The 123,865-nt window shown below is 33.9% G+C and overlaps 5 protein-coding genes across 6 annotated transcripts in view; 3 read left to right on the forward strand and 2 right to left on the reverse strand.

Moving 5' to 3' along the window:
• Positions 1-10,560, forward strand: part of Hn (phenylalanine hydroxylase) — a 17,906-nt gene extending 7,346 nt beyond the window's left edge. The window contains exons 3-7 of the mRNA XM_089645914.1: positions 2,016-2,218; positions 2,776-2,932; positions 5,284-5,546; positions 7,879-8,108; positions 9,815-10,560. Of these exons, the coding sequence (XP_089502040.1) occupies positions 2,016-2,218; positions 2,776-2,932; positions 5,284-5,546; positions 7,879-8,108; positions 9,815-9,971 (1,010 nt within the window). The 3' untranslated portion in view covers positions 9,972-10,560. The remainder of the gene's footprint in view (positions 1-2,015; positions 2,219-2,775; positions 2,933-5,283; positions 5,547-7,878; positions 8,109-9,814) is intronic.
• Positions 10,561-27,265: 16,705 nt separating this feature from the next.
• On the forward strand, positions 27,266-85,514 carry Pxn (Peroxidasin). Its single transcript, XM_089645968.1, has 7 exons — positions 27,266-27,839; positions 71,113-71,328; positions 78,799-78,870; positions 79,622-79,866; positions 80,532-80,828; positions 81,401-81,673; positions 81,788-85,514. Exons 1-7 carry the CDS (start codon positions 27,670-27,672, stop codon positions 84,814-84,816), a joined length of 4,302 nt encoding a protein of 1,433 aa, XP_089502094.1. The 5' UTR covers positions 27,266-27,669; the 3' UTR covers positions 84,817-85,514.
• Positions 85,515-85,641: 127 nt separating this feature from the next.
• Positions 85,642-88,937, reverse strand: LOC149412368 (acyl-coenzyme A thioesterase 13). Its single transcript, XM_089645969.1, has 3 exons — positions 88,638-88,937; positions 87,367-87,569; positions 85,642-86,290 (listed from the first exon to the last, which is right to left on the reverse strand). The coding sequence occupies exons 1-3, from the start codon at positions 88,722-88,724 to the stop codon at positions 86,134-86,136; spliced, it is 447 nt and encodes a 148-aa protein (XP_089502095.1). The 5' UTR covers positions 88,725-88,937; the 3' UTR covers positions 85,642-86,133.
• Positions 88,938-90,835: 1,898 nt separating this feature from the next.
• On the reverse strand, positions 90,836-110,586 carry LOC149412369 (SIN3-HDAC complex-associated factor-like). 2 transcript variants are annotated; one of them, XM_089646178.1, is made up of 5 exons: positions 110,523-110,586; positions 109,053-109,137; positions 96,457-96,610; positions 95,193-95,455; positions 90,836-94,880 (listed from the first exon to the last, which is right to left on the reverse strand). In XM_089646178.1, the coding sequence occupies exons 2-5, from the start codon at positions 109,124-109,126 to the stop codon at positions 94,379-94,381; spliced, it is 993 nt and encodes a 330-aa protein (XP_089502304.1). In that variant the 5' UTR covers positions 109,127-109,137; positions 110,523-110,586; the 3' UTR covers positions 90,836-94,378. The 2 variants fall into 2 exon arrangements, with proteins under 2 accessions (XP_089502304.1, XP_089502305.1); XM_089646179.1 differs by lacking the exon at positions 110,523-110,586 and adding an exon at positions 109,562-109,609.
• Positions 110,587-116,030: 5,444 nt separating this feature from the next.
• Positions 116,031-121,303, forward strand: Rab21 (RAS oncogene family member Rab21). Its single transcript, XM_089646192.1, has 4 exons — positions 116,031-116,290; positions 117,939-118,106; positions 118,905-119,023; positions 120,495-121,303. Exons 1-4 carry the CDS (start codon positions 116,156-116,158, stop codon positions 120,703-120,705), a joined length of 633 nt encoding a protein of 210 aa, XP_089502318.1. The 5' UTR covers positions 116,031-116,155; the 3' UTR covers positions 120,706-121,303.
• Positions 121,304-123,865: the final 2,562 nt, after the last annotated feature.

Here is a 123,865-nt window from a genome sequence, read left to right on the forward strand (position 1 = left end):
TTTTTATTTTATCATTACTTTCTACTTTGCTTGCGAATGTACAAAACAGTCATTTTATTCTTCTGAATTTGATCTTTAAGATACACTTTTATTAGATGATTTCCAATGCTCTGATAAAATTCGTTATTTTACATTTACTAGTAAACTCAATTATATTATCATTGAACTTGAGTGAATTTAATGTATTGAGTACTTTAATGTATTAAATGTTATGTGTTTAGTTTGCGAAATAATCATGCTGTACCTGTATCGACCATTTTTTATAAATGGGAATACTTAACACATTGTATTGCCAGATCTTCATTTGTTTTGTGTTTACCTATAAATAGGTACTGACCGACCAGATCCAGATATTATTTGGATGAAATTTAGGAATATTTTAATTTAATTTTATTTATTTATTTATTTATTAATCTTAAGTTAGCTCACATCTTCGTGTGTGCTAATAGTTTAGGTTTAGGTTAATGATTTGTTTCTATTTTTAACAACAATTCACTTGTTCCTAAATATGTTTTGAATAAAATATTTTTGACGAATTGTCGTCATAATTTTTAACAATGTTGTATAATTATTTTGTGCTAAGTCACTCTATTACTCTAATCACTCTATTTTGTGCTGAGTAAATGATGTAACATGGAAGTTAATTAAATAATTTGCTTCTTTTCAACCGATTATTTTATTTATGCGCATTATATTCATATACCAAATTCAATAAGACCATTAATTAATACAATAGTTGACATGTTTTAATCTAATTGCGTATTTGATATCTTTAATTTTGTCAGGAGCTATTGTATGGCGATGGATGGCGTATCTATAAATAAATTAATGAACAATTTATTGTTTACGTATCACAAAATGAATACTATTATTTATATTGTGTTGTTATTAGATATTATTGGCGTTGCTGAAATATATTACGAAATACAACCGCTTGTTGTTTCGAATAGCAAAAACATGATAATTTCATGTATTGTTTCTGCTTTGTGCCTATTTATTTTGATAACCTACATTTTATTTTTTCTATGATAATGTGTATGCGTCTTTATTTTTTATTACAGACATTTATTTCGCATATTAACTGCTGTGAATTTATATTTATAAAATATGATTAGAAATATTCATGTATGCGCCCGTTGTTGTGCAGGATTGCCACAAATATGGATGAAAGAATGTATTGTCATCGACAATTAATTTATCTGCCGAGAGTCAGCTCAATATAAGGGGTTTAATGACCACTTCCAAGTTTCATTCATTCATTCAATAAACAAAACAAAATCTTAATTCAAATAGATACATATTTAAAAAAAAAAATATTTTAATAAAAATATATATTTTTGCGAAATTGTACCACCTGTACCCATTAATTTGCGCATGCGCCCCAGTGGTGGTGGTTAGTGCAACCAGCGACCATTTTAATCAAAATGTTTATATCAATTATTGCATCTCGGGTAGTTTTTATCAACATATTTTCTTGTGAAGTCTCCATTTCATAAGGATCGATTGACTGCGTATTCATATATTTAGCCAATAATTCCACCCTTTACTGATGTAGTATCTGAAGAGTTCACGAAACTCTATAACTACAAAAGACCACAAATCGAATGTAATCCTTCCCTAACCGTTAAAAAACCATTTATAGATTATAAGACAATTGTTTCTAAAATAACACAAGTCACCACAGATCACACTGCTGCAAGTGATACGCGCTCTGTTCCCTCTGTTACGGTGCTGTATAAATGAGACAGAGTGCGTATCACTTGACCTACTAGGATGTACCTAACTTCCCGTGGGGACGTGTGATGGAATTTTTTGGTTTGTTTTTAATCCTACAACAAATTCTAATTCGTCTAAGTTTTTAACTCAAAATATGCTATATGTAATGATGTACCCTATGTGCAAAATACTATCAATCATACACAACTTTTCTTAGTACATTGTAAGACAATCGTTCCAAAAACGATACAACTAGGTATATACAAAAGAATATCAATTTAACGTGGCTTCTTCCCCAGCCGCTGTGCCCTGGTTCCCGCGCCGTATCCGCGAGCTGGACCGTTTCGCCAACCAGATTCTGTCATATGGTGCTGAGCTGGACTGCGATCACCCCGGCTTCCGCGATCCCGTCTACCGCCAGCGTAGGAAGTACTTCGCCGACATCGCGTACCACTACAAGCACGGCGAGCCGCTGCCGCATGTCATCTACACCGAGGAAGAGGTATTATATTGTCATATTCACTTTTATATCAAATTTCTTATGCTCCTTTCAGTTTCTTTTCGATTGCAGTCATTCGGCAGTCAACTACTCGGGGTACTACAGCATAAGAAACCATGTTTGATGTCATAAACTGTTTTGCGAATATCTTTTGATCCTGGAGTGTGATCCGCAATATTAATCGACTGCCGTTTATCATTCGTACGTCTTTTGGCAAATTCTCTCAGTTTCTCGGACACCATGCCTTCTATTTCCACCCCATAACTTCTGTATCTCGTAGATCGAAATCTTTCATTCCTACTGATGGAATCGATGTCTTTTGCTTTTTTTTTAAAGTTACCGCATCTCGTTGATCATGCAATAGATTTTACGCTAGTCATACTACCCTCTTGCCCAGATTCCTGTTTTAAACTGGGATACTACTGAATTAAAAGCTTTCCCTCGTCAAAAGATTTTGTTCATCTTCTTTACATGGTTAATTGATGTGCATTCTCCCCACTAGTCAGAGGATCACAGTTCCTTCAGCAAACTTGTCAGAATCTAACACAGCAATATTACAGATTGCCACCTGGGGTGAGGTGTTCACCAAGGTGACGGAGCTGTACCCCACACACGCTTGCAGGGAGCACAACCACGTGTTCCCGCTGCTCATCGAGAACTGTGGATACAGGGCTGACAATATCCCTCAGCTGGAGGATGTCTCCAACTTTTTGAAAGGTTAGTGTCAGAATTGCGGCTGGTTTTATCTTTGAAACTTAAGGTGAAATATTAAGATAATAATAATAATAACATAACATTTATATAGCGCAGTTTTGTGTTGTTTCACTTCAACTTCCTGATATTTAAAACCGATTAAATTGTACATAACAATTACGAGACACCATTTCGAGATTAATTAATAAACCTGTTTACCCAAGTACTTCCTAACTTTAATCTTCGCCTTTTTCACTCTATTTCTGAACACCTTCTTACTACCGTAGTCACGTCACTTCCGAGCAAAAGGAATCTTGTGTGTGTTAAAAAAAACATATATTTAGTATAGTACCTACCTATCTCATATCGCTGGTATTTGACCGTCTGTGCAATCAGAAAATTGTTCTCATTATTTCGGGTCGAAAAAGATAAAATATTTTCGAGGTGATGATTTATTCGTGGCTGCTTAATTATTTAAATAATAATTCTAATTTTTTAGTGAGTGAATAATGAGCTTTTCGGAGTTCCTTCAACATTTCAAGGCCAGGGAAAAAATGTAGACATTGAATGAGTGCGATAAACATAATGGGCAAATTTATGTGGTGATAAATTTTTTTTATAATATTTTTGAATAACTTCTATTTCTTTAATCTTGAATCTCTACACTAACAACATGTGTTTGAATTTATTCTGACACGTGCCGAGGACAGTTATATTTCATTCACCACGTCATGTTATTTTGAAATAGAATTATTCGTTGTCAACTGTTAATTATATTCATCTCAGGAACCTAGATGCAAGTAAAGATTTCTGTTGTACAGCGGTAAGCAAACTACAAAGACCGTAGGTTCTGATTTGGGCGCGGGCATGCAAATTTTTTTTTTTTTAATAAAATAGTACAATTTTTGGACTTGGGTATACAGTGGAGGATACTCTTAGTCGGTATAAAAGATGCCCTTTAGAGAAATCACAACTATCAACAATTAAAATAACTTAATTAATGTCAGTTTTGTTCAATATAATATTCTGATTATATCTTAATTGCCCAGAACTTCCCAACAATCTTCATCTATTCTTCTTCCCCATTTTTATCACGAAATTTCGAAAAAAGTGAAATGTGGGTCATCTGCTACTTAATCTTTCACATAAGAATGAAGAGAGTTCATATGAAATATTTATAACACGCCATTGGACCAATTTAAGTCAATAACTCTAAAATTCATCCTAAAAGAGAGAAAAGAAACCTCAATAAATTCTAACCACCTAATTTAATCTCCACAGGAATTAAATAATTTATCAACAAAAACGTGGACTGGATTCTCTAAATAAAAATACCTTTTTTAAAAGTAATAAAATACTTAAAAAATCTTTCAACCTCATGTACGGAATTAAAAACGACACCTCGGTGTAAAGGCTATTCTTAATCTTCGTATTATAAGTGTAATATTTAGACATCGTGTGCAATAGAAAAAGATTAGTTTAAACTTCTCATTTTAACCTAATGATCAATCAACCCGGGGCATAATCTAATCAACGTTAATCTCTTTCGAACCAATCCGAGATAGTCACTTCTACTGAAACACGTGTTTTGCAGTTTCATATGCTTTCAATATTTATATAATTTGTATATTTTCATGTAAACTATGTCATGCCATATCAGCTAATGATTTGCAATGCAACAATATTTATAATTACCATGATTAGCTTACACATCATTGATTTGTGTTATTATGTCGCACGTGGCTTTATTTGATTTTGATTATGATTTTGTATTCAAAATTTACTTTGCAGATAGAGATAAATAAAATAATCCATTTTACCTAATCATACCTTTTAGTATAAAAGGAATGATTTGAAGCGAGATATATTTTACCAATTCCATGAAATATCCTTATATGAATCATATTTTTTTGAAATAAAATTTATTTATTATTTTTAAAGGGAAGACAAACATTCGTTTGGTTACGAACAACCTTACAATATTTGAAAATCTCCTACTACCAACACATTAAGGGAAAATTTTTGCTTGTGTTGTGATGGAGGACTTAGCCAGCTGAGGAATTGAGCACACTACGCATGGGTGGCACCAAAAAGCGATGTCAACTGAGCCACCGACCGGTCTGGAAAATGCTCTTATTTTTTTGCACAAGCATATTTTTTTTAAACAATATTTTGTAATGTGAGCGTCCCTGGGAGCCCCGTGCTTATGCCCCCAATTTTGTTTTTTACTGTCACGAAACCACAATATTTAAAAATTAAATGTGTGGAAAATTTGCGAAACACGGTTTTTGTGAAAAATCATCTCAATAAAGTAAACAGAAAAATGTGAATATAAATGTTTATATAGAAAAATTTGTTTATATTTTTGTTTTTAGACTGCACCGGTTTTACTCTCCGCCCTGTGGCCGGGCTCCTATCGTCACGTGATTTCCTCGCTGGACTGGCCTTCCGCGTGTTCCACTCCACGCAGTACATCCGCCACCCCAGCCGGCCGCTGTACACGCCCGAGCCCGACGTGTGCCACGAGCTGCTGGGACACGCGCCGCTGTTCGCTGACCCAGCCTTCGCTCTCTTCTCCCAGGAGATCGGCCTGGCTTCTCTGGGCGCCCCCGATGACTTTATAGAGAAATTAGCAACTGTGAGTATTTATTCTAAACAAAACGCATATCTATGAAAGCAAAGACGGTAATATCAGAAACTCTTAACCTTTGGTGTTAAACGACATTATTTATTATGGTTAGAAAAGTATTCAAAATGTTAGTGCAGTTTGATGGATTTGCTTCTAAAAACAAAATATAACACAGTATACACGCACCGTGTGACACGTTCACACTGCAAAACTCTCTTACATTTTTTTAGTTTTATTTTTACATTTTTACATAAATATTTAACAATATTACATTTTAGATCATCATTGGTTATGTATACCTTATCAGAAAAGAGGAGTTCTTATGCCTGATAAGAGAGCCACGATTCTTACATAAGTTTTATGTTATAATAATATTTTTGTAAAGATTATTGATTTTTCAATGTAATGTTTAATTTTATTTTTATTTTTTTTATTTCATTTATTTGTTCTGATTAGTTAACAATACGGCGCAGTTTAGAAGGGAAATTAATGTAATTGTTGAGGTTGACAAAGAGATGATTTTTCATCAAGATTTTCATCCTTTGATTATATTTCATCTTCGGTATATAAATAAATCATGTTAAATTAATAGCACATAATAAATACAATCATTCGTAAACAAGTAAACAGCGCAATGTGCATTAGCTGGATGGAAATGAACCACTTTAGTAACGTTTAATTTATCCAACATCATATTAACAACATTCATTTCGCTTAAAACGTTACTTCCCATTCAACGTAAACAAGTTGAGGAAGAGTGTTCTCTGGAGTTTGAATTTAGGGCAGTGCAGTAAAATAGCGTATATTATCGACTTGATCGCATTGCTACCCGTAGAGCAGCAAAGATCCAGAAGCTCGGAACCAATGGAAAAGTCTATTTTATCCTGTTACCACGTCTTCTAACTTAAAACAAATAACTTATTAAAAATCATAATAACACATATTTAGGCATTGGTAGTTTGTCATCACTTTCCACCAATTAGATGGTTCCTTCTTCATGGTACATGGCAAGACTCTAATTTTTTTATTTATAAAGGAAGCTACTTTTTATTAAAACTCTAGACCCCCAATGTCCAGGCATACAGTGTTAGTAGGGATCTATGCCAGTGCGTACGTGTTGTAAGTTATACACGGTGTCCGGAAACTCGTAGTACAAGCGGAAAACGGGAGAATCTACACCACATGGGGAACCCAAAAAAACATAAAGTTTTTTAATTTGAGCATTTTCAAAAAAAAAAAAAAAACCAAAAAAAAATATTTTTCGGCTATTTTAGAGTTAAAGTTTTTTCTGGTGTTAAGGGTTGAATAACAGATGTTTTAACCCTGCAGAGCAGAAATATTTTATGATTACACCGGGTTAAATGAAGAGTGATTTCAAAATAATGCTTCAAATCCGAGTTTCTTCATTTGTTTTACTTTCAAATAGTTTTGATTAGTTGGGTACTTTGATCTTCAGTAATAATTTATAAGAATTTGATTAAAAAAAAAAAAAAAAAATCAACTTCAAACTCGATTTACTCGATAACGAAAGCTCAAATAAAAAAAAATATATACTACAAAATCGACTCCAAATGTGATGTAGATTCACCAGTTTCCCGCTTGTACTACGAGTTTCCGGACACCCTGTATAACAATATTATCTCCGCCAATTGTTTTTGCTGTAAAAAAATATTAAGATAAAAAAAATGTTATAAGAAACATAATAAAAATATTTACATGAAATTGTGACTTGACCAAAGCAGTTATGGTTGCAGTCGTCTGGCAGTCCTGTTGAGAGTGAGCGGAGGGACCGGACCAGCCGCAAGCGAGACTCTGCGTCCGCGCCCCTTAGCCAGCTTCTCGATAGGCCCTCGAAGAATGTATTAAGATTGAGGGAGAATAAACCTAAATATTCTAGGGATAATGGAGATTCAGGCAATTTAAGCAATTCAAATGAATTTAAAAATTTATTTTAGCAGTATTACGTCGTTGATAACGAGGGAGAATAGAACTAAAACAATTTGACTACCTTAGTGTACACATTTTACCTAAAGTGACAACGTGTTTCTGTTCCGTTGTCTCCAAGTAAAGCTTCGGGATGCCATGTTTTCAAAAAACGAAAACTGAGAGTAAAACATATTCTTGAAAAATAATTCGTTATGGTGCCATATTGTAACGCAATTCTCCTACAGCCATCAAATTGTGTGATTATTTTATAAAATTTTAAAAACACAAAGAATTAACAAGCAGTTCTGATTTCTGCATCGAAAATTTTATCCCTGTATATTCATGATCCTAGGATACTTGTCTTATAGAGATACATAAATATTTGCTTTCATTAATATTTCTTCTCTCCTTTCAGTGCTTTTGGTTTACGGTCGAATACGGATTGTGTCACCAAGACGGCAAGATCAAGGCGTTCGGCGCGGGTCTTCTCTCCTCCTACGGCGAGCTGCAGTACTGCCTGACCGGCCAGTCCGAGGTGCGTCCCTTCAACCCTGTCAAGACCTGCCTGCAGAAATATCCCATCACCGAATACCAGCCCATTTACTACGTGGCGGAGAGCTTCGAAGATGCCAAGGAAAAAATGAAGTACGTTCTTGTTTTGGTTTTATTTTTCGCTCGTAACATCCATTCATTGACGAAATTGCGGTAAATATCGTTGCAGGAGAAAACGTTCAGGTTTTTCTGATCAAATATTTTAATTTTTTGGGTTTTTCACAAATTAAATAAACAAAAAGTGGAAGATACTCTCTGTATCGCTCTGTTGAAAGACCACCATTCAGAATTGAAACTTTGCTTTAAATGGCTTTTGCCGTGTTTGGTGACCAAATCTGAATAACCAGGTACTCCCCCAGCTTCCTCTTCCCCATATACTTCCCCTTCCCACTATTATGGTCTATGCCGAAGTCTCACTGGGACTCTTGTACACTATTCACCTTTAAAAACATTGCAAATTTGCATCACGTTCCAAGAATTTGATCTCTGATGACAAACCACCAATCCGCAATGAAATGTTTCTCAGAATTACTTCAGTTAGAAATGTTTATTATAAAAGTAAGGTAATTCTCAACTCCTCTCTCATTAATTGCCTTCCCTTTTCCTTGTCTGTCATAGCAAGTAGTTCCAATGGGGTTTTGGGTAATACTCCGGGTAGCTAGGACTGTGTGTGGTTTCTTTGTTTGGTATCTGCGGTTATAAATAAAGTTTTTAAAACCTAAAAGTAGAGTAGTAGAGGATTTCAAAATTTCATAAATTTAACCTTTATGTTTGCTTGGCCTCCTAATTGTGGAAACCAAAGACTAATAAGCTTAAACTACCATGTTAACCGGCGATAAGATCTCAAATTTAACGATAATCGTAAGTTACCGCTGCCACTTCGAAGCCATGAATAAAGCAATTTTATTTAAGAGTACATATCTTATTAATATCAAATACTTAAATAAAAATCATGAGCATTTAAAAATATCTTAATGGGAAAAATGATAAAAAATGTCAAAAGGTTATCAACGCCTTGTCGACGATACTTGACGAAGCGATTCTGTTTAGATAAAAACTTTATGAAAGAGCACCAACAACGCTTACATTGTGTAATTGGTATTTTGAACCATGCACACTTTTGTGATAATAAAATATAAATAAACCAGCTCAAGCCTTATAACTTATAATCAACATCTTCTTTATTATGAAATAATTTAAATTGTTGCGGCATAATAATTGTTCCGTTGGTTGTAATTATGCACTCGACTAAACGACTGACAAAGTTCTTTTTTTTACTTATCAGTAAAATGTTTTCATATTGCTTCATAAACGATAATATCAGACTCTATATAAACAACCAAATCATTGTTTTGGAAACATGAATTTTATATCTACATTTAAATGGACTTAATACATTAAAAATTACGATGTTTCAAGATACATTACAGAGATTAACATCCATACTTTCAATGAAATGATTAAATAAAGAAATATAAACGAACTGAGATAAGTACTATACCGCAAAGGAACAAAGATTAAATAGGATGTTCCTTTTGAATTGACGGTGAACAGTTAACAGAGTTAAGTAGCTCTTTTCCTAAGTTGTATAGTTTCCGGTTTTTGAATGCTTTACAAGTACATAATGTGCAGATAACTTGTAGACATATATCAGATATTAATTTAATGTTAACTTTATTACAGACATATATATTAATGTGTAAACTTCGATACTCTCTAGTCGACAGGAAGACAACGCCATTGACGACTAGTGGCACAATTCCTCGAATACATGTTACTAATATTTTCGTATTTTTCAGGAAATACGCAGAGACCATCCCCCGTGATTTTGGAGTACGCTACAATCCCTACACTCAAACAGTCGAGATCCTGGACTCAAAACCACAAATACAGAAACTCATTCAAGACGTTCAGCAAGACATGCAAGTGCTCCTCCACTCCATGAGGAAACTCTGAAGAGCACCCTACTATTTTAACATTTGCAGCTCTCTGCTGTACGCATGTATCTAACTATTTATAAATTTATCTAATATATTAATGTGTATAAGTATAATGTGTTGCCAGAAACGTATTTACGATTAATTTACTAAAATAATATCGTCCCTGCCAAGACAGGCTTAGCTTATATTATATTTTTAATTGTTATCTAAAAAAAAATTGCTTAGGACCAAAAAATATTGTATAATTTATCAGTTAAGCATAAACATAAATAAAAATTAGTACTTTTCAAAAATTTTAATAATTTTTGCAGTTTATTGATAACTTTGTTTCTATCATTGGTAAAAATATAATACAAAAAAAATTCCTGGCAGTTCAAAGTACCACAGAATACTCAATTTTAATGTGTAAGTTATTAGTTATTAGTTTTAAACTTGTTTAAGGTTAAGAAATCATATTTAGAGTAATCTAAAAAATCAATCCACTTTTTTAAGAATATTTAGTACCCATTAAAATTAATTTAATCTTTCGGTTTATTTGCATTTGTGTATTTAAATTCAAATGATAATCGCTTGATAAAGTACCTACCTAGTTTTAAGTATTTAGGATAAAATGGAATGAATAAATATTTGTTTGTCCAGGTAATAAATTAATTCAATTAAATAAAAAAGTTTTTTTCTAACCTTAAATATTACCATCTTAAAAAAACAACAATTAAAGTGACAATTACAATTATATAACTTTAATCAAGAACTAACATAAATGAAGAAAAGTCCTTGTTAATTAAACATAAAAACGAAAACTCAGATCAGTTGAATCATTTGATATAGTAAACATATATGATAATCCAAAAACGGAAGTACCTATTTTTTTATTACACTTCCTCAGAAGATTCATAAACAGAGCTTGTTGCCTTCTTTGAAATGCATATTAACATGTTGTGACTAGATCTGTATGGCCAAGGACACACAATGTGGAGATAACTTATTTCATTTTCTCCCTCCACTCTCCGTTTACATATTTTCACCAAATCCATTATTAAAATTGCTACATTTGTTCTAGTTTCGGCAGGTACTAGGTACAGGTGCCAGGTTTCGGTAGGGTGTTGTGCAATGTGCAAGGCTAAGCAAACATATTACAAAATATTAACAATGTGGCGTCACTAACGAAATTCGGACAATGACATAACTTGAAATCAATCATAAAAATAACTCTACGCATTTCTTCCATTCATTCAATGACTCACAAATTCATCTACGCATCTCAAAATAGGTTTTTCGTGGCGTTTCCACTTTCGAAGCTTCGTTTTAAGTACATGTTGACTATTGATATCTCGTCTTCAATAGCCTAGGATTTTTTGTTTTGTTTTTAGTGCTAGCAGAAGTTCAAAAAATTACGTTAGTAATAAGATATAAGAAAGATTATGTAAAATCTACCTAAAATAGAGTGAGATATGTACATAATGAAAATACAACACAGCATTTCATATTTAATTTCTTCGCCAGTTCATAAATCACCATAAAGATATAAATATTTTACCTTGCATTGAAAGGAAACCAATAAATTCAATTTATTTTCTTAAGAACTTAATCCCGCCGTTCATAAATGTTGCAAAAGAAAATATTGTGAAAGTTTGCCAAAGAAACGAATTAAAAATACACAGCTTATTTTTTTATAAAATTAATTTATATTTAATAGTTTTTCACTGGTATTGGTTTTTTATTTGTACGTAATTATTATTTTTCTTATTTTGTTTATTTTTTTTACTCTGAAATATGGACTGTATTGCATCGCACCTACTTCCCCTGCATACTTTCTGCAATAAATTATTTCTAAGCTTTGGATGCGTTTAATCTGATAAATAGGCAGGTAAAGGGTTTTAAAATAAGAGGTGTTATTTTGAATAGCCCGCCATTTCGGTAGATGTTACTTTTGAAGCTGTCATTTTTTGACATTTGACAAGTAGAAACTACGCCATTAATAAAAATGGAACGATACACGCTTAAAAAACGCATTGAAATTATTAAAATTTACTTGAGTGAATCAAATGCAAATCATCTTGAGTGATGAGGCCCATTTCCACCTCGATGGCTTCGTCAACAAGCAAACTTTTCGCATCTGGGGCTCGGAAAACCCAAGAGTTATTGTTGAAAACCCTCTCTATCCTCAACGTGTGACTGTTGGTGCGGTTTATGGTCCAGCGGAGTCATTAGACCTTACTTTTTCGAAAATGAGGCTGGAGCAATAGTTACGGTGAATGAATCGCGCTATCGAGAGATGATTAATGATTTTTTTATGGCTGGAATTGGATGGTATTGATCTAGACAACGTTTACTTTTAACAAGACACACAAGCAACGAAACCATTGATCTTTTACGGGAAAAGTTTCGGACCGTGTTATCTCTCGAAGAGGTGATCACAATTGGCCACCGAGATCTTGTGATTTAGCACTTTGCGACTTCTTCCTTTTGAGCCACGTGAAAGAGAAGGTCTACGCCAACAGCCCAGCGTCAATTCAAAACCTCAAAGATGGAATTAGTGAGGCTATCGAGGACATAAGGCAGCCACTTTGCGATTTGGTTATGGAAAATTCCATGAAAAGGATATGGTCCTGTAGGCGTGGTCGTGGTGGTCATTCGACTGATGTTATTTTTCACTATTAACGGCATACCTTCCCCTTGAAATAATGAAATAAACATTCGATCATTTATATTAAAAAATGGCATTTTTCTTTGAATATCAAAATAACACCTCTTATTGGAAAACCCTGTAGATATTTAAAAATATTACACATTTTATCATTGCACATGGTTATAGATAATTGATTTGTCCAGAAATGACATCGAAAATAAGTTTTTATTATGCTTTTTCGAAATAATAACACATTACTTATTGAAAAAATCAGAAGAAAAATTAAATAAGAAAAAAAATTTGCTTAAAAATAAAATTCGATAAATTTTCGTGAACATTATTAGAAAATAATTACAACTATTCATAGTTGAAATTTGTACCAAAATAATATTAATAATATTTTATTTGTTGTAATATTGTTGAATATTTTAAAAGGGGTTTTGGTAAAATATGTTTATTAGGACGGCAATTAAAAAAAATAACAGTCAAGAATTTATACTTTAATTTACATTTTAATTTTAATTTAAGTTCCGAGTAAATGCACCAAACTAATGATTGTTATGTCACTAATTTTCGCGAGTCTTTTTCCCCAATTTTTGTAAATTGCTATGACATATATCAAAACGGTATGTATACCGCAAATGGATCAGGTGAATCGAGTTTTTCATAATTGGCAGACAATAATATACCAAGAAAATTTTCTTTATTGGTAGCTTACAAACCATTATATCACCGATAATCCTCTTAGAAATGTAATTTTAACCGAGTACTTGTCCTTTGATATGTACGTGAAATTTACACAAAAATTTGTATTATTCTCTGAATAAACGATTGTTTAAATGAGAGATAAATTATTGAATGGTCAGCATTCTTTATTGATTCATCTTTATTGTGTTTAATAAGTTTTTAGAAATATTTTTTTTTGTGAATTCTGCTTAATAATTAAAATTGCTCAAAGTTAGTGGGACTATGTCATCTTCAATTTGACTTCACTGTGAAGTTTAAAGAAGTGGGAATGGAAAGAAGATTGCAACTTAAAGTCATAATCTTGCAATAAATATTGTATGTCTAAAGTTTTCCTTGAATGCGGCACAATATTATAACAAAACAAATATTTACAATTTAACTGTATAATAATAAAATAAAAGTTTACTTTAGAAAATATTATTCTTATGAAATTTGTGAAACAGGGAAAAATATGATAAACCACTCAACCTTCAAAGCTTTGAGTAGGTACTTGAGTGGTGAGGTGAGGTGGCAACAGGATTCCTTAACCCACGCCAAGCGCCAACTGCAGGTTGTCAACAACCGCTAATGGAAACATTCAAAAGTCGGTCAAAGGAATAGGAAATCGCAAAAAAAAACATTGGAACAGTCTCGGAGATATTTGCAAAATCATTTCGTTGGGTTTCCGCTCAACACTAATGCTTGGTTAATACGACCCAACAAAAATATGATAAACAACTCAACCTCCAAAGCTTTGAGTAGTTACTTGAGTGGTGAGGTGAGGTGACAACAGGATTCCTTAGCCCACGCCAAGCGCCAGCTGCAGGTTGTCAACAACCGCTAATGGAAACATTCAAAAGTCGGTCAAAGGAATAGGAAATCGCAAAAAAAAAATATTGAAACAGTCTCGGAGATATTTGCAAAATCATTTCGTTGGGTTTCCGCACAACAACAATGCTTTGTTAATACGACCCAATCACATCATTCCAGGTAAGATATTTTTCATGGTAAACTTAACGCACATTAGCAGAAATGTCAAATATCATTTGTATTGATGACTGGATGATAATAATAGATTGAATGACGAATGAAATGAATTTTCTACATTAAAAACATTACAAATGTGGTTGTTTTTGAGCGAATTCTTGAAAATATCTCTCACCTCAACGCGAAACCGCAATCAGATCATTTGAAATTCTAAGAATACGTATATTATTATGTTTATTTAAACATGAGATTTGACCTTAATTCATTGTATCTTACGACAGCACAAAATTTTTCTTTGTGCAATAAGAGTATTTTAATAAATCATATTTTTTAAATTCATATTTGACAAAGTAAAAAGCAATGCTAATTTTGAACGGGTGTATAACAGAAATGGCGTTATTTTTTATAGTGATGAATGATTTATATATGTCACACTAGGTGCATTTTTATGACTGTATAATTGTCTTCTTGTCCAGAGTCTCATGTAGTATAATGAAGAGAAAAGCGAAAATCGTGTTGGTTTTATTTATAGTAAGTACAGGTCACGAAATTAAAGTTGACCCAAGCAATAATACGTATACATAGAATAGTGGAAATTGGTGCATATATTTAGGTGTGTGAATAGTTTTACTTGTAGAATTTCAAAATTCATACATGAGAAAAAAAACATTAAATTTATGCGATATCTTTAGTTGGCGCGGTTAAACTTAAATAAACAAAAAAATCTTACTAAAACTCAATTTAAGTATCTTTTATTATTATTATCTATGTTGGCATGTGTTGGACTATTGTTTCTCGCCCTTGCGACTCTAGTGAACTCCGTTAAAAAAAACAGAAGCAAATTAAAACTCAAAATCATTCCCACACATTCATTTCTTGATGGCCCCTCAATTATAAGAAAATACCAAAAATATATTTTTTTTCATGTCCTGTGGTTGGTGTTCGTGAAAACGAAATAAATGTTTCGACAAGAGATGTTTGAAAAATATTAGCAACGTACATAAAAAAGTGTGGTAAAAAGCTTATATTCCTGTCCTATTCTTATATTATTCATGTAATAAATCATTTTTGTATGAAATATTAAATCCCAAAACAATCGAAACATAAGCAAAAAGTGCCGAATTTTCTTTAAAAACATATATGTAGTTTTGGTATACACAACTACCATAATAATAAACATTATACAAACCTCTCTTATGTCTTTTGGGAACTCTCTGTTAATAATTTATACTTTTGGATATTTAAACTGTTCGGCAATCATACGCTTGCCCAGAGCAATGTAAAAAGTTTCTTGACGCTTCTTACACACATTTAGAGATTGATTTGAATGGTAGAAGGAGTCAAGGACGCCCGAGGAGACTTAACTCATTATCTCTGCACTGGAATGAAATCTGGAGTCGAATTAAAGTAGATAGTCTTTTTAATAGTAATAATCTGGTTTTACAGTAGGGAATGGTAAGAAAATTTGGGAAAACCGACTAAAAATAAACGCATTTAGTTTTTTTAACAGTAATAATATGGATTTCATGATCCTGTATTGGAAGAGTGAGTGGTAGCAAAAGTCGGGGATGCCCGAATAAAACATTAATAAAATAATTATTTATTTATTTAACGCCCATAGGGCTTTTACATGGTTGGTAGTATAATTTTAATTTGACAAATACTTTGAAACATAAAAAATAAGAATAAAATTACATTTTTTTTTTTTTTATAGTGAATACCTCACAAGAGTCCCAACTGCTCCCGTCTGGAGCCAGTGAGACTATGGCATCCCCAATTGGGGGATGTTGTGAGGCTGAAGGCAAGTGGGAAGGGAAAGAGGAAGGTGGGGAAGTACCTGGCTATTCAGATCTAGTCACTAAACACGGCTAAAGCCATTTGGAGCAACGTTTCAATTCTGAATGGTGGTCTTACACCAGGGCGATACTGGTAGTATCTTCCACTCTGGAACGTGCCGCAAATATACTATATATTATTTTAATTAATTAATTGTGAAATAACACAAATTAATCAAATAAAATTTATTTGCGCACGCCGGGTTCGAACCCGCGACCTTCGGAATGGCAGTCCAATGCGTTACCACTGGACTATGCCGGCCGTCGTATTTGATAAAAGCTATGCAACAAGTCATACAAACACAAGAAACAAAAACAGAAAATTACAGCTATTTGTAGGTTTACATGATGTGTTTAGGAGTATTGTCGAAATAAATGTTTTAAATAATCCACAAAACTTGCTAAGTTGGTATTGAATATGTCAACATCACCCAAGTAATGATTTCCCATGGTATGAAGTCGTCGTATCGGAGTGTGGGCAATGTAATTACGCTTATGTGTGCTGCTGTAGAATATTGTATTTTATCGTGTTGTTACTGTGGGTGTATGTATGTTTATAAGTTGCAGGAGTTCACAACAGTCGAATTCAGAGTTAAGTATTTTGAATAAGAACGTTAAATCGTTTATTTTACGTCTATCTTCTAATGTATGTATTTTTAGAGTATTTAATAAGAAATTGTTTTTTATGTCTTCGACAGGGATATTTAATTTAAAATTTATAAAACGTAGAATTTTTTTTTGTATTCACTCAATGTTGTTAATGTGAATTTTGTAAGATGGAGACCACTATGTGTGATATAATGAGGCGAAGGTGATGAATGAAGAAAGAGGTTTAAGGAGAATTTATGACGTGGAAAGTGTATGGTAGAAGAAGACAGAAACGCCCATGTAGACATGGCTTGATCAAAAGTAAACATTTTTGTTTAAAATTTTCGTTTGAGAATCACTAAATTATTTTTTATATATGAATGACGTGAAAATAAACCCTACGTGATTATTTTAAAAGGGGTGATAATGCAAAGTTCTTAATCTCTAAGTAGTATAAAAAAAGTCGCTACTCTTTTTTTCTGTTTGTGCATTTAGTTTTTTTAAACTACTGCGGATTTTGATAGGGTTTTCACTATTATTTAAAGAATTTCTTAATAGGTTTATATATAAAATAATAATAATAATAAGTACTTCACAAAAAATATACAATAAAACAAATGCGGAAACATTGATTAGCCAACTAGGAATGGATCCTGTTTAAGGCCAGTCAAATTGACAAATTTAGTTCATTTCATAATTTCAAATTACATTGTTAAATTTCAGAACATATTATTTTATAGAAGGAGAAAAATGTTAAGATTGAATTCCTGTTAACGAGCTTTAGTTAAATATACAAAGTTGTACTTATAACAATAAGCGAAAAGAAAAAAAATAATATCTTAAAATACAAAAGTTAGTATCGAATGCTTATGTTTAACAACAGATGTACGTTTGGTTATTAAAAAAAATCAAAAAACAAAACATTCACAAGCGTGATTGCAAAATATTATACTTAGAGTAAATGACGTGTCCCCCAGATTTAGGAGCCGGCAAAGATACACAAAGGGATACTACTCGAAAAGGATGCAGCAAATTAATTATTAAAAACAAAATTGAATATTTATCTTAAGTAAGTGTATAATGACATGAGACAATGGTTGATACCCAAATGTATTTTTTCCATTTCCTTACTTCATTTTTTAATCTTACTGAGATATTTACCCTAAGAGCACTTAAAATAAATCAAAACGGTAAAGTAAATAAAAGCCAGATGGTAATAATAAAACGACAGATCACGGCAGGAGTTGTAAAGTAGAAAAATGGGAAGATTAGTGTTATAAGTTTATAATCTAGATGGGTGATTAGAAAATAATCAAAAGCATAGATTAATAAAGAATAGACAATTGTGTTCAGAGGTGATGAATATGTGTTTTTGTATTGTAAGGACTTTAACGAATTATGTATGCGTGTTTTTACAATTATTTATATTTATATATATTTTTATATATAATTAGATTATCTATTTATCAACATATCTTCACTTTTGACCCTCCCTAAATCGGGAAGCCAGTCGTTGATCAATTTACGCAAAACATTTGTATTTTTCGTTTTCCAAGCATTGGGAATGATATTAAATAATGTAGGTCCTAAGTACAAAAATTTCCGTTGCCCAAGGGACGTCGAGGTTTTTATTGGGACTATTGGATCAATCCTGGAAAGTCGGGTGTCGTGAAGGTGTTCGATAGAAGGGTAGTGCTGACGTTGTTTTTGTGCTAATAATATAATCTTTCTAATATACAATTGTCTAACATCGAGAACTTTTATTTACGTGAATAATGCATCACTGAATAAAAATAATAATGCATCACATAAACCTGAAAGGTTTTTTGAGGATGACTCTTATTAGAGATTTCTGTGCTTTAACCAGGGAGTCTAATATTGTTTTGGCACAGCCACCCCATCTTAGGGATGCATATTCGAGTAAAGAATTACACATGGCATAGTATATTGATTTCATATCTTTTACAGAGAGAATATTTCTGATGGCCATAAAAAGGTGAGTAAGTTTTCTGACTTTTGAGGCAGTTGAGTTAGTGTGTTCTTCCCATCTCAGATATTTATCTATGGTGATTCATAGATATTTTAAACTATCCACGCATTCTAGGTTATTGCAAGTACAAGTATTCGGATCATTGTAAATTTGAATAGTAATATTCAGTATTTCCTTGGGTTGTCCCGCTTGTGTTGCACTAAAACGTATAAATTTTGTCTTATCCGTATTAAGAGTAAGAAGATTATTATCTAGCCAATGTTTGACATAGTTTATCCCAACTTCTAGTTTTCTATGCGCTTCGTACCAGTTTTTGGCCTCAAATATTAAGACCGTATTGTCAGCTAAACTGATGATATGATCGTAAAGGTTACTGTTACAAAGGTCATTGATATAGATATTAAACAATATCGGTCCTAGAGTACTTTCTTGTGGAACACCAAATTCGATATTGGCTGGATCGCTTAGAGTGCCACTAATATTGACTCTTTGGCTCCGATTTTCTAAATAACTTCTTAACCATTAAAGTAACAGCCCCTGTATACCGATTAGCTGAAGTTTTTTGAAAAATATTTTGTGCGAGATGGTATCAAAAGCTTTAGCCAGATCCAGAAAAAGCGCGATACTTTTAATTCCTTGATTGATTTTATTAGAAGTGACTTTATTCTGATTGCCAATAGCATTTTCGGTACCTAAACCCGGTTGGAAGCCATATTGTCTCTCAGAAAGAAAGTTATCATCTTCAAAATAAGAGCTAAGACGGTTTTTGACAATTTTCTCAATAATTTCTGAGACCGAATTGACCAAAGATATCGGCCGGTAATTTTGAATCGCAGATTTGTCTCCATTTTTGTGTAGTAATACAACAATTGAATGTTTTAGATGCTTAGGGAATATTCCTGATTTGAGACTTAGATTTGAAATGAAAGCTGTCGGATTTGCTATGAATGACTTAATTACTTTTAGCAGGTTTGTCGAGACTATCTGGTCCACAAGCGTTAGATGGCTTTAGGTCATCAATTATTTCCAAGACTTCGTTCGTCGATATTTTTATATATATTTTTATGTTCGAGGTTAGAGGTGACCAACTTGGCAAGATCGGTTTCAGTTTTATTGAATTTATCGAGAATATTTTTGGCAAGTGTTGTTCCCACCGATGTGAAGAAGTTATTAACAAAATTCGCCGTATTTTAGGATAATAGGAGTTCATGTTACCGATATCTAACGATTTAAGTTCGGAAGACCAGTTGATTTATGTTTTACTAATATTACGAAATGCTTTCCACATACGTGTTGGAGAATAAGAATTTTCGTAAACGAACGTTTTATAATAAAAATTTAAAAAAAAACAAATACATGAATATTACATTTAAAGAGTGTAGAGAAAAGACAATGTTTTGTAATCAAGTAGAAACATTTTTTTTGGCGCTTACATAGCTAACGCTAGCTAAACCTCTTGAGATACATCAAAATAATGTACTACGGAATTTTATATCTTAAAAGGCCTACAAAAAATCGGCGATGATATATGTCTCACTCCTTAGGATAACCCCCAGCAACACCGGGTACACATCAGCTAGTTTTTTATGATTTAAAACATGTTTTATCCTTAATCGTTATTATAACATTGGAGAAGCAACACAGATTCTACGTATTGTTTATTGGTTAAATAACTCATATACAAGAGGGTTAATTTGTAATATATTTCGTACCAAGCATACTAGGATTATATTTTTTGATGATTAATCGCAAATATATATAAATGTATGTAACTATTTATCGAAAAATCAAACCCCGCTCGGATCCCGCGAGATATCAGGATTTAAAAAAAAACTGCGCGTATCCAGTGGGATTGATGACTGCGAAATTGCAAGGCCCAATAATAACATCAATATAAGCATCCATTTCTCAGGGCCAGTTGTTTCTCAGAACTATTAGAAAGATAATTTTCAAGTTTCGTGAGAGTTTTTTTCAAGATTTGTTACTATTCCAGCATAGGCCAGTTGTTTCGCATTTCCCCAACTTTAGTCAATATTATTAAGCCTTCTTCTATCTTAGATTCGTAGATCAGACAAACATGTTATTGTAATACACTACGCCTTGGTGGTCTAATTTCAATTGCGTTCTTCCTACTTTCGCCAGTGCTCTGCCATTTCAATTTAACTTAGAATAGGAATATTATGGTTTTAAAATGTATACTTATATAGTTCAACAAACGCCTTATCTGGAAATATAAGTTTTATTACTTATTATTATAAATAGAATTAATAAACCGTTATTGAAAAATGAATAAAATAGTATCCCTTCAAAACATGCCGCAAGTGTTCGCGGCTTTTAAATTATTGTATTGTATCTAATAGATTTGATTCTGTTAGATTATATTAATGGATTCTAATAGATGCTTTTTAACCCCTCCAGCGTTTGAGGGTCATATATGACCGGGCGTCCATTTTTTATAAAAGTATTTTTATCTTTTTTTCTTTCAGTTTGCCTCAAATACTCATACTGTACCTAATCCATTATTAAAATCCTAAAAATATCCAAAAATTCATATTTAGCGCCACCATCGTAACAATCGGTTTAACTTTAAAAGATATTTTTATTATGTAAACGATAAAAAAGATAAAAGTGAAGGTACAATGTTCTTAAAAATTCCCCAAACGAAACGAACGTGTTTTCAAAATATGGAGTTCTCTCAATATTACTAAAATTGTAGTAAAAAAAATAGTAATAATGTGGTTAGCGTTTTTGGAAACATTTTTCAAGTTTGATATTAACCGCAAAGCAAACTTTATCTATTATTTGTTATTACGGAACATAAATAAAATATACAAACTGAACAAATGCGATGAAAGTACTGAAAGGTTAATGTATACCAAAATGAAAGACTTCAATACAACAAACGAACAAATGGAATTACAAATATAAAAATTCTTATTTCAAAGATAGACGAAATGCTTTTTACTATTGTTTTTACTTGTAAACTTTAGAAATACCACTTTCTATGAAACTAAAAAACATATTTAAGTACACAATCAAGATTATTATTATTCCAATTAATTTTCGTTTCATAAAAATAATTAATATATAATTCACAAACTTTGGCAAATCGTTCGCCAATATACAAAATTTTACAGTCGTTGACTTTTTGGAATATATTATTATTATTATTTGGAAATGAATGGAAAGTTTTTATATTCAATTACAAAGCGTATTACTTATTCCTTACTAGCTGTACACCGCCACGCGTTGCTTTGGCTCAGTCTGTCTGTGCAGATAGAGAAACAATAGCGCGTTTTACTTTTACCTCCAACAGATTACGCTGTTTTTTCTTTAAAAGCATGTTTTTACCTCTCACAGGTAACATCTATATAATATAGGTATACATAAACATACGCGTATTCGAATGCAACATTATGTCAAAATTTCAAAGCAATCGGTGAAGAAATTTTGGAAATTTAAAATTTTGTGCAAACGAACATTTTTATTTGTATAGATTGTGGATTGCGATTTGTGCAAATATTACAGTTGCACTGCAAAACTTCACCACAAAGCATGAAATGTAATAAAGATAACATTGAAACTTGCTTCAATATAGAAATATAAGTTTCTCTTACTTTGTATTAAACAATAATTTCTTTATGTGCGTGTAATTGTGAATAATAAAGAATAAGCGCTTTTATAACCATTTTATAAACGTTGAATTTATAAAAATATAAATGATCGCATTTTATAGCCTGGCTACTTGGAATAAGTATTGCTGAACTAAGTAACTACATAAATAGTGTCTTTGTTTACTGAATGACAAGTATTAAACAAGTGTGAATGTTAAGTAGTAAACGCATAAATGATTCCATCAATGTTATTAATATTTGTTCAAAAATCAGATAACCTCAAATAGTCTTATAATATATACTTAGTAGCACAAGTGTATATTTGGTAGATATTATTTTAAGATGAGACAATACCCTAAAATAAAGCCAGAATCTTAACGACATAAGTGAATAAAAAATAAAAATAACAAAATTTTAACGACAAATATAAACTGGAAAGAACATGTATCTAAAGTTGTAGCAAAAATCAGTAGCTTTTCTTTTGTTCTAGGCACCCTTAAAAATATCTTAAACATCGAGTCAGTAATCACCGCATACTACGGATACGTATACTCAATGATAAAATACGGAATAGTTTTTTTTGTTTTTTGGGGAAACTCAGTAAACGCCAAAGATGTTTTAATCATCCAAAAGAGGTGCCTACGAAAAATTACAAACTGGGATTTATCACCGGGATTCTTGTAGACCAATTTAAAAAAATCGCAAACTTCTGACAGTGACGGACATATATATAATGGAGTTATGCCTGTTAGTTCGATCATCTCCAGAAAAGTTCCCACAAAAAAACTCAACACATAAACACGCTACAAGGTTAACAGAAAACTTATTAATCCCAAAAGCCAAGAAAACTATATTTCAAAAAGGACAACACTACATGGCCATTAAAGTATACAACAACCTTCCACGTAGCATCAAACAAATAACCGACATACTTACATTTAAATCATCACTAAAAACATTTCTTTTAAACAAATGTAACTACACCTTAAATGAGTACCTTACATTAATTAAATACCTTTGGTTTTTTTTTATTTACATACATTTGTTAACATGTAATGGTTGGGTTATGTAATATAATGTGTATTTGTTGGGTTAGCTGGATTTTCATTTATTTAATAAATTAAATCAAAATTTCATCGGAAACGTTAATATTTGTAGGTAGGTGGGTACCTACAAACACCAAACCAAATATTGCATATAAATAAGATTTTTTTATTTCAAATAAGGTATTATACAATTTGTCCTAGAAAACTTTACTACCTCATCAACAAATTTTTTCAAGCAGGATGTGCCAAAATATTGTAAAAATGCGAATAAGAAAATTAAATAAATATGACGATTTCACATTTGAAGAAAGAATCTTTACTGAACCATCAAAATGGCTACCATTTTGACACGAAAACGGAACACACAAAAAAATTTACAGAAAAAAATACTCATGTTTAAGGAGTATGCCCTCCTCACAGCTTTCCCAAAGATGACAAAGGCCCTGAGACTTTAAACTTACTTTAGACGTTGATGTGCAAATTTAGTGTGAAAACGTGTTCAACGCATTTAACGTTAGTAAAAAAAATATTTTTTTTAAATACCTAAAGAATAAAGATAAGCCCTCCGCACAGCCCCCTTAAAGATTACATCGGCCTTGCGGTTTCCAGTTTGTGTAAATATTAAAAAAAAAAAAAAAATTCTTGATGCAATTTGATGCATCGGTTATTTTCAATAACTACAAAGTAGTAATAATTATTTAGAATTATAAACTGATGTATTACATTTTTATTTAACTACCATCTAAAAATTAGTTGCACTGTTTTTATTTATATTGTGCACTATATCAGGTAGGCGACACATTACGATATACGCATCATGGCATGCTCTATTTCAGCATATCTCTCGCCGTAAACTACCGATGCGAATGTATGGCGAGGGATACGCTGAAATAGATCAAACAAAGAAATAGCGTGGTTCGTCACAAACTTTACGCATTATGTATCTGTATAATGATGATCGGGTATCTAATCAAAATGGCAGTTCAACACACCTACAAAAAGAGATATAAAGTCTTGAAAAGTGATGAAACAAAAACTACGTTAAATAGGTTACATAGGTAGTGTTTAATTGTCATTTTAATGAAATATCATGGAACCTTTGTGTGGGAATTACTTATAAATTGCAACAATCATTTTCTGCAAATTGGAAAACAAATAGTTTTGAAAACTTATTACACTCATTTAAAAAAAAAGTACGATCAACAAAAACATGATTTCGTAATAAATAATTTTCTTCCGTTATCTGCTGACGTTGATGATCTATATTCTAATAATCATTTTATATAAATATATATAAAATTAAATTATAAATCATATTTATATTAAATGATTATTAAAAGACAAAAGACAATGTCCCATGACACAGAATTTGTTGGCGTGTAGCCTAGAATTAATACGGTGTATATATCAGACTGACATAGTTTATCATACGATGTTCATATTGCATAAAAAAAATAATAAAGATGTTTATATATTATTGTAAATAGATACTTCCGATGAGACTAAATCAAAAATCATTAGCATGTAAATATATTATAAGTATTAGACATTTGTGTCTTAATCATTCAGTCATCGTTCCAAAGAGATTGCCTAATTATAAACTGTGCCACTCGAGGGATTTTTGGCATACTATGCAATTTTGCAAAAACGTTTTGAGTTATCGCTTGCCATAATGTGTCAAATTTATAAAACCTAAGAATATGAGATAAACGGTGAAATATACGGGGATTCATTGGCTTTAATCTGCTGTGAGCAGTTTCATATCAATATTTTTAGAAATGGTAATAATTAAATGATATTTTAAATGTGTATATATATATATATATATATGACACCAATCGCTCGAGCAGTTAACTAATTTTCTCAATTTGCAATTGCATCCATGGCAGAACTCAGATTTTTTTAATGTAGTAATAATTTTCCCGCAATGTAAAAAAATGATTTTTTAAAGGTTATAGGAAGTTATTAACCAATCCCCGTGTTAATGTTACAGTATTTTTTATTGCTTCATTTTTTGAGAATATTTTGTTTCTAGTCGCTTGAACTTGGAATATTAATAATCGTTTAATATAATCAAGACATATGACCCTGATCCCAATAACCATCGCGATCTCCGAATCGCCTTTTTGCCAATCTCTGAGAGCTTTCACGATCGCCGCAGTTGATCGGGTAGTCGGTTGGTCGACTGTTGCTGTTGGGTCCCGCTAAAAACTCTAACTCGAACTCCTCCGGTCATCACAAGGCCGGCGACTCCTCGCCGACCTGTATACTTAATCCCAAACAATGGTCCCAAAATAACATTCCTCGTTTTTCCAATGAGAAATATTTTTGATCGAGTTTTAGTTTAATTTTCGTGCGTTTTTGTCTCAAGTTAGTTTAAATTATACGTAAAGAAAGACGTCTGACGAGGAACGGTTTGTCAATCCAAGTTTCTTCTTTGCATATTATTTCAGTACAATCCTTAAAACAAATTTATCTATCTGAAAACTTACTGATGATTACACTTACATAATTACTTTTTTACTGATGATAGACAAATTGATTTAGATTCCTGTAATGCATATTGGTTATTGATGTTAAACAAAGTAGTTTCGATTTCTGACGTCCATATTTGTTAATGAAGTTAGACATATTTGTTTAGATTCCTGTAATCCATATATGTTAATGATGTTATAAATAGTGGTTTGGATACCTGTAATCCATATTTTTTCTGGTTTTCTTTTTCACTTTAAGTATTTTCTTTATCTAGTAGAATATTAAGTAAACACTTAAAATCAATAATTAAATAAATACAAATGATCAAATTTAAAAAAAAAATGCTTTAATGTAGTACTTAAATTTAAATACATCACCTACCGATGAGTACTGAAAATAATTGTTGAAACAAAAAGCGCAAAATGGCATAATTCCAATAATTTATAAAAACAATAAATGTACTAAGTACTTCTTTAACTATGGATCGAATTAAGGGCAAGAATCTCTAGTTTGTGAATACATAAAATATACAATTTATAATATACAGCAATCTGCCAAACTACCATAAATTCCATTGTTAATTAATTACTCAGAAAGTCTATTCTTTTCAGAAGCGGTGCCGATCACTGTTATGTTTTCTTAAAATGATATACTTATTAATTAAACAATCATTTTTACAAAAAGAAATTATGTAGGTATAACGAGATATCATACTTATCGGATTGATAATTTACATGCAACGCAAAAGAAACGCAAAGTCTGAATTCTGAACAAGTCAGTATGGATTTTTTAAATGGAACTGAGATTCAAAACAAATCTAAATTCATTAAAGTATAATACCATCACAGTCAGACCCACAGTTGAAATTAGTGATATTAAATATAAAATTAATCCAAAATATTAACTGAACTTGTTTGTTTTTCTCAATCAGAAAGGAAACATTTAGTCTTGAGAACATCAATCAAATTAGATATTGTATTTTATAACGTTTTAATGAGTGGTGGGTGTAACAATAATATGTTCACAGTATCTTGTTACTGATGATTATTAATACTTCGAAAGTATGGCTCTTATGCGTGATGCGGTTTCCGTACCATTCAAGTCACTCTCCACCTACCAAAATATAGAACGATTTCAATGTAAATTACACATAAACTACAAATATTGTACACATAAAAAATAATAGAATCAATAATTAACTAACAAAAATTAATACCTTTAAAACAATACGTTTAGAGCTAGACTGAAGTTAAACCTAAGCACTTTTCAGCGACGTGTTAATCTATTACAAATAGAATATAATATTGGTAACATATTTATAATTCTGTAGCAAACTACATTTAAAAAACGCGGTTACGAAGTTGTAGTTCGTACGATCTGAGCGCTACACGCTTCACAGTTCCCGACAGAGTTGGTCCGCCCGGTCCGTCTCCGTGGTAGCAAGTCACCATTCGCGTTCCAGCCACCGCGAGCCCCGCACCGCGAACTGGCTCATCGCGCTGCCTCTACCTAATCTAAACTGTTGCTTTTCTTTTCAAAAACTCTACTTTGACTAATACACAGTGAAAAACTCTACTTCAAAACATTACCCCGTACTAAAGACAGTTGAAGAAGTAAACGTAACCGAAGTGTATCAATTGTATTTGAACCTTTTGTGAATCAGTGATTGTTGGGACTATTATTGTATTCGGAATCGTAAAATAGCGCGAATTCCACTCTCCCACGGTGCGGGATCAAACGTTTTGGTCGTTAAAAACACCGGCCGGTCAACTCATCAGTGGTCTGGACTAGTGAATTCACAATTCGGCCTGCTGACGGAGCTACATGATGGAGCCGTGGAAGTTGGGGCTGATCGTGGCATTGCTGGTGCAACTCATGATAGTGGAGGGACAGGGTGAGTGCCCCAAGAAATGCATCTGCCAGAAGAGACACGTAAGATGCATGTATCAAGGTCTGGAGTCAATACCGCGGGTACCTGCTGACACCCAGATACTGTAAGTGCCAAAACTATATATTTTTCCGCCATTGTATTGATGTTTGGTATACGAGAAAAGCTTTTTTCAACAAATCAACACATCCATCCTTACATTCTAACGTGTTTTTTGGTTGTTTTTAACACCCAAAAAACTAAGAATATTTAGTAGACTAGAAGTTATTTAAATCAGTTAGTCAGGATAAATGTGTCATTTGGAGAAATTGCGTAATTTCAAGCCCCTTAAAATCACGGGATAGTCCGAATTCTTGACAAAACATTCCCAACTGTGAAAATTAGAGTTCAAATAATTTTCTGTTATAAATATTATATTATAGGTAGGTACTTGTCTGATTTCTTCAGATAATCGTTTCCGATTTTGAAAATAACGCTTAAATCAATGCAAATTTGAATTCATTGAACCAGTGTTACGCAGGATGCAAAGACAACCGAAATAATTAGTATGTTTGATTAAATGAAGGAGTTTGAATTGATACAATTTCCCTAAACGACGATGTGACACATTTTCTTATTATTTAAAACTTTTTCTTATTAATTTATTATTTAAAACTTATTACGTAAATATTATTATTAGTTTCTCTGTTTGTGCTGATTGGAACATACTAAGCCAGCGGACTATACGTATTTATGGAAACAGAATTAACTAATGTAAATCATTTTGATTATTGGAAATGAAGTATGTAAATTACATTGTTTTCATTAAAATTCCGATCACTCGTTTGACGTTTATACTGAAAAAGCAAGGTTGGTAGTCTGCATATCTTTTATGCAGATTTTTATTTATGTTTTTTTTATAAGCAACAAATGCAGGTTAATATATATGTTCTATTGATTTATTTACTTAAAATTTGCACATTTACATACAATTACGTAAATAATATTAAAAAATTAGAAAACATTTCATACAAGTTACAAGTTACGGGAAATGATATGACCTACATTTAATTGTAATTTCAATTTTGTTTAGTATAATAATTTTGTCTGGTGGGTAACATGTATCCACCACTGTTAAGTTCTTAGTAGATACCTTCTTGTCATAAAATTTATTGTTTTAAAAATACAGTATATTAAACGCTAATCTTTGGCAATCATTCAACACATTACATCGCATGCGACGGATGACTTTTAAAAGCTCGCGGATATTTCTTCTCTCTCTCTCTTCTTTTCTATTATAATGTACCTATATTGGCACTAGTACTTTGGTACTATTCGTTTTTGCAAAACCTTCAATTTAATTTTTACGAAACCTTTTTCCACTTTTTGAACAGATGAAAATTTTCAAACCAACAAAGAAGAGTCTTGTCAATTTTTTTTACAGTTTAGTACATATTTACAAGTGACATAGATCGTGACAGAATTGAAAATAATAGCTGTATTCACCCAGTCATTCCATGGACGTTAAAAAAGCATTTGTTTCAACGCCAGACTTCACAAATCAAGAGTTAACTAATTTTATAGTCGAAAAACGTTTTTATAAATTTTTTAAACCGTTTTACATAAAATATTTTAATGGTAAGGTCCTGTTTTTTAAATTTTATATAAATAATTTACATCCGTAGAGATCCCTTTAAAGTCATTGGAGATTTTAGTAATACGTTCATCAGAAATTATTAAACCCCTTGTTATTAGTCAGTAGCTTTAAAAAATAATATATTCTTTCATAAAACCCTTTTTTTAAACATTGTTTTATATTGTTGTTTTACTATAGTATTGTGTTTTTTTTTTGTAAGCATACCATTAACTCATAACACTCGTCCATTGAACAACAAATTAAAGCAAGTTATTACAGTAGTATTAACCTGTTAGGTTGGTAGAACCGAAGCCAGCGGCAGATGCTGTATTCAAACTTGACCTTTAGGTCATAACGAGCGTGCAACCAGTCACAACCAGTGCATTAAGATTCCCTTCAAACCAACCTTTATTGAAATCTCTGACTTCAGCCAGAAATAACAGTCAATTGGATTTATTTAGGTTATTTACATCATAAAATTATATTTGAAAGACCCTGTAACCTACACTGTGCCAAACCACTATTTAGAGGATTTTTATTTTATTTTACGAAGCAGTCAATAACAAACAAATAATTGGTGCAATAAAATAGTTTTCATACCTATTCGTACTCATATTTGCTACTATCTCTGTTACTTATGTAACCTACATAATATGTATTTAGTCTTTCTAGCTGGGGGCAACACATTGATCTACACGATCTGGCAACTGTTTATTATGAATAATATTGAACCCTATCTGAACTATATCCAGTTACTTACCACTTTTCTCATTCTTCTTACCCTTTTACAACATCCTCAGCCCGTGCCTCGTAACTTTCCTAAAATGGAGATACCATAGTTCAACTGGCAAATCTTGAAAGGGTGTTATCAAATAACCTAGAATATTAATAAATCATCCAACTCCAGTAAAATATTTGCAGTATTTTCTTGTCACATGTAGCAACCACATTGTGGATAAACATAAAATAACTACAACCGCTGGAAGCGCTAGTGTTGCTTATTATAATCATGCATAAAAATCAAACCTCACAACTCGTTCCGCTAGGAAGCGCTAGTGTAGCATACTGTTATCATAATGAATAGGAAATGTCAGAAGATGGAGATGTTCTACAGTATTCGGTTTTATTAATAGCTTCTTAATGTTTGTGACGACAGTTGCCAGAGTAAAATAAATATGTTCCTAGCTACCATAGGTTTTTCACATATAGATAGATTAAAGGAATATTACATTTACTGTTCAAAATGAAATACATATATTGGAACATGACCTGTTTTATGTACCACTTTAGGGGAGATCTCTAATTCCACGTAAAGCAACTTTACAAGTGATTTGTTGTACTGTCTCATGAACAACACTACACGTTTTCTGGCGTCCACATTTGGACAGGGCTTCCTTAATTTCAATTAGTCAAATCTTTTTATACTGCTACTTATCTTTAGGTCATCAGTCCACCCCGTCTTCTCTTTCCCAAAGACTCCAGGGACTCCACTCTAGAATTTGATTTTCAACGGTCACTTGTTAGTCATTCGTCGGTTTTTTTCTCAATGTTCATTTAAGATTTATTTTAATTTTATTTTGTGTTCATTTTTCGCGTTGAAAGCTTTCTTGTTTTTAATTTTGCTTCCAAATAATGGAGACAATTATTACAATTAAGGCCCGGTTGATTCGCAGAAGTTCGCGTGTAACAAAGTCATAAAATGGCCATTCTGCGCCATTTTTTATTTTTTTTTTACATTTAAATGGTCTCCGTTAAACGCCAATTCTAGATACAAGCTTAACAATATCCCTGATATTCAACAGTCCTCTTCTGCTGATAACAATTTGTTCAAACTAAGAATCGGCATTTAATGGGTACCTTTTTCCCTTTCTAACAAAAACACAAAATGGCGCTGAATAGCCATTTAATAACAAATTTTAAATTTGAATTTGTGTGAAAAAATACGTCCTAAGTATTTTATTTGATTACATACTGAGTTATTTACGTAATTCGAAACATAAGGATTTCCTCATAATTTTGGACTTAACTGTTTATCGAAGAATACCGAGGAGTAAGTACCACTTGATAACAATTGGAGTTTATAAATACTTATTTCTTTTTACGAACACCATTCAGAATTGAAACGTTGATTTAAATGGCTTCAGTCTTCCAAGAGGACAAGCAGTCTCTTGAACTGTAAAATGCACATAAAAAATATAACTTTAAAAATAGATAACAGAAAAAAACGATACAACGGAGCTCTTAGTGGTAGGACTACGTCCCACAGTCCAGGCATTGTCCATAAATCATCCGCTGATATAATGATTGATGGATCTTTAATAAAACCCGACCACAATAATTCTTTGGATCAAGTACATGGTCGGTTAATCGAATCGAGTTATGAGGCGATTGAGGATGCACACAATACAATAGAATTACATTTGAAGGTTAAACGAATCAAATATAACTTAATTGATTAGCGTCTATTATTCAGTTTATTTCTAACAAAAAGGTTTATGTGATTACAAACAATTTATTTACAGTATTTAAATTTGAATTATATGTAATTACCGAAGCCAGTGGGACCATGACATCCCGAATTAAGGTATTATTTTAACATTGGCTACATGTCACCATGTCATCTTTGGGGATGCTGTGTGAAGGGTTTTTTAGGGAAAGAAAGAAGAAAAAAAATGATTCGTTTGTCCGCCACACAGTAGATGGGCAAACGAATCCGCCGCCAAGACAATCCTCACCCCGCTTCTGCTAAGCACTAAACTAAACACTAAACACTGCAAGTTACCAAACGTAGCGAATCACATTGGGTGACCTATGTCAGAGATCTTGGTTATCCAATTAATGTTTCCCGGGGCGGCGGTACCCATACCCTCCTCTAAAACTGGTATATTGTGAGGCTGAAGGGAGTGACGTGTCAAAGGAAAGTGATGATTTGCCGGTATATCAGTTGCTCAAAAGGTAGACGACACATTACGCTATACGCATCATTGCTTGGCCTGTTTCAGCGTACCGCTCGCCATATAGTACCAATGGGAATGTATGGCGACCGATATGCTGAAATAGGCCAAATATATGGCGCTTACAGCGTGGTCTGTCACGGGCTTAATGCTTGTGAACTCTCTGAGCACGCGATTCCTCGCTCAAATTTAAGCGGCCTAACTCGCCCACTGAATCCTTAATAGTTGTGGAACTAGTTACAGTTTTAGACGCTGCGGTGCCAATGACAAATTTTACATTTACATAAGTAATTGCATACTCTTACATACTTTTACGAATATGTCAATAATTATATCTTATTATATATCTTATTCACTGATAAGAAATTTTCAGAATACATGCATCTGGAAACATGACTAGCATCGGATTCATAGCCATCTGCAATATTAAATATGGACTCGGGGTCAGGAACGATTTTCGTCTTCCTCAATTTTTATAAAATAACTAACCAAAAAAATGAATAATATAGTCTATTTGATTGACTGCACACACAATTTTATCGAAAACCAAATAAAACAAACTAATAATACAAAAACAAAAATGTAACAATAATATCTTATCTGTAAGAAGTCCGCAACAGGAGGTAGGTAATTCTTCAAACACAGAGCGCTTGGGTGGTTCAATGACTAATAACAATTGATTTATTATATTTACTCAATGCTGATAACCATCTAATTTCATGTTTGACCGAGGTTTGAACCTTCCTCGCCATGGACTGGAGTCAACCGCGATAACAATGAAACTAAAACACAATTGGGTAGGGCAGACATTTATTTCGTATCTTCGTAAATAATTACTGCTGTAATGTCAATATATTAATTTATTTATGGGGCATTATGCTGTTTTGCTCTACCTCCTTGTTTAGTCAACATTTCACATGGCATTACAGTGTTCATCATCAGGGCAATTTTGTAAAGATTGTTTTTTATGGATTCTTTCGTAATTCTCTAACCAACAAGGGCTTATAACAATACCCTTCCATGTGTATAACTAACTAACTTGTAATGTGACTCATTTGGCCTTATTACTATTAAAATCATTGTGTTTACTTGTCTGATTTTAAATTTACATTTACATTAAATTAAAGTTTTGAATTTTTTATGTAAATGTACTCCAATTCTCTTAGAACATAGTTACAGAATTTTTTAAATGGTTTAAAATTAAACAAAACCATTTAAAATTTTACTGTAACACTAGCTTTTGGGGGGTTGGAGTTTCCAATACGGTATCACATCTCCATTCATGAGCACACACTTTACTACAATCTCTACACGTCTGCCCTGATGATGGACATTGTAAGGCTATCCGAAATGTTGACTAAAGACGGAGGTATTGCAACACGGCACACTACCCCAAAAATAAATAGCTTTTATTCTTTTGCCGTGAAAATCTCAAAACTTATCTGCTGTAATTTCATCAAATTTTAGAAAAATTCATATAGTCCAGTCAGTGGGGAGAAATTATGTTACATTACTATGAATTATGTTACTATAAATTATGTTACTTAATAACAGTCTTCGTCATCAATGTCATCATCTAACTCATTGCCTGTGATACTGAGATTCTGGCCTTCCATTGACAAAATCTCTTCTTCTTCGTCTTCGACATCGATGTGAACCTCTGGCGAATTTCAGCATGTTTGACCATTACAGCACCCACATACAATAGAACACTTCAATCCAGCTTTCCTGCAGCTAAATGCAACGCCGCATCCTTTTTTACAATTGCATGAAATAAATTTTAATAAAGTCTCGGGTGCTGGTTTCTTTGTCATTCTTACTGGAACAAGCCCGTTGGTGTCACGTTTCCAGCCCCAGTTTTCTGGATTTTTTTGGATTCCATACCAGTTTTGGACTTGATGGTACGTTCTAAATGCATGGTACCGTGCAGCGTCGTTCGTTGGTGGCAAAGAGACAAGATTGAATTTGCTTTTTGTTGTCGACTTTGCGAAACGTTTGTAGCGGACTTCTTCCAAGGTTTCCTTATCCATGTCACCCCCGTACAAAGCAACAAGAAAGCGTGTTCCTGCAACTGCTATGTCTTCTGGTGTTGCATCATGTTGTTTGAAGATTCCTATCATGGCATTGAGTCTTGTGTCTTTTTGCACAAGCGAACAAAATTTTGTTTTTCCTTGGTTGAAGAAGGACGATGTTGTATCGCAGCCGCTAAAGGCACGAAGAAACAGAATATTCTCAGCCGCCTCTTTGTATTTCACACTATTCGCGGAATACAGTCTTTCAAAAGTTTTGCCTCTCCCGGGTTTGCGAAGATATATACTAAGATCAACGTCTTCGCCAATAATGAAAACAGCGTCATATGATGAACACAAGGAAATCGCAGTATTGACAATCAACTCATCAGCATCTTCTTCAGCCTGCTTAACTGTAAAATCATCCTGTATAAATTGCTTTGTAAGCATCGAAATCAGACGGACTTTGTTATTTTCATTGGCTAAAAATCGTTCTTGTGAAACTTGAACTGGCATTGTTTCATCGAAAAGAACATCTGCAGACATGAGCATCCAGGCAACGTCCTGTAACCAGGACTCAATCAGTGTTGCCAAGTCAGCTGTAGACTAGGATCCCACTATAACAAATCAACATCATCGAGCACACGAATGATGCTATATAAGTATATTGTAACGTAGAAATATGTTAAAATGATATTGTGTAATATGTTCGTACAAAATTTATCGATTATTTTTTATTTATTAATTATTTTTTGTCAAAATTTTCTTCTTTCAACCGCTGTAACTCGTTACCTATTAGACTTACAAAAAAAAATTATGAACAAAAAATGTAGGTAATTTAGTTGTCTTTAAGTTTTTCTTCCAAATTTGGTTTTAAAATCAACCACTTCATAATTATTTTGAAGAAACCAAATTTTGGCACCTTCAATCCAAGATGGCGGGTCGAGCTCGACCCCCCCAAGGTCGAAAACTTTTTTTTTTCTTTATAGTCCCAATCTTAACAACATATGTGAAAATCGCTACTACCTAACCTTTTGCAAGGTGGAGCCCTTTTTATCCCCCACTGACTGGACTAATATACGTTGGTGTGTGTATGCTAATTGCCACCAAATTTGATCGATTCAGCTCGATTGGACGTCGGGAAATGGGTTAATTTCCACTTCGAAATTTGCATTCATTAATTCCTGTAAACGAAAGTGAAATTGAAATAGGTTTGATTAACTTTCGTAAAATTGACGTTCCTCTAATAAAATCATAGACCAAACGTCTAATATTGAAGATGACGGATTGCGTGCTTAGCTTGTCATATAAACTAAGCGAGAGAGAAACTGATATACCGGCCCTGTATGTAAAACTATTATTATTATTCTCATACAAATTATTAAAGACTACTCGTATGTTGTCACTTTGTCATGTAGATTTATCGTTTTTTTATTAATTAACGTTTACTGTTATTTTTGCCAACATGTTGAATTGTTATTAAACTCACTTTTACTTTCAATTTATTCACCATGCGCTATATTTTTTTCAAAAAATTTAAAACAAATTGGTAACATAAAATTTATGTGTAATATGTACTTAAAACTAATTAAAATCACTTTTCCAGCCCACAATACAATAAAACGAGTATTCGCGAAAACGTTTTAAAAGAAGCTCCCGTACTAAGGTCCCGCTAATGTTAGCGATGAAAAGCTTTTGTTGTCACCAAATATTTAAAAATATCTCGTGGCTCAAGGGTTGTAGCGCTAAGTACCGTGTTTATTTTATAAATACTCCTTTGCTTCTTGTCATCGAGTGAGGAGTGGGGTCAGATAAGAGCCTCGAAAATCACTCTGCGCGAACAATGAATCGGTCATAACCCCGAAACGGAAAGGGTTACATTATTTATTCGTACGTCGTCGTGTAGATCTTGAAGTGTTACAAAAAAATCTGACGGAAAAATATTGATTATGTCCAGTGAACAATGAAAGAATTTTTTACGCCTAAAAGGAACTGTAGTATACTCATTTTTTTATAACTCTTGTTTCCTTTTTAAACATTAACTCCACATAGGAGGCCTCGTGAATATTTTTTTCCCTCAGTGCATTTGTCATAATTGGGGGTTTCATGTGTAGGGTTTCTTTAAGGAAAATAAACAGCGAACCTGGGTCTTCAAGAGACCCATGTTGTGGGAGAAAGAAAATTCAGGAAAATCATTCCATAGCCAAGCTGTTGAACTGTTGAGTCGTAGAAACTATCCGGTTGACATTTTTTTTACATTTACCCCACATAAGAGGAGAAAATAATTTCCCTCATGATATATGTGATTTTTGCGGATGCTGTGTGGAGGGTATTTTTAAGGAAAAGAAGGAGAGGAAGTTCTGAGAATGAAATGTATGATGGTTAAAGGGGTAAAAGGTATGAGGGGTGGGTTGGAATCTAGGGATCAGTGCGTCCAGGAGTGACGGACTTGAAGCTATCAAGTCGATGGGTCTAGAGAGACCAGTTTGAGAAGTCAAAGGGCCTCCCCAAATCAACTTCTCCCGATCTGGCACACCACGCATTTGGTGGGCAGGCGCAACCTAACCATCTCAACCGATGAACTCAGGCACCCCTACTTAATCATCAAGCGCAGCGCACCACTTGGAATGACCTATGGCACAGGTTTTGATAATCCAACAAATGGTTCCTGAGACGGCGGTACCCAAAACCGCATCCCAAATTATTGCCAAAATTTCAACTGTGTACGTGTACGATGTACGAGTTGGGTGCGTGTTTGGCGTGTTTCCCGACTGTGAACCAGTCCTAAAAAGCTTATTGTACAATTGAGAAGTACGTTGCAAACTCACGGAAATAAAGCTGCCAGCTGAAAATCTAGCATTGATTTATAAAATTCGAGACAAAAAAATTGTGATTATTTCATGACACCAAAACTCAGCGTTTGAGAGTATTGCAGCATCAGCACACAAGTTTTCTGCTTTATAGTTAAGATTGCACTCATCTACGCCCATGGCCGCAAGCAATATGCTCGGCAGGTACCTCCTACTGCACGGAAGGTGAAAGTACCTACATCAATTTAACTCTCTTTCCATATCTTTCATAGCTCAGTTTATAATACTAAACTTGATACTCCAACGGTTCCCGTAACACGTTGCGAAAAATAGGCGTTTTTTTTTAAATAAAAATTCATGAAAATATCTGTACTTACGAATATGATTTCTGTTGATAAATCCAATTTTTTATCGTAATAAAATAAATACATTGGAACAGTTATATAATACAGGGTTATAAAAAAGTAAATACAAAAACAAAAATTAAAAAATGTTAACAATAAATCCCACAAATAAATGTGCTATATTTTTAAACATATTTCTATGATGTAAGATTTTAATAATATTATGTAGTTATATAGTATAATAAATGTTCCAAGCTGTTAATACCTCCCTAATAGAAAATGTGAATGATCACAGCACAGGTCACCCTAGTGAGGAGGACAAAGAAATACAATTTACTATAAATATATACATATGGTATTATAAAAATGATATTATATATATATATATATATATAATATCATTTTTTGTATGTGCAATGTATATAATAAAAAGTATATAATAAAAAGTCACTCATGTTTGGGCAAGGATTGTCGTTTTAAGTTTTTAACATTAAATCATTTTAGGAATACTACCATATATACAAACTTTCAGATTATGAACATAAGTTTACGGAATAACAGATGTCTAAACGCTAAATATTGCAAAAATAAAAATAAAATAAAAAATTCTACATATATTTTTAACACTGATTTTTTTATACAATAATATACCATTTTTTGATTTTTCTTGTTAAGGCGATGCCATACGTAGAAATGCAAAATCATGTGTTTTTGATATGAAAATTTGGTTGCCTGGAAATGTTTCAGATGCTTTAATTAAATACTGCGAGTAGAATACATTTTGGCCTTTGAAATAATTGAGTATTATTTAGATAAGTCTTTTTATAAACCCAGAAAAAAATAATGTAAAGGCCTATGAAAACTGCTTTAAAGTTCAAAATCTCCTACTTACGAACCCATTTTTGGTTATGATTTTATTGTATAATGTGGCAAATTAAGTTCCACAAAACATCCACAAAATAAAATAAAAGGCACTTTTTGCCATGTTTTTTTCTTGCATAAATCAAAACAGGCGGATGGTGTTAAGCGGGAATTTAAACCTTATCGCCATCTACGTAAGGGTTGTTATTGATAGCGGTTCAATTTAAAATATTACACGACGTAGTGCATCCCCTTAATTTCTAAACTTTAAATTTTTGGAATAATTCACGGGTCGAATAATTTGACAGTTTTTTAGAATTATTTTCTTTGGACTTCTTCCAATTGGGCCAAGTTAGTGTTGTATGCTCCTCCCCAGCCTATTATTCCGTTTTGGAGAATTGATTGGGCTAGTGGCTAGTGCATAGTAAACCTTCTGTAGCATTGATTTTTGTAGAATATTTCTCAGTTTGAGGAAAATGTAGTAAAGTTTTCATCTTCTTTTAATATTTTGAGCTTTTCGGTGAGTTGAAATTGTTAGAATAATAATTTCATGAGTTATGAATAATAATTTTCGAATTTATTGTCAAAAAGTTTTGGTCCGTTAGTGTAAATGTTATGTAGTAAGTTTTTTCTCCATCGGGCTTATGGCGTATAGAGTTAAACAAAATTTATAGTGTTACTTCTTCATATTATTGCTAATCTGGTTTGTCGAACGATCCAGTAAATTCTGTGGAACGTTGGTATTGGGGATTTTTTAGGATGAGTTAAATAACAGAAGGAAAGGCAAAAAGATGGAGAGAGATTTGATGCACCTGGCTAATCAGATCTATAACGATCTATGTCTATAACGATGTCTATAATGACTTGTGGTGCCATAACCACTGACAAACTAACCAACCATCCTTGCTTTCATATTCATAAATTCATAATTTGTTGCATTAAGTACTGACCAGACCTGACTCGAGTATTTGATTCACATTCACACGACCAGCTATTTTAGGACAAGTTGGTGAGCTAACAAAACAAATGAATCAGAGAGTAGCGGAACATCTGTTCATTGAATCGCATTTTTTTAATATGACAGTAGAAATGACGAGAGCAATGGTTTGAAGCTTGCAAAAAATACTATCATCTGCAAGAACAAAAATAATATGTCAAGCACTATCTAGTATAATTTAGTAATATCCTATAATGTTCAGAATTCCTTTCGCATTTATTTTTTTGTGGATTTTTTTAATGTGAATACCTCACAATTGTCCCTGCTGCTCCATAACCGTCTAGAGTTAGTGTGATTGTGGCACCCTTAATTTGGGTATGCTGAGAGGCTAAAGGTAGTGGAGTGGGGAAGGGGACGGAGAAGGGGGAGGGGAAGAACCTGGTTATTCAGATCTAGTCACCAAACATGACTGGAGCCATTTTAAACAAGTTTTCAATTCTGAATGGTGGTCTTACACCAGGGCGATACCTACAGGATCTTCAACTCTGGAACGTGCAGAAAATTTACTTTGCATTAATTTTAACGAAAAAGTTGTGGAATAACACAAATTAATTCAATAAAATTTACTTGTGCACGCCGGGATTTGAAACCGCGATCTCCGGATTGCAAGTCGATAGCCTTATCCCTGGACCACGGAGGTCATCTTAGTTACCTTTCTCGGGTTACCTATCTCCTTTATCTATGACCTAAAACTACACCTTTTCTAAACATGTATTAGTATAAATCTATCACGTATTTTCGTAATTTAAATATATATTTTCTTGTATCTTATTTCCTCTGGTAATTCGCTAAATAGCTAATTGCCCTGTACGTCAACGACTTTTGACTCTAAATGGATAAAGAAGATTAAGGAACACAGACAAAACCCTCTGAATTTCGTTTCCCGGAGTACCAGGAGAGCCGTCCCTTTGACAGTCATCCTATCAGTGTTCTGCATAAGCATGTGACAGAGAGATTTACAGATATCCAACCCCTCAGTTTGTTAGATTTATTGAGAAAATTACTTGAAAATGCGAGCTTGTACATGCAATGCACATCAAACACAATGCACAATTTGAAAAAAAGTATTTTTGAGAGTCGTTTTAACTTTACTTAAAATTGTCACTGAAGCTTCTCATTCCTCGCATTAAAATTTCTTTAGAAATACTCTGTTTAAATTTGAGGAAAGTATGAAGTATAATGTAAAAAGCGATGTCTTCACTGGATGAAGAAACTTTAAAAACTGAATAATATTACATTATTTATCAAAAAAGTAAATCACTTCGTGAAAGAGATGGGTTAATTCCAGATGTCGTTGCGGGCTCAATCCTTCACAAGGTTATCTGTAATTCTGGAATATTTGCTAAAAATATATATTTTTTAAGTGGATTCCGCCTAAGTCTGCTCTCCGGGTAATTCCCTGTGTTGCTAATCCTTCCCAACAGGAAATAAATCGTGACAACTTAAATTAAATTGTTTTTTATGTCTTTTGCCGCGTTACACGTTTAATGGTTTCATAAAATAAAGTTTATTAAAATAAAAGGTGGGAAGATAAAAACAAGTCAGATTAACATAAAATCAAGCTGGCTTGTTTTAAGGTCAATATTAATGGACCGCGAAATTCGCATGTTTAAAGAAGAGAAGATGTAAGGGTTAAGATAAGTTAATTAATTAATAACGTCTCAGTTTGTAATAATAATTAAATTAACATTGAATCAAAAAATCGCCGCTAGAAGCTATCGCGTAAAGAAAATTCATACGGGTGTGTCTTTTGTACCTCGGTTAAGGCACAAATTACGTGGCACATTATGATCTATTAATTTCATCTGAAGTAGATGCTATTATGTGCTGTCAAATGTTAACTCATATTTCGCCGATATCAAAACAATGAAAACTGAATCTGCCAAAATGCACAGAGCTCCAAAGCTGTCTTAAAGCAGATGTAAAGTAAGACCATTTTTATTTACGTACCTAAAACAATTGTACTTAGCAGGTACCAACTTTTTTTGTTTTTTTTTTCTGATTCCCATTGCAAAATATTATACATTATAATTATAAATTATTCAAAATTATAAGCATACTATTGATGGTGACCGGATAACTCATCGGAATGACAATTCAACAAACATTTAAAAAACGATATAAAGTTATGAAACAAAAACTATGTTAAATTATTTACGTAGTTAATGTTAGTTTTTTTCATCGCTTTTTAATGGCATAGTATACCTTTTTAAATGTGTGTTGAGTTATTATGGAACCAGCTATTTGTATCGCTGTATTATGTGTTAATTTACGTGTTCTATAAATATTTGCATTCTTACAAGATTACTGTATTCATAAATACTTGAATGAAATAAAGTAGAATGTGTCCAATGCTCAATTAATATACGCAATCTAGTATAATTTGAAATAGAATATTGTAAAAATATTTATTTTTAAATAAATGATTGTTCCATTAATAACTTATTAATGAACACAGTAAGCGTGTAAAATGTGAATATTTATAGAACACATAAATTAACAAATAATATAGCGATACAAATAGCTAGGGTCGAGCGCAGCGTTGGAAAAATTACACATTTCAGAGTAAGATGAAATTATAATAAGTCTCACTCATTGAACAAATAATATTTATATTACAAATGTATTACGTTAGAGATATTTTTAATGTATATATTTTTTTTTAAAACGGTTACAGCGAAACCTTTTCGTGAGAAAGTGGCTTGTGGCAACTGTGGGTTAACTTCATTGGTTTATCTTAGTCAAAATTTCATATTTTAAACCACTAGTTTTACATTTATTTATCAAACAATCGAAATCCAAAACATATATGTTTCAAAAACGACAAAAACACTTCCGTGTTGTCAATGACACCGTGAGCTCAAAATAGTTGCGTTAACATTACAGAAATATAATGTGTGAACTTTCTATAATGCCAGACCCAACCATTCGAAAGTATTACTGTTTCAAAACAAAATGACATTTTTTATTATAATCTATATTTTTTCACCATATTCACACCTATACTGTTGTGAGAATCGTAAATATATTATGTATGACTTCTAAGTAGACTTACAAAATGGAAATTATCCGATCGATTTTCAAGAAAGCTGGTCTAACCATACACTGGCTTTAACATTCAGTTACAATATGTTTTTTTTAATGATAACACCGTTGAAAGGGTGATAAAGGGTTTTTGGTGGGAGGGGAGGGACCTTTAAAGAAAACGGAAACACGTATTTTAAAGGCAATCCAAAAATAAACCCAAATTAAATCTAAATTATTAAAAATCTTCGCCCACCCCTGCTTATTACAGACTTACAATCATGGTGTACACAAGTACGTACCCACCTCCTGTAATAGCTTCCAACGCATGTCTATTTAAAATGACCTCATCTTGTCGCGAAGTAAATCTTAATCGTAACTCGTTTTTTAAATGGTACCAATTTCCTATCATTTCTATATTGCCAACTTCTCATGCCATGTTCTCAGAAGATTCTAAAAATAAACTTTTCTATTAAACTGTGACAATTTCAAGAGTTCTGTAAAAATATTTTAATAATTTTTTTTATAGCATTCCACTTGGTGTGGAATATGAAGTATCCATACTTCATAAAGGGATTTCAGTATATTCCTTTTGAGTAATGTTAAAAAATTTGAAAGAAGTTGGGAGTGGAAAGAGATAAGATTTGGAAGTACCTGGTCATTCATACTATAGATCCTGAATAGTGGTCTTTCACTAAAGCAATGCTGAAAATTTCCATCAGTGAAATTTTAGGTCCACAAAATCATTTAGAGCTCGCAAAGACTGTATAAGATGTGAAAATTCGTAATTTATTTATTTTCATTGTCAAAAACACAATGAAAGTCAAGATGGTAACATAATAATAGATAAGTTATAAGCCTTTTGGTCTGTGTTGTAAATGGTAATTTTTAAGTTCGACGAACTTTACCAAACAGACATAATGGGCATTGATTAGATGCAAAGCATTCAGTAAAAAGTGAACGCCTGGTGTCGAACAAACTGACCGTCTGTTTTCTGAATAAATACGCTCTTACAGGTTGTTGGGTTCATCAAAACACACGCACACCGCTCTACAGGATGCCTTTACTTAGTCGCTGCAGAACGCTCTTGATATGAACCATTTACAGGCGGCAAATAATGGAACTAACTAATGAACTTTTGTTTAAATTTCATGTATTTTTATCCATATCCGACAACAGAGATAGTTAGGTGGGGGTCGGCACCCCCACCTAATTCTTACAGATTCGGATTCCCCAGCCCTAAATTAGTCTAAATCAAGTTCAATTTCGGTTATTCGAGTGACTCCCATAAACCGAATTTTTTCCATAACTTTAATTATCTGTACCTACCAGTTTTCTATTCTCAATCATTATATTTACTTTTTATGTGATTGCCATACATACGAGAGTTCCACCTCCTTGAGCCAGTTGGAGTTACAATAACCTCAATTCGGGGAACATTGTAGGAAGAAGAGAAAATAAGAAAAAGATTGGAAAGAAGAAGGTTGAGTACCTGGCTATCCAGTATTCAGATCACTAAACACTTTTTTAGTCAATAGTGACAGAAGGTATCTAGTATATAAACCCGAAATCGCCTCGTTTAGTAAAATAACGAATCCTTAAACTCAGTATGTTCTTATAGTCGCTGTTTCATTTTCCAATGCTCAAAATAAGTTCTTATTTAAAAACAAAACATATTCATGAATATTGTAAATTAGAATTTTGATTTCATCTTATTATAAGTACGTACTTAAATAATAATAAACCATGGAAACTGCTATTTCCAAACATTTTGCCCGCCAAAAACGGGCGTCTGTATATAAATGCAATACTTTTTTCAAAATAAGAAATTAAGCCTTGTAACAATAACTAAATAAAATAGTATTAGTTCAAGATCAATAGAAATAATAATAAAGAAATTAAACTAAAAAATATGGAAACCATTTTTTCAAATTTATTTAAATATAATTTTGTACATTTATTTATAACAATTACAGGTAATATAGCCTAAGACGTTATAATTGTACCATTTATGCAGTGCAAATAGAATGTCATTATCAAAAATTGCAATTAAACTATAATATTAATTCTTTAAAAGTAGGGCAATGAATATTATATTCTTATTGATGTTAATGCATTAAATATAATTGTAACATATTCATACAACAACAAAATATTATCTAATCAAGGTTCTGGTGTCCCTCCGAGGTCGTCTGCTTGATCCATTGTAGACTAGCTTACGGCGTCCATCAGGAGGTCATCTGAAGTTCATGTCATCTGAGGTTCAATCATCGTAGTTGTTTTGCATAATATGTCCATCAAGGGGGATGAATTTTATCCTTAAATTGAAGAATTAATTAAAATAGATCACGCGGAAAGATAAATTTTCTAGGCATTATAGGGAAAATTCGACCAATATGCAGGGCCGTGCGTCGAATATTTTTATTCGCGTCTCCTTCACTTACGTCGGTAGTATTTAATTTATAGTGAGTATTCTGTCGTCCTAAGATTATTTTACAATTGGAATGCAATTCCTACGCTTTGATCAACCACACATATCACGCACATCAAGTGTCGCTAATTAAACCCAGTGCAGCTTACACACTGGAAAATAGGTCATTTTTGGTGATTCTGGAAACTGCGTAAAATAATAGGTGCAGTTTTTTGTATTTGTTCTAACCAACAAGATCACTATTACACCAATACCTCGGCAGTAGTATACTAGTGGTAGGTACGAAATAGGAACGTCGCGTAATTTATTTTGTCTTGGCACTCCCTCCTTGATTCTTTTGTATATGTACGTCGTCGCATAAATATTCTTTTCTTCAGACAAATGGATTCGCATGGTACCATGGCTTCCTGAAATCTCTTCTTCCATCCACTTGCACATCATGAATCATGGGCGTCGTAAGGGGGGTATATGCGTACATTTCTTTCCCCCCCCCCCCCCCCCACCCCCCCCCCCTTCTTCCTTCGAATTCTAACCTCTCTCCTAATGTTAATCCATATTTAACTTTATTATTCGATTCATCCTATTGGAAAGCATAATGTTCACGAGACATATAGATTTTGTATATATAAGTGTTGTAAACAAAGAAATTTGACTATAATTGTTTATCTTTTCCTCCAAAATCATTATTGAGAAACTCAAACTCATCCTTATAGTTGTCGGCTGCTCTAGCTTATGTGTTTGTCACGCACATTCACAATATCAATAATACCTCATTTATTTTTGCATTTTGCGTTCTTCCTAATCAGGATAAAATATTATGATTAGATTACCAGGAAAACCGATAACACAAAAAGAAAATAATCACCGATCGGAACCTTATGTTGATAAAATAGGTCGGAAGAATGCAGATATTAACATCGTCGACGCAAAGATAACGTTGTCTTCTACTCAGAACCTTATTCGGGATGCCTTTGTAATACACCATACCCACCTTTATATCTTTATATCTTCTCAAAATAACTTTCCAAGTTCTTGCAAATACTTAGTCTGATAAAACCTTTCTGAACATCTGTCTAAGAAGCCAGTTTTGTCAAAAAATAAATCTAAATTAAAGATAATTACCTCCCATCTCTTCCCATGGGCGCCTTCTTTATTGAAATACTAGCTGTAATCCCCGGCATTGCCCGAGCTATGCACAGAGTTTTTCATTCATTTTGAGGTCAAGTGTGCGAAATTTCATCAACCTGTAGTAGAAAACTGTAGATTTGTACACAAACGAAATAGACGCCATCCGTCACAAACACACCCACATTCTTTTTTATATTAATAGTTTGCTTAGTTATTTTTTTATAAGTTACATGACGAGGAACCATTTTCCAAAAATGGGAATACATTTTACACACACGATTTTTCTACAATTTTTCCAATTGTCTGGTGTTTTGGTGAGTATTTTACCTCTTATAAAACAGTAAAGTATTCTCTTTTACAAATTTATTTCAATTAAAACAAATACAGACTAAAAACGAATTATTTAAATTATTACATATGCGAGCATCATTTATATACATAAATCTTCGCAAACCAGTATAACCAGTATTTTTACGCCAATAAACCAAAAAATAAAATTAATTAAAAAAAGGCAAATGGTTGATATTATCACATTTTATAATATTTATGTCAAAAATAATAATAGTAGATAATATTCAAAAATCAGGGCTGTGCCCTAAGGAACTCCAGTCAACCTTTTTACAATATTCACCGTCGAACTCAAATGCCAAAACTGTTTGTGAAGCCTATGTTCATATTGAGTAGGTAATTTTTTAAGCTTATTTTTTGTAGGTTCGTGAAGTTTGCTGCACACGATTAAAAATTATAAAATAATGTTAAACTTAGTCAATCTTTGTTGCACTTTGAAAATATAAAATAAAATTTATAGTAAGTTTGATAATGCCTTAAAAGGCAAAATAACCTTCACGCGTAGTAATAATTACATGGCAGAACTGTAAAAAAATATATTATATCATTGATGTAGCTATTTCCAATTCCTGTAATATTCAAAAAACCATTTCTGAAAAAATAAGAAAATACACCGATTTATGAAATGAGATAAAAAGAATTTGGCATTCTCAGACTATAAAAATATTACCATTCGTTATTTCGGCTACTGGCATTATACCTAGCTCTCTCATTAAAAAATTAGGCGTATTAGATCTATCAAAAAATTTGTATATAAAAATGAAAAAATCTGTCATTTTAAATACATGTAGGACAACGAAAGTTTTTTTTAAATATTTATGTTGAGGGATCAGTAGGATTTATAGGCTCTGTTAGGAGTTCTACCGAGCCAAACCCTCTGATATGAAAATATCTGGAGTCGGTGAATTATTTTCCCATTTGATCTCTGGTGAGTTGACGTGTTGTTCTTGTATTGTTTTGTATTTATTTTGCTTATTTATATAATGCACTTGCATAATGTTGATTGACCAGATGATCATTTGTGGAAAAGTGTGTGGAAGGGTTTAGTTTTTCCTATAGGGAAGATTTAACCCGGACATAAAATCGGAAAAGATAAACATATGATACCTACCTACTATGTAAAAATAATTGTGGAAAAACACATACCATGCAAAATTTCACTATTTTTGTTCCTCAAAATGATTTTCTCTCGCTAAAACAAGTCTAGTTGACTGTTGTTCCAGTCGCCATCGAGTTATTCTTTGTATTTTGTGTAGGGTGACCGGATAACTCATCAAAATACAATTCAACAAACCTTTAAAAAGTGATAAAAAGTTATGAAAAGTGAAAAAGCTAGAATAAATATGAAATGAAGGTAAGATTTATATGTAAAATAAATCATCGTTTTAGTGACTATATATCAATTTTTAAACGTGTCATTGTATTGAGTTATCGTGGAACATACGTAGGTACTATCCTTACATATTGGATAACACGAACAAGCCAAAACGTGTGAATGCGAGGAGAAATGTGACCTTTTCTAGGTATTTCGCCTACGCTAAAAATAATACTCCAGAATTGCATTACATTGAATGCTAGTGGGAAATGAGGCAGTTCATAAATTATTAAAAATATATGAATTTAAAACAAAATACTTAATCAGATCAAGTTACGAAAGAGTTGGAAGCATGATTGGCAAGTGATGCTACACTCCTCAGACACAGTCATTATAGCCTTCTTGTGACTATCTTCCGTGCAGTTTAACACGTATACTATTTCTGCGATAGTATTGCAAACTGCATTCAATCTAGGTACAAGCGGATATGTAAATGACTCAGTCCTGATATCATTGTTGCAATTAAAAATAATTTTTGATTGATTAGTTCTAGTTGGTATTTTGAAGGTGATTAAAAACATCAAATCAGGGCTGTCTATAATTTCATTAATTACTATAAAAATAAAAGTCAAGTTAGAAACCAATCTCCTATCTGAGTGTTTTAATGATTTTAATTCTTTTATCAATTGGTTGTAATTTATTTTTTCTATTGGTACACCGAGTTTATAGCTAAATATATAAAGGTTAATACATAATAATGTTCAACTATTGCTTGATAGGCCATTCCTCGTACGTCAGGACGGATCTGTTGGATTCTTTTTTTGTTAATATTTTTAGGTTAATATTGAAATAGTCTCGCAAAAATTACCCACATTAGTATAACGGTTCTCATCTTACTTGTCTTTACAATAACATACAATGTACTCGTAAATTAGGTTTTTGTCATAAATTATCTTTGGATTTGTTTTAAGTTCTTTCACTTTCTAAAAACTTCGGTCCAACTGATACCTACGTTCTTGAAAACGATAGGCAGAATGAATACCAATGATTTTTCGTATAATGAGAGAAACCAACAATTTGCATTGAATACATTATGTACTCTTCCCGCAGGAGAGAATGTTTAATTAATTCCAATGTTTCTTAATGCTACGAATATCACCGACATAAATCATTTCATGAATACAACTACAGGGTTTTCCAATAAGAGGTGTTATTTTGATATTCAATCGTAAAAGATCAATGGTTTCGTTGCTTGTATGGCACGTAGCGCCGTCTTGTTGAAAGTAAACGTTGTCCAGATCAATACCATCCGATTCTGGCCATAAAAAATAATTATCATCATCTCTCGATAGCGCAACCCATTCACCGTAACTGTTGCTCCAGCCTCATTTTCTAAAAAGTAAGGTCCAATGACTCCGCCGGACCATAAACCGCACCAAACAGTCACGCGTTGAGGATAGAGAGGCTTTTCAACAATACCTCTTGTATTTTCCGAGCCGCAGATGCGACAATTTTCCTTGTTGACGAAGCCACCGAGGTGTAAATGGGCCTCATCACTCAAGATGATTTGCATTTGATTCACTCAAGTGAATTTTAATAATTTTAATGCGTTGTTGAAGCGTGTATCGTTCCATTTTTATTAATGGCGTAGTTTCTACTTGTCAAATGTCAAAAAATGACAGCTTCAAAAGTAACATCTACCGAAATAGCGGGCTATTCAAAATAACACCTCTTATTGGAAAACCCTGTACTTAAACAAAGCCACTTTATTATGACGTTTTCAGCGCCGCATCGAAAGAAAACTATTACCGGAAAGTGAACATTATTTAAGTCAATATCGTATTCTCTTCCTTGGACAGACCAGGTAATTAGCAAAATAAAAGTAAACAATAAGTTATTTAAAGATCTGAGAGTGGGTACAATGGTGTTAGATTGACAACTCCGTGGTCGAGAGGTAAGGCTTTCGACTAACAAACAGAAGGTTGTGGGTTCAAATATCGGCGTGCGCAAGTAAATTTTATTTTAATTATTTGTGTTATTTCTCAATTTATTCATTTAAATTATTATATAGTATACTTGCGGCACCTGCCACATTAAAAAATACTCTGACCATTGCTCTGGTGTAAGACCACCATTCAGAATTGAATCGTTGCTTTAAATGGCTTTAGCCATGTTTGGTGACGAGATCTGAGTAGCCAGGTACACATCCACCTTAATATTCTCCATCTCCTTCCCCTCCGTTCAGCCTCACAACATTGGACACCAATTGGGGATGCCATATTCTTACTGACTCTAGACAATTGGGAACAGTTGGTACTCTTGTGCAGTATTCGCATAAAAAAGCAAGAATATCCATTACAATGCTAAGATTCTTCGATAAGACGCTTTAGTTTTAAAACAAAAACTATTTATTATTGTTATCAAGTTTAATTTGAAGAACTCAATTTTAACTTTATCTTTTAATATTACTGTTGATCAATTTATTATTAAAAACGGTTTATTTACAAAACATGTTCTACCGATTTGCTTTTTGATAGCGTTATCAAACTGTTTTTGACAAAGCCTTAAAATAATCTTTGTTACAGATAAACGGTTTTTTTATAAACTAAATAATCATTCGCATAGTAGTCCCAGTATTGTTTTTAAATTAACCCGATAATCCTTTATGGCAGATAAAATTTCATAATTAGTGGGTAATATTGCTTGTGCATGAGCAATGATAAAGGAGTAGCTAGCAAAGGATTGAACCCACGAAGCTGGGGGGAACCCAACTTTACCCGATTTTTTTATGTGAATACCGGATAAGAATCCTAAATGCTCTGAACCATCTGGAGCCAGTGAGACTACGGCATCCGCTATTGGGATATGTTGTAAGGTTGAAGGTAGAAAGACTGAAACATATCCAACAAGTAACTAAAATACAACATTTGGCCAAGAAGGCTTGCTATACAATGGTACTAAACTTTACAACAAAATCTTATTCTCATTCGAAACCGAAATCACTCAACTGCACTAAAAACACCATGTATAATATTTATAATTATTTCAGATAAAGCACTACACAATATTCAGGGTGGGGCAAAAGTAATCACCCTATTGGAAAACGTTATAACTTTTGCAAATGACGCCAAATGTCAATTCAGTTTTAACGTGATTAAATAAATGATTTAATGATTAAATAAACAAATTTCAAAACGGTACCAATGTTTATCATAAAAAAATTTACAGCAAAAGAACATCGGGTGATTACTTTTGCCCCGTCCTGTATTTATAATTACTATAATTATCAATACTACAAAATTTTAATAAAATCCTCATCGCGGGAGATCTCAGAAAGGATATAATAATCTCTATTTGTTACAAAAAAAAGGAAGATAATACAACATTTATTATTATTATTATACGAATCTAGTTTGCTTCAACCATCAAAATACTGGTTTGTTGTGATATTGTAAACTTAACTTTCAACTTACAACGAAACTCAATTAGGCTAAGAGATTTAAGAAACGGGCCCTAATGCATGTCATTCAACAACGCGCGCTTGGTAATACTTCGACGACAGAAACCTTGTGAGATATCCCAATATGCAAATAAGGTAAGGAGCATTTTTTTTATATTTATAATTACCGGTTATAGAATCAGTTTAGGTGCATAAATCTTAGGTGGTCTGAACCTAGATTATAAACCGCCGAAGGAGACATCGAACCAGTTTTATTACAGGGTTGAACTAAGATTAAAAAAACAGGCTGGATACCTCTTTGAAAACCACTGAACCTACCGAAAACTGTTACTTAAACTGTTTTCAAATAAAATAGCTACGTTATAAGATTTTTAGACTATTAGACCCGTGAAAGGCCATTGAAATTGTTTTAACTTTTCATGAAAAAATTCCGACACTGTTTGATCAATTTAACGAGAAGTATGGAAATATTGAGCTCACTTCGGGTATTTGGAAACGCCCACAACACACTCAATTTGATTGTTTTCTTTATTGAACGAAAAGATTGCAGCCTTGAGAATCAAATTGTCAGATGGGAATTTTGTATTTACTTCAAATACTCGTTTAGTTTACCAGTCCTCCTCTGTGAAATAATGGTTCATTATTTCACACAGTCTTAGGTGTTATTATTGTTTTCACATTTGATATCTGGGAATCTAGATTATACAGGGAATAAAATTTTGTATTCACTTCAAATACTCTTTTTTTTACCACTCCTCTGTGAAATAATGGTTCCTTATTTCAAAGAGTCTTGGGTGGTCTTACGTGTTATTATAGTTTTCGCATTTGATATCTATGAATATAGATTCTATGGGAGTAAAATTTAGACCTCATCACACTGTAGATTTGTGGAAAAAGGCACCATCGTGTGTCTAACGCCTATTTACTGAGCAGAACATTGACAAAGCAAAGAGATATTGAAAAGTGATGAAAAATAAATCTCACCTAACCAAACTAAAAGTAACCTAACCCAACGTACTATTTAAATTTGTTCTGTTTTGTCCGGTTACCTAATACGGATTCCGTGACAAAACAAAACACTATTGAATATATATTATGTCACAAAGGTATGTATTCCAACACTGTCAGAATGGGACAGGTAATTTGGGTAATAGGTTAGGTGGGAGTATATGTCTAAGAGAGATGCATGTAATTGCGTCAACGGGTAGGTATGCCAATCTTGGTTGCTGACCCATAAAGCAGATAATCAATGCACAGTCAACAGGCTTCATGAAAATTATTAACTACTTTCCGCTCACAGCGGAGTTTCAATCGTGTCAACGTGGTGCTTTGAAATGTAATCTTAAATCAGTAAAAATAACACAATTTTTCTCCTACAACATTTTTCAATTATTGACAAAATATCTTTAAAAATGTGTTGGAACTCGATGTAGCTGGTTACTATCGGGTAGTACCTACTGTTTAATTTATTTAAAATAATCTTAGAATAGAACTCCCGCAGTTTCGTATCTAAAAACCTGTTAAATAATATAAAATATGCAATAAACAAATACTTAGAACTAATGCTTTGATGTGTTTAATGGCTTACGAACATAATAATTTCAATATGCTTAAATTAAGTTGGTAGAAGTGGCGTACATCTTTCTCTGCCCACATGTAAGTAATGATTGATTCAAAATAATATTTAATCGTAAATAATGAAGCCAGATTAGTTTATTGTGGAACTACACCACGCACTTTTTACGGCTTTAAATTCAGAGTGTCCGAGGTAAAGTGCACAAACTTCTCGAGGTAATTCTACACAGTGGTAAAAGTAAAAAACCTAAATAACCCTTTTCGAAATACCAAAGTTTTTTTTCACATCTAAATTTTTTTTCCATATAAATATATTTCCTAAGGATATTTGTTTTTCCATACAAACAATTTAACTTATTGACCTGAAAATGTTGGCATTTAGGAAAAAAAAAATTTTTTTTAACTTGTATAATCACGTAGAATCCCCTCCTGAAGTTGGTTAAACTTCGGGAGGTGACTACATGATGGTAGAAGTAAAAAAGATGAACAACGTTTTTCAATTACGATGCTTTTTTTCATATTCAAATATTTTTCTCAATTGAAGATTATTATTTTCACAATACAAACAATTCAAGTTTTTACCTAAAAACTACCTTGAAACGTTTAAATTTCGAAAAACATTATTTTAAACTATCATTTAGATATCACTAAATTGTGTCAATTGTGTGCAATTTTTCCCCGTATACCCTGTACATTATATAACATGTGTTCCATAAATTACAAAATATTATTTATTTTGTCAAAATGTTATTTCCCATCGAATAGTAAGATGACATTTTTAATCCAATATTAAATTTTCAAATTTTGTGAAATCTAGTTTTAACACAATTTCAATCACAAATAAAAAGATGCAACATAAAAATTTACGGATATTATATTATACAAACTATGATATGACACAAGCCAACATTAATACAGCCAGTTATTAAAATCAGTATTATCATAGTCTTGTGCAAAATTACAAGCCAGTGAAATATCGAATTTATCTCAAAGCCACTGCACATCGTAAGGTTTTTCTCGGCAGGGTTAACTTTCATAAAAAATATTTCTTGAACTCGTTTCCTTTGGGTCGAACCATTAATTAAAAAAAAATATACTAATTTATTGAAAAAAAAACATTATATTTTCTCAAATTTTGCATAGCTTTTTAACCTGTACGGATCGACAACTACTATGTACGCTACTGGTCGAAATGTAGGTAGGTACCTACTAATAACGAACTTCTTTATGAATGTGTCTGTATCCTTGATAACTTTTTTAATGTTTTTTATTGGTATTTTTATCTCCTGATTCTGCGAAATTAAATATGAAACAACCACATCAACTCAGTTGTATTGCCATTAAAATTTGTTTAAGAAGTTTTGCAGATTACCAAAGGTCTGCGGAACAAAGAACATCGTTGTGGGCGTATTACACACAGACTAATGAAAATAACGGACAGTGCGAGAGAAAGTTTATATTTGAGAGTCTATCTTCAGATAGACTTTCGCAAGTTGCTGGCATTACATGCAACTTCCACGTCATTTATAACTCCGAAAATGCACTTTTAGTTGTTTAGTATCGGCCTAATGATAATAAACTGAAAATCTCGCGAATGCAAAAGCAAACAGAAAGATGATTTTACATTGCCAGCTGCAGTAACTCTAGATTAATGACACCCGATAGAAACCAGCTTGAGTTTTGAAATATCCAGTATTGATGGAAATGCATTAAACTCCAATAAGCATGCTGAAGTCATTGAAATATGTTTATTCAGACTGGATTTTGCAGGGCCAGACCTGATGTGAATTAGACCATCATGAATAGTTCAATTTTAGCCTCTCCCTCTTTCTCATAATGGTAGGCATAATATATAAGTGAAGCATGTATGAGAAAGTAATGTAACAACATAGAACTACAAATAGAAGCGCTACTGCGAAAATATCTCGTCGAAACTGGTTCCACTATTAGAACGCGATAATCGGTGCGCGTAGACCGGATTCGGTAATTTTAATTAAAGCGTTAGGAGAGTTGGAGGTCAGTTGGAGGTAAAAAAAACAGAACCTATTTTGTTCGCTTCATGTCTCATCTAAATATATAATTCAGTAATGCGTACAACGGAGATCTCGACGTCAACAACATACTGACTGGGCAAGGGGAAGTCCTGTTTTAACTCGAGCGTTTTGCATTTCGTATGTTTGTAAATTTGTTTGTACGTTCCGTTTCTGGTTTAGATGGTGGCGATTTTAATATTTAAGTAAAGATTATTTTTAAATAAATCCATGTGAATTTCACTTTTGATACCGGTAACAAATGAATGAATGCGAATCTTGGAAGTGGAAATTAATCCAATCTACGACATCCGATTGAGCTGAAACCCAACAGATAGACTCGTTGTCGACCACAATACGTTTTTGGAGGCAATCATGCACACTCACGTCCATTTCTCTGAAATCGGATGACATTATTTGTGTTCCTAGATCTGTTATTATTTATTATTTACAATATTGTATTTTTTGTAAATCTCTCAGGCCACGGGTACAGAACCCTTAGTTTTTTTTGTTTTAATACTCTTTATTATTATTATAATTTTAAGTGAAAATCTGTTATTGGATTTTATCTTTATTATTTAGTTTATTCTTATATATGTAAATAATCTGTTGATTTTCCCAAATAAATAAAATAAAAATAAAATAAAAATTACAGCAGTTAATATACGAAATAAATGTCAGTCCTGCCCGATCGGCATTCGGCGAGATTGGTAGATTTGTCGACTCCAGTTCCTGGGTAGGAAGGAAGTTTTTTTTAAGACATTTTAGAATAGACTTAATATAAAATTTATTTATTTATTTATTTTTTTTTTTTTTTTTTTTTTTATTTATTTATTTATTTATCAAAAGAAAGTACATATTACATATTGGATGCTTTGCCTGTCCAACTAGGAAAGTTCCCGTTCTAGGACAGACAAATTGACATGTTTAGTTCATATTATTACTGAAATGTACATAATTACATAACAAAAACCAAAAAAAAGTTTCATTTTTCTCTGAAATTAAGTTGTGTAATAAAGAAAATGTATATAATAAATATAAGTACACATACATTGTTTTGTGAGAAGTAGAAAAAATTAATCTGGTAGCATATATTATAATCGGATTAACCGAATTAACCTGGTAACATAAAATATTAAAATTTACAGAGTATGAGGTATGCGTTGTAACTAGAATGTGTAATAAATTATGTGCATGATTGTTTTCACTGAATTAAAACATGAATTCAGAACAAATTATATTATACAGCAATACGAATATATACCGCGCTCATTTCTTGAACTACTGCTAAAATGTAAAAACAATAACTATATATATAGATAGAAATATAAACTATGAAACATAAACTATGAATATAAATACATAGTACCTGATTTAGTGCTACTTTGGTGAAATTTGGTGCATTACTTCGTACGCCATATTGTGTTATGTATTTATTATAAATCATTACCGTAGTAGGTACCAAGTTTCACACAGAGTTAGTGTGCGACGTACAAATGTGATACGCTTTACAGTAGTGATGTACCTAATGAGCAGACAGGCTTCAGGGGCGCATAACCATAAATCTTAGGTTGAAAAACATCAGAAGTTTGGTGATTTTGTTTAACAGTTGATTTGGTGATTTTGTTTAACAGTTATACAGCATACGTTCACATTTATATATATTTTTATAGCAACAAAAAACTTACTTGGTACTTACCTTCCTGAAGAAAGCTTGTAAAAAGAATTTTCATTGCGGTAATCGCGTTTCTTTTGGCAAATAATTCCTCATTTAAAATAAATTTAAAAAACAGATACATAAAATATTATATGGTTTAAAACTAATGCAAAAGTTTTGGTCACATTAGAATGCGATTGCATTTAGAAAATAACAACTTTATTGATTCTTTTTAGAAAGCAAGGTTACAAGGAAGCTATTATAAATATATTATATCAAAATAACAAAGAGTATTTCAGTTAAAATTAATTACATCTTGATGATTTCACAGTCGCAAATACCTACACATTCTAAGATTGCTTCTAGGAAAAAAGACTCCTAAAAATTCTAAATATACTCGTTAAAAGTTAGGTACTTGTGGTAATATATTATGTAGATAGGAATCAAGTCGGGTCTAAAATGGGTCACCTACATAATGAAATATGTGTGCAGTGACCAGTGATGCGTGCTTGATTACCTTCCATCGGAGTTAGCCTGAGTTGTGTGGCGCCTCTTGGAAAAAGTCCTACTGTGTCGAATTACGCATGGCCACAGAGCAGGTTATCCCTAGAAGCGCGATATTAACCGATTATTAAAGAGAACGTAAGTAACCAATTTAGATTCATGAAAAATGAACATGCCTCGGGCAAAAAATCAATAAAAATGTGTTTATAATAATAATAGATATATTATAAACTTTTTTTATAAAATTTCTACAACATTGTTAAATAAAAAAAATTTAGATGTAAGAAATTAAATATAATATTTACGACAAAAAAATTTAATTCTAAAAATGTACAAAATTCAAAAATTATTTTAGGAAGTTGATCGCTTCAGCGAGGAGAAACTCTTTCAAGAATCAATAGGATTTTCCTTTTCAAACTCTTCAATATATCGATATCGTAAGAGATTTGGTTCAGGAGCAATAAACTCCTCCCCCGGGGATTTGGCAGGTTGGATCTATAAGTAGGAAGATAAAATAATCTATAATCACGCTGTCTAAAATAGTCATCAGAAAGGTAGGGACTCACCTGCTACAAAATAGCTGAATTCTCCATATACGATTTTATAGAATTAAACATAGTGTTCAACAGATTTCGTCGAGGAGTCGTCCAACTTAGGGAAAAAATGGATTATTGAAAATAGTTTTATTTTTATTTCATGAGAAGTAATAACAATATGAATTTACTTTGGACACGCGACACGCCCACAACACAATTCTATCTCTTATTTACTCATGGTCAATAGATAGACAAACCGTGTACCTACTGGGCTTTGGTTTCGTTAGGTTCAACCATTGAACGGTGGTGCACTGACAAATCCCGTACCCCGGGCAAATCTGTTGAAACTGTCAAGTCTGTTGGAGTTTTTCGATAAATTCAAAATCGTAGTAATCATGATTTTTTAATTTAATTTACACTACTAATAATCAAAACCTGGAAGGAGGACTGAAGACCTTAAATAACCAAAACAGTCCAATAGTTATTAATTATTGTGGTACCTCGCGCTGTATCCTTCTCATGTATTGCTGTAAAATACAACACTACGTACTTAGATAATATTATATAAAGTTAAATGATCAAAAGATTACTTTTAGCGCTGGTGTTTTTTTTTACTTATTAAATAAAGCGCAAATGGTCCGAATTCTGACGCTTATAAATTGTGATTTACCCAAATCGTCTACTCTACTACTACAATTTCAAAATTCAAAAAAATATTTATTGCACAAAAATACAGAGTACAAAGGGTATAGCTTATAGGTTACATCCTATTTTTTCCAGCTAACCCAACAAATACACATTATATTACATAACCCAAAAATAACATGTCAACAAATTTATGTAAATAAAAAACAGAGGTATTTAATTTATCTAAGGTATTCATTTAAGGTGTGGTGACATTTATTTAAAAGAAATATTTTTAATGATGATACATTACTAGGTATGTTAAGATGTTATTATATTTGCCGCTTTAGGATACTTTCTGTTCACTCTAGTGTTCGTTAGACATCGTTAATACGTTTTAAACTAATACATCTGATGTGCTTTGCGGACAATAAAAAACATAGTGAATGTATTCATTTCCAAGAAAGCCAAAAATAAATTTTGAAAATATTGTCAGCGAGATTCATAATGCCTTTTCTCTTTTCATTTGCACATATTGCACATTATATTGCACTTCGTAAAACTGATAGCTCCGTTCTGAATTATGACTCTCCATCTTTCTCTCAAACAACGCATGAAACAGAAAGAGAGGTTTCAAGTTTCATCGAACCTCTAAGTGGCAGGACCATGCCAACATGTTCTTCCAACATCGATGTAAAACTATTAATTAATAGACATCGATCAATAATTCCACAATGACTCAACTGTTATGTATGATAACATAAATTATTCATTTGTCGTATATTAATCGCCTCTCTCTCCAAATATGGAACTAACAATTATTTAGTATTTTTGGTAAACTAATTATCTTATTGAATTTTCAATTAGTTAATATACAACATTATATCAACCACTTGCTTGTGTAAGAATTTTTAGGGATCTGTACCTTTAGGTACCGTCTTACCAATTATATACCCTGGTTCAAAGTTAGTACGATAAAGCTGAATTAAGCCTGTTTCCCACAAAAACTTGGTTTGGGTTTAAGAATAAACTAGATCATATTTCGTTTAATCAAATGACATGTTGTATTGTATAACATCTGATGTATGCAAAAAGTATTTTTTATTAAATATTTATCTTTCGTCACATTAATCAAATTTCAAAAATATTAAATAATGTATGCGACGAAAAAAGACGATTTTTTTGAATTTAGCATATTATTTTAGGCTGAAAGGAAGAGATTTCTTAAAAAAATATCCCCTCGGCTAGGTACAGTCAAACCATTTTAAAGAAGACACGTTTGAATGTGTTTGTACACACTGATAGTAACAAAAGTTTTTCAAACTACAGGGTTTTCCAATAAGAGGTGTTATTTTGAATAGCCCGCTATTTCAGTAGATGTTACTTTTGAAGCTGTCATTTTTTGATATTTGACAAGTAAAATTTACGCCATTAATAAAAATGGAAGAATACACGCTTCAACAATGCATTGAAATTATTAAAATTCACTTGAGTGAATCAAATGCAAATCATCTTGAGTGATGAGGCCCATTTCCACCTCGGTGGGTTCGTCAACACGCAAAATTGTCGCATCTGGGGCTCGGAAAACCCAAGAGTTATTATTGAAAAGCCTTTCTATCCTCAACGTGTGACTGTTTGGTGCGGTTTATGGTCCGGCGGAGTCATTGGACCTTACTTTTTCAAAAATGAGGCTGGAGCAACAGTTACGGTGAATGGATTGCGCTATTGAGAGATGATTAATGATTTTTTATGGCCGGAATTGAATGGTATTGATCTGGACAACGGTTACTTTCAACAAAACGGCGCTACGTGCTACACAAGCAACGAAATCATTGATCTTTTACGATTGAATATCAAAATAACACCTCTTATTGGAAAATCCTGTAGTTTGGAACAAAAATCCTTCAGTCCCCTCTTGCCCCGCAAATTACCAAAGATAATAAATTAGATTCACGATTCAATTTGACAATGTTCTTATTATGTGAATTTTTATTTATTTCTGCTTCCCAACAAAAATCAAATTATTATTTTTTATCCGTGTAGTACACCACTACACAAGCGTTTCCTTAAAATAATTTACCTGTAGTTAGTGTGATAAAATTTAAAAAATAAATAACTCTAAACAACAGTAAAATTGCGTTTTGTTGAAACGAAAATTGAAATTACATAACATCTAAAAAAAATTAGACCTTCCGCTTGCGTTATTATCGTGGACGTTCTAATTATAGACGAGGCAATCAGGAAGAAGGGAACAATACAACCTGCAGAAGGCGGTGTGACCGCCCCGCGTTCTATGATGTGTCTATAAGTTAATCTGACAGTGTACAGGCAACTCGCATTATAAAATCAGGAAGAGGGGAACAATACAACCTGCAGAAGGCGGTGTGACCGCCCCGCGTTCTATGATGTGTCTATAAGTTAATCTGACAGTGTACAGGCAACTCGCATTATAAAATCAGGAAGAGGGGAACAATACAACCTGCAGAAGGCGGTGTGACCGCCCCGCGTTCTATGATGTGTCTATAAGTTAATCTGACAGTGTACAGGCAACTCGCATTATAAAATCAGGAAGAGGGGAACAATACAACCTGCAGAAGGCGGTGTGACCGCCCCGCGTTCTATGATGTGTCTATAAGTTAATCTGACAGTATACAGGCAACTCGCATTATAAAATCAGGAAGAGGGGAACAATACAACCTGCAGAAGGCGGTGTGACCGCCCCGCGTTCTATGATGTGTCTATAAGTTAATCTGACAGTGTACAGGCAACTCGCATTATAAAATCAGGAAGAGGGGAACAATACAACCTGCAGAAGGCGGTGTGACCGCCCCGCGTTCTATGATGTGTCTATAAGTTAATCTGATAGTGTACAGGCAACTCGCATTATAAAATCAGGAAGAGGGGAACAATGCAACCTGCAGAAGGCAGTGTGACCGCCCCGCGTTCTATGATGTGTCTATAAGTTAATCTGACAGTGTACAGGCAACTCGCATTATAAAATCAGGAAGAGGGGAACAATACAACCTGCAGAAGGCGGTGTGACCGCCCCGCGTTCTATGATGTGTCTATAAGTTAATCTGATAGTGTACAGGCAACTCGCATTATAAAATCAGGAAGAGGGGAACAATACAACCTGCAGAAGGCGGTGTGACCGCCCCGCGTTCTATGATGTGTCTATAAGTTAATCTGACAGTGTACAGGCAACTCGCATTATAAAATCAGGAAGAGGGGAACAATACAACCTGCAGAAGGCGGTGTGACCGCCCCGCGTTCTATGATGTGTCTATAAGTTAATCTGACAGTGTACAGGCAACTCGCATTATAAAATCAGGAAGAGGGGAACAATACAACCTGCGGAAGGCGGTGTGACCGCCCCGCGTTCTATGATGTGTCTATAAGTTAATCTGTCAGTGTACAGGCAACTCGCATTATAAAATCAGGAAGAGGGGAACAATACAACCTGCAGAAGGCGGTGTGACCGCCCCGCGTTCTATGATGTGTCTATAAGTTAATCTGATAGTGTACAGGCAACTCGCATTATAAAATCAGGAAGAGGGGAACAATACAACCTGCAGAAGGCGGTGTGACTGCCCCGCGTTCTATGATGTGTCTATAAGTTAATCTGACAGTATACAGGCAACTCGCATTATAAAATCACCATTCTTTTAAAATCTGCTAACTAATTACCAGTGCTTTTTAAAATGGCGCACAAATTAAAACATTACATTTCCCAAATCGGGTAAACAAAGTACCGGCTTGTTTCCAGCGTTAAATATATCTTTTTTTAAATTTAATGTAAATACAAATTTAATAATATTTTTATTACGTTCTGCAAATTTTTTGATTTGTTTTTTGTTATTTTTTGTTAGGTTTTTCGGCTTTCAAGGCCATTTTCAAACTGTATGTACTTTTCATTAAATATTTTGTTACTCTATTTAGTTAGACAGTTTTACAAATGTATTATAATTTACCCAGTCGCTATGCCAGGCGATTCGTTTAAGAGCATACATTCAGTTCCTGCGCAGATAAATAACAATAGATAGCGCTGCAAACCTTCGTCTTACTTTAGCGAACTGTATTGTTCTGCGCATTGTCTATTTGGTGGGCAGTGTTCGACTGATGACACAGTTTATTCAAAGCATTCTCTAACCATCCTTGTGCCAAAATATGGTCATGTGGTTTGCCTCCAGTTCCAGATATCCACATTTCTTGGGCAAGTCTACCAATGTGGTTATCTATGGTTAGTATCCTTTAATATTCTTGAAGTATGATTTGCGATACAGCACTACCGTAGCAACCGACTTAATTATATAAATACAATAAAGATAGGTATATAATTTTGACACAGTTCAGAACTTGTTTTTTTTTACACACCTGATTAAAAAAGTGACGGATTAAATTACGAAATTAATTATTTTGACAAATCTGTAAATATATATCATTATCTTAAGCGTGGGTTGCAATAGCAGAGATTAGACAACATGCCTAAAAGAGGCACACGCGGAGTTCCAAACGTCGCATACTAAACCTGTCATTTAAAATAGCTCTTTGGTCTTAGATTTAAAATGATAGTAAAATGCAAATACACTTCGGTGTCAGTTAACATCTAAATTTATTCTATAGAATATGTGCAGAAGAAAGGAGATCAAAGGCACCGACATTACAATAAACGACTTAGGCAAGTAGATTTATTTTGAAATATAATATATCTCGTGTTTAGTCTTTCAGCAATAGTTGTATTATTGCGAAATAAGATATCGGCGGAGATCAGATGTAAGCGATATTACCTACGTTAAATAGGTGTGTTATCAGTATCACGTGTAAGCTTCTCCTGTTTGTTTTTTTTTATTTATAAATTTAATAATATATAAAATACGTTTTTTCTTATAAAAATTAACCTCACTAGGACTAAGCCTGTATCGAGGTTAACAATTTGAGTGAAGCAAACGAAATGCTAACTCAACACAGTGACAGAGAGAAATTAACAGCATGGTTGGGTACCAATAAATATTAAAAATATAACTAGTTTTCAACTACGCTTTTCGATAACTTGGACAGAAAAATATCCTACTGTAATCCACATGGGCAATATTTAAAAAAGCGTCCGTTGCTGTGCAAACGATTACAAAACCACTCTTTCGATTTCTATTAAATATTTAATATTTTCACAAAATTTACGTTTTTTTTCAGTACGAAAGGCCTTATAAGTTATTTATTTATGATGCAAGCAGCCCATCGGGTATCTACATAGTGGCCATTCTCAATCTAGATCGACGGAGAACATGGATGATACGAATTCAAGGTCTATGGGCCCGGTCCAACAAAAGATCCAAGTCACACCCTTTTGGAAGTTAACGACCGTATCAAGAGTCAATAGTTTTATTGTGCCTCTGTATGTAATAACTGGAACAATAATGTCGGACCTTGCATGGCTCATGGCTTATTCGTGTTATGCAAAGTGGATACCTATCCCTAGTTCTAGAAAATTATTTCATTTTATTTGTAACAGTTTATCAATACAATCATTCAGATGCAATTGGGCCGTTTGAAAAGCTCTAGATTCATTATAAAATTACGTGATATATCATATTATTATTGTTATTACGTTCTGCTCTGAGAACTTCGTAGTGGCCGCTATTTCTGTTCTTGGGTCGTTCAAGATGAAGAGGGGGATGTTGCAATTATTTTTCATAAAGTTTTATTGATAAAGAAAATGATACCGATGACAACAACTGTATTGCAGTCACTTTCGACAGTTTTATTGAACTAAAAGATTAGGATTCACGCAAAAGATGAAAGTGATAAGGTATTTTGGTTTTGTTTTCTTCCCTTTTGTCATCTTAATGTTCTATCGATAACACTACTACAGATCGCCAATGAACAAACCACAATTCAATGACAACATATATGCAAGTACCTACTTGTAATAGGGGGCATGCTTCCCAGCCCTAGGCTACTTCAGCGGCCTCTGTCTCCCTCACACAACCTCTTTCATCTTTCCTCTAGCATTTCCGCCAATATCGAATGCGAAAGTCGCTAACAAATAATTTGTACATAAAACATATTTTAAAGATTTTTTATTCTTCATCTTAAAAAGGCGGACGTTTATAGCCAAGCAACTAGTATCTACCTGCAGTAAAATTATGCATCAACCACAACCACATCTATACACACTATATATACAAAATTAGGCATTGTACGTATACATGCAATGTATAGGTATATATAAGTATACAGATCAATGATGCCATTGCTACCATGATGTCATTTAAGTGAGCCTCTACTGAATTTCCTGTGTTTTAACATTTCATATTAAAAATAATCCGGCCTCTGTACCGCACCGTGGTCAACGCATCCCATCTATAGCCGGAGGTTACGAGCTCAATTCCCGCCGAAGCACAAAACGGATGTGTTTAAAATCTGTATTTTAAACACCGGCTATCCACGGTGGGTCTGCTAACAACTATTTTACTCCCATGTTTGTGTGATATATGCGTATAACATGCCCATTAATATTGTTTCAACTAGGTACATTATGTATTTGTCTTCATTTTTTAGAGAGCAAAAAAATTTCCGAGCTTAAAATGTTGAGAAATACTACAACAATTTCACACGCTCCATATAGTATTGTGTGAAAAAAACTTAGTTACTACAGCCAACCAACATGTGTGTTTTAATTTACTCACAATATTCTTGGAACAATTATGTTATAACCCCTAATTATACATTCGAATATAACTCTTCGATCTGGTCCCCCCCATTTTAAAATTCATTTAGATCCAAACGAAAACTTCAACATAAATTCCTTGGATACATTAATTTAAAACTCGGTATTCCCATTGAAAGCATAAACTCTAATTCCTTGTTGAAAGAATTACTTTTACTAAAACTCTATGTTCGAATAATTATATCCGACTTAATGTGTTCCAAATTGTAAATATAGTAGTATAGATTATAGGCATAGACATATATGAATATTAGTAGACCTGCCCTAAGTGATTAAAAGCGTATTATCCCCACTCCCCATACCGGTTCCATTGAGCCGGCTGGGCTCGCATATGGCCTCAAGTGAAATTTGAAAACGTGACGTCATCATTCTTGTGCGAACTATGGTCGAGGCATCATCGGTTCATTTTACGAAATAACACGGCAAAATGTTGACTTGTGATATGAAAACTTGTAAAAATAGATGTGAAAAAGAGAATAAACCCAATTGTCGTATTACATTCCATAAGTAAGTATTATTTTAAAATGATTTAAGATTTTCACGGCCAAAAGTATTTTTGTTATTTGTTTTTGGGGTATTATGCCGTGTTGCGCTAACTCCTTCTTTAGCCAACGTTTCGGACAGCATTGCAGTGTCCATCATCATCTCAAAATAACACATCTGCCCTGATGATGGACACTGCAATGCTGTCCGAAACGTTGGCTAAAGAAGGAGTTAGCGCAACACGACATAATACCCCAAAAACAAATAACAAAAAAGCATTATTTTACTTTATTTTAAGCTTATTCACACCGTATTATATGGATCAGTTTTAGAAACATATACTATCACATCACAATGTAGCGATTCTCAAGTGTGCTCATCGTTGTTTACTGGGGTAAGTAAATTATGAGACATTTGTAAAAGTGTCTTAACTAAATACTCTGAAACTAACTACGACTCTGAAAATAGAAGCTGCCTTACTTTGCCGAATTTGGACTTCGCAAATTAGTTCATAACGTGGCGAGTAATTTGCGCTCCCATGTAGAAATGTCTATTCATTCAAAAGCAGATTTTACTTTTAAGAACTAAATGGTGATATTATAATGCGAGATGCCTATTTACTGTCAGATTGATTTATTGACGAATCACAGTCAGCCTTACTTCCTTCGTTCTTCAACAGTTGATTTTACCCCTCGCCATTATCTTCTCGTCTATTAATTCCTATGTCTGTGATTAGAGGCAACCCTGATTTAATTAACCTCGCTTGAAGTTAGTAATAGATACGCAGATGTGGCGGATCTATTTAACTGCACGGTTGGACCTAGTCTATAATAAGTATACTTATACTTGTACGAGTATATTACATTTTATATGTACTTGTACCTGCGCTTTTATATGCTTCTAGAACTTTTATTAATTTTAGACTCGCATGTGGATGAAATGCCACAGTATTTTTTTTAGTATTTGCTTATTCTTGTATACTGTGAAATGTGATTATTGTTTATACTCTCAGGCCTCTGGCATATTGATCGTTATATTTGTCAAAGACGCTGTCAGACAGTTGGAAAATTTGTGTGTATATCCGCTTTGTAATAAAATAAATGGAATATTTCTATAAACGTATCCGAAAACTAAAAAAATATTTTTAAAAGATGATGAAATAAACTTTCAAACTCTATTATTATAAATAAACACACCATTTTTTTAATGTAAATATCAGCATGGAAAAATGAAAATTGTTGAAACATATTACTCACGTTACGTTTTTTCATCTAAACACTGAACTAAAATTACTGATAGCGAAAATACATATTTTGTTGGACAAATGTATTATAACCATTACTGTCACATCACTTTTGTCGTTTCATATAAAACTAATTTATACAAAATCATATTTTTCCTCAAATCGCAGTCGGAACCTTTGGTTACAAAGAAGTGGACATTTTAATATGTCTGTAGTTCTTCTAATTATCTTAATTCATATATGAACACTATATGGTCGGGCATTTTACCGCCAAATTGGGGGCGAAGCGCGGGTGTTTTTTTTAATTTTAGCGCCAAAATTAGACTTTCCGCAAAATATTCATATCTATCTAGATATTTTTCGATGAAACTTTCAGTGTTTTACTTTAAAAAGATGTCTCTAATTATTTACTTAGCAATGTATGTGTAATTCCTTTTTTATGAACAGAAACTTTCTACTTTCTTGGGAATCATAGAAAAAACAGTATTTCACAATCGAAATAACAAATCGAAATTTATTCATACAAAATTACAAGATTATTTAGAAATTTTAAATACATATAAAAAAAAACTATATCCTAATAGTGCTTCAATGTGTGATAGCGTTCGAAACACTTTCCCTTATGCAGGGGCACATTGCAAAACTTGCACATGTACCGCGTTTCACTGCGTACTTTGTGAGCGGAACATACGCGAAAACGATTTTATTTTTTTGTTGTGTTTCAAACTCATTGTATTGACAGGTAGATAGATAGGGTACCGCCGACAATAGAAAACACATGACCCCGCACCCATTTAGAACCCCTTGTTTACAAGTTTCCCGCTCCTTACCGCTTTGCGCAACAAAACGAGTAAACTCGTCTCCCGTGTCTTACTGTAAAAAGGAGTATGACGAGTTTTCTCGCTACCCGCAAAAAATGTGTTAATATAAAGCGTAGTGTTTTCTCGTTCTAAGTATGACATTAAGGGAGATAAAACGATTTCTATGAGACCATATTTGCTGTTTCCAAAAGCGAACAAATTTATTCTACTGGTATAGCTGTCTATTCTCAAAACCGAACCAATTAGCCTGAGGGGTTATGGTATATTTATACCGTGGATATTAAATAAATGTTCTATGATCGTTTGATTAAAAACATATGCAAATTATTAACACGTTATATTAAAAAATGTATAAATCTTTCACTTCGAGTGCCTGTCGTCGAATCAACAGCAAAAATCTTCGTCAAATTAACATTAAACTAATTTTAATTGAACCCTCGTAAACGCTTGTCATGCGCCCGATTAAATCTCATTTGAATTCATCAAACTTCAAGTTTCTTATTAACGTAAGTACAATACTGTATAAGTACTGTGTAAGTACATACAATATAATACTGGTCATACTGGATATTTGTATTGGCCCAGAGTCACCGAAAAGCGTAATATTATTAATTTATATGTTTCTTTAATGATTACAATGATGGTACAAGCTAGCTACTTCATACTAATATAAACTGAATTGGTGAAATAGACACTGATCGTTCTTACAAGTTATTTTTAAACAGATGACGCATTCTTGGACAATATATTTTTTTAATGAAAGACTAACATAATAACCTGACAATATTTGCAAATCTCCTACTACCACAGTAATCGGGAAAATGTTGCTTGTGTTTGATGGAGGACTTAGCCAGCCGAGGAACACACTACACATGGGTGAGACCCAAACGCAATGTCAACTCAGCCACCGACCGGTCTTAACACATTCTTTGCGGGAAACGAGAAAACTCGTCATACGCCTTTTTACAGTAAGACGCGGGTGACGAGTTTACTCGTTTTGTTGCGCAAAGCGGTAAGGAGCGGAAAACTTGTAAACAATAATTTAGTTCTAAATGGGTGCGGGTTCATGTGTTTTCTACTGTCGGCGGTACCCGATCTATCTACCTGTCAATACAATGAGTTTGAAACACAACAAAAAAATAAAAATAATAAAATCGTTGTCGCGTATGTTCCGCTCACAAACTACTCAGTGAAACGCGGTACATGTGCATGTTTTGCAATGTGCCCCTACATAAAGGAAAGTGTTTCGAACGCTATCACACATTGAAGCACTCTTAGGTTATAGTTTTTTTTTATATGGATTGAAAATTTCTAAATAATCTTGTATGAATAAATTTCACCCGCAATTTGGCGGTAAAATGCCCGACGATATAGTGTTAATATTAAATAACTAAAGAAATCCGTGGCAGCTGGTTCAGACATCGACAATTTTAAAGGAAATATTCCGTGTTACTACTTCACTATTTATGATACTAGCGCTGACCCATTAAAAATCACGGGATATTATAGATTGCATGATTTGTGAAGCTGAATTTATTTATGAAAAAATCAACCCGGAATAAAAAAAAATATTTTTTTAAAGTTCTTAATATGCATTGCCATCAATAACGAGTGTATCTGCAGAGTTTCAGCTCAATCGTATGTCGGGAAGTGGGTTAATTTCCAAATCCAAGATTTGAATTAATTCATTTAAGAAAACATTCTATCATTCAAGAAGAACATAGTACTAATAAATATAAACGAAACATGAAACAGAAAAATAAAAGAAGGTAACTGTCCCAACTGAGAATCGAACCCAGGATCTCTGTCTTACTGGGACAACTTATGTTCTGGGTAATGTTTAGATTTATTAGTATTATCTTATTCTTAAATCACATAAATGTATTTAAAAATATATTTGACTCGGGATCAATGTCTTTCAAAATAAGAAATTAACCTATCGAATGAAAAGAAAACTTGAATAATTACGACGTCTATCCAATGATATTATAAAAATACAAGACACGTTGCATTCATACTAATCGAACAAAAATGTAACACCGCTTGTGAAAAGGATAGCCATTCAAAGAATATGAACGGGCCGCTAAAGTATGTCGACTAGACCTCGTTCAGTGAAACCGCGCATATCGCCTCAGTAACGTATCGTAACTCTTTGAATTAATCTAAGCATCTGTCAAACATTTGAAACAAAACAAATACGCATTTCGAATTAATAACTATTCATTCCTAAAATATTATTGGTACCTACTTTATTACTTATCTTATATGATAAGTAGTTCATTTTTTTTTTTTTTTACATTAGCTCCACGCAGGAGGCCCTGAGGTGAATAATTCTTTTCAGGGCCTATGTCATCTTTGAGGAAGCTGTGTTTTTAAGGAAAGACGGAACTGAAGTTTTGGGAAATAAAAAGGCTTGTGGGGTGGGTGGGAATTTAATCTTTATGTAGACTTTTATGTCAATTTTCAAAAATTTTAAATATCAAGTGAGGATTATCAATTAATTTCTCGAGCAACCAGCCGCCCCAAGTATCTACAGGGGAGGCAAAAGTAATCAACCGATGTTCTTTTGCTGTATTCTTTTTTTTGAAGTGAAACTTCTTTACGCGCGTCATGCAATTTCGAGGACCGGAGTAAAACCGACTCATGACCGAAACGAAAATGCGGGTACCCCCACCACCGATTAAAGTTCATTTGATCTAGTCAAAGTTTTGAAGTAACATATAAATGCTTCTTAGCTCATCCCGACAACTGGCGTTGGTGGTGTAATGGTCAGCATAGTTGCCTTCCAAGCAGTTGATCCGAGTTCGATTCTCGGCCATCGCACATTATTTTTTTGTTTTTAACGCCTTTTTCATTCAATATCTTATTTTTTAGTAGGTCAGAACATTTTTTAAAAGAAAATAATATTGCAAAATAATAAAAACACTTATCTCACTGTGATAAAACATTACTCCGCTAGAGCGCGCTTTGCGTTATTGTGTTGGATTAAAATTATTATCTAATCCGTATATTATGATAATTGTATTACATTTATTTAATTAATTTATTTATTTTGATAATATGTAATAATTTACAGAAAAAAAAATTAAAACTATCTCCCTCTGATAAAATATCCGTTCGCTAGAGCGCACTACGCGATCTTGTGTGGGATTCTATTTCTAGTGATGTAGGTAACATTATAAAACATAACAAGCTCTCATATTTTCAGAACCTACATAATATAATCAATTTATGCGGCTTTGCTTACAGTTGGTGCTCAGCGTGGTTGGCTTTCAATCAGTTAAGCGAGGTTCGATTCTCGGCTGTGGCATTTTTGAAGTGAAACCTTGTTGAGGTGGGGGAGCCGCTCACGAACGTTCTCTCTCTTCTCTTCTTTCCTCTCTCTCAGACACCAGCGAACTGCGCCACGCCAAGCATCAGCTGAAACTAGAAGTTTCACTTCTGTCTTGCGTAGGCTTGACACACCCACTTTTTATGATAAACTTTGGTACTGCTTGATATTCCGCGTTCCGCGTAAACCGATTCAAAGCTTGTCGATTTGTATTCTGCGTTTGTTTACTTCACAAATGTCAAAACCGAATTGACATTTGGCGCCATTTGCAAAAGTTAAAGCGTTTTCCAAGGGTGATTACTTTTGCTCTACCCTGTACATTTTTTTGGTTAGAACAATAAAATTCCCTTACTTTAGGTGGAATCAATCAACCTTTTTCATTCTTTCAAATCGGTAAAAATCACACTTCTAGGAAAGATCTTTTCAGTTTGTAAAATTAAACAGCCGTAGAAAGTTCGGAAACTCATCGTTCCGTTTTTGTAGATGCATTACCCTGAGCAAGTATTTTTTATCACAATTAACATTTATTAACATATTTTTCTTTATTTTCAGCGACCTGCGCTTCAACAAAATAAGGGACATACCGAAGGGCGCATTCAGCAACCTGAAGGACCTCACCACGTTGTTACTAAACAACAACCACATAACCACCCTGAGGGACAAGGTCTTCTATGGTCTAACCCAACTACAATTTCTTTACTTATACAAGAACAGAATCCACCATATTGATGAGGGAGCATTCGATGGTCTTAACCTCATGAAGCAACTGTAAGTTTTTTCGACAGTTCCTAAATACCCACCTACCTACATATCTTTAAAATTTATTTGCATAGGTTAACTTTTGAACAATTTATACAGGATCATAATTAAAATCAGTAACTGTTCAATCCATAGATAAAAGAAACATAATGAGATATGGCATGGTAGCTTGCTGACTGTCGCCAAATTACGACCATATTGCACGGACTATCAGGGCGGTGAAGAAAGTGAAAGTTATGCATTTGGTAGGTGGGTAGAAGACGGGACTCCGCGTCGCTTTACGTAGATGCGATTGTAGTAGTATGTTAATAATGGTTCATGACTATGACCCATCTCCTTTGTTTCTATTATCTACGACACTTACTTAAATACCTTTAATACTTTCATTTTCTTCTCTTGCCAGTCTCAAAATTGTGAATGATTAAAGGTTTATTTGTTATGAGAAAATATTACATGCAGACTTGCCGGGATGGCTGATCCTTCCAGAGGATTTTTTTCAGATAATGGTTCGATGGTTCTGCCGCTGAAGGCTTTGTTGTAACCTCTCTTTTCGTTACATTCGTCACTTATGAAACATAGAGAGAGGTTACAAAGTACCTATCGACGGTGTTCAATTTATTAAAAATTTGATAAATTTATTCATTTCCCCGTTAAAAACGGGACTAAAGCCCTATAACGAATAATTTGACAAATTTCATAACAAACTATTTGTAAAGCACGAATATGTTATAAGGAAGTCGGAACACGTGTTCATCAAAATCATAATATTTTCGCATCTCGTCCATTGTATTTATTCGGACAAAGCCACCTGCGTTGAACACGAGTTCAGATATATTCTGAATGACTAATATTTTATTAGGAAATGGTCACGCAGTCATGCGGTCAACAGCATTTTCATTTCATTTTTTCCGTATATACATAGAATTATTGTTTACTTTGTCGATTTGAAAGAAAACTTTACATTCCTCGGCCTCAGGCAGACCAACGAAATTGAATATCTGTTCAAGAAAGAATTTCAATTTCCCGTTGACTTTGCTGTTACTGAACAGGGCGGTATATCTTTTGAGTTGGCGGAATAGTCTTTGATGTTGATGATCATTTTACAAAGCCTTGATAATAATAATAATGCTGAATACGCGATTTCATGTCGGCTCACTTGTCTTACTTTTTTTATTATTTCTTTCTCTAATAACATTATTTCTATCTCCACTGATAGTAGCGCTGAACTGTAATTAATCTGTTTATGAATTTTTGCAATTGCACACAATCGTTAATTATGTATATTCTTCTATGGTATTATTTATACTTTGCAGTCATTTTGCGTCTATTTATTTATGATACAGCGTTCTATATTAAATATATATATAAATATTATATTCTCTGATTTCCACTTGCACCTATTAATTTATTCATCATTATCGAATATTATTATTATTATGACATTAACTCCTTATTCATTGTGTACTTATTATGAATTATAATAATACATCTTCCATTATATTCATTTTTTGTAACAAATAGAGATAATTTTGTCTGACTGGTATTTCCCGTGCTGAGGATTTTATTAAAATGAAGTAGCATGAATAATTGCAGTAATGATAAATATTGTATGTAGTGTTTTTACTTAAATATATTATATGAGAGTGGACTTTTTTTACACTTATACACGGTGTCCGGAAACTCGTAGTACAAGCGGGAAACTGGAGAATCTACACCACATGGGGAACCCAAAAAAACATTAAGTTTTTTGATTTGATCATTTTCAAAAAAAAAAAAAAAAAAACCAAAAAAAAATATTTTTCGGCTATTTTAAGGTTAAAGTTTTTTCTGGTGTTTAGGGTTGAACAACAGATGTTTTAACCCTGCAGAGCAGAAATATTTTATGACTACACCGGGTTAAATGAAGGATGATTTCAAAATAATGCTTCAAATCCGAGTTTCTTCATTTGTTTTACTTTCAAATAGTTTTAATTAGTTGGGTACTTTGATCTTCAGTAATAATTTATAAGAATTTGATTTAAAAAAAAAAAAAAAAAAAATCAACTTCAAACTCGATTTACTCGATAACGAAAGCTCAAATCAAAAAAAAATATACTACAAAATCGACTCCAAATGTGATGTAGATTCACCAGTTTCCCGCTTGTACTACGAGTTTCCGGACACCCTGTATATTACATGAGAGTGGACTTTTTTACAGTTAAGTACCATAGAATAGGAAGCTTTTATGCAAATGTTGTATTTTTAGTTGCTTGTTGAATATGTTTTGATCCTAGTGATACGATTTGAGATTTTCACGGCCAAAAGTATTATAGTGATTTATTATTGGGGTATTATACCGTGTTGTGCTGCCTCCATCTAGTGTTGTAGCTGAGTTCTAGTGTCTTTAATACACTCGTGTTAGTTGTTATTTCTTGTATTTTGTATGCATTATAGGAGTATTGTTTTAGAATAGAGTTGTTTAATAGACATGATGGTAAGGTATTTGAATATTTCGTCAGTGGTAGATCTTACAGGGAGAGAAAAATATTCAATACAGCTTTTTGGGTTTTAATTATTGATTTTAGGCATTTTATTGTACGTATACATTTGCGAAACGAAACGCGAACCGAGCCACGATACGGTAAAGGAACGAAGCAACTGCAAGCGGAGTTTACGCCATTTGCGGTTGCTTCGTTCCTTTACCATAAGTTGAGGTTCAGCTCAGCAGTTCGGCTGGCGTATGTACAGGTAGCATAAGAAAGCATAGAATAAAGAACACAAAAAAATGTGGGCGTGTTTAGTGATCCAAAAGTCTGACGTTTCTCCACTTAAAATTCATATGCTGACGAGGCTGATGAGAGAGAGGAATGGGAAATGACATTAAAAATTTAAGTAGGTTTTGGCATTTTTCGTACATCTTAGTACTCACCCCGCGGCTTGTTTATCAAATTGTTTTCTAATAGATCTTTTAATATGGCCTTTTAGGTTCCAGCTAGATTTCAGGCTAGTGTAAGAGAGACATGGCGCTTGCTAAATGGGCTAGAACTAAATCTATGCGGAAGGCATTACTAGTATTCTTCTTTATTCATGATTCTAACCTTAAATTTCAAATACAGAAGTTCGTTTCTTTAACTTCATTAAATTTTCATTTCGAATCGAGACAGAGTGCTAATGATCTAGAGCCAAAAGGTACAAAACCCGAGGCGACATCGGATTCCATTGAAATCTACTTGGAAGGCATTTTATAGTAAGTTTTATCTGTTCAATGTACGTAGGTATGCCCACACTTTAGCGAATATGCGTATTAATATAAAAAATATTTTTAATACTAACCATCACGCCATTACGGTAGGTATGACGGATCTTGCTTTATTAAATTATTTTTTGACCGAACCATGTTTTTTTCCTTGACGGAACGCCATGCAACAATTTCTTGACACTCGCTTCTTGCTTCATTCAATTTCATACATAGTCTTCAAGTTTGCATTTTTATACGACCAGATTGGTACATACCTATTTGAATTTTTTGTCCGAGCAATGTTTCCCACATGCGTCCATCCCACATTACCAAATATGTTGTTGTTTTTTTTAATACTGCTAATGTATCAATAAAATAAAATAAAAACTGCACGTTAGGTGTATTACATGGTGTCCGGAAACACGTGGTACGAGCGGGAAACTAATAAATCTAAATCACATTTGTAGTCGATTGATTTTGTGGCAAAACTGATTTTGAAATTTTGGTCAAATTTTAATAAACTCGGTCGCTACGTGGTCATTATCAGCTGTTTATTGTCGTTTAAAATTCTCCGAAGCGTATTTAGTTGCCGAAAAAGAGGACAAAGTTTAAAAATGCTCAAATTGGAAATTAAGTTTTTTTTTAAATGTGTGTGATTCACTAGTTACCCGCTTGTACCACAGTTTCCGAACACCATGAATAGCGATATTTCTACTTCCAAACGCAATACATATTGTAATCATAAATTGTCATGTGCGACTTGCTACACTGATGTATTGTTCTTATGTTAAGTGCTCGTATGTCTTTAAAAAAATTATTGAAATGAGAATTAAAATCTTCTTAAATTTTTGACTGAAAAAATGACAATAACAATAATAATAAATTAATAAATTTACAACTATAAACATGTAGTTAGATGGGATACATGACAATTAGATAAAGTTGAGGATTCTCATAACCTGCCTCACTAGGCTAGCCTGTGTTGAAGCAGTTGTACTTGTGAGTAATAATTAACGTATAATTTATGTAATTTACGTATTTTGTTTAATGTTCCCTGTTCCTGCGGGCGTTTAAGTACATAATTTTGTTAATTTTTTATTTTATTTTATTTTATTTTTATTTTTATTTTATTGATTTATTGTGAAAAACAGTATAATCCATTTACATTTCACAAATAACAGTTTATAAATTACAGTTTATAATAAGTAAGTACATACATTTATTTGCATGGGTAAGTACATCAATACTATCTGATTAACCAGATTTGTTAAATAGTATGCTTATTGCCGTCTTAAATTCTCTTTGGTTCAAATTGAAAATGTCAATCACAGAAGAAATGTGATTTAACAAAGTAGTTATTCTCTCCAAAGGCATGATCATTGGTAGGTTGGTCCTGCCCCTTGGAAAAATAAATAATGTGTGCTGTCTAGCTCTGATGAAATTATCATGGACATAAAAAGAAATTCGTTCCAGAATATCTGGATTGCAAATGTGCCCATTTAGCAGCTTGTGCGCCACTAACACCATTGCAATATTTCTCCTAACGTCTAGACGTTCTATCCCCAGCATTCCGGCAAGAAAATCAGAGGGATACAATAAAGGGTAATATCCGAACTCTCGCATGTAGAGGTATCGCATAAACTTTTTTTGCACCTTTTCTACATCATTTCAGTAAAGGGCATCTTCGGGTCCCCATATTATCGATCCCCCCACAAAATACTGCGAACCAGAGTAAAATAAAGCATTTTTATGACTGCCGTATTCGTAAAAGATTTCGAATTAGCCTCATAATTAGGTACTGGTGTTCATGGCCGGCCCTGAGCTAAACGGCGCATGGCGTATGGTTTATAAATTTTGGCGTTCCTTGTCAAAACCAGTAGGTAGGAGATCACTGTAATCAATAATATTTGGATGATTAGTGTTTTCGTTTTTTATGAAAAATAATCTCAAGGGTGATGTGTTAGGTGATCAGCGCCTGCAGCGGACTACTCCAATTGCGCCCGCGTAGAGCCGGCCCTGCTGTGGTGTTAACGCGATTGTAAAATAAGATATTTATATAAGATTTTTGCTTCCAATATTTTTCTGTGGGAACTGGTTTAACCTAAACCAAAGGTTTCCAAAGTGTTCCGTATGGACCCCCCCCCGGGGGGGTCGGTTTCCACTAGCTGGGGATCAATATCAGCGATAAAGAATTGAGGGTTTACGTGAGTGGACCCCCAATTACATGCAGGGCCGAACCTGTGCCGGCTCAATTTGGACAGTCCACTCCGGGCGCCGACTTGCCAAGCTTTGGCTCAGGGCCGGCCCTGCATTCGGGAAATTACATAACACCCTTAAAACAGGTTGTGTGTACATAATACTTATAATAGACATATAAGTAGATTCTGTATTCCTTTTCATGCCAAAATTAATAATATTAAGCAAAACATTGAAAGGCACGAATTTCCCAATCTTCCCAGCTCTTCATTGACCAACGTCCAGAATGTTTGGTCTACATTCAACATTTAAATGTACTTCTCACAGACTTCAAAACTAGGGTTGAGGATGTTTTGGCTATAAACATTACACTGGAATATCGATCCATACGGCGACATTGAAGAATCGGATATCGTATGACAAAACTAGGATCGACGATCAAGGGTGTTTTGGCTATGAAAATAGCAATAAAATATCGATCCATACGGTGACATTGAAGAATCGGATATCGTATGACAAAACTAGGATCGAGGATCAAGGATGTTTTGGCTATGAAAATAGCAATGGAATATCGATCCATACGGTGACATTGAAGAATCGGATATCATATGACAAAAACTGTTTATAGTAAGCAACAACGAATGTCTTAAGAGGCAATTCAGAAAGTTCTTCTTCATCTTCAGGAAGAAATACATGTTGTTCATCCTGCATTATCGCCTATCGCAAGATATATACTTAAATAGCTTCCCATTTTAATACCTCGTGGTTTTACATTTTGGCGGTAGCTAATATTAAGGAAAAAAGAAAAAAACACATTTTTTAAGTGAATAGGTTTAGGAAAATTCTAAATTCGGCAGGCAACGGAAAACAAAAATTCGGGAAGTGGCAAAATAGTTTGGGAACCTCTGCTTTAGTGAGCTTAGTTTTATCCTACGAAAAATAGGTACCTATTTAAGATAGTGCGGAAACAAGCAATAAAGATTAATTCTAGCTTTAACACATTTTAAAAATAATTTTATTTCTTATACTGTAATTGTTTTCCTTCCCGGTCACACTATTAATTTATTTAGTAACCGATTTAATTTCATATTGATTTATTTTATACACAATCATTTTGTCATAGTTATTTTATCTTGTATACTAGCGCAGACCCATAAAAATCACGGGTCAATCAAAGGCGATGTTGCGTACCTTGTCGAAATAGCACGTTTATCACGCGATTAGTAGTGCGCGGGGATTGGATTCGGCAGTTTCCGATCGTTCGGCGTTAGAGAGTTGGGAGTGTTGGAGGTCAAATTGGAATAATTGCAGATAAAAAAGGTGGAACCAATTGTTTCTCTTCGTGTCTCAATGGGGATATTTCTTGAAAAATCATTTCCAATTTTGAAAATGGCAATTAAAATAATTCTGTTTAAAATATTATGTTGTAGGTAGGTACTTTATCGCTTGTTCTCTAATACTCTATAATTTAAGGAGCAAATCAATAAATGCGTTGATACACTGTAATTGTTTTTCTTAATGACTTGCTTTTTTCATATTTAGTGTTATTTTTTTATCAGGTCATGCTCACAATATTAATTATAAAACAAAAGCACTCATGTGATGGGAAGCCACAAAATATAAAATAGATTCAACTTGTCGAATTCCGCTGCACACTTAGCAAGCAAAAGATATATTAATAGCACTTGGTTTAACTTAATTTTTTCAAGAAATAACTAATGATATGGCGGGAGATGTTAAAATATGCATTCAAATTCCATTTTTTAAAATCAAGTTAAGTTCTCAGGTTAGGAAATACGCATAGATTATTGAAATAACCCAAACTAAACCCTAAAAACCTGTGTTGTGCGTATGCGACCTAATCCCCCTGCTTAAATAGTTAATCTCCATTAGATAGAAAAGTTAAAATCTAGTGTTGTTTTTTTTAAAGATAGATATAACACAGCGGAAGAAATTGTTTTTATGGCTTTATGAATATGAGTTATAATATGATTGTATGGATATAGCTACTTATAATATCATGCATTTATTATAATTTATATTTTATGTTTATCCCTTTGTTTCAGATATCTTCATTTTAATAATATAGAGTCATTCAGCGAAGCAGTTTTTCCGGATCTCCCCTCTCTTGAAAGATTGTAAGTCAATTACTGATTTGCAATCAGTGTTTTTAATGCCTACATTTTTTATCACATAGTTCAAAAAAATCTTCTTTGTTTTTCCTCCATTTACCGTTATCCTGTGTCATCGGTAATTTTGTTCTCTGTTCACTTGTTTTAAACCTAAATGTCGCATTGCACATTTGTGCCACATGAATGTTTTCATTTTCATAGAAAATGTGTGAATGTAACAGAAAGTGCCACACACATCCATTATCATAATATATACATCAGGAATGCGGTGAATAGGGTGTGAATAGTAATGTGGTGTAGCGCACAAAGTAATTAAATAACATAAAGTATAAAGTCATTAAGTAACCTGATGGTTTATATTTAATAAATGACTTCTTCCCCTGAAACAGCCATTCTTTATCCAAAACCATATTGATGTCTTCTTTCCCTCGTAGTTTTCATAAAAAAATAACACATAATGTTTTCTCGGTTTTACCGAAAATATCTCATAATGAATTCTTATGCAACACCGATGATAAATATGATACAGACAATTTAGTATAATTATTTATATATATAACCATTTGTCAAGCATGACAGTAACTTTTTTACATGAGTCAGCTGATCATAAATCAATCAAAAAATAAAATAGGCCTAGAATCGGCGCTTAACAAGAACACTTCAAATATCAAAAATTCAATCTAACAACAATGGTTGATTTCTATGATCGTCAAAAAATGTAGTTTGAAACAACCCAACCCTCACTTTGAACTTTCAGATTTCTTCACAACAACCGAATTAAACACATTCAGCCGGGAGCTTTCGATGACCTCCCATCCCTCAAGCGACTGAGGTTGGACGGCAACGCCATCATCTGCGATTGCTCCATAACATGGTTCATGAAGATGGTAAATGACAACAGTTTCCCGCAGGGGCAACTGCAGACCGCCGCCACTTGCAACGCTCCCGATAATATGAAAGGATTATCTATTGTCAATATGGACAAAAACGACCTTCACTGTGGTAATAATAATATTATTTTAACCCTTTAGAGGCGGTAAGCTGATATGGCATGTCGATATGTAGCTATATATGTAGCACATGAACCTTGGTCACCGCTTGGGGAACATGTGTTCCTGTCATCTGCTCATTCGACATTGGAATTTAGCATGTTTTTGTCCAAACATAAACGGGAAAGTTTTGGTACACAAAATACATTTTAATTTATTCTTCCATGGAAATCATCAAAACTTCTCTTGAAACTATGAAAAAATAATAAATGCATCTAAAGAGTTTTTTTTGTACTAGGCAATTCACCCTAAAAAGAGTGCTATGTGATCTAAAGAGTTAATAAGAAACTTCATGACTTCCGCTTTTGTGTTTATCCGTGCTGCGTACAAACACCATTCTGAAAGCTTTATCAAATTATGTCAAGCCCGGAGACAAACGTCTGCATAAGACTTTTCATTTGTACAGTAAATTACTTGTGTACAATTGTCACTGAAGAGATAAATCTACAGAAGTGTGTAGTGGGCATGTCTGAAAGATTTCGAAAGATGAGAGTGGAAACTCGGGTGAAACCGGGTAGTAACTAATAGTACTATTTAAAACATTTACATATTTTACATGAATTTAAATAAAAAAAATACATATCTTATAATTAAATACTCACTGTATTATTTTTTCAGAGGGACCGACAATAATGCATGGACCTAAAGACTTGAAAGTAAATTTTGGAGGAGAAGCCACTTTCATATGCCAGGTCAATGGGGATCCTCTGCCCGAAATCAAGTGGATGAAGGACTCACAAGAGATATCCTTTTACGATCAGAAATTCCACCTTCTTGAGGATGGTACCTTGAAAATTGACAATACCATTGAAGAAGATGAAGGTTTCTATGAGTGCGTGGCCAAAAGTCCCATGGGGGAGACTAAATCAAACTCAGCTAAAATGGTTGTAACCAATGAAGCAGGAATAACAGAGAGTAATTATCAATTGAATTTTAATAATTTATTTATTTATTTAATCCGGAATGTGGGAAGATTAGTGCGAACCCACACTTCCTTTAAAAAATATACATCCCCAAAAGAAATTAAGAAAGAACACGAAAAAAAAAATGGAACATAAAAGTCATTATTTATCTGTAGCATTCGGATTGACAGGGTCATTACTTTTCTACAGTATGCTTCGATGCTGGAATCTGGACTCCACGGGGTTCCATGATAAGGACATTTCCAGAGCTATTTATCCCCTCTCCTAAACTTCCCTTTAAATTAAAATGTATTAACTTCAACAGTAGGTTATTGTACTTATAAATACAACGTCTGGGCATATAACAAGGCAATGGCAACATCAAATATTTATCAAACCTGCAGATTTATACATTCAGAACATCAGAATAAAATACATGAATCATGACACCTCAATGAGTAAACTCTCATTTGTCTCATAAACAACACACACATGTCACAGATAGTGAGGTTACAACAGAGCTCTAAGCGGCTATATGTATATACTATGATGATAAATGTTAAATTATACTTTTCTATATTACAGCCGCTCCTAGTTTTATAAGGACACCGGAAAGCGTAACTCTGAAAAAAGATCAAACTGCCGTGTCCTTGGTGTGCAACGCGAGGGGAGTCCCCAAGCCACACATCAGCTGGTTCCACAACAACAACAGATTGGCCCTGACGCATAAGGCGAAGATCATCAATGGGGGCAGTCTGCTTCTCGCAGACATCACAGAGGAAGAGACTGGCCAGTATCGATGCGAAGCAGAAAACATACATGGCAAAATATTCTCAGTTGCTGACATCAGATTACCAGGTAACTTTTTCTGCCATTAGCTTTATTACTGATTGGTTAATAAATGTTTTCTTACTAACAGATATTTTATCTATTTTTTGTGTGATTAATTATTTTGTAATTTTAATTTTCTAGGGCCTCCCAAAGGACTGATCGTCAAAGAGCCAGCTATTTATAAATATGGACAACCGCTTACTATCAAATGTTCAATCCATGGGCACCCAACGCCTATTGTAACTTGGTTCAAAGACGGAAGCATTCTTCGCACCAGTTTTAAAACAGCCGTCAATGGAAACCATGTCCTTTTAAAAGATCTAGATGAATCTAATTTTGGTACTTATCTGTGTAGGGCAGACAACTCTGAAGGATTCATAGAATTATCAACCGATGTTAAAGTGAAAAAATATTCTATTACTCCGCCAGTCCTCGTATACAAACCGTACGACATGGAAGCTTTCTTAGGTAGCAAAATTGAAATGCCTTGTAAAAGTGAAGGCAGCCCAACACCGAAGATTCTCTGGAAGAAAGATGGTTCTAATCTATTCAAGACAGAACGACATAAGATTTCTCAGGGAGGAAGTTTATATATTGACAAAATAATCCAAGATGATAGCGGCCGATACGAATGTACTGCAGTAAATGAACATGGACGCGCTACAGCTTCCGGGTTTGTAACCATCCTTACCGAATTTTCTAACAAACCCGGTGATAGATTTGTGAAGATCGCATTTGCAGAAGCTACCAAGGAAGTTGATCTCGCTATTAATAAAACAGTTGATTCCCTATTTGGAGACGGCAGCACACGTCCAAATATGGGGGATCTGTATAGAATTATTCGTTATCCAAATGCCGCTGATAGAGAATTAGCTAGAGCTGGAGAAGTTTATGAAAGGACATTAGTCAATATACGTCGTCATGTTAACGCGGGAAAGTCTGTTAACATCACTAAAGACTTTAGTTACAGAGAAATACTTTCCTCAGATCACTTAAATCTCGTGGCCAAGCTCTCAGGTTGCATTGCACATAGACTAACTACTAACTGCACTAATATGTGTTACCATCTGAAATACCGTTCAATCGACGGAACATGTAACAACTTCAACAATCCAACGTGGGGGGCATCTAGTACCGCTTTCAGAAGAATTTTGAAACCAATATATGAAAATGGATTTGGTCAGCCAGTTGGTTGGTCGAAAGAGAGGAAATACAATAATTTTGATTTACCCAGTGCCAGATTGGTATCCTCCAAACTTATTACAACAGAAGAAGTAACACCTGATTCAAAAATATCACACATGGTTATGCAATGGGGACAATTTCTGGACCATGACTTAGATCACGCTACACCTTCTGTCAGCTCTCAGAGTTGGGATGGTATTGATTGTAAGAGGTCTTGCGAGTACGCTGCACCATGTTTCCCAATCGATATACCGAAAGGAGACTCTCGTGTTGGAAACAGAAGATGTATGGACTTCATTAGGTCTAGTGCCGTATGTGGATCAGGAATGACATCAGTATTTTTTAACGAGATTCAACCAAGGGAACAAATTAACCAGTTAACATCTTACATAGATGCATCTCAAATTTATGGGTTTTCTGGATACGTTGCACAAGATCTTAGAAATTTATCATCAAATGATGGTTTAATGCGTAGCGGAGTTATTTTCCCAGGAAAAAAAGCACTTCTACCATATTCTTCTGGAACACATGAAATGGATTGTCGTCGTGGCCCGGTAGAAGACAACGTCAAGTGCTTTGCTGCAGGAGATATCAGAGCTAATGAACAAGTAGGGTTACTTGCGATGCATACCATATGGTTCCGAGAACATAATAGAATTGCCACACAATTGAAGCGTTTAAATCCGCATTGGAATGGTGACAACTTATACCACGAAGCAAGAAAAATCGTTGGTGCTGAAATGCAACATATAACATATAAGCACTGGCTACCGATTATATTGGGTCCTTCTGGAATACAGAAATTAGGGACATACAAAGGTTATGACCCTTCGAAGAATCCTACCATAGCCAATGTTTTTGCCACCGCTGCATTGCGTTTTGGCCACTCCCTGATTAACCCCATTCTTCAAAGACTAGATAACAACTTCAATGAGATTCCTGAAGGACACCTTCCGTTGCATAAGGCTTTCTTTGCATCTTGGCGATTGGTAGAAGAAGGTGGAGTGGACCCTTTACTAAGAGGATTATTTACAGTGCCTGCAAAACTTAAAACTCCCGGACAGAATCTTAATTCGGAACTGACTGAAAAACTGTTTCATGTGGCCCATGCTGTGGCTTTAGATCTTGCAGCAATGAATGTGCAAAGATCGAGGGACCACGCAATTCCCGCATATACTGAATGGAGGAAATTCTGTAATTTATCCACAGCAAACTCCTTTGATGACCTGCAAGGAGAAATATCAAGTCCTGAAGTCCGGGAGAAACTTAGGGAGATATATGGCAGTGTACACAATATAGATGTTTGGGTTGGGGGAATTTTAGAAGACCAAGTGGAGGGGGCTAAGGTCGGTCCTCTTTTCCAATGCCTTTTAATAGATCAATTTCAAAGACTGCGTGACGGAGACAGATTTTGGTACGAAAATCCAACAGTTTTCAAGGGAGAACAACTTAATCAGATCAAAGAAGTAACACTGTCTCGGATTTTATGCGATAATGGTGATAACATAGATAAGGTCACTCATGACATGTTCATCCTACCAGAAGCGCAAGGAGGCTTTATTGGCTGTGAGCAAGTTCCAAAGGTAGAACTGCGGATGTGGGCGGATTGTACTGACTGTGAGGGCGGATTCTGTAGTATCACGACTCCACAGGATACTACACAAAGACGAAGGAGGTCTATCGTTGGACAAATTCCTCCTCAAATTAACACAAATCACCAAATACTACAAACCCCGAATACTGAACTGGGAAGAATCCAAGGAAATAAACATTATCTAGAAAACCTACTTACTGAAACACGAAAACTTAAAACTCTGAAAGTAGAAACGCTCGCAGAGTTTAAAGACGTTGTCAAAATTGTAAAAGATATTTTGCACGAATTTCATGTTGCAGTAAAAATACAAAATGAAATTATGGACAGTATGGACGACAACAAAGACTGTGAAGCGCAATGTAAAATAGAACACGAAGCTAACAAAAATTAAACTATGGTCGGTGAAATACTTCCAAATAAAATTTGGTCATTATGTGCTTAAATATTAAAAGATATTATTTTTCTACAGGAATAAAAAGTTGTTACAAAAGATGAAAAGCCACGTAAGAAATTTTTGCACGTTTTTACAATTTTAGTTTTGATAAGGTACTGAAATACTAAGGTAGATAGTTAGAAGACTTATTTAGCTTGCACAACTAGGAGTAGTTTCAGCCAGAGAGTATAACGCATCAGGGTAAAATATAATGATATAATATAAACCCATCTGGGGCCACTTGTAATACAGCAGCTAAAGCAGTGTTATTCCATCTAATTTAAAGTTGAAGAACGTTATATGCGGTCTACTAAAATTAAAGCAAGAAAGCGCTCGGCTCTAATCAGAACCTTATTCCTTATCAAAAATAGTAATTTACTTAATATTAAATCTCTAAAAAACATGGTATTTTGATTACTTTTAAATCGTGGAAATAAATTGTTTGGTAACTGCTTAGTTAAGATTATTTTAAAGAAAGATTTTGAAAATTTGGCAACAGGCCAATTTATTATAAACTAAACTCTATACATATTATGAAATATTACTCTAGTCTGAACCATAATATAAATTATTAAAATCAGAATGCACGTTAAATGTAAACTAACAGTATTGTGATAAAGGTTTTGAATACTTATTTTGCAAATAATATGTATTATATATTTTTGCATACCTGCCTACTTATAATACTTTCTTAATATAAATACATAAGTTATAATAAATTAATTTTTTAAATAAGTGTTTTTTATGTTTACTATTGCAAAAAACTTCAATAAATATCAAGTATACAATTATGTTCGCACCATTTATTTCTCGGGAGTAGACAGGGAATAAATACTACAACAAACGCCGCATACAAGTTGTCAGAATGTATATTATTTAACCCAAAATAATTATATAAATTGCAACTTCAAGATGTTCTCAGTTAATCTTGATGTAATTATGATTAATAATGTAATAAATAATAAAATCTGTACAAACACCAAAACCTACAATAATTATTATTATAATTCGCTAATAAACACTACGCATTGAGAAATGGCCACTTAATTCTCCCAGACCTGTGACATCGTGATACCGTGGATTTTAAGTCATTAAAATGACTGATTAATGTCATGTACATCTTGTAATAATCACATAACATTGTAATAATGCATATTGTATTATTTTACTAATTTTGAAAAAATACACACCTTTTTAAGGTACTTTCAGCCTTATAATTGACCAAATGGGGTAACTTAACATCTCAGATGGCAGGGAGAGATTAAGGATTTTTACCTATTGTCCAACAAACTTGGTGTGCGTTCCTCTGGCGACTATATCATTAGAGGATTTCTTTTTGAGTTCTACTTCCAGAAAGGCCAGATTTTTTCCAGCTTTGATAGTTTTTGCGTCTACCACTATGTCTTCTCCTTCTCGGGCACCCTTTAGATAACTAGAAATTAAATATAATGATTCAATTAAAAGTTACTTTGTTTTTAACTATTTTATTATAATTCATAATATCGCAGTTAATTAGTTTCGATTATATCCCAATTTTCTTCAGGACAGTATTTACTATAGTACTCTCTGTTTATCTATATAGGTAACCGGGAGGAACGGAATGTGGCATAAATTATATAGTGGCTAAAAACAAAGTAAGTTTTCATTCAATTGCACATAAAGTCAAGCCTCACAGAGGTTGCTTTCTTCGATAATTTAAATTATCTAATATACAAAGAAGAATTTCTATGGCGGACAACGGGCAGGGGGAGTATTGTAATTTTTATACAAATCTATAGTTTTATTCTGAGGTTGATGAAAATCTGCACACTTGACCTTCAAAAGAAGATGAAGATCACTGTCTTCGTCTGATTTCGATAAATTTTGTGTAAAGCTCGGGCAATGCCGGGGACTTAAGCCAGTAACTCATAAATATTATATACAAGTACTCATTTTGGAGTAATTGTATTTTAAGAAAACAAACAAATTATATTCTTGTAAAATTGAGGAAGTTATTTTTAACCAGTCTACTGAATCATTTTAAACTGAAATTTAATAATAAGGTGACCCGAAAAAAATAAAATACTGATTTGATTTGATTTGAGGAGTTTTCCCTCATAATAAAACTTTCAAATATGCTCAAATATCTCAAACTGTTTATAAACTAAACTTAGATATGTATTCTGAAAAGTTGCTGAATTATGCCTGAATTTGGACAATGTGTTCTGTGAAGTTTCTGAATTTTACCTGGACTAGAGCAATGTCATAAGGTGTTGCTGAATTTTACCCAAACTTGGACAAAATGTGTTTAGGTAGGTTGCAGAATTTGTGTTCTGAAACCCCAACCCCACAAAAGTGTTCTGTGGAGTTGCTGAAGTTTGCCTGAACTAGAATAAGTATTCTGAGGGATAGGTGAATTTTGCGTAAACTAGCGCAATGGGTTCTAAAGAGTTGCCTAAACTAGGAAAATATGTTGTGAGGCGCTACTGAATATACCCTGAACTAGGACGTTATGTTCATTGGTGTCACCTTATGTGTATGTCGACGGAAACCCCGGCATTGCTGACTGCGCCACTGACGGGGTTGGTATGTGTCATGAGGGCATAGGTGGAGATGCAGTCCACCAGAGTGGCGGTAAAGCCTCCGTGGAGGCCACCTCCGGCGTTCAGGTGCTCCTGTTCCACTTTAAACTCTGCACTGCACACTCCTTCTCCTCCAGATACTATTTTAACCTGAAAACACAATGTTAGGTTAATCTAAACCGAGTTTGAAATGAGTGAATTAATAATAACAAAACTTTATTATGCCTACACACCAGTGACTTGTTAGGTTTTTCGATAGCATAATTTAATGTTTTGATAGTGGAACGTAGATTGTAGGAGTAATTAGTCAGTAGTAGTAATATCCTAATTCTCTAGGAATGATAACACATCTGCGCGGTAAAGCGTTATTTTACTGACTTGTGTTGGTCGGTTGAGTCATTCCGGCTGCTGCCCAAAGTGAAGATTGATCTGATGATAGTCAACCTCCGATAGGATAGAGCACCAGAAGAAGTAGAAGTTAGTTGGCAGTGCATTACAGAGTGTATATGGTTTCTTTATCAGTATAACTTTTCCTCTTATAATTTGCACAAATAATTTTTATAAAAAACACACTTGTTAACACTAAAATATGTGCTTAGTTTTTTTTTAATTTTGATTTATAGATTGTTATTATCCAATTATAAGATTGTACACTCTGTGGTCTAGAAGTGGGAACTTCAGATGACATATTTTTTGGTTGTTCCTTTCTAAACAAATATCCTCTCTTATAGCAAGCCTTATCTAAAATTGCCTCCCCTCCATTTAACATCTCTTATAAGTCTGAATTTGAATCCAATCTTCCATATAATTTTGAAATTTGCCAATTTAAACATATTAATCACCTGTAATCAATAAATTCACCTTCCCTCTCTCCATAATATGAAATTACGGCCTTTAACACCCTTGAAGAGTGAAAGCTAGAAAAATCAAAAAACTTAACCCAAACTAAGAAACTAGGAACTTACTTATCAAATAGGTTCTATGGTTCTTCTTTCAGGTTTTATTAAAAAAGAAAGAAAAACTAACCTAAAAACCCTCAAACACAGAATTTGTGAAATACTAATGAAAACTGCATTAGTTTGCTTCTCCATGGACCGAAATAGTTGTTCCTTTTACCAACTTTTCAAACTTGTCTTGTTTTGTTACTGTTCTGTTTGGTATGGTTACTAATCACATCATATTTATATAATTTAGTTATAAATAAATTAAACTTATTACCTTTTCAAGAACTTTATCAAATCCATGAGTTTTGGCAATGTATTCTGATACAACTTTCAATAGAGACATTCCTTTTTGAGAAGTCATTTTATTTATCTTTTAGCTAACAATTTTACGTAACAATATCCTAGTACCAGGTAATGTGTTGAAACGTATTATTGTATGCTGTTTAAACCACTGGGTCAAATGTATCCTTCAGAAGTTATATATTTACTATATAGTAGTTTTGGAAAGATTAGATGAAAAATATTTCAAATATATTCAACTTTCAAATTAGCGTGACTTTGACATTGACAGACGCAAAATGTAAATTTGACAGTGTTGCCAGCTCGATTTTAAAAATAAAGCAAGATGTCACGAATAGGTGCTTAAAAAGAGCTAAATGGCTCATGCTACTAAAATAATAGAATTTTGACTTTTTATAGTTTCATTCCTTGCATCTTTTTCAAAACATTTGAACTGCTTCAAAAGGATCACAAGAACTTCGTGCCTGGTATCCTTATCAGAGTACATCTTGCTTCCACAAGTTAAATCCATATATAATACTAAAAAAATCCGTCACATCTTCACGGTCATTAATTAGTCTTGCCGGTCATTTTATTTATTTTTATTCATTAAATGTACGCTAACAAACAACTAGGCACTGAGGCTCCGTTAATATGTTCAGTTTTGGGAACAAACAGCTTGTGCCCGTTTACCGATTTGTTCGCTTTTTTTAACAATTCATATGGTCTTATAGAAATCGTTGTCTCCCTAACTGTCACAGATAGAATGTGACCTAAACGGTGTTAAAAAAAAAATCAAACATTATATTCAAATATAACCACTAAGTAATTAAACCGCTAACCACTGTTAACCACCAAATTCAAATGTACACCTCTATCAAACCAAAGGTTCTGATCGCAAGGTATGATATTTTGTGTTTTTTTTCTAATTTTTTTATATGAAATGATAAAAAATGAGGTGCTATAATGTTGAGAATACATGTATTTAAAAAAATTGTTTTTTTTTTTTGTTATCTACAATTTTAGTTCAGCGTTTAAATGAAAAACGTGATGCGAGCTATTTTTAATTTTTTTTTTATTTGCATTAAAAATTGTAATATTTATAAATTGTTTTTTTTTTCAAATAAAAATTTGAAAGCGTTCATCACCTTTGAAAAACAGATTTTAGTTTTCAGATACTTATTTAGAATTTATTGAGTAGCGGAAATACACACCAATACTCTGGCTTTCTGGCAGCTTCTCTAAGAATTATAACGGTCAATAAGTCAGAGGCCTGAAGGGCTAGGCAGACTGACTAAAGTTGGTTCAACCGCTCAAACTCGCTACAGGTGATTCAACTCCGTGAAGGTTGGGTGGTTAGATGGTGACTGGATGTTCTGGCGGTACCGCCATACAAATTGATAGCCACGCCCCCTTATCGCATACGACAAATGTTTACATGGTTCAACTTTACGTTCAACTCAAGCAGATTGATACAACCGCTCAACGAAATTGAATGGTCTTTAGCGTCTGTAGTGGCGTAAAATATTACATTTGATTTTAACTAAATAGCTATTGAATTGCACTATTTTCCATCCACAACTGAAATAGTCGATTCTTTTTGTCACTAAGTTGAATTAAAAGGTTTGTTTTTTAAAAAACGCGTATTTAGAATAGTAGTCGTAGGTAAAATTTACCTGTTAAAAGTCAGAATTATAGAAGAGTATGTACGAGAAGTATGTGAATGTGAATGAAGCAAGGAATTTGTGCCGAGACAGATTTAAGCAGCGGTATATCCTCAGGCTAACACTGTTGTTAATTTATCTGATTATTTATCCTAGATGTAATATGTATTTGCTTGATATGGCGGGAAGTGTATTAATTGGAATACAAATGTATTATTATTCATATGATAAAACCCTGTCTCATTCTGCCTTCCTAGGGATGATAAGGATGGGTACCTATGGACTTGACTTTACACTCGTACACCGTTTTAAAGACAGTCTTCCCCGCCAGGAATACATGGCCAATTCATGCAATTCCAGTCTGTCACAATGCTAGTTATGAGAAGTTGATGGATCAAGAACTGAATTTCTTACGTCTGCCTGTGCATATTCGCACCAATCTCAAAAGCATGTAAAGTGATGAAAATACAATAATTATCGCAGTACAAGTAGTAAAAAGGAATCAAACTCGGTTATATGACATTCAGGTATTACCAAATATGTTTATTTTCCAAAATTTAATGATATCTTGAAATATTTTACAAATAAATAAATTTCATTCATAGAATTAATTACCTACAATAATTACAAGACCAAAATACATGTAGGTTAATGAAAATATGTACCAAGATTGAAAGAATACAATTGTTTTAATTCACGATTTTGTGGTAATCAAATAATACAGGTAACTAAATAATTATACCGACAAAGAATGAATTATGTGTGGTTAAAAATTACAACATTGAATATTAGTATTTTTGATACCAAGTGCTGCTACAGCATTCTACATTGTGTTTCATAAAGATGATCTTGCTTCGTGGCAAATGTCAATTATAAATTAATGAAATTTGGTCTTATGTATTCCTTCACTAGGACAGGGATTTATAGGAGGCACCAATTAATTCATAACTAGTGTCCTTGAAAAATTTAACTCCTTCAGTGCCGATTATTCCATGGGCGGACCGAGTCAGTAGCAAACTTGTATTTTGTATATTATCCACTTTCTAGTTATATGAATGTAGGTTCATGTGCATTATTATGAGTGTATAAAAAAACAACACAAAATTTTGCAGCATATGGGTTAAGGATCTGACACCACAAAGCAAACATCACACATTTATTTAACGGAAACATTGAAGTATAGTAGACACAAACAAATGAATCTCATTTTGAGAAATTTCTATATTGAAATGTTCTTAAATTGCACGGGGCCGGTAAATATAGAATAAAGAAAAATTTACGATATAAATACAGGTATCTTACATTAATTATATTATTGTTGCTGTTGAAACCAATTAATCTTGTAAATAAAACATATTATATTGATGATGAGGCAATACTCATCTTACTCATCAATTTACTGTAGACCGGACAATATAACATAGCAATTCCTTTGACGTACAGGGTTCAAATTAGCGATGAGTCGTTCATGAACGAGCCAAACAATTGAGCTTGCTCTTTTTGATGAGCCGTATTTGTACGACTCCCATTAAACTGTACGATGGCTCAATTGAACAGTATAACTTTTTGTCAGGAGATATTTTAGAAAAACAGCGCCATTAAAATTATCCAAGTATGAATTGTTATTACATACTCAGAAACGTGAACGGCATCTGACAGTTAGACATCTGGACTTGGACATATGTATCTACTAAGCAATGAGCATTCTGTGCTTGCGAGATATGGCTCCCCCGATACGACTCCCAGCTCCCCAACATAAACGTATGAATGATCGAATGACAAAGAAATTGCTATGCCTGTCTGGGCTATATTCATCACAGACAAAATAGACCCTTATATGCTCGGACATTTGTTGATGCTAAAGAATCTTCTCTCCTGTAGAAAGTATAATTTGAAGTGAATTAGATTCCAAGGGGCAATGAGAACAGTCAAAGGGTCGATTAATTGCAGCCCAGCTAACATAAACAAAATAACTGAACACACGGGGCAGTTTGGACATCATGGATATTTGGCACACGTCACATGGCTCCGTCATGACAGACAGATTGGAAACCAAAAAGGCCATTTGTTGGCCCTATTACCCTAGTGTCATAATTACCCCGATACACTTATACTAAAAAATTACATAGAAATTATATACTATTATTATGAATTAACAGATTTACAACAAAATTCATAAATGAAACTCAATTAGTACGACACTCATTTCAGATACACAATAATTTTGAAGCTGAACCCCATTTTTAATAATTTTTCATCAAAATAGTAATCAGAAATTAATACAAAAAGCGGTAAATAAATAAGCGGGTTCCAGTTTATAATCGATGGGCAAAAAAAAGGTACAAAATCTAATAGTAGTTTGAGTAAACTGATATAAAATATGGATTAAAAATGTTGCACTAAAATATCAATAAAACCCAAAAAAATATATTATGTACGTAAAATGTATTGGTTATGAATACATTTAAAAAAAATATCAATATTTAGTGAAGAGATCACTTGAATTACAAATGTATAGCTTGCTGAGTATTTCTTTCTTCAACAAGGGATGTTTCATCTGATATCTTAAAGATCAAACACACAACACAATTCTATCAATTATATAAATTGACACGAAATAAAAATATAATTAAGTCTAATACTACTTTCAAATAAAATATAAAGGACGGGTTGTTTCACAAAATTACAACAATTCATCAAATTTCAAAGTTAATTTTCAGATTCTGTAAGGGTTCTATTCAAGTTCTGTTATTGTATCACTATTGGCCAGTTATTACACAAAACTGAAATAATAACAGAACTTGAATAGAACCTTTACAGAATCTGAAAATTAACTTTAAAATTTTGATGAATTGTTCAAATTCTCTGAAACAACCTGTTCTTAGTCATCAAAAATAAAGTCAAATTATGTAAAAATTAAAACATTTTATATTATTTATATGATCTTAAGTTCGTTTAGTTAATCTTTGACCAAAGATGTTTATTAAAACTAAATTCCACTGTATATTGCGAACCTCCGGTAGTGTTAAATTGCTGAAAGTTGACAATAGATTATTCAGGACTGAGTTAACTGAAGAAAAGAATAATTAAGAAAATGCAGAGGGTTTATCTAACAAACGGAAAAATTAGTTTCTTGTTAAAATCAGAAGCCAAAATTGAAGAAAATATACTTATCATGCATTGCCAATAATATTTTCTTCATTAAAATTTTTTGGAAATATCTTAAACTACAAAAAAAATTCTTTGGCGTACAATGATTGGTCCTCTTAAGAAAAAAATTATCCAATGGCTTTTGAATAATGCACATTTGTAAAATATAAAGTAACTTTAACTCTTAGGAGCCAGAGACCTGCAATTGCAGTGTTGAAGAACGTTGTGTCCGTCACGAAGCATTGCAATTGCAGTGTCGACCTTATAAATTCATTTTGCCTTTGGATATTACTTTTACAGGGTTTGTTAAACACAAATATCAAAATGTCACTTTATCATGTATGGTATTGTCTTTGTGTTGGCCTTGACAAAAATGTATTTTTATTTATTGAATATTCTTGCCGGCTCCTACACGTTAAAGTCCACTTTAAAGATAGAAAAGAATAAAATTCATGACCGTATAAAAGTAGCATTTAAACCCCTCCAAATTATAATATTCGTCCAGGGTAGGGTACATAAAAATATTGCACAAAAGAAAATTAATTTTCATCATTGTCATTGAAAAAAAAAAATGAAAAAAAAATTACTTTATTTTAAAACACACTTTAGTAGGTTATATAGGTCGACCGGTTTCGGTTGCACTCAACCTCCTTCAGGACAATGGAAATATAAACTAAATTAAATACAGAGGAAAATTACAAGGCGGTAAATAAATAAAGTGGTTTGAAGAAAAGTAATTTTTTTTCATTTATATAATGTCCTACCACAAAGTTCTTCAATAATTGAAAAAAATAAAAGTTTAGTAGAACCGGCATTGTGACCTTTTTACTAGCCAATGTTAGAATCATTTAAATAAATTAAGAGGGGAGAACCCGCTTGGTAAAAGGGCATTCTAAAGTAAAGGAAATTAAAAGGATTCCATTCAGTCGGCCATTTCAATGTCATTTTTGTACTTCTGCTTGACAATGACCACCCCCTTCAGCTTAACGGAAATGTCGTCGTGCATGAGACGAGCGTGAGGATGCTGCTTGATGACGGACACAGGGTTGACTTCCCTCTTCTTGGTCTCAAGCACCACGCGCGGATTCAGCTGTTGCTTGGCGGGAGCTTTGACATTGGACCCATTCCCGTTGGCATTCCCGTTGGCATTCCCGTTGGCATTCCCGTTGGCATTCCCGTCGGCGTTCCCGTTGGCGTTCCCATTGCCGCTGCGGGGAGCTGGTGCCTGCGCCAGAGACGAGTTGCTGGACTCGTCGTAGCCAGAGTCGGAGGAATTGTCGCTGAACTTGCCGAGAGGCGTGTCATTGTCTTTGGCGGGGTTGTTACGTGCCGATGGGTGCACCGCACACGGCTTGAAGTACTTCGAGTCCAAGACCACCGAGCCATTCGGGCCTTTCCAGACAATGCCACAGCAAACGACCTCCCTGAGAAAAAATATTAAAAATAAGGAAATCAAAATTAAGAGAAATGTGTATCCACTGAAGATATAAACTGTTGGAAGTGTATTGTGGATGTCTCTGTGTGCCTGAAGAAAGGTCAATTTTAAATATATAAATTCTTTCTTGAACAGATAATCCATTTAATTGACCTGTTTGGGGCCTAGGGGTTGAAAGGTCTTGTAACATACTTCTATTGATTTTCTGTTCAGTGATGTGGACTTTGAAAGACAATGTACATAAACTAAAAACTAAGAAAGGTAGCAATTATGATATAATAATTAATGCAATGGTACGTACATCTTCCAGATGGTACTGTCCAGAAAGCCAACGTCCGACATGGCATTGGCGTTGAGGTTACGCACTGGCATGGCGGGCTTGCGACGCGCACGCACTACCACCTCCTCGTCGCTGGCGCCGTCATCATCGCTCCACGACTCCTCCGACATGCTGCCGGCTTCACCCTCCTCCTTGATGCGCTTCTCGCTACGGTACATTTCGTCTCGCTTCTTCTTGAACTTACTCATACACTTCATACCCGGCCCAGCCCGAGCATCAACAACCTGCAAAACAAACATTTTATAAACACTTAACAATTCTGATGGAAATTGTCCTATCTGAAGTGGACACTAGTTGTGATATCATGGTATCCATGTTGGGTGTCAGCTTGGGGTGTTTCAAACTCCACCAAACTTGAGCTCTTCATTCACCTCCAGATATACAAAGAGGAGCGAGGCCGCATAGAGTTTCTGTATTTCCACCAAAAGCACCCGCAACCATTCCTCCAAATTGCAAAGCTGAAGAGAAACGCTTAATATCAAAGCGTCCAGCATGTCAAGTGTTCATGGCTCTCTATGCCGCACAGGACCGTAATGAGTAAAGGAGCCTGATTCACTAGGGCAATTATTATTGTGAAAATGTTTTCATTTGTGAATAAAGGACATACATGGTGACCGGAAACTCATAGCAAAAGCGGTAAACTGGTGAATCTACATCACAAAGAGAACCCATAACAACTTTTTTTCAATTGGAGCATTTACATACTTTTCATTCATTTTTTTCGGCAACAGGGTTGAAAAACTTTTAGTGCAGGGTCTATGCTTCGACCCATTTTAAAATACATTAACCTATGAAATGTTAAGCTCCCGTGACCTAATACCTCTCGAGAGTTAGAAACCCACAAAAAAAAAGGTATTATTTCCATATAACCGATTGGACAGGCTGGCGCTCAACGAGCATAAATTTTTCGTATCCAGATACTTTTGGTACTTGAGAAGTTAAGCAGTTGATATTAATTAACACCCCAGCGACTGATATTTTAAAATTTAACCTAAAAAATTCCAAATTCGGACTTGATTTACTCGAAAATGAAAACTCAAATCAAAAAAAGATATACCACAAAAACAACTTCAAATGCGAAATAGATTTACCAATTTCCCGCTTGTACTACGAGTTTCTGGACGTCATGTATAAAGGAGTCTTCCATAAAATTAAAAATGAATGAAGTAAGGACAAAAGCGGTAATCCGTAAAGTCTAAATTATTATAAAATAAAATGTACTCACGTGTCCCCAGTGTCTCTCAGAGCCAGCAGGTAGTCGCTTAAAGCGCTTAACCAGCAACACACACGCGTTACAGATTTCCCCTTGTCTCTGACTGGAAAGCTGAAAACACTCCTGGAAGTCGTTTTCGTATTTTCTGGAATCTGTGAACCTCGAACTGTAACAAAAGAGACATAACATTATTTAAACAAACATGAAAAAGAAAACAATGGAAGAATGAAAAGAAGAATGGAAGGTACCTTACCCTTTGAGGAAAAAATTTAGAATGACAACGCTTCGTTAACGCATTCAAGACTAGTAGATTCTTGCTAAATCAGCTTTGATCAAAGTAGTAGGGATTATTCTAGGAATTTCTACACGTTTTTTTGACAAAATGCTTACGAAGCATCTGGCAGAATGTAAAAGAACAAAACAGTTTTCTCTGGAATTGACAAAAATTGCTGACTGTTAAACAATCTATTTTTGTAGTGATAATGCTAGTCAGCAATTGAACAACACTTTCTAGGCCGCGTATTTTCACCATCAATTGAATTGAGGTTATTCTTTTTGAATATGTAAGAATGATTATTTATTATTATATTTTCAAAATAAAACAATGCATTTTGTAATTAATTTTAATTTAAGTGTAATTTTGTTGTTAAAAACGGTTTCTTACACTTGACTCTAAACTTAACACCACGCTAGACACGTAGTTTAGATAGGAAACACAAATAGTTTGGACTCAGCCGATTAGCTGAAAATATCTCCACGAACGGAGTTTGTACTCGAAAGTGCCGGCCAACTGGAAGAAAAACACATACCGAACAGTATCTGGACATGGTCTGGAGTTATAATTGTTATCCTGCATTACCCGCCTCACAACGCTGCCCAACTGGGTGGTGACATAGCTCACTGCCTTTACACTGTACAGTCAGGGGCGCTCTTATGAGGTGTCACATAATAATAAATGTAAAAAACACGGCGGCGTTTGATAATACCAGTAGACTCTATGAACTCATTCTTAAATAAATTTGGATATACAAATAAAAAACTGAACAAAGGTTCAGGTTATAACTCCTACCAAATTTGAAATAGAGAGTCACAGACATATTGGTAATCTCCTACATTTCAAAATTTTAACAAAAGCTGGCATGGACTGAGAAACGGCAGTAAATGGGGGCCATTATTTGAAGTTGCAATGTGAAAAATTAAAAATGGCACTAATTGCTAATTTGTAACAATTTCAAATGTAACAGGATTCAAACACATGTGCCAAAGTATAACAAAATCAAAATTGAAATCAATTTCTCCGTTATAGTGTTATGTTGAACCTTATTAATAACGATATCATGGCATACAAACACCACTTGCCAAACCCACCACATGGTTGCTGATTTTTTTCAAATATTAACTCAACACAGGATGTCGTGTTATCTTTAGGGATGCTGGATGTAGGGTCCTTTCAAGAAAGGAAGATGCGCATCAGGGACTTGAAGAGAGTCATGTTTTGGGAGAGAAAACGACAAGGGATAAAAGCCGGTAAATTGTTTCAAAATGAAGATTTTAAATACAAAAATGATTTGTATAAATGACAATGACAATGTCAATTGGGAATCTTTTACCTGTAATTATTTGAAAATTCCAACCACACTTGCAAAGAGCGAGTGCGCAGGGGATGGCCAGTGTCTCACAGGGCAGTGTATTTTACTTATCACATTTTGGATATTAAAAAAAAAGTTTAATAATATGTACATACAGGGTATATCAGCACATATCTGAAATATTTTAACCAGTGATTCCTGGGCATATTTGTAGTAAAAATATAGATGTCATTTTGCTGTTTAATGACATTTATTTCATTTAAAAACAACAAAAAATCCATTACATTTCGCCTCTCGGTACAACGTAGCTCATCACTTCATAACCACTGAGTCTCATTCCAGCAGCACCGTGCAGACGCGTTAGCCATTATGATCACTGGCGACGTGTGGTAGAAAGAATTAAAAAAGTTTTTTCTTCATATGAAGCGGTTACTTTGTGATGTGACATTATAATTTAAAATTAAACAATAACTTTGTAAACATCACTTATAGGTAAATACTTAATGCCGACCGGGTTTCGCTACAACCGTAGTATAAGTAAGTATTTACCTATAAGTGATGTTTACAAAGTTATTGTTTAATTTTTTTTTTAAAGTTTTAAATCGAAAAAAAATATCATGCAGCAAAATGACAGTTACCTTTTTTACTACAAATATGCTCAGGAATCAGAGGTTAAAATCTTCTGTGTACTTGCTTGTTTATGCAATATATATGGAAGGGGTAGGTATGCATTCGCAAAGACTCGGTGGATAGGAAATCTCAAAACATGCAATTGCTCTACCTACCCAATGTACCATCCCAATGACCAGTTGTTGCGAGATGTCAAAAAAATGACATTATGCTCATTTGCAGTTCTGCAGAGCTCAGTATAAAATAGTGCCTCAGACAGGGAGGACTGACGTTTGACATAACCGCAACCGTTAAATACAACCAATAAATTATTGTGAATATAATTTAATATTCATATTTTAAGTGCATCCAGAATCTGGCAGGCTGGCCCCAACTGCGAGGGGTGATTTCCATTGTTATCCTATAATCCATTCTGGTCTTTTCTTATGTTCCAAAAGCCCAGGTTTAAGCATTGAGGAAACTGTCTATCAAGTTTAAAAATAAATTGTCCCATTTTAAGTTGCGATTAAGATAGTTCTGGGACTGATCCTTCGGGTGTGTTGCGTAGGGCTTATTACAGCAACACCAACTAATAGAGTGGAGTTGCAGTTTCTCTACACCATTTTTTTGCTTCTTTTGAGCCTGGATTACCAACAGGGTATTTAAATTAATATATAGGATGCCAATAAATATTATTTGCTCTTTATACTTCGCTAATTAGTATGTACTAGGCTACGACACGCGTTTGTAATTATTGTGATTCTTAATTCATTTTGATTCCTGCATAGAATTAATCATAATGACAAGCGATGGTACGTATGATTTTAAAATTAAGTTACTAGAATCGAAGATTAATTTGATGCATAATAATATTAATGATTTATATGAGAGAGTGAAAATTATTGCAGATAGAGAGACGAGAAGTTCATAGGAGTTTCTTAAACAAACGGTTAATATAGCTTCATATTATACTCAATTTAACACGTTTTGTGATGAATTTCATACGCTTCACTTAAAATAGGAACAAAACTACGTCGTTAGTTTTGATTTATATGAATAAATTCAAAAGCAAATACTGCTTTGTAGTTTCTATGCGCAAAAACCTTGTAGCCAAACAAGATTCATCACATGATCGGCAGAAATCAAAAAATCCAAAATTTATTAAGCTCCCACTTATCGATGTCATCATTCGATGGTAATCAAGAGAATTAGTCGATATAATATATTATGAAGCATTTAAATTAAATATTCACTCGAATGAAAATTTTAATGCTTCGCAAAAGATGCTATATTTGATAGGCAAACTCCAAGGAAAAGTTTTATTGGTTTTTGGGGGAGTAATTTCGAATTAACAAAATTATTTTCTAATTTGGGAAGCTCTCAAAAAGAAATATCAAGACAAACGGGTGCTAGGAACTTTTTACTTGAACAATATTTTGAATTTAAAACTATTGGCACCTAGTTTTCCAAACGAGTCAAATAATTTTATTGAACGATTTGCATCTTCCATATCGGTAATGTATTATTGTAACAATCAGGTATTGATGACCTAACGGACTTTATAATATTACATATTAGATATACAGTTAGCGCAAAATTTCGATAAGTCTATAAGGGAGAAAGATATACCTACGTATAATGATTTGATAGAATATATTCGTTCGCATGTCAAAGTTCTTCAACGAACTGAACAAAACGATGGTAAAGTTGTTGAAAATAAAAACAAAGGTACGCATTCATTCGCTGTGGTTGAACTAATAATAATAATTATTATCATAAATACAGTAATAAATGCCAGAAATACAAAAAAAAAGTCTCTTTCAGTTTGTAAAATTGAATAACTTTTGTGTTGACTGTTTGAGTGATAAACATAAGACTATGAAATCGGTTTGTAGAATTTGTAAAAAAATGTCCTCACACCGCACTGAATTTTGAGAGCATGGTGAATGATTTACAACATAATTTAATCAGCTTAAATATTTGTAATAAATTCACGATGGGTTGTTTTGGAGAATTAGAAAAATTCATCAAATTTCAACATTCATATTCAAGTCCTGCGAAAGAATTCTTCAAGTTCTGTTTTTATTTCAGTTCTGTCAAGCAACTAGCCTATAATTATATAATAACAGAACTTAAATAGAACTTTCACGGTACCCCTAAGTCTCAATATTACTCCTTTAAATAATTCGGTAATCAAAATTGTCAGTCAGACATGTTGCATTGACGTTTAAATCACATGTTTCTGAAGATAAACAAAAAATCACTCTATTAGTGGTCGACAAAATCACTGATAAGTTTCCTACACAAAATGTGTGCACAAAGTTATTTGAGCATTTAACAGATGAAAACTGAAATGTTCCATCAGAAGTTGTTATTTTCCTGGGTGCGCAATTATTTCCACATATTATACTAGGAAATAAGGTTTTATCTAGATATAATACGAATGCACCACCTACTATAGAGACAGTATTCGAATAAATGTAATGGGTGAAATACCTACGTGTACGTCGGAGGTTTCGTGGACGTTCATCCCCATAACCAACGTAGATTTATATAATGCTTTATCCAAGTTTTGGACGATTTAAGACATGCCTACTAAGTCGATTATGAGTGCTGAAGACGTGGAATGTGAAAAAATGTACCTTCAGTCTGTCCGACGGGATGTAAATATTTAGAACGGAAATTTAATACGATGCCAGAATTGCATCGGAGTTTTAGTAAAGTTTTTTCTGAACATCTGGAAAATGGATGTATAATGTCTGAGGTTCCGTCTTCATCTAATATTGATGAGGCATATTTCATTCCTCATCACCCAGTAATTCGTAAAAATAAATCAACAACTAAAACTCGTGTTGTATTAGATGCCAGTACAAAGACCAGTTCAGAGTTTTCACTTAATGATATTTTGAATACTGGTCCAAACTTGCAATCTAATTTATTTACACTTTAATTAAATTTCAATTATTCGCTATAGCATTAACCGCAGATGTTAAGCAAATGTATTTATATATAATGGTAGCGGAAATAAAACAAACATAATAAACAAATTCAACATGAAAAATTTTTGATTGAAATTGAATGAAAGTTTGATTTGAACTGTTCACGCAGTTCTTAGCAATGCGAACTCTAAGGCAGGTAGCCAGTGGTGAGAGAAACTGTCCTACCACGCAACTATAGATTTCTCGGATAATTGTAGCATTTTAGGATTAAAATGGGATCCAATATCTGATTGTTTTCAATTTATGATTGCACTATAAATATTATCGCCTTTGCAGATGCTAGTATGAAAGCAGACAGGTGTTCAGTATATATTCATGTCACAGATAAGGGTGGCAACGCTAAGAAGAATTTGATATGTTCCAAGTTCAAGGTAGCCCCTCTGAAAATGTTGGCACTCGATCTATTGGAATTATGCGCTGCGTTCATTTTATCTAGACTCGTTAGATCTATTATAAATACTTATAGGAATCGCGTTTTGATAAACGATTTATTTACTTTTTCAGATTCGAAAATAGCAAATAAAAAATTATTTGGATTCACTCTTCCCCCATAGGTGGCAAACTTTTGTAGCTAATTAAGCTAGTGAAATTCAGGAAAATCCTAGAGATTGTCTAGATTGATTGTTTTGATGCATCAGGAAGATGCGCCTCCGCTTTATTAGCCGGTGACTGTTGATGAGCAGTTGTTCCCGGGTAAAGACGGAGTAGTTCACGTAGCACTCGTAAGCACCACTTCCAGGAGCTTTAAACGACCAGTAGTGAAATTGTTTCCTCTGCCTACACAATAACTATTCATATCTTTATTTATTTATTTTTTAATTTTTCATTCTTAACTATGCAATATCAAGCGTAATTATAAGATTAAACAGTTCATGTTACTTCGTTTTACACTTTGATTCTTTACATTATGTTTAAAGTACCTACTATTTCGGTAGATACTTCCAAGGCCGGGAGAATGTTCACGCAATGTAAATGGGATTGGTAGGTATGCATTCGCAGACTTGGTGGATAGGAAATCTCAAATCCTGCAATTGTCCTACCTACCCAATGTACAATCCCAAAATGTCACCATGACCAGTTATTGTTGCAAGATGTCAATAAAGTGACATTATGCTCATTTGGAACTCTGCAGAGCTCAGTATAAAATAGTACCTCAGACAGAAAGGATTGACGTATAGCATTACCACAACCGTGGAATAAGTTATTGTGAATATATTTTAATATTCATATTTCGAGTGCATCTAGAATCTGGCAGACTGGCTCCAACTGTGACGGGTAAGTTCCCTTTTATCCTATAATCCAATCTGGGCTTTTATGTTAAAAAACCCAGGTTTAAACATTGAGGAATCCTGCCCATCAAGTTAAGCAGATGCATTAAAAATAAATTGTACCATATTTTGTTGCGATTAACATAGTTCTGGGACTGGTCCTTCGTTTGTGTTGCGTAGGGCTTATTCCAGCAACACCAACTTATAGAGTGGAATCGCAGTTTCGCGACACCAGTGCTGATGCACTGTGTAATTAGTGTTTGTAAATTATATTTTTAAATGAAGGTTGATTTGATTTCTAACACAATTTTTTTAAAAAGACTGTCAATATTTATTTACTAAGTGCATAATGTTGTCTGAAAAAATGTAAATAGCATGTATGTGTTTGCAGCAGTTGTCTTGTTTATCAGAGCAGTGGAAAGGCATTCCAAGAGCACAATGGCTAACAGAATATGCTGGTTGTATAAGTAAGGTTCTAAGCAAGAACTGAAATGGTATATCTTTTCGGCAGTAGAATAATTTGTGTCTGTAATTAATTATATTCAACAACTAATTCGGATTATGTAAAACACTGAAAATGATTAAACCCAGCAATAATCAACATTACTGAAAAGTACAAGAGTAGTTTGTATTGATACTTTAAGCATTTGAAATATAAAAAGTGATTTTTTTAGATTTCCACGGCCAAAAGTATTATAGTGATTTGTTTTTGGGGTATTATGCCGTGTTGCGCTACCTCCTTTTTTATTGAACGTTTCGGACAGCATGCAGTGTCCATCATCAGGACAGATGTGTAATCTTCACGACTTAGAACAGAGACTTAGACACTGAAATGCTGTCAGAAACATTGGCTAAAGGAGGTAGCAACACGGCATAATACCCCAAAAACAAATCACTATAATTTGAAATAAACATCCAGTACATACCAGCAAAATTTTATAGACAATATTCCGTGTAAACGACACATGTATAATAAACTGTTAAAAGTCTCTAGGATCGGTTTTCTTTTTGTAAAGAATTACAATAACACTTTTTGGCTTGACATTATACATAATTAGTATCATTATTAATTATACTAACCACTCTATTAGAATTTATATATTATTACGTCAACTGTTTCGGTTATATCCTAACCTTCGGGACAGTATTATTTATAATAAAACTGGCATGAAGAAGGTTAGGATATAACCGAAACTAGATGACATAATGTATAAATTCTAATAATAAGTGATTCAAAATAAAACACTATTCACACTAATAAATAGACAAAACAAAGAGAGTACCTACGGATAAAGGACAAAGATGGAACTGTCCAAAACTTTGCTTTCAAATACACTAAAAATATTATAATTTTTAAATAAGTTGTATTGTTGTAGTGTTTTCCAGAACAGAAAATACTTATCAAGTCTCCTGCTCCTCTCGGGCAGGACTGAACTTCACGCATTAAATGTTGCAAGTGCAAGACTGAACTAGGACAATTTAATAATTGACAAGCAAAGATCTGCAAAAGAAGTACTACGGGTACCATTGTAATTGGGATATACACAATGATAGATAGATACACGGCGGATACGGTCACAATCAGACCAATAAAGGGGGATCAGTGATGCATTTAAATTAATTTGCACTGCAATCATGACACCAATACTTACTGCCAACCTACAGATTTACAATCGCCGTAATGGTAATATTGTTAAGTAGCACGGTCTTAATTGATTAGGGAGTTAAGAGCGACGCATAACAGATATTAATTAGTGATTTAACTTATTTAGTCAATCGAATACTGTTAATTCTACTGTATAGAAGATGTCCCTGAAGTGATGGTATAAATTTCTCTACAATTTATTCCACCAGAGACAATGTTTATAAAATAATCTTACTTATCAGATATTAGTAGTTAGCAAAAAAAATAGACCATTGTACTTGTGCTCGAGGCATGAGAATCAACGAACTACAGACTTGAGGGTGATCAGAGCAGATCACACTACCATCGCATGTCTAGGCTTTCTTCAATGCCTTAGGAGAAAGTGAACAGAATTAAAGTGCAATCAAGAAATTTGGCAGTGTTTCATAAAAATAACTCAATAAGTTGGGCTTAACATCGAATCACCGCTACTCTTCGTAGAAGTCGCAATGAGGGTGGCTTGGACATGTACTAAGAATGTCAGAAGACCGACTATCACTAAAAATACTGCATTCATTTCCAGAGGAAAGACGTCCGGTGGACCGCCCCAAGTGAAGTTGTTAAAAACAACTCCTGAGGCTGCACAAAGAGACGCTGAGGCCGCAAAAGCAGCGCAGAACGGGAAAGTCTGGAGGCGCTTTGTCGAAGTCTCCAACCCCAACAAGGCAAAGATGAGAAAAGATAATTAAAATTAATTTTACTCCTTTGTTTCAAGCCGATGCAAACAAGTGGTGAGATAGCAGAGTGGTGACAAAAGTATACAGAAGAGAAAATGCAGGAAACACCAGTTATTTATTCAATAAGTTACAGAGAAATAATATTTAATAAGGTTATTTATTTTATCCTTATAATAAGTATGTGGGAAGTCATTCATTTAAAATTAAAATATTTATTGATCATGAAATGTTAAATATTATTCATTAAATAATTTAAGCAATACTAACTAATCAAAAACTACAGCTGGGATAGTGTACCCATCAAATATACAAACCTAGAGACTAGCCCAAAACGAGATGCAATTACTTAAATTAGCTCAATAAACCCATTATGCTCTGTAACATCAGTTATCAGTCCAAATTTAAATAGGTAATCGTAGGATATTCAATAATTTGGCTTCATTTATTCAAGCCAAAACTGTCCAAAATGTGTCACGCAAACAAATTCCTAATCATACTAAAAACATTCCACTCAATTTGCAATATCGAGCCATGATCGACAATAGATCACAACTGATAATTTGCAATATCGAGCCATGATCGACAATAGATCACAACTGATAATTTGCAATATCGAGCCATGATCGACAATAGATCACAACTGATAATTTGCAATATTGAGCCATGATCGACAATAGATCACAACTGATAATTTGCAATATTGAGCCATGATCGACAATAGATCACAACTGATAATTTGCAATATTGAGCCATGGTCGACAATAGATCACAACTGATAATTTGCAATATCGAGCCATGATCGACAATAGATCACAACTGATAATTTTTCTCAAATAGCTTTTTATCATAAGTGTCCTAAATGACTAGACCTACCACCTAAATATTTGAGAATATCAAATTATCGCAAAATGGAATCTGTGCCCTGTAAACTTTATTGCATATTACAGTTGCATAAAATGGGAGTTTAGAAAAAATATCATAAGGATGAATAGATGAATTATTTTTTTGCGCCCGTGCATATGCAATAAGAATAAATAGTTTTGTCCTTGTAAAACTCAATTCTTTCAAGAAAGGCATACAAATACAATATTGGATTGAATCACCGATACAATTTTGTATTTGTTAGCCTTTCCTGAAAGAATTGAGGATTTATACGGACAAAACTATTTATACATATTGCGTACGGCCACAAACAAATTTTTCTCAATATTTTAAAGAATAACTTGCAAAAAAAAAACTGTATTTTCATAAAATAATTAAATTAACGCCATTTATGAACGCATAGATTATAATGTATGTTACTTTTACCCTTAAAGCTAATTTCTGAGATGCTGCATGAGTTACTCCATTCTGATGAGTACCATCAGTCTATTATATTTGAATCAGTAATACTTCTTGTGAGTGAATAGCGCAACAATAAACTTTACTTAGTATGATTTAATTAGATCCTTTATCAGAGGACCGTTTGTACCTTTGAGTATATAAAATAACTTGGTGGAGAAAAGCCCAGTTATGTTAAATTATCAGTGCGTAAACGAATTTGTGAGCTAAAGACTGATGGGATTGCAAATCATGGGAGATATGACAGAGGTACAAATATTGGGTCATTTTGGGTACTTGTGGTGGGATAGGATGAAAGTGCATTTGGGTTTCATTTTGCAGCATCAAAAAAAGTACCTGCAATACAGGATTCAAGAAATGTGAAGACAATCCCGCAATTTATTTATGCAGTAAAGTTGTAAGATAAAAACGCTATATAAATTAATATCCGCCATATAAGATCGCACACAAATTACACGCACATTATCACTTATGGTATCATCATCTTATAATTATCACTATGCAGAGTATGACACTGTAACATACACATATTCTAGTGGTCTAGTTAAAAAGGTGTTGTTAGTTATTTAAAAAATATGCAAAAAAAAAAAAAAATCTTAAAGAAAGCAATCCCTATATTTTCACTCAATTTACTGTACTAACGAGGGATGCCGATAGAGACTATTAAAAAGTACTTATATTTTATCCAAAGATTCTGCAAAAACATTGTAAAAAATAATTATTCATTTTGGAGAAAAATTTGGCAGCGATACCATTTTGCATATTATGGTTATTATATTTCATGTGACTTACCTATTCATGTCTTTTGCAGTGTAAACCAAAAAAAAAAAAAACAAATCCTCCTAGATCACAAAGCTAGGACACTGAATCAAATCAGCTTCCTAACTTGTAAGAGATCCTACAAAAAAAAATATTTAAATACTCTTCAATTTATTCTTATTTATTAAAACATTTAAATTTTTTTTTGTTAATTATTAAATAAATAAAAAATACATTTTTTGAAGGTTCTCATTCAAGTTAGGAGGCCAATTTGATTCAGTGTCCCGGCCTTTCTAAGATCTAGGAGGTTTTGGTTAACCCCTTTTTACCTATCATCATTGTGCTTTATGGTGACCGGATAAATCATCACAGTGATAATTCATCACATCTTTAAAAAGTTATATAAAGTCATGGAAAGTGATGAAACAAAAACTTTATTAACTGGGTTAAGTAGGTGAGGTTAATTTTTTTTTGCATTGTTTCTAATGACTTTATATCACTTTTTAAAAGTGTGTTGAATTGTCACTGTGTTGAGTTATCATGGAACCGTGCTTTATACATCCATAAAACCTATTTTACAAGAGTGGACCATGGTTAACCTAAACAACAATATATTTATATATCATGGGTGTAAAATAATACAATCAATTAAATCTTTCCTTTACTGGTAAATCTCTTTAGTAACCCATCAAAATACACTGAGACCATATGACACTGCATACATACCTACACAAATAAAATTAGCTTCCAATCTCTTATAAGTGAACCTGCCAATACTGAACCGACTATTTCAGGAACTATTGACTTACTTTAGAAGATTATGAAGGATGGAACCAGTGAAGGGTAGAAATATGCGCAAAGAGGGGATGAATGTATATTGTTGCCTAATGAGTTTCATGGAGTCTTTTTCAGGTCCACATGCATTTACCAATCCAGTGTCCAATTTAGGAAAGAACACAAGGCCAGTATGTCACAGTATAGGAAACATAGAAGTATTTAGGTGCATGCCAAATAAAGTAAAACTGATACAATATTAATATACAAGTAAAACCTTATTTGTAATCAGGAGATAGATTTATGTACAGATAAGTCTTTGGTTTAAAAAATGATAATGTTACAAAAGCACAACATTAAATGATACTAATAATGTCACGATTTTTGTCTTGAATTTGTATTGAACGTCTTCTAACATACATAATATCATTCCTCTGGAAGAAAATAATTAACAAAGTAATGTTTTCTGCCAGAACAGGGACAATATGATACAGGGTGAATCAGTGCATTGGACAACTTTGAAAGTGCCTAAAGTCAATAATTTGCAACCAAAGTAGAAGTATGCATTTGTCAGTGGCTTTTCTATGTTTTTCATTTTCTAAGACAATATTTAACATGAGATTGACACGGTTTTTTATTATTATTTTTAATTTTTTTTTAAAGCAATTTAAAATTGACTGATTTACCCTGTACCAGATATGGGAACTGTAATGTGTGTTATGAAGCGTCGGCGCGCAAAGCCAAATTAAGCCAAAAACCCAGAAAATTATTTCAGAAAACTGAGAAAGAAAACTCAATTATTCATTTAAGAAACCCGTGTACATAAATGCACATAAACTATTCAATAAGGTGCCCGTCACCGGCGTCCAGTAATTCGTCCAACCAACTAGAAACTTTTATATTTATACCTGCTTGATTTGGCCTTGCAAATACAACATCCTGCCGACGAGCGGTACACTTTGGGCTTATGAAAAGAAAACATTCTGCTATTCCCTGGAAAAAGAAAAAAAAAGCATTTTGAACAAACAAACAGCAAAAAAAAAAGCAAAAAAAAGAAAAACAATGAAAATAGAAAAAGCATTTTCAAACAAAAGAGACATTACAAAAAAGCTTTCTAATACACAGAACAGAAAGATTATTAAAATATATTCTTGAAATGACATGACATTTAATGGTATTCTTGTGTATTGATGAAGTATTGAACAGCTCAGTGAACAGATGTACAAATGTATGGATTCGAGAGATAGTCAGGTAGATATGATGGAAGTCAAGTGAGTGCATAAGAGCAATAATATTAATATTAATTATAATTAATATTAATTCATCATATTTAAATTTGTTGTGAATTCTTTGATTCCCTTGGCAAGAACATGAACTATTATATATAAGTTATGGTGAGGTGATATTATGGACACACGTAAAATGAAAGGAGAGATACTGCATCAGGAATAGTCGCCAAGTCTACATCTACAACAGATCACAACTCCCAGGAAATGTGAAGAAACTGCAAATAACAGGTGGTCTTGATCCTGTGGAGACAAAGAATATCTGCTGCAGAAGATCAGTAATAAATACCTTGTTGGCGAGAATTTTTTATTTATAAATTACCTGAAAATCATAATCTTTGCATGGGATTCCGAAAGGTTCATGGTGTTAAGACACAATTTTCAAAAAATATATATATATATATTTTGTGGCAGTGTAAATATCAAAGAAATACGTCCTCCAACAAGTGAAGTGAAATGAAACAACATGAAATTTAAAATCTAATCCAAAATCGATATTTATTTGAGGCCGGAATCGAGAAAAGGCTGGAAGTACGGCGTGGGTTTGAAGGTACGAAAGACACATAACATACCTATGTAGGTACAACCGATCGAAGCATTGTTTGCACGGGTTTGCAATTGCGCAGCAAGTAGGACGTAAAAGGGTGTAGCATGCATGCGTTGCACAAATGGAACTTTCATCTTCCCTACCCAATCTCGCAAACGAAAGCACGCAGAAACCAAAAACAATCGGCTAACCGGGCTTGGCAAAGCTTCATTTAAAGCTAAACATTATCAAATATAACGTACACAGAAAGGGGTTGGACTAATTACTAATAAAGAAATATCGTGAATCAGCACTATTTCTACCATAATTTTATAGAAATAATCGTAATTTCTGTAATAAATTAACCACAACCGGCCATGAAGCTTTAAAAAATGAGCAGACAGACGCTTTCATTAAACGGTGCTCAAAACGTAATTCTACGAGGAATCCATTTGCGACACAGCTTTAATAACATTCATCCGGATACATCATCAAAGCAAGTTTATATTTGAACGCTAATCAACACCAAACTTTAGTATAAATCTTTAAACAATTTCAATACTCACCGATGTCGCGAACGTGTCGGCCGTTTTAGACAATTTATTTCAGATTGCAGGATGCTTTATGCGCATCTATGCTGCGCAGGTTTCTGTCAAAAATATACAAGCTTTGTAGGTGCTACATGCGTTTAAAAAGAATACTAGCATGCTAAAGTGAAGCACACATGATTCTGAAATTTGATTCCAGTAGGTAGATACTCACATTATTAAAGTCATGTAAGGAATCAAATAATCACTCATCAAACTCTAGCACAGCTTAACTTAGCATACCAGCGAGTATCTTCGCTTAGAGGCAAATCATTTTAAAGAGGACACGTTTGAAAGTATTGATGACTACCAATGGTATCGAAAGTTTCAAAAGAGTTTTTTAACTAGTTTGGAATACCCGCATGCACTTCCTTGTTACCCCGCAATTGTCCAAAGATACTGGATGCGTAGCGATATTTATCAATTATTAAATATATATTAATTCAATTATAAATAATTCTTTTCACCTGACAATAGGATGGACCTATAAGCTATGCCATTGTACTTCATATTTTATTTTAACAAAAAAGATCATTTATTTTGAATTTGCAACCCATTAACGTCAAGCGTTAAATGGTAAATAGTCGGTATCTTTAAAATGATTTACCTTCATCTTGTACATGTATGTGTGTAAAATTTTATAGTAAATAGCAAGCGATGGACGTTTCATGATTTAATCCTCTCAATATCAAAAGAACGTTGAAAAAAAAAATTTACGTGTTCACTTGCTTTGAACGGCTGTAGGAGCCGGGACGAGTCAGCAATACCTAAAATCCGAACTCTCGTCCAGGCTGTCGCACAGCATGTGTGGCACAGCGCGCTCCTATTACTATAGATGGATTAATACGTGTGCTAAATTAAGCCTTTTCTTTGTTTTATACATATTTTATAGTAAAATTATTTTTATACGCTATGTCATTTGTCTATTTTAAGATAATGGCCTTTGTAGTCGAGGGGTTAGGCCCTCGAATGCAAATCCATAGGCCACAGATTCAAATCCTCAAGTTCACAGGTATTTTTTAAAATTAATTTGTGTGTAACTCTTGTGTTGGGCTGTCTCACAATTTGTCCACAACACAACCCTGTCACTGTCAACAAAAAACTTTGATAATTTATTTGGTGATAAATGTCAATGATCTCGTACGGCTTCATTAGCAGGCTGTATGCATATATTATATTGGATTGAAGCATAATTATTATTCTAAGCGATCGATGACATCACAAGAAAAAATTTTTGCACTATTGATATGTCCCTAGGTATATACATGACTTGAATTCACAGAAAGACCAAAGCGAACACGTGCTCCAGCATTTATCTCTCTGATTTTACACGCAGATGGAGGCGGCAGTTCGAATTATTAGACATTAAGTATTTAGTGAATAGTTTCACCGGTCCCGCAATAAAAATTTAGAAAGCCAACTCAAGCAATACACCCATTAGTCGGCAGATTTATCTCTAGACCGTCATTAAGTAGTAATTCTGAAATGGGAACGTTAAGCCAGCGACCCGGCAATAAAAACAAACCTTCGCCCAAGGCTAGGCTAAATTGTAATTGTTTGAAGGTCTTTTGTACAAATGTCATTTTAGCATCTTTTAAAATAATAATAACGACTACGGTGAGAATGTCGATGCCAGCGCCACGGACTCAAACAACGTACCGAAGTGGTTTAAAGCGGAACCACTTTAGTTACAGCACCCCACGACAGGCGCGCTACGGTCGCTGGATTGCGCAGCTGAAGACAGTCCCGACCAAAAACACAGTATCCAGTACCCAGTCAGAGAGTGATCATCTCGCCTCCCCTTGGGGCGGCCGCCGAGGCGCCTCCGCCCAGGAGGCTGCCCTCTCGGCGGTCACGATCTCGCCTCAACAGCTGAAGACAGATTCCGCAACCAACAGTCCCGAGTCAAGAGTACCCAGTCAGACAGTCATCATCTCGCCCCCCCTTGGGGCGGTCGCCGAGGGGCCTCCGCCCAGGAGGCTGCCCTCTCGACAGTCACAATCTCGCCTTTCGAGAGTCATCATCTCGCCCCCCCTTGGGGCGGTCGCCGAGGCGCCTCCGCCCAGGAGGCTGCCCTCTTGGCGGTCACGATCTCGCCTAGTTCTCGACACTTCACATTTCCGCACTCGACAGTCATCACCTTGGGAGTCATCAACCTGCTCTCCCTCTTGGAGCGGCGCCGAGGCAGCTGCCGACCAGGGAACTGCCCTAGCAGAAGTTACCGTCTCGCCTCCGCCGAGAAACTTCCTGCTCTCCCCCTTTGGAGCGGCACCGAGGCTCTTCCGACCAGGGAGCTGCCCTAGCAGAAGTTACCGTCTCGCCTCCGCCGAGAAACTTCCTGCTCTCCCCCTTGGAGCGGTGCCGAGGATTTTCCCACCCAGAAGCTGCCCACTCAGAATTCGCTGCCTGCCGACTCCGCCCTTCGGAGCCTTGGCCCAGGTTGAACAACTTCCGCCCTTCGGATCCAACCCAAGTTGCCGCTTGTGTTGTCGGTGATAAGTGCGAACGTGGAGATCCGTGATTCCAGAATCATCGTAAAGGGAAGTGTCTGCACAATTTTTGCATAATTATCTCGTAACGTGACCCAACTTTTAAGACAGTGAATGAAGATAATTTAGGATTAAGAAAAAGGACAATTAATTTTAAGAATTACAATTTAAAACTATCATTAAGCTAGATTAAGACTAACCCTTCTTTATACATTTTTTTTTAAATAAATTTTAATCGTGTTCGAACTTAAGTAACTTCTTTTTTTTTGTACTCGTTCCTCCTTATCTTTTACCTGAATAATATTAATTATTAACATCCCTTAAGTAGAGTTGTAACAATTGGCGGCCCTGAACGTGGGGCTTACCGGCTTTAGGCTGGTAGAAGTATAAGTGCATACTTCCGATTCCCGACCCTGAGATTAGAGCAATTAATTCAAAAGGAGGAACGATTTTCATAATTTGTAAAATTATTTATTCGCTCACAGCCTCGTTAGAATCTAGGATAAGATTTTCAGGTTATTTATAATTTTGTTTAATTTTAAGTGGCAATTTTGATTTATGTTTTACAGTATTTTTCGTCTCTATAATATGTATGTACATCCGGGTTTAATACTTCCCATATCAAAAGAGTATTTGGCGCCCAAAAATCTTAGTAATAGTTTATGTACAGATTTGTTTTTAATTTAGGTATTGCTTTTTTTTATTAACTTAGCTGTAGGTAGTTTTAATTAATTTAGGTATTGATTTTTTAAATTAATTTAGGTATAGATTTTTTCAAATTAAATTAGGTATATACATTTTTTTAAATTTAGGAATAGATTTTACTTTTAGACAATTTAGAATATTTTGAACAATGGCGTCAGCTAGCACCCGGACTACGCGAGCGGCCACAGCAGAAGTCATTCAGGCTACACCTAGTTCCATTCCCACACCCACACTATGCCAATATCAATATCGTAATAATGTTAAATCTAGGTTGTTAGGTTAAATGTCGTAGCAATAGTAAATTTAATAATAGCTTATAAGTTAATTATAATCTCCCTGTGAATTCAAGTCAAACAAACCGGGGGCGATTGATATGTCCCTAGGTATATACATGACTTGAATTCACAGAAAGACCAAAGCGAACACGTGCTCCAGCATTTATCTCTCTGATTTTACACGCAGATGGAGGCGGCAGTTCGAATTATTAGACATTAAGTATTTAGTGAATAGTTTCACCGGTCCCGCAATAAAAATTTAGAAAGCCAACTCAAGCAATACACCCATTAGTCGGCAGATTTATCTCTAGACCGTCATTAAGTAGTAATTCTGAAATGGGAACGTTAAGCCAGCGACCCGGCAATAAAAACAAACCTTCGCCCAAGGCTAGGCTAAATTGTAATTGTTTGAAGGTCTTTTGTACAAATGTCATTTTAGCATCTTTTAAAATAATAATAACGACTACGGTGAGAATGTCGATGCCAGCGCCACGGACTCAAACAACGTACCGAAGTGGTTTAAAGCGGAACCACTTTAGTTACAGCACCCCACGACAGGCGCGCTACGGTCGCTGGATTGCGCAGCTGAAGACAGTCCCGACCAAAAACACAGTATCCAGTACCCAGTCAGAGAGTGATCATCTCGCCTCCCCTTGGGGCGGCCGCCGAGGCGCCTCCGCCCAGGAGGCTGCCCTCTCGGCGGTCACGATCTCGCCTCAACAGCTGAAGACAGATTCCGCAACCAACAGTCCCGAGTCAAGAGTACCCAGTCAGACAGTCATCATCTCGCCCCCCCTTGGGGCGGTCGCCGAGGGGCCTCCGCCCAGGAGGCTGCCCTCTCGACAGTCACAATCTCGCCTTTCGAGAGTCATCATCTCGCCCCCCCTTGGGGCGGTCGCCGAGGCGCCTCCGCCCAGGAGGCTGCCCTCTTGGCGGTCACGATCTCGCCTAGTTCTCGACACTTCACATTTCCGCACTCGACAGTCATCACCTTGGGAGTCATCAACCTGCTCTCCCTCTTGGAGCGGCGCCGAGGCAGCTGCCGACCAGGGAACTGCCCTAGCAGAAGTTACCGTCTCGCCTCCGCCGAGAAACTTCCTGCTCTCCCCCTTTGGAGCGGCACCGAGGCTCTTCCGACCAGGGAGCTGCCCTAGCAGAAGTTACCGTCTCGCCTCCGCCGAGAAACTTCCTGCTCTCCCCCTTGGAGCGGTGCCGAGGATTTTCCCACCCAGAAGCTGCCCACTCAGAATTCGCTGCCTGCCGACTCCGCCCTTCGGAGCCTTGGCCCAGGTTGAACAACTTCCGCCCTTCGGATCCAACCCAAGTTGCCGCTTGTGTTGTCGGTGATAAGTGCGAACGTGGAGATCCGTGATTCCAGAATCATCGTAAAGGGAAGTGTCTGCACAATTTTTGCATAATTATCTCGTAACGTGACCCAACTTTTAAGACAGTGAATGAAGATAATTTAGGATTAAGAAAAAGGACAATTAATTTTAAGAATTACAATTTAAAACTATCATTAAGCTAGATTAAGACTAACCCTTCTTTATACATTTTTTTTTAAATAAATTTTAATCGTGTTCGAACTTAAGTAACTTCTTTTTTTTTGTACTCGTTCCTCCTTATCTTTTACCTGAATAATATTAATTATTAACATCCCTTAAGTAGAGTTGTAACAATATTTTATTAAATTTTTGGCAAAATTCTATGCTGGCTAGCAAAATTATCGTCCCTCACAGTGTTAATACGACTTTAAAGGGGTCCATCAGTTTTTAATGTTAGTTAAACTTTGTAATCATGGGCTTAATACAAATACTTAAATAAAATAAAATTGATATCGAATTTTATAAATATTTCTGAAATCTTCATATTAATTTGGTCGAAAAATATTCATGTGTATAGCCTACTTTATTTTCTGCCACTGTTCCTTTCAAAATACCATAGATGTTGCATTATTTGACAGCTTAAATTTTGTTTACAAAACATGACAATGTTCAAGATTGCGGTTCGGAGCATGCGCAGAAGCTGATATCGGCTGGTATAAATTACCTGTCACTTCGGTTTGAGGTTTGACGTTATTGTGAACTGCGACTTCAATAACTTTGTCCGTTCTTGATGAAAGTATTATTTTCCCGCTTCCGCAATGGCAAGTAATAGTACATTGGGACAACACAACTTCAAAATAGTTTTGCTGGGGGAAGGAAGTGTGGGCAAGACCTCTCTTCTCGTCCGCTACATCGAGGACAAGTTCAACAACCAGCATGTGACCACTATCCAGGTTATTGCAATACTTCCTCCTTTACCATTTCATTAATTTTACGTGTGCCTTTACTATATAAATCTGTCCGTTATGCAAGACTCTCTTGAAACATTCCCTAAGAGATAAGATTGTGGTTAACAAAATCATCTGTCCGACTTGGATTAGCTGCACAAATTTGATAACATAGAAATTGAAAAATTGCAAAATTACAGTTAAACATTTTTTACTTGATATTAAACAGTTTAATATTGTACGCAGAGTGACAGCTCAATAATTTAACTGTTCGTCCTCAATGCCAATTAACAGTATGAATTCTTTATGCATAAGAGTATGGCACCACCGTGTGCAGCTATTGTTTTTTTATACAGCATTCCATTCACACAAATCAAAAGCTCTGCAGGTTACAGAGAGTAAATTTATTTCCGGCCATTGACATATGAGTCTTCTCACTGACAAGTCACAAAGCAAGTTACATTGACATAACCGTCATGTTTGTCAGCTAGTTTTACGCATCGGTCATGATAGTTGGCAAGATTAGTCAGTAATTATCTTGAAAATTTGGTATTCATAATTAAAATATGCGGATTACTAATATGCAAATAATTTTATTCATTATTCTTGGAAATCTGTGAAAATCCATTCAATTCAAGTTCACTCTCGGGAGAAATAGATCCCAGGTACTGCTCTTCACGTAAACCCTGTTGATTTCATCCAAATAATTTTATTTAATCCATTTTAAGATAAGATAACATTCTGTATGTAATTTGGAACAATGTTGTGTGTCATCTTATGATGCCAATAAACACTAGAATACATCAAGCAACCATTTATTCTGCTCATTTTTCACACCATTAACATGAACATTCAGTTAACTGTAAAAAAATGAGACTAAATGATGTTTGTTTTTATTTATTTGTTGATGATATATTACAAAATGATAACAATAATATTTCTAATACATTATTCCCAGTGAGTTTAATAAAACTCATTTCGGTAAAGACAAAATTATACAATTATAAAAGGAAATTATTTTTACACAAGAATTGAATACGAAGTTCAATGAATAGTTTATGTGGATTTTGAAACAGACTAGACAGACTTAACACAGTTACTTGATAAATATGATATAAATACAATAAGAAAGATATACAGAAGTTAGGGAGTTCCAAAGAATATTTGTTTCACTGGTTAGTAAATCTGTTGAAAAAATATCCTTTAAGAGCTTTTACCAATGTTTTTTTATTTGTTACTGGAAGTTTAGGTTACTAAGTAATGCATTGTATTGCATATACGCGATGTAAGAAGTTAATTCCAAATTTAGTCGTGTGAGTAAATGATGATAAGTGTATTTGGTTTTGTGCTGGTGTATGTCGGCATTAAAGGATGGTTTAGTGTTGGTGTGTGGGGAGTGTTGAATTATTTGTAGAATGGCAGTTGTTATTGAAGAATCGTAAAAGGAAGTACATATTTGTGTCTGTGAGTACAGTACTTTGACATGTGTATCCGATGGTAGTTGATACGTATATTCCTTATGGCGATTTTGGATAAGTTGATAATTTTTCAATTGCTCAATAACAAAATGGTTGTTGAGACTTGGCAAAACCAGGTATTAATAATATGTAGTAATTAAAATAATAGTATTATTTATTTTTGTATTTTTTTGCAGGCTTCATTTCTCAACAAGAAGTTAAACATTGATGGAAAAAGGGTGAATTTGTCCATATGGGACACTGCTGGACAGGAAAAATTCCATGCCTTGGGTCCAATTTATTACAGATCCTCAAATGGAGCAATTTTAGTGTATGATATAACCAATGAATATTCATTCCAAAAGGTAATTACTATATTCAATGAGAATATCGTCGATGGTAATCCATCACTGCATAAATTACATTTGGCCGCTTTGCAGAAAAGAATAAACTGGTGGTGATGTTATGCAAATAAATTGAAATTCTTTTCATTTCATCTTTTTGCCGTTGTCCTATTTGGGTCAGCATCGCATCGCCTCCAGTCGTCCATTTTGCGCTTCTTTGGCAGCCTCCGTCTTTATTAAGCCCAGCCACTGCTCTCACAACCTCCATAGTTGCTTTTCTCAACCCTGCCTGGGGCGGCCTGCTGGACATCTTCCCTTTGGAATCGCACTCAGTACTTTCAGTGGAAGTCGGTCTTCTGGCATTCTTAGTACATGACCAAGCCACCTCAAGTGCGTACTTTCTACGAAGAGTGGCAGGTGTTCCATTTTAAGTTCATCTCAGTTCGTCAAGCTTCTTATTCGATCCCGTTTTGTAATTCCTACCATTCCTCTCAAAATTCTCATTTCTGCAGCTTAGACCTGTAAATTTTTAAGAGTCCAAGCTACTGTATAGTAACTAACTCTATGCTAACCTAACCCAACCGTCTGGAGCCAGTTAGACTACAGCATCCCCAATTGGGGTATGTTTTGAGGCTGAAAGTAGTGAAGAGGGGAGAGATCGGCTCGAATAGCATTTTAGGATAACTTACATTGTGATTGTTTGCCATCTTTGTATTTATTCCTAATATAATAATAATATTTTAATGATTTGTATATGACTTCTGTTAAAATGGAATCATTTGAATTAGTTTTAATCTGTTTGAGACCATTTGATTTTAGGTTCAGACTTGGGTAAAGGAACTGAAGAAAATTCTTGGCGCAGATATTTGTCTGGTTATTGCGGGAAATAAAGTTGATTTAGAAAAGGAACGGAATGTAACAGTTGAAGAAGCGGAAAGGTAATACAAATAATCTCACTCATAAAACATGGTGCTTTTTCTGAAGATTTCCTCATTGAATTCTTTTGAACATTTTTACAATTTATGAACATTTTTTGCACCATCACAACTAGACTGCCATTAGTCAAAAATCAGGTGTTTCGAGTTAAGTACTTTTGATAGTCCACCATTGAAAGAACACCATAAAAAAGTGGCATATCAAACTAAGGCCTTAGACCGTTACCCCACTTTAGCGAACTTTACTTTTCTGCGCAGGGTCTTACAGCACTCAGTCCGTACCAACTGGGACAACGGTCTAACATAAATAATTTACTAAAACATCAAAATGTTAGTATTTGTAAATGAACTGACTCAACATTTTTTTTGACTTTTGGAAGTGTAATTGCGGGAGTGCAACAATATACGGGCGAATTTTATACTTACTCTATATTTTTATTGAAATGTATTTGCGACTACTTTTGTGTATCTATATTATTTAAGGCTATAAAAGCAAAGACAGCAACCGATATTTGGTAAAAAAATGTTCAGCTTGGAACTATTTTTGAACTTTTAATTTTAACATAATCATGAAAATAGTTTACAAAAATTATTATTGAATTTTGTGTAGATTTCTGTCTTTGTTTCTATATCCCTCATTTCTGTTATAACATGTTTTCTTCTAACCTTATTATATGAAGTATAAAACATTTTTCATACCCATAACTACTGCGTTAAGTCAACATTATTTTGCCAACTGGGATAAGTGACTGAAGTATCGAATTGCCACTAAGAATGTGGATATTGTTAACAACACTTTCCTGTTTAAGTAAATTATTTTATTATTTAAGTACTAATGCCAAAATGGAACTCAGAACATTTTATGTATCATTCATTTTCTTATTAATATATGTCTGAACTGATAGACCTTAGAACAACTCTAAAAGAGAACACCAGGCTCTAAGGATTCTTTAAATAGGATATTCATAAAAATAAGTCATTTTAATTTTCAGTTGTAATACTGCGGTAAGAAAAGAGGAGTTTATTAATTGAAGACCTTGAAATCTGCAACAGATATATATATATATTTATATAAACAAGAGCATTATAATTATTTGAAAGTATGAATACTAGTTGCATCTAGTGTTTAGACCTTTAAACAACTGTGCATTATGACGCTAATAATAGAATTTAAATAACTAACTGTCGCTACGATTGGTTAAAATTTAGGAAACATTGCTTATTGCATCAGAGCAAGGTTAACTTCTTTATAGTTGGGTTTAGAGAGCGCACATAATTCATGATTCGTGTTGGTCTTAACTGAGTTCATTTTAATTGGTAATTTTTAAAAGTTTTACTTGCGACTATGTACTTTATGAAGATTTTGCAGCGCTTATGATGCACAATTTGTTACATTTAGCACTCTCTAGTATTAATGTTTTTCTTCCTGCAAAAATATCTGTGATTGCACATACAATTTTTCCTTCTCTTTTAGATACGCAGCATCAGTCGGTGCATTTCATTTCCATACTTCTGCAAAGTTAAATACTGGGATCGAAGAACTGTTTCTTGAAATGACAACACGATTGATCCAAAGATCGGAATTAGCCGAAGAGAAAAATAACACTCGGCAGAGCCGGATCCTCGTAATCGAAGAAGAAGAGTTACCAAAACGAAGTTGCTGCGGTTCGGGTCAGAACACCTAAGCGATGAGTCTTACCCTAGAATTTCTGTAAACTATGCTGTGAATTTTAGAATTAAATCAACCAAAACTAAAACACAATAAGTTGATAAATAATATCTAAGTTTAATTACTGTGCGTATCAAAGGACGTGCTAAAGCGATGCCGTTAAGTTAATATCTGAAGGTTAAATACTCGTTCCAGACAGTGTTGGCGCCCTAGCTTAGTAAATTACGCCTATCGAAAAATTTTATTTTTTAAGTTTTGAGGAATGTTAAAAAAACTGCACTTATTTTTACAGTTTGTTGTTAATCCGCGTCACTTGTTTACTTGACAATTTTTTGTTTTCATGTTTGTTCTAGATTCTATAAAATGGTTTTTCAATTCAAAACATACCTAGCCTAATTTATCAATTAGTGCAGAAGTGATTTGTTCCATCATGCCATCCTCAGAATCATTTATTTATCTTCTTATTTATTATGAATTTACTTGAATCCAAAAGTTTACATGAAGTGCAAGGTTTAGTTACATAAGTTTAATTTAAAATCAAGTGCATCTGAAATTTATTTTATTTGTATTTTTATATTTACAAATGTTTAATCACTTTAACTTATAAATATTTTCTATGTCCATTATATTATAAAGATGAATTATTATGTAACCTAAAGTTTTTGAAATAAAAATTATTTGATCTAATTATAGTTTTTTTTTAAACATATTTTAGTGTCATAAGCTGTAGCTTGAACATTATAATATATGATATAATACATAATATACATTAATGTAAGCTAAATAAGAAAAAGGAGGGCTACTAAAATTATCATTTAATCAAATCATGAATGATGTCACCCTAACAAAAATACAGGGTTTTCCAATAAGAGGTGTTATTTTGATATTCAAAGAAAAATGACATTTTTTAAAATAAATAATTGAATGTTTATTTCATTATAAAGAGGAAGGTATGCCGTTAATAGTGAAAAATAACATCAGTCAAATGACCACCACGACCACGCCTACAGGACCATATCCTATACCCTAAATTTTCCATAACCAAATCGCAAAGTGACTGCCTTATGTCCTCGATAGCCTCACGAATTCCATCTTTGAGGTCTTAAATCGATGCTGGACTGTTTGCGTAGACCTCTTTCACTTGGCCCCAAAGGAAGAAGTCGCAAGGTGTGAAATCACAAGATCTCGGTGGCCAATTGTGATCACCTCTTCGAGAGATAACACGGTCCGGAAACTTATCCCGTAAAAGATCAATGCTTTCGTTGCTTGTGTGGCACGTAGCGCCGTCTTGTTGAAAGTAAAAGTTGTCCAGATCAATACCATCCAATTCCGGCCATAAAAAATCATTAATTCCTTAATTAATATTCAGAATAACACCTCTTATTGGAAAACCCTATATTTTGAAATTCGATAAAAGAATTACATAATATTTTGGTGAATGTCCTAAACAAACGAAAAAACTCTTTTGTATCATTGTCATCTGCATTATTTCTTTCCCTTTTCCAAATTAGGTTGGGGACCAGGGATCCCCTTGACAAGGCACCTTCAGGCGTCTTTGTCCTGCACTACTACAGCAGACAACTTTTGTTTTCTTTTAAAGAAAGACAAACATTCCCGGGTTACGAATAACCTGACAATGTTTCAAAATCTCCTATTACCCCATAATAAGCGGAAAATGTTGCTTATCGTGACAGCGGACTTAGCCAGCTGAGGAATTAACTCACAACGCCTGGGTGGGGCGCCAGTCAAAATAGTGGAACAGTGCAGACCCAGTTTTTCTGTTTTATATAACACATTTCTTTTCCACCATCATCTGCTTTGTGAAGCTTTCCTTTGTCATAATGAAAGTTATCCCTTTTCACATATTTTGTAAGCAATTCTCAGGTACATTGTCTATTGTCTAACTAATTTATAAATTTTACTAAAGGGAAATGTTATCTTATACTACCCACATAACATTATGTTTCTGATCCTATCCTCTCCAGCTAAATTGTTTGAAATAATAATTCATAAATATGACCAGGTTGAAACTTTTATAATTGACCAACAGCAAGGTTTTAGGTCTGGCAGATCTACTGTGTCTAATCTAATGATTTTTACAGAGTATGTATGTCAAGCTCTTGATAACAATCAAGAATAACAATCAAGTAGATGTATTATACAACGACTTCGCAAAGGCCTTTGACTCAGTAGATCCGCTTACTGCCCTAAATAAATCTGATTTTGGATTGGAACAATTTGGATTTCCTTAATAACTTTTATATCCGTTTTATTTTAGTTATTTCTCAAATAGGCAACAATATGTAACATATGGTATTTTCCACTCTGCCAACTCTACCATCACAATTTCTGGAGTACCACAGGGTTCAAATCTTGGACCTTTGTTATTTTCACTATTTATCATTGATATTTACCATTGCATAAAATATGCTAAGTTTCTCTTATCTGTGGATGACATTAAACTATTCCTTTTAATAAAAACATTGGAATGTTGCTTGTAGCTACAAAGCGATATAAATTCTATCGTTGAATGAAGTTACAATAAATTAGATTTAATTTTAAGAAATGGTCCATTGTGTGCTAAACCAAAGCAAACAAAATCGTTGTACTAAAATTCCAAAATGTCTTATTAATCTCTTAAACACGTTGTTATTTCGAAAGGTTTGGGAATCACATTTGATATTGACCTTACATTTCAAGTCCACATAGAAACGAAATACAGCAAAGCTTTGAGACTGCTGGGATTTGTGCTAAGCAACTCCAGGCATTTTTGCAGTTCGGCCACGATTCAAGGCCATGGTTTCACCATATCAAATATGCGATACAATCAAATGTTCGTAGCGTAAGCGAGTAAGCGAAAGCGAAACAATGAAATTTGTGGAATTTAAATGCTATGTTAATTATTTAATACACTTATTAACTCAGATTTTTTTTATGAACACAACATTGTTTATAAGTTATTACATTTATTATACATAATTATAACGAGTATGTATTATTATTATTATCTACTGACGTCCCTTACTCTATTCCCTGTATTGTTATACACTTAGAAAACCTTTAAAAAATTATTTTGCACACTCAACACTTACCTGCAAACATAATGCTAATTAGATAAGTACCCTATATTGCCTAAGAATGTAGAAGAGAATGATAGAATCTTATCCATATCGTAA

Source organism: Hesperophylax consimilis, chromosome 23 (genome assembly GCF_061612785.1).
Source record: "Hesperophylax consimilis isolate HC1 chromosome 23, BYU_Hcon_1.0, whole genome shotgun sequence".
NCBI classification, from domain to species: Eukaryota; Metazoa; Arthropoda; class Insecta; order Trichoptera; family Limnephilidae; genus Hesperophylax; species Hesperophylax consimilis.

Excerpts from the sequence above, each read along its gene's own strand:
- Pxn (XM_089645968.1), top strand. The coding sequence starts at position 27,670 with ATGATGGAGCCGTGGAAGTTGGGGCTGATCGTGGCATTGCTGGTGCAA. Across the intron at positions 79,867-80,531 it reads CAAAAACGACCTTCACTGTG|AGGGACCGACAATAATGCAT; the intron begins GTAATAATAATA and ends TTATTTTTTCAG. Across the intron at positions 81,674-81,787 it reads TGCTGACATCAGATTACCAG|GGCCTCCCAAAGGACTGATC; the intron begins GTAACTTTTTCT and ends TTAATTTTCTAG.
- LOC149412368 (XM_089645969.1), bottom strand. The coding sequence starts at position 88,724 with ATGACTTCTCAAAAAGGAATGTCTCTATTGAAAGTTGTATCAGAATAC. Across the intron at positions 87,570-88,637 it reads TTGATAAAGTTCTTGAAAAG|GTTAAAATAGTATCTGGAGG; the intron begins GTAATAAGTTTA and ends TTGTGTTTTCAG. Across the intron at positions 86,291-87,366 it reads TCCGTCGACATACACATAAG|TTATCTAAAGGGTGCCCGAG; the intron begins GTGACACCAATG and ends TTTAATTTCTAG.
- LOC149412369 (XM_089646178.1), bottom strand. The coding sequence starts at position 109,126 with ATGTTTTCTTTTCATAAGCCCAAAGTGTACCGCTCGTCGGCAGGATGT. Across the intron at positions 96,611-109,052 it reads TGCAAGGCCAAATCAAGCAG|TTCGAGGTTCACAGATTCCA; the intron begins GTATAAATATAA and ends CTTTTGTTACAG. Across the intron at positions 94,881-95,192 it reads GACAGTACCATCTGGAAGAT|GGAGGTCGTTTGCTGTGGCA; the intron begins GTACGTACCATT and ends ATTTTTTCTCAG.
- Rab21 (XM_089646192.1), top strand. The coding sequence starts at position 116,156 with ATGGCAAGTAATAGTACATTGGGACAACACAACTTCAAAATAGTTTTG. Across the intron at positions 118,107-118,904 it reads ATGAATATTCATTCCAAAAG|GTTCAGACTTGGGTAAAGGA; the intron begins GTAATTACTATA and ends ATTTGATTTTAG. Across the intron at positions 119,024-120,494 it reads ACAGTTGAAGAAGCGGAAAG|ATACGCAGCATCAGTCGGTG; the intron begins GTAATACAAATA and ends CTTCTCTTTTAG.